Here is a 144,179-nt window from a genome sequence, read left to right on the forward strand (position 1 = left end):
ATACAAAATAATACAGCTGTAATTTAAGTTTACAAGTGTAGGGTTACTAGTGTAAAATCATTACAAGTGTTTTACGACGAATAAAATAAGTGAATGTATATGAAAGATGGCTGTATTAGATGCTATTTTCGACAGGCGGCATGTTTATGCACAGTATACAGAACCCTCATTTTATTATTACAAATGGAGCGTTACTAGTATGAAACCATGTCAAGTGCTATTGAAACTCGTATCACTGCCAAAAACCATTGTTTTTAGTACCATCACTTGCGCGCATACCCATCATCGCTGACGCACCTTCTCCCTTTGGACGCACCCCGCGCATCAGTGCGGGCACACGAGCTTCGCCTGCCCCGATTTAGTTGGCATTCGTGCTTTTAGTGGTCACCTTACACAGGTTGGTTTGTGTTTGTTACATTGTAGTTTTTATGTTACATATCCGGAAGTCGTATTTATAATCAAGTCGTAATAGAATTGTAATTTTTCAACAATTACTTCATATGGCTCCCTTTAAGTTTATCTATGCCACGTGAGATATTTTCGTGTCGCCCAGCGGAAACCTTTTAGGGGACAATAAGAAGGAAATTAATGAAGAACTATAATTTTTCTTCTAGTGGTGCGCCAAAAGTAAACCTATACGGATAATTTATTTATTTATTTATTTATGCCACATGCTGTTATTTTAAATTGAAATAATTTTAAAAATTAGTAAAAATATCATTCTTTTTCACAAGTCAGAAACGTACAGTACTTAATTGAACAGAGCAGAATTATCGGAGCATTCGCGGACGTTGCGAGCAGGAAAGGAAAAATGACCTGGTAACATTGATAACGATTTAAATTTCCGTGAACTATACAAAAATGGAACTTTCGGCTACGTTTTAATCAGGTTTATTTTTAATGAAATTAATTTTTAAAATGATTAGTTGATTTAAAATCATATTGTTGAATTGTTTCCATTTGCTGACGATTCGTATATATAAATAGAAGCATCAAGATCATCATTGTTTTACGCAAACCCATAATCGGTAAGTTTGTTGATGTTTATGTTGCTCATATGTTGTAAGTAGGGTCATGTAAGTGTGGTATGAAAGTAGTTTGTCAAGGCTGAAATTAAACTACAAAATGCTAGTTTAATGTGTTTTCTTTGTATCAAGATTTATAACTGATGTGAAAAGGTAAGGAAAAGTGGTGCAATTTAGTTATACGGATCCTTAGGTAAATGTATTGACTATATACTTCGTTTTCACTGAATCATCTTTGAAGTGTGGACTTGCACTGGTTGGTACATATTCATTTTACGAGAATAACTAAGCTAACCCCATCCTACGTATCCCTGCCCTATTCTTCTTTACCCTGTGTTATTCTACTATAGTCTTTTAACGGCCGCGGTGGCTCAGTAATACAGCGCTCACCTCTATTGCATGGGGTCCCTGGTTTGTTCCCAACCCGCATCAAGTGAATTTCGTGGTGGAAAAACCATGTGGGTGTACTCAGGGTCTCCCAGTTTCTTCATTTCATTAATATCATCCATCTCATCACCGTTGTCTCTCACGATCTCGGTGGGCATTACTTGAGCAGACGGTTCTATCAAATTTTGACACATTTCTTACATTTTCAGGTTAAGTTAGAGCTTTGTATTTCTTTAGCAGAGCATACACTAAATGAGGAGCTCCATTATTACTTCCAGATTGACTTCAAGGAAGCTCGGTATAAATACAGTGTGGACGTAAGGCATAAAAACTGGTGCATGAAACACGAACTAACTAGTGCTAGGTGAGCACTAAAAAGCACGAATGTTTTCTAACCGAATCAGGACAGGGGTGCCTGAGCGAGAGCGAAGGTTGCGTCCGTAGGGAGCAGGGGCGTCAGCGACGGGGAGTATACGCATAAACGAGGATAGTAAAAGGGCACACTTACTCATACAATACTTTCGCTATCAAAGTTCGTTTTAATGTGCTATGCACTGACAGAATTACTTGCATTCAGACTGTTTCCTTCACAAAAAAATGTTTCACAGCGTATTTTGCATATACGTATATTTTCTATTTGGTAGAACCGTCTGCTCGAGTGAGCACTCTCGATGAATAATTCTAGGATGTTAAATAAAACAAAAAAATAATCCTCTAATGCGGTCCTAGTTATCAATACACAGCTGGAGCGTGTGATGTAAAGTTTACCCAATTAATTTTATGTGGAAATTAAAAGACACCACTGAGGGATTCTGGAGTGCTGTGATGTGGATAAAACTACAATAAATACACCTAGTGAAAACTTTGTATTAATGAATATGCAAACTTGAATAATATGATGAAGATTCAATTTTAATTGTCCAAAAAGTTACTGAGATCTACTGTTATAAATGTGTATTCTTGTGACGTTATCATTGAATGCATCTTTTGAGCTCTTGGGAATTCTATATAAAGGGAAGAATATTTGAAAAACCAAATATGGAACCTCATTATATGTACTAAAATAAATTGTATGTAAAAATTTAAAATATGTCATGATGAGATACTGGGGTGTTGTGGAGGTGGGGAGATCAACAATTAACACAGAGAAGCCCATCCTATCTTATGTAATGAAGCAAGAGAAGTAGGTTAACCAGGGTGTCTATCGGTCACGAAAGTCACAAAATCAGAAAACGGTCATGAAAGTCACGAAAAAGTCCGTATAATCAATCGGCATCGAAAAAGTCAGGATTTTGTTACGAGGTGATCAGTAGCTCACAATAAGAGGTTCTGCGCGGCACTGATGATTTCAAATTTTTCCCTCAGGGGTAGGGAGTATGTTTAATTACACAGGGAGCTGGAAAGTGGAAAACAATACTTTGAATATACTGTTAACGCATATTGAATATGAACGGAAATATGGTACCGGAAGCGGCATACGTACTGAAATCATCACTGCTCTTTAGCGAAAGAACGTACAAATTCTACAGGTAGTGCAAGGAGAGATCCAAATAAGGCCTTTTTTTTCTTTTTTTTTTTAATTCTCCGGAAGTTAACTAAAACTTGAAATAGGTTATCAGTTAGTGAAACAATTAATGGCAAATACGATTCAATGATCGACGATTCATTCCTTCAATTAAAAATGATTTATGTGATTAATCACGTGAACAAATTATAGTAAAAAGAGTAGTGAAAAGGAAAACATAATTCGATAAACAATTAACTGCTAACAGGTAAATTTATAAAATATTCTTGAGAATTTAGATTTTAGACCAAAACAAGAGTCAACCAACTGAAATCTAATCATAATTTTAATTGAAACCTAATGCTCGCTTAATGAGTTTTTAAAAGTCATTGTAATATCTGTATAGTATGCCTGGATAATTATCCAAATTAATCATTACAATAAAGTAAATAAGAGGAAGTTATCTTGACCCCGTCCTTTTGAGTTTGTTTCGAGGGGAAAGATAGACCTCGATAAGCTCTATCCAGTGATACTACGTTTGATCTCCGGAACCGGCTGCTTCAGGCTCAAATGGAATTGAGAAGTGAAAAACATGTCCTGCGTAGAGTGTAGAACTGTAGAGAAATGCTTAAGTACAAAAACAAGACACACACAATCCACATAACTTGGTCAGTTCGAAATATAGGTGGTGGAAAGAACAAAGTAATAAAATATGAACACTATTTTTTTTTTTTAAGTTTTTTTCTGAACTACGATATATGTGATTATGTTTACATCCCAATGGCAGAACTTTCTTTGTCTTTCTGCGATGAGCTTTTGTAAGTCAAAAATTTTCTGCAACAATTCCAAAATAAAAAAATCAAGATGATACTATCATATTTTTATTACAGCGTAACATTGTAATTATTCTGACAGGCGTGGCAGATTTTCTGCGATCACATCGCAGATCGCGGCATGTTCTGCTATGGGGGTTTATATACTTGATATCTCTGATTTTATGGTTTTGTATTTTAGAAATATGCATAGGTACAATATTATGTATGGTACTTTCTGCTTCCTGATAATGTATATATTTTATTGACAACTCTAGTGCTTATATGAGAATTTCGTGTGTTTTTTTTTTAAGCTAATGAAACAGGCAAATAAATGAAATGAAATGAACTTTTTTTCCAGAATCATGGCAGAAGAACCGTCATCGTCTTTAGCCCCAGGATGGAAAAGGCCTGATGAAGTGATGCGCCTACATAAACTAAAAAAGAGGAAGAAGGCGTTACAGGCTCGCATGAGAGGCGATGTAGAGAATATCTCCACGAATACCACAGACAGTGAATCCGAAAAATGGACACGAACATTCTCAGAGGACAAAGTAGGCAAAAACCCATTTAGGTAAGTACAGTTTATTTCACTAACCAAACCAGTTTATAAGCAGTCTTCTAGGTCACACAATTCAAAAATTTTCGTGAAACGAAATGAAATAATTACAGCGCTTTTTACATCAGAAGCGAAATGGATTCTTCCTTCTCCTCTTGTTCTGTCTCATCTAGCAGGGAATTGACACGTTATCCATAATATCAAAAGCGTTATTCCAATAGAATTTATAATTTTTCACTGTGCATGTTAGAAACTATTATACAAAATTGAAAGTGACTATATTTGTAACTTAATAATTCTTGAACCACCCGACCGATCTCGAATTTTCAACGTAGATGGGGTTCGGGCCTGAAATGTTTTTTATAAATTCACTTTGATAGTGCAACCCGGGGGCATGGGGAGAGGGAAAGGGGGTATCTAAAAATGATGGAAAATGACCAACATTAGTGTGATATCCATAGTTTTCTGGGTCGCTGAAATGAAAAGTGACACTTCCGATGCTGTTTAAATCATAATTCAGTCCCTCAACGTGGGAGAGGATCATATATAAAATGATCGAAAATGACCGATATTAGTGTCGAATTCATAATTTTCGCGGTCGTTGAGATGACAGTGATACATCCTATGCCGTTTAAATCCAAATTCAGCCCAGTAACTCGGGGAGGAGAGGAAAGATATATATATATAGAAATGATGGAAAATGACTGATTAGTGCCGAGATTCATAGTTTTCGGGGTCGCTGAGACGAACAGTAACACTTCCGATGCCGTTTAAATCCAAATTCAATGTCCATGAAAGTATTCTCCCTGTGCGAAGAGCAAGCAGTCTGCGAGTATGTATATATATATATATACATACAGGCGCGGATCCAAGGCTAGGGCTATAGGAACTATAGTCCTCCCCCTTGACGCTCAGATATACACTTAATAAAGTGGGCTTCAACCCTGCTTTACATTGGATAAAGTGGCAAACTATGGTTTAGCCCCTCCCTTGATCATATCCTGGATCCGCCTCTGTATATATATATATATATATATATATATATATTATCTATATCAGTGATTTCCAACCTGGGGGCGGGGGGTAGTGTGAAGAACGAGTAGGTTCGATGCAGGCTACTGATAGAAATGAACCAAAATCCGTAATTACAAACATTACGAACGTTATAATGGAGTCGTTAAATGACCGCGTACACAGAAAATAACTATTGAGTAAGCACCATAGTCTGATTAAGAACAAAGGTGGTAAAAATATTACTGCACTGCAGTGATATGCAGCTGTCTTGTTGGAAATAAATATAAATTGGTGAGGTTATAATGGTTATTATTATTGAAAATTAAGAAAGGGGGCACGGTGGTTCATTCGTAGAGCACTTAGCTCTAGTGCGTGGGGTTCGTAGTAGGGATGGCCACAAAGTTCCGGATGGTCCAGAACCGAATCTTAAGAACCGGTTCCAGATCTGGAAACCCGGTTCCAGAACCGGATCTTAGGAACCGGTTCCAGACCTGGATCCGAAAGCCCCAAAGACCCGTAAAGGAGGCATAAAGTTCACCTTCAAAAATAATGCAAAGAGGACCATGCGCTTGTGCCTTCCCCGCCCAGACCCGCTTGTGCCCCCAGAAAAAAAATTTGGTCCACCAGTGAGTGTTTAGCCAAATGAGTTGGCCAGTTTGCGTGTTTAACCAATGAGTTTGCCAGTTACCCAGTTTATTTGATGAAACAAGCTGCCGCCACCTGGGCGTCTGCCTGTCGCTTCCACCATTTCATCTAGCATACTGTTCACAGCTTGCCAGCAGCTCGGGTTTAGCGTAGGGATGATCACAAAGTTTCGGTTTCAGACCTGGATCCGAAGAACCGGTTCCAGACCTGGATCCGAAGAACCGGTTCTAGACCTGGATCCGAAGAACCGGTTCCAGACCTGGATCCGAAAAACCGGTTCCGGAACCGGATCTTCTATAACCGGATCCGTTCAGTCCCGAAAACCGGTTCCACCAGGAACCGGTTCTGGCCATCCCTAGTTCGTAGTTCATCCCCTGCCAAGTAAACTTATGGTGGGCAACATCGTATCGATAGGTTTTCTCTGGGTACCCCGGTTTCTTTCCACTTTTTCATTCCACCAATTTTTCCATCATTCACTTGCTTTATCATCGTCTCCCTTAGCATAAAAGGGCATTATTGTGGGGCGTTAAATTAAAATGCTTAATTTAATATAATTTCTTCTTGTAATGTAACTATGTTAATAGAGAGCTTCTAAAACTATACGTACAATAAGTTTTTTTTTCTGAAAAAATGTAAGAAATCTCGGAGAAATAAAGAAATTATGTACAGTTTTATACTATTTAATTTTTGTTGCTGAATGAATCCCATTGCTGATCCAGGTTCCCTCTTTCAGCATTTAAGTTTTTAAATATGCCTCAGAAACGTCATCTAATGTCCCACGATTATACTCTTTAAGTAAATGAGACGAGTGAAATTGGTAAAATAAGAATGTAGGAAAAAGCAGGAAAGCACCAAGAAAACTCCGCTATTCTACCACTATGACCCGTTCAGAATTTTCTTATGCTTTAATCCTTGTCAAGATCATCTTGTGTTGCAATATGCAGAGACTATATTCTTTCGATTTGCCTTAGTCATACTTGTTTTTCCCATTTAGGTCTCTTCCTTCGTTTTTAAAGAATATTTTGTAATCCGTTAGATTCTTCAGTTGGAGATACTTCGTGGTAAAAATCACACAATCTGTTACATTTTCTGTAATTGTAATCCTTTGTTATTCGCAGTTGCGTCTTGATAATGGTTTTGTCTAAACAATAGATTCCACTTTTTGAGATTAAGAATTTCAATCCACCTGGAAACTTAATTTTTACACCCTTTCTTTGCATTATTGTTAATTATAAATTGTAAGAATGAAAGGTATTGAGGTTTGGGATTGACGTGGCGATTAATTTTCCATAGCTCATTCGTAAAGTAAGTGTTCCTGCTACGTTCAATTTATGAAGACTATTTCTTTTTCATTTTGGAAAAGTTTGTGGTGGACAACCGTGGGTTTTCTGAGGGTACTTCCGTTTCTTCCCACTTTCTCATTCCACCAATTCTTCAAACCTTATTTATTTGCTTTCATCATCTCCCTTAGCTTAAAAGGAATAATCGTGGGATTTTAAGCTGAAGGGTCTTCACTACAGCGAAATTAAACTACCGCTAATTTGAGAGTTTTTCTGTAATATCTTCGACACAAATAAAAATATACGAAAAACAGAAACGTAATGAACTAGACAATACGATTTTGCGTATGATACCGTTATCACAACTCATCTATCTGCTTTCGATTTAGAACTGTAGATAGATTTAGCATTATTTTGCGGGTTTTGTAAATAGCGGCATACCAAAAGCAGATAGATGAATTGTGGTAAAGGTATCATATGCAAAATCGTATTGTCTAGTTCACTACGTTTCTGCTTTTCGAATATTTTTATTTGTTTTAAAGATATTACAGAAAAACTCTAAAATTAGTGGTGGTTTAATTTCGCTGTAGTGAAGACTCTTAAAGATTTCATTTCATTTTTTTTTTTTCATCTTGGAAAAATTACTGTAAATAAAACCTTATGAATGTAACTGGTGTTCTGTTTCTTTTTCTGTGATTCTAGTTTCTTATTTCTATTTTGTTCTTTTAGGTGTCAGACGAACAAAAAGTTTAAAGAAGAACCGTCAAGTGTATATGATCTTGATGCTTCCTTAGATGTGACGTTGTTCCAGTTACTTAATACGCCAGCAAATGCTACCCAGACGCCAACACAAACTTCTTTCAGCAGCATTTTTAATCAAATGACGAAGGATACTACGGTAATAAAATCAAAATCTATGATTCCTTGGTATTGTGAAGTTCAGATTCTATGTATTCCGCGTATTTGCTGAATTTAATATGTATATAATTTTCATTCTCTTATAGTTAAATGGTGAGGCCCTGTGTCTTCGATGTTCATGCTCCCACATTTGACTCTAGAAAACTAATGAAACCAAATCTTTTAGTTTTACATTCCACACTTATACTCTGTAGGCTAAAGCAGGGTTCCTGCTGGTTAGAGAAGTCCGGGAAAACTCAAGTAAAATGGTGCAGGTCAGGGGAGCTCAGGAAAAAAGACTGGAAATCAGGAAAACTTTATAAAATATATGGCTCTTTCCACGTCAAATCACCCAGAAAAAATCCGAAATGTCACCCACCGATTCAGATATTTATGGAACTTCGTGTACTTGTTAACACTACTATGGTATGAAGAACTGTAAAATTTTTCTTCCGAAATCCTAATAGTTTGTGAGAAATACGAGACCAAAGTTTCAGAATTTCAGGCATCCCGGTCGTTCTCGAGGCCATCTAATATTTCGTAGAGCTTAATCAGGGTGGCCACTCACCTGGAAAACCTGGAAAACCGGGAAAAGTCAGGGATTTTTTTAATTCTGGAAAAGTCAGGGAATTTTGATGAAAAACATGGAATTTTTACTCGGGAGAAAATTTACGTTCTGCTGTATTCCTAGCCATTTAGCCGGTTTATTCATATACAAAATAGCTTTGGTCGCTGGGGGCTTCGCCCCCAGATCTCTCCTTCGTTCCAGGTTTCGTTTATCTAGCTCTGCTGGTTTGGCCTGCGCATACTTTCTTCATATTCTTTTGTCATTTAGTGCTGCCCATGAATTGAGCTGGAGCGAAATCGGGACCATTTTGTAATTAACACACTTGTTTAGTTCGATGGCTGCTTGATTTCCAGAATTCGCTCGAGGCTGCGCCCCTGCATCCCGTTTTGATGGTCACGTGATTAATATAAAGGCTGAACGATAGTTGAGTATTTCTGCCGGAAGAGTTCCGAATGTGTGTCGAATTCCACAAAATGTGTGGAATTTTGGTTAATGCGTGTATTTCTATGTGGAATCAAAAACTGTGTGGATTCCACATGCATTTGTACTCAGTGGCGGCAGTACTTTTTGCGCCACACGATTAATTGGCCATGCTTTTTTACAGATATTTGACCTTTTGACCACCAATTTGAAGTAATGGCATTCCCCTTCCCCTAGTTTTTACACCCAATTCCGCTACTACATGTACTATTGTTCTAAAAAAAAAAAAAAAATCAGCTTCAAACAAATTTTTCTGATGTCTTAAAAGCACATTTTAATAGTGCTCATTTACTTCAGTTCCGTTGTTTTGTTACACAATATTTCCCATCTATGTCGACCTGTTCCCCGGTTGCATAACCACCGCACGCCACTGCTGGCACGACAAAACTTTTGGGACCCGGGCCTACCTAAAGTTGTTAATGCCGGCTTTCTACACCCAAGTCCGCTACTTCTTAATACAGGTAGCTCCATAATTGTCCTCTCCATTCATTTGTGATGTCAAAGAACGATAGCATAACCTTGTACTGCAATATGACAGAGGTTGCTAATAAGCACACCTGGTGAATGTATTGTATATTTGTTGTTAAATCCGGAGAAATATTTGATTGCAAATTAACGAATAATAAGTAGATAATGAGTAGAACAGTTTCTTGATTTGAATTTTGCAATTTTAAACCGATTTTATGTAAATTCTGTAATGGTGTTTTTCCAAGAAAATAAACTTAAGAATTATTGACTACTTATTTTTTAAACATATATTTGTTTAAAAAAGAAATGAAAATTTCAGTCAAGGGAGTTGAGGATTGTCGCAGGGTGCGGGCTCCACCTCCATTGGCCATTTCCTAGCTATGGGCCTGGATCAAAATACCATGTTTTCGAGTAATTCTTTTTCTTAACACATGGACTTCTTTGCCGTATAACTCACATGATTTATGTTTAATAATGGTTTACGGGTTTGCAGGGCCGGCGACAGGGGAGGGGGAATAGGGGACAAATGCCCGGGGGCCTGGAACCACAAAAGAATAATTAAAAGCAATAATTTTACTGGAATTTAGGGGTTCGTGTCCCTGAGTTGCCCAAGGTTCCTATATATACCAATTTTAGATCTCTCTAGTAATTTTCTGGAAAACCGGGAAAATTTCTGGAAAAGTCAGGGAATTTTGAAATTCCAAATGAGTGGCCACCCTGTTAATACAAAAATTCATATCTCAGTATCTAAGCAATGTATCACTTGGAAATTTCTACACGAGGTTTATGTAAGTCTGTAGAGCTAATAATAATAATAATAATAATAATAATAAAACCCCATCAAGATTGCTGTACATTAAGGGTGAAAAATGCATCCTTGCACTTCAAAATAGTTAATGTTTTGTGTAAATTTCTAATTTTACATAATGCGCATTATCGTTGTGAGGCGGACCAATTACCTTGCCGCTTTTTTTTTTTTTAAATGAACCTTAAGGTATGTTCTAAGAGACTGTAAAATAAAATTAGTGTTTTTTAGAATGCTTTGGTTAGTAATTCTCGTTTAACCCTTCAAGGCCAACGCGCCAGCTTTTCGTGTCATCTGTAGTGTTATTGCCATTGATGCAAGCAAGGCATTGGCACATCATTGCTCGATTCACTCATACAGGTCTCAAGTAATTACTAAGTATACGTGTTGTTTGTGTTGAAATGTGTTGAGGTTCAGAGAATCGGGATACCAGGCTAGAAACATTCACTTTAGAAATTTTATAAATAAAAAAAAATAAATAAATAAATATTTTTGCCGAACTATTAATATAATCAAAGTGAACTTAATGTTAAAATTGAATTAATTTTCCAAATCTACAGTCCATCATCATTCAAATAACCTAGAAATGAAGGCTATATGACAGCCGAGGGGGGGGGGGGCAGTACCGGATTATTTTTCGATTGGGAAGACGTACTTTCATAAACGTAATTTACAAATAGGAACAACAGGACAAATACAAAGTACAGAACAAAACTCAGTTTCGTACTTCTTTTTATCAACATTTACGACAGTTACGTTTTAGTCTTCAAAACGAAATAAAAATGATGATTGAACTTTTCCGCTACATTAAATTGAAAATTTGTAACCAAAGAAATATGCAAAACTCCTTGTGCATGCAATCAATTTCTTACCTCAGCATATGCCAATCACAGTGATTGGATTTCACTATTTGAGACTGAAGGAACTTGCCACTTCGTTTAAGCAAAACGCAGCCTGTATTGTTCCTCCACAAACTGAATCTTCTTATTTGAGAAATAATATATTCTTCCAGTACGTTTAGTAAAGGAGGCGCACACAGAACAAATAATATTGGATATCGGAACATGGCACACGTCGTATTTTCCTGCAGAAGGCCAGAAAAAGGATGGAGCCGGTCCAAAAGGGTGCACAATCTTGCCTTTAATATCATTTTCCTCTTCATCTTTACCTAATGCTAACCCAAAAAATAATGGTTATCATAAACACATGCAAGATAAGAATTAGTGATGATGTCCGCGATGTTCATTCGAGAAGATGTCTTCTCTTCAGTAAAATGGAAAATGGAACTGAAATCTGGATCAGCACTGATTCGCTTTGTTCCAATCAAGGTTTGGCTTAGAGGAGAGAACTGATGATATATATGATCGTGTTCCAGGAATTGTTTTTGCACCAGAAAAACAATTTTGTAGTGTTTTGCGTGTATCTATGAGAGTTTCTTTTTTCAGCAAGCTGAAATTTATATGTTCAATGCGAGATCTACAAAAGATAAACACTTTTTCTGGCGTATTTAAAAAAAAATCAGAACATCTTTGAAGGCCTTCTTTAGTAAGCAGACGTTTAATTGTTCCACCAATACCATCACATGGGGATTTACCATGGCTTGTAGCAAAAAAAAATGACCATGATGCACTTAAGGAGAAATCCTTATAATGGTAACGCGAGTTCATGAAGTTTTTACAATTCTTGTACTGCGCAGCGCATCCATCACTAAAGTAATTCACATTTTTGACATATGGAAATTGCTCTTTCAGAAAATAAGTTATTTGTTTCTGAGTCTCATAAACAAATGCGACATCGTGTTCCAAATCATCTGATATCACACACAAACTAGAAACAGTCAGGTCTCTAAATCCAGGAAGACGTGTATATAGTACTGCTGGGTATAGGGTACAGGAATCAGTAGACCAGTGATACCCTTGAACTTCGACTTGAATTATGTAGGAATAATTTTCACTGAAGTCCATCAGAACGACGACTGTCTCTGGCTCAAGATTTTTCTTTCTGTCCTTTAAGAAATGTGACTGTCCTTTGGAAATAAATGAATGTGGCACAAGCTTTTCAAGCTTTCGTATCAAAATTGTCACATACTCGTCCAGTGTAGCAGTACTTTTCACCAATTCTGTTCTGTCCGTTGATACCCACTGGTAATATGTTACTTCCTCCCCGGAATCAAAATCCTCGAATTTTGCAATCAGAAGCTGCCTCAAATTTTCACTGGAGAGACATTCGGAACAGTGCTTCAGCATGCAATCCCGACTGTACACAGAACAAACCAGATGACGGATCAAATTTTGATATGTCTCTTCTATATAACATGCATGCAGTAGGAGAATAACGTTTTGATGTATTTTAGACACGCACACGGAATGTGTCCCAGCAGAACCTGCTAATACACACCACTTAGGATGTAGCGTGCAAATTTTAGAAAATCCAGTTTTAATGTTGGGATGTTGATGTTTAAATGAGGAGTATAATTCTTTTAAATTCCCAAGTAATAATCGGTTCTCCATGTGTACATTTTTTAAATACTGTTTTTCCAGGTAGAATTCTGGAATATTCATCATCAACGTAGAAATTCTTTACTATTTGAATTGTATCTTCACTCAGCTGTTTTCCCTTTCTCAATTCAGGAATAGCTAAAATTCCTTTATTCTTCAGAACTTCCCTTGCTTGCCGGACGGCATATTCACTCACATTAAATTCACTGACAATCTGTTTCCTGCTCCAAGATGAGGGCACTAAAGTTACAGTTGTACTTTTTCTCTTCTAGTGATTTTACCTTGGAGTTTGGCCTTTATTAAATCAAGAAGTTTATCCATTTCATGAGCCTTTTGTTTCACATCTTTTGAAATTTTACAAGAATCTTGTTTAGAGACAAGCTCTTTTCCACAACTTTGCTTATTTTACTTTTCAGAGCAGAACTTGCTGAGTCAAATTTCTTTTAGCATATGCAGGCTTGCTGTGACGGAATGGCATGGAATTTTAGAGGTGACTCCGCTAATGCTGTAAGTGAAACATTAAGATGCTTTACAGTTTCGTGTTTTGCGACAGATTCTTCTAAAACAGATACACCGTGTTTACTAAATCCGCCCACGTCTTTGCATTCAAAGGAAATCCCAGTTTTGTTTCTGCAATTACCGCGTATCTTTTGTCCAGGAATAGCCTTTACAGAGTCAATGTTTTTATTAATTTCATTAGCAAAATCAACACTTACTTTTCGAAAAGCCTTAGTGATTGGTTTTTTGTGGCAATTAAATGGATCAAAACAACTTGTCTGATAATGTAATAGGTATATTCTTCAAGTAATATGTTTTATGATGTTCACAAACACTAGTTAACAAATCAGAACTAATTCCACTCCTTTGGGATAACAATTCTTTCTCGGATGTACTGATAATACAATGCAATTTGATCACCCGTGTATAGCTGTTTTTGTGGCATTTACTTTTAGTTTCCTTTCCTACACTGCATTGTTCTAATTCCCTTCGCGACATCGTTGTAGGCCAAATTATCACTTGACAGGGTGAACAACACTATCTTGCAGCAACCCCAATAAGTATTCAGTCTTAAGCACTCAACACGACATAAACATCTGCACAGAAACACAGCAGAAACCGAAATGAACAAGTTACTGTACTGCCACAATGCAGAATCAGGCAAGATTAGGCATGTTCCTACTCGCATTGCTCAGACAAGATTTTTCACATCAGCTTGGTAGTTCAAGACACAAATTGCATGTTCGCGTTAACTAAACGATTTTCAATCCGTAACTAGTCCTGCATTAGATTTGATAGCTTATTATGCATCGTGTACATTCACAGCTAAAAGTTTGAGCTGAAGAAATGAAATTTACTCCCCACCTACAGTTGCAAATTCGGTCAATCTCACTTCGTCTCAGATACTGAAAGCTACACAATAACTCTAAAAATAACAGTGAGTTTAGAACTTCAGATGAAGAAAGTATTTTATTCGGGTGCTCATGAAACGAACATTTGTCCTTGTGTACAGGATGTCTCAAAAGTCCCCTGACATAGGGTAACTCGGTTATCATCAGAGTTACAACAAACTGTAAGACGGAAAATCGTCTCCAAATAATGATGTTTTCAATCTAAAGTGAAGCAATTTTTTAAATCGAACTAGCCGTTTGGGCTGTACACTCTTTATGTACTCGATGTTAAATGAAAACGCAACATTGCCATTTACCTGGACCCACAACATAAGTGAATGGAGTTACTGTCTTTTATGCTAACGTGTCGATGGCCAGCCCCCGTTTAAAACATGACCCTAATTCACCATACTTTTACAAAATTGATCCATCTCCCCCAGCCCCTCTATTAATGGCAACGTTGCATTTTCGTTTAACGTTGGGCACATAAAGAGTGCATAGCCCAAACGGCTAGTCCGATTTAAAAAATCCTTCACTTTAGATTGAAAATATCATATTTGGAAACTTGTTTTTCCTCTTACATTTTGTTGTAAGTATGATAACAGTTACCCTTTATCAGGGGACTTTTGAGACACCTTGTATATTTAACAACTACGAACTGGTCCGCCTCACAGCGATAATGCGCATTATGTAAAATTAGAAATTTACACAAAACATTAACTATTTGGAAGTGCAAGGGTGCATTTTTCACCCTTAGTGTACAGCAATCTGATTTTTTTAAAAAAGCTCTACAGACTTCCTAAACCTCGTGTAGAAATTCCAAAGTGATACATTGCTTAGATACTGAGCTTTGAAGTTTTGTATTAAGCTCTACGAAATATTAGATGGCCTCGAGAACGACCGGAATGCCTGAAATTCTGAAATTTTGGTCTCGTATTTTTCACAAACTATTACGATTTCGGAAGAAAAATTTTACAGTTCTTCATACCTTAGTGGTGTTAACAAGTACACGAAGTTCATTAAAATCTGAATTGGTGGGTGACATGGCCTGGGTGATTTGACGTGGAATGAGCCATATATTTTCAACATTAATTCTATACCAATTTCAGCGTAGCCAACCATTATAATACCTATTTATTTTTATGGCTGTTTTTTTTTCTTCTATATCCAGTTTTGATTTTATTGCTGTTTTTTTATATTCTACATGCTAGAATAAATTTTCTCATATATACATATTCAGCAGTTTTTATTCCTTATTTATATGTCAGCATCATCCGACACCTGTCATGGAAGTCGGGGAATTTCCTGCCAATGGTCAGGGAGAAGTTAGAGAAATATATTTCTCCAGATGAGTAGGAACCCTGTAAAGAGAACGAGTGATTAATGAAAGTGAATTATTATGAAAGAACTAGTGGAATGACAGTGTGGGAGAAAACGGAAGAACCTCGGGAAAACACCGGAAAGCGTTGTTGAACACCAACTCTTTATAACCTAAGAACGAACCAGAGTTCCCCTCACATCAGAGATGAGCAGTCTATCACTGAGCTACCGTCCTCCCTTAATACAGAAAGTAATGGAATTCGTATTAAATAAAACAACTGTAAAGGGTAAGCAATATGGATTGAAGGGACCTTAATATAGACGTCTTTGAAAGGAGGAAAACAATATAAAAATATTCTATAACTCTGAAAACAGAATTAGCAATTGAATTTAGGTATTTAGCTCGCATGGAACACTGTATATATATATATATATAGTTGCCAATAATAATGGATATACACACCTTTTATCAACACGTGGATTTGTGGTGGGCAGACACTTGTGTGCATGAGTTTCTCGGAGTTCTCCCGCTTTCTCCCACTTTCTTCATTCCACCATTTCATTAATTTCCAGTATCACCGTCGTCTTTAGCCTACATGGCATAACCGAGGAACGTACAACTGAAAGATCTCATATTTTTCCTTTTGTCAGTAAGGACGTAATGACCAATTGGACTTTATTTCTCAATACAATATAGAATTATTTTACGTTGTGTGCACACCAAAGAAAACTTGGTTCTTTTCTGTGAAGTTAACAAAATATGTGACTCCCTGAACAAACACACAGCATCCAGTTTCGAGCTCAATGGCATGTCTCTTTTGCAGTGAATTCGCAGTTATAGGGTGTGGTGCACGAAAAATTGATTGATTCATCCATTTCATATAATATTGAGCCCATTCATTAACTAGAGCACTTGGTTACCTAAGCACAGCAGTTGTTATTTAATACAGTCCATGTAGCCTTAAAAATATGAACATCAACCTTAAAATTAGATGTTTGGCTGTTCAGTGAGCCGCACACGGTAAGACGGAGACCCAGATTCAACTGTTCATTATTCACTCTTTGAATATAGTTGAATTCGCGTCGGTTGAGGTTATGGTGGAAGAAAATTTCGGAGAAAATTTTTCACTTTATATTATATAATACAGCAAATATAGGCTGCAGCTTCCTTGTGTACAGTTTCTGTCCATTGTCGCTTAGAATGTCACCAAACTCACTGTGGGGCTTCCGCATTTATTGGTCCTAGGGCAGTTGATGGAAGAGTCAGTTTTTTTTTTTTTTTTTTTTATCATGCAGTGTTTTGAGGGCATTATGCTGTTTGTGTGTGTGTATATGCTGGACATGAACTTCAGTCAATTTTTTCCCTATAAGCATTAAACAATATGTTATAACACTGAAGAAAAGAAAAGAATGTTCTTTATAAATTTGAAGTTTAACAAGACAAAAGAAGAGCATACTCCTATCCCATGAGATTTAACAAGACCAAAGAGAAGCATGCTTACATCTTAAAATTTAACAAGATGATAGGGGAACATGCTGACATCCTTTGAAATTTAACAAGATGAGAAAGGAGAATGCTTCTATTCCCCAAAATTTAATTAGATTTAAAGGCGTGCTGCCATCCTTTGTTATAAATGAAATATATCAGTTTTACGCCTTACGTTATGCCGTGTAGACTAAGGGAGACGATGACTATGAAAATGAACAAATTGGTGAAATGAAGAAAGTTGGGGAAATGGAGGATCCTGAGAGAACCCACGCACACAATGTTTGTCTACCACAAAGTTCACTTGGCGCAAGCTGGGATTGAACCAGAGACCCCACGCACCAGAGGTATAAATTCCCAATCGTGTCAAAAATTGTGAAAGCAACTATGGCTGTGACATGGCTCAGTTGAGGTTGAAAGGAGTCTTCAAGCTCCCGACGCATTATGACTTCTGATAGGGCTAGTATATCAGAGAGGGTCCTCGATGGTCACTTGCACATTAAGGAAGCTCTAGATGGAATGTATGATGGAAAGGCACATCTTGTAAATATATCTGAAGAGCTTTTAGATTTGGCTTATACTCCTTCCAAGAGTTACAGACATTATTGTAAAGAGTGGAAAAAATTAAAGGAAGAAAAAAAAAAAAAAAAAAACGAACAGCTTAAAAAGAACTAGAAAGAAGTTTTGACCGAGAAATAACTACTGAAGGAAATGAATCACTTTAAAATATTTAAGGAATGAAGAAAAGAAGATACCCACAGCTGATAGGTTATCAAAGAAAGCAAAGGAAGGATTGAAACAGGCTGTTAAGAACAGGAATCACGTTGTAGCCAATTTAGCGCAGGGAATTCCTGATAGTGCTGCAGAATTGAAGTAGTAAGTTTACAACAATATGTTGTATATTTTTACTACTTGTAACGATTATTAACTTATAATTTTGGGCCGTAAGGTATTTTAAATATGTACTAGGCTGATTCTACTATTAGAAAAAGAGAAAGAAAAAGAAATAAGTTAGATATAATGTCTGTAAAAAGATATCCAAATGTTTTTTAAATAATAGGATTTTGGAATGTTGTTGTAAGGACAACAACAGATATAAATAAATGGATTTATTCAACGGAGTTGGCATTTTAATGGCTCAATAATTTATAAGAACCGTTTTAAGTTGACCAAAAGAAACAACGTACTAATAAAGTACGGAAGAAAAATGTAGAGAAAAGGTATTCTTCATTAATTACAACTTTTGTTCAGAAAAAAGAAAACTATTGTATTATCGTAGTATATTTTATTATATAATCTTAATGATGTACTGTTTTATGTTTACATGAATTTATTTTCCTAAAACATTCATTGTAGTATTTTGATTCGTTCTGTTTAAACAAATAAAACAATGAGAACCGGAGTTGACAATTATTGTGTACGATAGGAGTTACTGATATATGCACTTTTTATGGATAACGCTTTAAAAGGTCTGTCATGTTATTCTGTGAGATTCTGTGTAAAATGTTCGAAATATTTCAATTTTTGTGTCAAATTTCAGGTTTTGTTTTGACAGTTTGACCAAAACAATTTTGATACTTTTTTGTCAGTAGATTTTAGTATAATACTATTGTTCTATTGTATTATGAACGCGGCACTAAACCTCCGGGTTCCATAGGCCATAGAGTTAGTTAGTTAGTTAGTTATAATACTATTGTCTAACAAGTTAAACACATGTTTACATCTGTTCAGTGGGGAGTAGGATGGCCAATTTAATATATGAAAATGTTGTCGCAGTAAATACCCAAAGACAGCCTTTTGTTAAAAATCCTTGTTTTTTGTCCGTGTCTAAGTCAGTGCTTTTATATTTAAAGCCAATAAAGTTACTAATTTTGATCAAAACTAGTTGGCACGAGTGTGGATTTTACAGGCTGTTAAATATTACACCGTACAGTCATATGTGGCACTTTTCTTTTCTTTTTTTTTTTTCAATCAATTCAATACACTGGAAGGAGGGAAATACTGAAAATATATTGGAAATATGCAAGTCAACTTCAGTAGACATCCTGTAAAAGAGGATGATTCTCCCATCCCTTGAAATTTAGCAAGATAACGAGGAGCATGCTCCCATCCCTTGTAAAAATAACAAGACGAAAGAGGAGAATTTCCATCTATATCATGGACAATAATAGTTGAACACTCCTCATAGAGTGAACAAAATACCGATACAGTATTGATATGTTATTCCATTACATCATAAACACCGTCACCATGTGAAGCGCGAATTTTAATGATCAGCCTAAAAGAGCTATGTTTTTCAGCAGCTTACTATGTTTAAATAAGAGAAGATAAAGCGAAAATCAACATTGCATTTATGGTAGGGATGGGCAAAACCGTTTTTTATAAAAAACCGAAACAGGTTTTTAAGGAAAACCGACATTTCGGTTTTCTCCAAAACCGGTTCGGGTTTTTTACCGAAACTGGTTTTGGCTTTCTCCAAAAACTGGTTCGGTTTTTTAACGAAACCGATTTCGGTTTTCTCCAAAAACTGGTTCGGTTTTTACCGAAACCGATTTCGGTTTTCTCCAAAAACTGGTTCGGTTTTTACCGAAACCGATTTCGGTTTTCTCCAAAACGGTTCGGTTTTCACCAAAACTGTTTTTTCGCGAAAACTTTTGAAAGATGCATAAAACTATTTCTATGGAAACGGAAGCGGTTTCTGGAAAACAACGAAACACTATTCTGGTCCGAAATAGAACCAATTTTGGAAGAAAACGGAACCCGTTTAGAAGAAAGACGAAACCGGTTAAAAATCGAACCGATTTTTGGAGAAAACCGAAACCGGTTTCGTTAAAAACCGAACCGGTTTTAGAGGAAACCGAAATTGGTTTCGGTGAAAAAGCGGTTGTTGAACATTTTCGAAAACCGGTTTCGGTTTTCCTAAAAACCGAAAAAACGGTTTTTGTGCCCACCACTAATTTATGCAATCTCTCTTCGAATTCTGGGCTTAAGAAGTAAATTTTTATCTGATAATTATCCCTTCTTCTCTGTTACAGATATCGGAACAGCCAAGGAAGAGACATCTTTATTCTCCAATTGACTGGACCTTGAAGTCAAAGGTTCGCTTTATTTCCCCTAAGCCGTTTGCGTGGAACCAAAAACTAAAGGTATGCTAGCTCAAATAAATTTTGAATACATCGATACTTGCGTAACTTTTGGTTTAGAAAGATAAATATTACCTCAAATAGGCGTGTTTGTAGTGTGATTTACGCTGATTGGAAAATTGATTTTAAAAAGTATTACGTTCTTCTGTTTTGAAATGTGTATAGGAGTTGTGTTGTAAATTTATTTTAATATTTTAGAACACCAAAAGTTACTAATTAAATTTGAGGGTGATTTATTTTCTTCGGGATGATGGTTTCGGTTATGTGACTCTAACCTCAGATGTTTGTTTCAATCCAAAATGTTCATCACATTTCTTGGGAGAAAGGAAAAAAGAAAAAAGTGCCATCCTGAATTGTGGATCATAGGTTAAGGATAGCAATTTTTCTGATGAAATATGGTGAATATTTGTTGATTCGAAGAAGTATATGATTCTCCGGAAGGATTACAATCAGGTAACCGAAATCATCTCCCCGAAGAAAACAAATCACGCACAGATTTGATTAGTAATTTTTAGTCTTTCGTTTATTAAAGAATGTTCTCTTGCGAATTTCAACTTAAGACACTGTTTCATGGACTATGTATTCAGAAGCGCGCGTGCACCCACACAACCACACTTAGGAAGCATATAATTATTAGATCTAATTTCCCTCGAATTGGATTTTGTAGAAATTTCCTAGATGGCAAAAATTCTCGAAATAGGAAACAAAGAACTGTAGATGTAAATAACGCAAGAATGTATTTCGATTTATGATTTTCAATGCAACCTAAACGAATTCGTTGGTCATGTAACTTAAACTAAAGTTACGGCGTCCGAGAAAACTATAACCAATTGATTTTTGTTTATTATGTTAATTTATGTTATGATGTTAATTATCGTGTTTTGTTCTAGATATTGTCGATATTTCATTTATAAATTGCATTTTGTTTGAATATATAATATATTTGATCCTTTCTCATTTAAGAAAACAATCATACAAATATCATAATAATATCCTTTTCGCAATCTTTTTAGTTTTGCCGAAGAATATGACATAGATTTTGTTAACTTCCAACTTGTAACACGTATCGATGGCCTCGAAAGGACTTTCAGTTAAACAACTTTTATAACGTTATTTGAATGTACCTTCTATTGTCAATGTTGAATTGTATAAAATGAAATTAATTATAAGAATTAAGATAAATATAAAAATAATATTGATATAAAAGTAAAATATGATATATGATTATATGAATTGTAACTATTGCATATACGAGGGTCATTCGAAAACTCAAATAACCAACATGTGATATCCAACGGTCCAGGATTTCTTTTTTTTATTTTTAAACAAAAAAAAAAAGTTCCAGTTTTCGGGCGACATCATGTAACGGTATTGTGTAATTTTTATATAATAACCTGTATTTACGGGCAAAATGTGCTTTTAAAATATGCACAAGCTGTTCAAAAAGAAGAAGAAAATATAAAGGGAAATAGATGCAATTTCTTTTCTGTTATTATGATTGATGTTCTGTTGTGATAGTGATATGACATGTTTTGTAAGTCGTCATAGCAACGGAAAACATATAATAATATATAGAGAATCTATCTTGTGATATATACATGTACAGTATTAACAGTGTGTAAATGTTTAATTTATTACGTACTACAATAAAAAAAGGTAATATCTAAACGAAGTGTTTAGATGGATTTTGATAAAACAGTAACACAGATTATATAAATGTACAGACTCAGGGCTATAACGACATATAAAATATGCAAAACAAGCATTAAGCTAATTACAAACTGGCGTTTCGCATAGTAATACACATTTAGTGATCGTTATAATCGTACCATAATTAAAAGAAAATTTGAGGACGTTGGGTTGGAGAATGTCAAGATATATTAGTGATTATTTAATGAAACTGAAATCTTTCAGTTGAACGTCTTACAACGACTCACCAAAGGTAGCCGTTAACCCTGGTCCAGTTGATATAAGTATATCTCTAGTGGCAATACTCATTTATACCTTAAAATATCTTCTGATGTTATATTCACTAAGATGATCACCTTTTAACGAAATTACCAGTTCATGATAAATATTAAATAATTTATTCTTTGATTACCTTTTAACGTATATTCACACAAACTGTCTTGCAACCAAACATGTTACGTAAATATATATAAACAACGACATAGCAACCAACAAGACAATAATATATATTTCTTATATTAAAAACATTCTTCTTCTATTATTTTAATTAACGTTATAATATGTATAGTGCTTGTGTAAAAGCACTTTCTGCCCGAAAGATAAACAATTATGAATCATACAATTATGAATCGATACAAAGTATCTCGTTATATAAAATGTCGCTCGATAAAGGGACTAAATATAAAAGTTACATGGAAGCTTGACTTTTATATTTAAGAACCACTGGTCCGTTTATAATAATAACATGATAATAGTTGTGTTCTTTACATTTTGATCGCCCTTCATATATATAACTTCGTTCAGTTACCTCATATAAATACATTTATAATAAAACTTTCATTCCACTATTATTTATCTTTTATCATTAAAAAGTCGTCGCTTACTAATACAATTAACGAAGGATGCGAAATCAAAAGCATAAGAGATAATTACATTCTAAAACATAAATTACAATGATCAATAGTTTCATGCATTATTAAAAACGGTCATGTTAAAAATGGTTAATCTTTACAGAGCGAATTATATAATAATTACGTTAGATGACATTTTAAAGTATGTATCATATCAATAAGGTGTCAGGATACAAAAGAATCTTATCCGAGTATCATATAAGGTGACGCATGGGTACAGTCGTCGGATAATTAGCTTAATAGAATGAGCCTTATACTGAATATAATCTTTGACAATAAAGTTCCAACACAAATCAATATAATATAAATAACCTTTGTTTTTAAAATCATTTGGAAATTAATATTTGTTAATGAGAATTAAAGAAAATTAAATTAAGTAAAAATCAAAAATTAAATGTAACCTATGCTCGGGCGAGCGAAAAGAAGGAATTAAAGTTATTTTCACACAAACAGTCTTGCAAATACATCATGTAAAAGGTTGTTTTCATTATTGACATTAACACATAAATTTGAAGATAAATATTCATAAGAATCAATAGCTGATATGGGTTTAACCCCTACCACATCAGCTGCAGTTAGTTTAAATTCGTACTCGTGTATGGTTCCAATAAAGTACATTGTATTGCACAATCCTGATTATGTTCCGCATTATTATTTTGTACAGGAATTGCGTGATTGTTTTGATTATGATACGAAGTGCCATCTCTTAAACTACAGTTACGTCTATCAATAGGGTTTACAGTATTTCCAGAATTTCGCCATACATTTCGTCTGTTTTGGAACCTACTTCGGTTAAATGGTCTGACATAATTATTATCACAATTAGTTAGGTTAGGTGGATTTACATCATATCTTTGCCTATTCTGATTATTTAAATTTACTCTATTCAGGTTATGTTCCGTATTGTTTACATTACGAATATTTACATTCCGGACAGGTACTGACCTAAGGTTATCTGAATTATTTCTAATTTTACCTACTCCAGTTTGATAATTCTGTGCCTGGTATTGACTTTCGTAATATTGAACAAGCATTAGCAGATGATTGAAACTTATGCACTGTGTAGAAAGCAGAATTTGTTGCAATTTAAAAGGTAGTAGATTTCGGACAGATGCAATCACTCTGGATTCAGATTGTAGTGGATTTACAACTTTTAATTCATTGTAAGTGTTCACAACAAAATCAACAATAGATTTGTGTAGGCGAGGATGAAAAGGTTGGTTTCTAATCATAGCGTCTCTGTTAGCAAGTAAAAAGTCGTTCTCATAATTTGCGATCAACGCTGCTTTGAATTCCTCATATGTTTTGACGTGTTCCCGTACTGCTTTAAACCATAAAGAACACGGTGGGAGTAATAAATGAGGGATTAGTTTCATATATTGAGATTTATCTATACACATTATACTGCATTCATCCTGAAATTTTTCCAGGAAAGAAGTAGCATTTTCATTGCAGTTGCTACCACTAAACTTACTCATAGCTCGTATTTCGCTCATTTTTACACTTAACTTTATATTTCTTTCACCATTTCGTGTTAAATGGAAATTTCTACCTACTGTGTTATGCGTGATTTCACCATCTCTTTTCCGCGTGTTATGCGTGGTTCCACCATCTCTTTTCCGCCCATCTATATTCCTTTGTTGAATTCTTTCCAAAATAATATCCTCATCGGATGGGTTACTTGAAGAAGAAGTAACGCAAGGTCCACGTCGATCTGCTTCGGGTGAATGCGAGGGCATCTCTTGTGAATGAGGGAATTCCAAACGATCAGTAACAACGTTGTTGTTAGATGTATTGTCTTTAATCTGTAACGCCCTAATTTCCTTCTGTATGGTAGATATCAATTGTGTATTTGCACGTATTTGGTTAGAATTATCTGTCACCTGAATCTTTTGCTGACGAACAGAAGATTCTATTACTTCAAAATCTTTTTTTACAATATTGACTTCTTGGATTACATGATTGTAGTTATCCTTGCAATCTTCAGATAATCTTTTTAACTTCTCATCAAATTGTAGCGTGATGTCTCTCACAGCTTGGGTTACAGATTGATCTATTTGATCTAATCGTCTACTCAATTCTTCATACTGTCTACTAGATTCTTCAGATTTTTGCTGTACCGTTTGTTTTAATTCTTCAGACATTTGAGCTAAATTTTGTTCCTGTCGCTGTAATGCTATTAGAATTCTGTCCTCTAGTGTCGACATTCCAGGTGTAATGGGAGCTATATTCTGCTCATTGTTAACACCGTCAACAGTTTCATTCTCTACTGTCTCACCAATCATGACTTTTCTTATGATTACTCTGCCACTTCTAAGAATGGTTGAGTTAGTATTCATGAACCTTCTTATTAAGGTAAATTCACCCTTACTTTAAACTTCGGGATATGAATTTACAAGGGTCCCGGGTGAGGTAAACCAAAAATTTTACAACGACTCACCAAAGGTAGCCGTTAACCCTGGTCCAGTTGATATAAGTATATCTCTAGTGGCAATACTCATTTATACCTTAAAATATCTTCTGATGTTATATTCACTAAGATGATCACCTTTTAACGAAATTACAAGTCCATGATAAATATTAAATAATTTATTCTTTGATTCCCCTTTAACGTATATTCACACAAACTGTCTTGCAATCAAACATGTTAAGTTAAGTATATATACAAGACAAGACAACAATATATATTTCTTATATTAAAAACATTCTTCTTCTATTATTTTAATTAACGTTATAATATGTATAGTGCTTGTGTAAAAGCACTTTCTGCCCGAAAGATAAACAATTATGAATCATACAATTATGAATCGATACAAAGTATCTCGTTATAGTCTCACGATTATACCCTTTAGACTAAGGGAGACGGATGATTAAGGCAAGTGAAGAATGATGGAAGAATTGGTGGAATGAGAAAGTGGGAGGAAACTGAGTACTTCGAGAAAATCCACGTATACGATGTTGTCCACCACAAACTTACTTGGCCCGGGATCGAACCTGGGACCCCACACATCAGAGGTGAGCGCTCTACCACTGAGCCACCATGTTCCCTTGATTATTTAACAATGAGGAAGATGTGATATATTTGATAACTGTGCGGGTTTACTATAGGCAGTTCAGCTTACCTTTTGTACATAGCATAGAAATGGTTGAGAAATTGGATAATATTTAGATTTTTTACTAGTGAGGCCATAAATGATAACAATCAATATCATTTTGTAGAAAGTTTGTTTTTTTAATTGTTAACACACACACACACACATATACGGAGAAACTTGTTAAGAACTAGGGGGCGCAGTGGCTCACTGGTAGAGCGTGCTTGTGGTCCCTGGTTCGATCCCAGCCCGCGCCGTGTGGACTTTGTGGTGGACAAACACTGTGCTCGTAGGTTTTCTCGGGGTTCTCCCGTTTTCTCCCACTTTCTTCATTCCACCATTTCATTCATTTCTCATAATCATCGTCTCCTTTAGCCTAACCGGCACTCCTTTAACCTAACCTAATTGTGGGACGTAAAACTTAAAGATTTCATTTTGTTAAGAACTAAAGATTTTTTGCTGCAGTTCTTTGCAATAAACATACTCTAACTAGCACGAAATTGCATAATTCTTTCTAAACAAGTTTTTGCGTAGGTTTTTTTTCGTAGCAAAAGTACTTTCATAATAGAAGAATCCTAGTGCAAGAAATTTACATTATCACATTATCAATTATTTGACTTCATAATTGTGTGCCGCGTTGGCTCAATGATAGAGCGTTCACCTCTGTTGCGTGTGGTCCTTGGTTCGATACCAGCTCGCGCCAAGTGAGCTTTGTGGTGGAGAAACACCATGTACGTGGGTTTCCTCGGGGGTCTTCCGTTTCTTCCCACTTTCTTCATTCCACTATTTCATTGATTTCTCATCATCACCGTCTCCTTTAGCCTAGCAGACATATCCGTGGGACGTAAAACTTAAAGATTTCATTTCATTTTTGTCTTCATAATTGTTTACCACGTGCACGGAACAGTGCAAGGTAAAGTTGTAAGAAGTGAGATGAACAGCATGTGAGTTGCCCATCGCTGAGGAAGGTGCCAGGGAACATTGAAACAATACAATTAGTAGTACATTAAATATCATGTGCAGTAAATAAGAGTACATTTACAAATCATTATCAACATGCGTCAATTCATATTCTTAAATAATGTTTCCGAGATAATGCTGCTTTTTAAATATCTCCAAAGAATATCTCTAAGAATATTGTAATAACAGTAGATGTTCCTATGTTACAGGAAACATGTGAATATTTAAATTGCGGTGTGAAAAAACTTGCATTAATAATAACAACTGTTTCTTAGGCATGCCAATGACGGTGATGACAGGAGAATGTAAACAAAGGAAGCAAGATGATTATATCACAAAGACGATAACTCTTAGACACATGAGCGAGACATGTCGAAGTCAGTGGCTCTTGATTATTTATAGATGTAAAAGCCATGGAATTAACATATCTGGTGATTAGTGACCAAAAGTTGACTAGGGCAATGGTGTTACACAAGTAGAGTGAAATTTGGGGCTATTTGAGTTCGATCCGACCAGATTTATTGTAACTGCACTTAAGTGATTAAACCTGAGTGCATTATGTCTTTGGGACAAACAGCAATCCAGACTGAATTATTAACTATTTTGAAAATAGTCAATTTAAGTAAACTAAAATAGTATGTAATATTTGAGTTATCATTTTAGTTAGTGGCAACAATATTATATATGAGTATATACTATGATAAATCTCCTTTTTAAATAAGTAAATATTTGAACTGTTTGGGGGCATCGTTGTATAATTAAGCTTGTATAAATTTTATATAATTTATAATGCGAATTGGTTGAAGAGCAACCTCATTATTAAATCCGGCGGGAGTTCATGTGGTTCGGATCCACGTTAATCAGTAGGTCCCGTCTCATATAGTATCGCTGCTGAAAGGGACGTTAAACTCAAAATTCATCTCAATTCATTCAACTCATTAATAAATTCAAAAAGAACTCACTTTGCTCCTTCAAATTGTTATAGATGTTTACAAAAATCATAATAAATGTCGATATTTTGTGGGGATAGGATGCATGGGACCTTATCATTTTAAAATAAGAATTCTCTTCCAAGTTATATATTTTTGTTCTTACCTTCTTACAATAGCGTAGTGTCGTTTTGACAGCGTTGACAGCTGTCAGTGAAAATTCGACGTTTAATATGATTTTTAAAACATCTATAATAATTTGGAGGAGCGAAGTGATTTTTTTAATATCATTATATACCTAAATCAGGATCACAAGTTTTAAATGAATGTGACATGTTATATCAGGTAGTCTAGAAAGTTTTTAGGCTTTTGCGCCCGAGATAGCGTTATTGTGCCCAATCTCAGAGTACATGAGTCGCAGCGGTTCAAGCCTAACACCATGTGACAGCTGACAGTCAGTTCAAGATAGTATATGTGCAAAAAAGTGTTGGAATTCTTGTAAGCAGACGTAAGGTATTGCGCTGTAAAGATGAGTGAAGTTCTCGGAAAAATGCGCTATGTTTTACAATTTTATTTCGATAAATAGGCAAATGCTGCGCAGGCCCATGATGAAATTTGTGCTGTTTATGGGCAAGATACATTAGCACAAAATTCTTACTGGTCAAGGAAGTCAGGGAAAATAGTGCAGATCAGGGAAGAAGACTAGAAGTCAGGGAAAGCCAAGAAAATTTTATAAAATATATGTTTTCTAACATTTATTGTATACCATTATAAGGACGTTATTCAGATGTTTATGGAAAGTAAGTGGAATGTACATATGAGCAATTGATTACAATTTATCTCTATAGCATAAATGTTGTCATATATAAATATACACCGTTATTTATTTATATTTATATGTCAACATCATCCGACATCTGTCATGAAAGTCAAGGAATTTCTTACCAAAAGTCAAGGAAATAGATTTCTGTAGATCACTAGGAACCCTGTAGCAAAAACAGTAGCCAAAAAAATGGTTCAGTTGTTTTCGTTCTGTAAATTTAGATGTCCAACATGCTTGTCGCAGTGGGCGATCAATCATAGGAAAAGTATGATATTCTGGCAAAAGTCGAGGCAAGACTAGTATGTGAGCAGTAGGGTGAGCCGAATTTCAACTTCTTTCGAAAATCGATTCGGCGAGGCGTTTAAAGGGTGTCTTTTAATGGGCAAAGTGTACCAGGTATTTTTCAGAATTTTTAGTCAACGCCTTCATATGCCGCATCGAGGTTTTATGAAAAATGTATGCAACCCGCACCACACGATACAATATTTCAGGTTTTTGGCTGTGTAAAACTCATATTCTCGGTTTTTTTTTTTTTTTTTTTTTTTTTAAATAAAGATTCAGCCTTAGGGGCAGCTTGAACTATACCTAATTCACCTTCCCAAACCTCACTTAGTTCTTCGCAGTGCAGTTTTTCGCTTAAATTGGCCAAATTGGAACGCTTAAGGCAAGAAGATTGTGGTTTTTATTTGTATGTACAAAAAATTGATTTGTTTTTGTTTAGGCTAAGAATAGAGTTTATTTACTTTTTTTATTTATGTATTTATTTATCTTTTGCTGTAATGCAATTCATTATCAACATTCACGATCATTTATTCTTTGTTCAAAATAACCCAGAACTCACCACGAGGAGGTGACAGCACTTCGAGTTCCACCCACTTTTAGTTCCGCCCTGTCTAATTTTCTGCCATGGCCATTCTTGCTTGCGTCCTCACTTACTTGCTTTACTTTTCTAGATGGCATAGTCTTTTTCTCGATCCAAGTGTTTGCATTTTCTTGCTAGAAACCAAGGTACAGCGTATGAATCCATCACAACCTGCCGACCCACACCCAGATTGAGAAGCTTGCATCACGAAACCATCATTCACTTTACTGCTTGGGTATGGCACAGTAACGTAGTTATTTCTTCTCCGAGCATTGCAACTGAGTAAATATTTTCTTCAATCTCGTCGTCGGAGAGCATCTTGTTGAGCGGAGGTTCTGCGGGGGACAAGGTCACTCACTCTACCATGTCGTAGTATTCGTCCGCGTCAAAATTTATTTTTAAGAACTGCGAATTATTGGAAAATACGAAGAATACTATCTGCTTAGATTCCGTGGGTAAAAATTGGGCTAGATGTCCCAAATTCCATAAATGCCACGGTCCTTCACAGCATGTTGGCTTTTGCTGAATGGCAAACCAGACCCGGGGATACACCATGACATATATTGTACAAGACACATGAATGCCTCGCAAGGTCTCGCTGTGCTGATGTACAAACGAAGAATGCGACATGCCTTGTTGAGCCAACGTGACTGGACCACTGGACCGGGTTTCTTGTTCACCAAGTTTGAAGAACAGTATCCTGAGTGAATTGCTCTGCAGATTGCTAGTAAATGTTGTTGGTCCGCACTGAGTTCTTCAACTTTTGTAAATTCATCCAACCAGTCAAGATTTATTGCTTGGTATTTTACCAAGGGCGTTTCCTCGCACTTGTCGAGCTTTCTTCGGATGGGTCCCGAAAGATTTTTTTGGACCCGATGCTCCCCCGTCGAGATGTCCTATTAAGTAACGAAGCGGTAGTTCATTTCCGTGAAGAAGACAAACGGTCCATTGAAGTTCTCGATTTATTTTTTTTTTTTAAAAAACAATGTAGAACCCCTTTAAATCTTCCCGTGTTGATTGTTGTACCGTCATAGCCAGCTGCTACCACCGTTGACAGATCAGTTCGTTTTCCTCCAGAAATTCGTACGCAGACGCGGCGATGTCCTCTCCACTACCAGACTTCGCCACGACGTTGCCTAAATATGTTGAACCTGGTTCTTCCACTATTGTTAAGTGTTCTTCGATCTGCCATCGATACCAATGTTTTCCTTTTTTCGCTTGCGTTAGAGTCTGGTTTTTTCTTCCACCGAAGAAGACTTCTAACAGATTTTCCGGCTATCTCATTACTTTCTTGAACAGCTGCGCTGAATTTACTCTTTTCCCTCCTAATTATATTTTTATCAATAACAAGGTTTTGTGCTCCGTTTAAATGTCTCCTGCATCTTGAATTGCTGCACTAGCGATTAGTGAAACTGCCCAGAGAAGAAATAACTGCGTTTCCATGCCATACTCAAGTAGTAGAGCGAATGGTGCATTTGGTGACGCAAGCTTCTGAATCTGTGTGTGGGCCGGCAAGTCGCGACGGATTCACACACTGTGTTGTGATTTTTAGCAAGGAAATGCCAACACTCGGATCGAGAAAAAGGCTATGCCATCTAGAAAAGTAAAGCAAGTAAGTGAGGACGCAAGCAAGAAAGGCCATGGCAGAAAATTAGACAAGGCGGAACTAAAAGTGGGTAGAACTCGAAGTGCAGTCACCTCCTCGTGGTGAGTTCTGGGTTATTTTGAACAAAGAATAAATTATCGACAATGTTGATAATGAATTGCATTAGAGGAAAAGATAAATAAATACATAAATAAATAAGTAATAAACTCTATTCTTAGCATAAACAAAAACAAATCAATTTTTTGTACATACAAATAAAAAACGCAATCTTCTTGCCTTAAGCGTTGCAACTTGGCCAATTTAAGCGAAGAATTGCACATAAGTGGGCTTTGAAAATATGCATTAGGTATAGTTCAAGCTGCCTATAAGGCTGAATCTTAAAAAGACGGGAATATATGTGTTTTACACAGCCAAAAACATGAAATATTGCACCGTGTAGTGCGGTTTGCATAGATTTTCCATAAAACCTCGATGCGGCACATGAAGGCGTTGACTAAAAATTCTCAAAAAAATCTGGCACACTTTGCCCACTAAAAGACACCCTGTAACCGCTTCGCCGAACTGATTTTCGAAAAAAAGTTCAAATTCGGCCCACCCTAGTGAGCAGTCATCACCTCATCAGTGTCTTAAACATTAATTAGGAGTGTTGAACCAATTGGTGAAAGCTGGCTACAAAAATAGCTTGACATTTGGGTGTCACATGATCTGATTCAAAAACATTTACTCGATCAAATTTCTATCTGCGAATTTCTACTGAGACATAACGAACTCGAGTCATTTCTGAAGTGGTTGAACACGAATGACGAAAAATGGATAGCCTACAACAACAATGTACGAAAAAAGCTCCGAAGGGGAAACTCCTCAGGTCTGTTGGTAAGGCTCATATACTATCGCACAGGAAGGTTATGCTGTACGTTTGGTGGGATTGGAAAGGCATCGTGCATCACGAGCTGTTGCTGCCGGGTACAACGGTAGACTTCGGACCTGTACTGTCGACAGTTAACGTGGGTGCATCTAGCAAGTGGAAGGAAATGACGGGAATTGGTCAAAAAGAAAGGGTGTCGTAAGCCATACTGACAACATTAGACCGCATACATCTTTAACGATCCCTCAGAAAGTGAGAAAACTTGGCTGGGAGATTTTAATACATCCAATATATAGCCCGGACCTGGCACCTCAGACTATAATTTGTTTCAGCCACTACAGGACTCCGTGAATGGTTTTGAATTAGTTTCTAAGAAGATCTGTGAAATACACGTGTCACAATTCTTTACCCAGAAAACATACAAGTTTTATAACGACGAGATTGTGATGATGGATGAAATATGGTAGAAAGTCCATCGAACAAAATGATGGATATTTCCTTTCATAATGTTAGTTTCAGATTACAATAAATGTGTTCTCATTTTTCTCCTCAAACAGCTCAGTGCTTTTCAGGCAACCAGATACAGTAAACTGTGTATGAAAAGAAAAAATAAATTTTCTTCTTTATGTTTATTGATAGTAAATTATTTCTTTTACGTTATTGTATTTTATTTATTTATTTATTTTTAGACCTCTGAGGAGGCATCCGGAGTTACTGGTTTTGTTCGGTGTTTGGAAATGGGAGGGAACAGTACGCAGTCTTTGGATACCAGTCCCAATGCACGATTCCATCAATGTTGCCAAGTGTGGCAGCATCCAGTGCTTCCGTGGCTTAACCTTTTTCCTAGAACTACTGCCAAGGTGAGCAGCACTGTTGCCACAATATCTGGAGAACCCAAAGTTCAGGAATGTTTACACCGTGAATGGTAAGTTCTTGTTGACTGAGTAGTGAAGACATTCATAGTAAATGTTACTGTTGTTGCAATATACTAAAATTTCTGCTATTATTTCAAATTCTTTATTTTATGTAAAATTCTTTATTAATTATCCAATTCCGGTTACAGCATGCACAGTACTATTCTTGCTTTTTCATAGATATTAACTTTTTTTTTTTTTTTGGTAAAGGAAATTCTGGACTCTCAGTTACGTAGCTACTGTTTCAGCACTATTCATACGAACAACACGGATCGTACGCCATTTTCTTCAGGATAAACTACGCGTATATATATATATATATATGTGTGTGTGTGTACGTAGAAAGGAAGCTTGAGGATAAATCGGGAAATTTCTCTAAAAAAAAATCCTTTTGTGAAATTTTGCGCCCTCTGGAATGGTCCCAGTTAAAAGTATACGAACATAATGTACTTTAAAAAAAAAAAAAATGGGTATAGGTAATATGTGCTCTTTATTGCAATGACTTCAATAGGTATGGGCAGAAAAAATATTTCTCTCCCAAGTGCTTTCGAAGGTGCTATAAGGGAGCCGAACCCCAAAACATCACACTTATTCTTCAAGTATTATCACGCAAGGCATTCAAAATAGGCCACACAATTAGAGTAACACATCCGCTTCTCAAAAACACATACTCTGTCACTGAAAACAACTTTCGTTTGAAGCAGAACCGAGTGCAGAACAAAAACTTTGTGCTTGAACTGTGCAGCTCAAGTATAACTATGATGGAAAACTCTTCTCCCCGCACTTAAGCCCATTCGTGGCTAAGCGGTTATCGTATGCGCCTATGGCGTGGGAGACCTGGGTTCCATTCCCGGTGGGAGCTCGTGCTTCGGATTCCACATTAATCAGTAGGTTCACGTCTCATATAGCCTCGCACTTTCAAGCAAGTATATATTTTCTAGAGCATTGTAGTATATGGCATATGTGTGTGTGTCAACGGTGCGATACATTATCGTTAAAAGGGTTAAAGAAGCATGCTATCGAACAACATTTTTTTCCGGCTATTTTTTCGCATCAGAACACCTCATACACTGAGTACTTTGTTTCTTCACAGGCTGTCCACGATTACTGTCAACTTCAATCGTTCAAGCCACTCTTATCACATACTTCACTATAACAAACCTGATGCTTTCAGTATATTGTAGAGATTTTTTTCTTGTTATCACTTACCGTGTATTATACAGAGTGTTTTTGAAGAATACCGACGTGTGTGAGGTGATTTCTCACACAAAGACTAAAACTACAGACCAACCTGGGTGTAGAAGTGATTCCTTTCAGCGCTATGACCAGCCGAAATTTTGTCGAAAAAAAAAAAAAAAAAAAAAAAAAAAACACTCGAAAACATAATATCGATTAAAAGGGAATGTTAATTATTTTTAGTTTAGTTAATACACAAATTCAAAAATAGTAGTGTTTATATGGAGTGATCCTACGGTACAATGCTTTGTTTTTTTCCTTTCCTTTTAACCCTTTTAAATTTTGGGGGGTTTTTGAGGCAGTTTGTATACTTTCACTAAATCAGCTATTGCGTCAAGACTATTTATCAGAGGATCATGGTTCGTACCTAATTTTTTTTCGGAATAAAGCAAGGTTTTCAACTATACCAGTCAAATTTCCCTATTACGTACCTAAGGTGGGGAAATTCCTTTCAAAACTGGGAAAAAGGGGTTTCTTTAAGAAGTCCCTGTTTCCCGCGAATTTCTACGCTAAGGTACACAACAAGGACATGTGAATTCTACCAAAAAATACTTTGCTTCATTCCGAGAAAAACTATGTATGAACCATGATCCTGGGGTAAATAGCTTTGGTGCTAAAATTCGTTTACTATCTTTCACCGACCTATTTTTTTTCCCCTTATAACTACTAATCTGTTGTTATTCAGTAAGCTCTAGCGTCAAGAGTATTCATTGTAGGATCGTGGTTCGCACCTTGTTGTGTTCGTAATGAAGCAATGTTTTCAACCATACACTCAAATTCCCCTATTATATACCAGAAGTGGAAAACTTCTGCTCAAAATAGAGAAAAGATTTTTTCAGGAAAAAATCCTTTTTTCGGGAATTTGTTCCCCCTGGTACATCCTAGCGCCACGTGAGTAACACACTTTGGAACGTTGCTTTATTACGAACAAAATGAGGTACGGACCATGATCCTACAATGAATACTCTTGACGCTAGAGCTTATTGAATAACAATACATTAGTAATTATTACCCAAAAATGGGGAGGAAAATTTAGTAAATCAGCTCTAGCACCAAGACTGTTTACTCTAGGATCATGGTTTGTACCTAATTTTGTTCGTAATGAAGCAACGTTTCCAACCGTACCACTTGCATGTCCCTATCATGTACCTCAGGGAAAAAATTCCCACCTAAAATGTATAAACAACTAGCGGGAAATTCAGATTTTCAAAAATTCTCTTTTTCGGGAATTTATTCCCTGAGGTACATGACAGCGCAACAGGAGTGTTATCGTTGGAAATGTTGCTTCATTACGAACAAAATGAGATACGAACCATGATCCTAGGATAAATAAGGATGACGCTGTAGCTACTTTGCTAAACATATAGACTAAAAATGTGTAATAGGGGAAAATTCAGATTTTTTTTTTTTTTTTTTTTGAAAAATCTCTATTTACCTTAGGATTACAGTTCGTACCTCGTGTTGTTCGAAATTATACTAAATTTTAAACGGTACCACTTATATGTCGCTTTCATGTACCTGAGGGAAAAAATTCCCGAAAACGGAAAAACGTTTCCTGAAGAAGCCTTTTTTCCACTTTGGACGGGATTTTCCCGCCTCTGATATATAATAGGGAAATGTGAGTTGTAGTACAGTTGGAAACATTGCTTCATTATGAACACAACGAAGTACGGACCATGATCCTATGATAAATAGGGATGCATCAGGAACTTTTTAAAAAGGCTCTAAAATTTACTCTTTTCTTTTTCTTTCGTCCATGTTTGTGACGTCACTGCCTCGAGGCATCGCACGCGTAACTGCAAAATGCCCATGAAACATGTTCTTTGGTGCTTCCTCGCTTGAATGAATGCAAAAAACACGGTATGAAAAGCTTTACTACAGATTTATAAAGCAAATTCCAAAAGTTGACGCCATGGTCGGTATAAGAGCCATAAAGTCTAAAATTGTTAATTTTACTTTTCCTTTTATTGATATCACCTGCCAAATATACCCTTGTACTTCGAACTATTGTGAAGACATTTTGGGTAAGTTCGTAATTTTGTCAATTTATTCTGAGCCAATTGAAAAGATACTTTGATTCGGAATTACCTGGTTATTATGATAACGAAAAATGTTGGTGTTTGGTCGGCCATGAGGAATTTTAAAGTGGCAATAGCTGTGTTAAAATTTTTGCTGAATGTGATATTTTAAGTATTCAATGATCTCTGGAAAGTAGTTAGTTTAATAACTGAATTTATTCGTGAAAATTCAAACAATTTTTGTGACATCAGGAAACGGTTTGTTTCTCAAGTTGTACGACATCAAATTAAAAAAAAAAAATTGCTTAACTTGCGTAAGAGAGTTTTTTTCTTTTTTAAATTTTATTTAGATTTTGACTTTTGCATAGTAAAACGCGAAACAAATTTAAATTCACATCCCAGTTTGTAAGTTTTGTATCGCGCACTCGGCACCCAAGAAAAACGTTATTATTATTGTTGTTATTATTATTACTTCATACAGTGAAATAATAAACAATTTCTGTGCATCAAAAACAAGTATGATAATGAAATGCAAATTAAGGAAAAAGTAACAGCAATTATATTTTTAAAATTGACATTCTACAGATTATTTAAGTTGGTAGCTATTTTCGCATGTGTCCATATAAAGTGTTTTTTTCTTTTTTCTTTTTCCAATAAGGTTTTGATTCCGTAATGACTTGAAGAAACGGGTAGTTGGAATTACGCACCATGAAGTGAAGTTCATTTTTTACGATAAAACAAAATAACTTATTTCACACAAAGTCCGGTTTCTAATTGTAGCCAACTTCTACTTCGAACCAATTCGTTTTCCATATTTTAAACATTTTAAACCGAGCACTATGTTTGCTCTGTAACTTCAATGTAAAATAAGCGATCACACCAAAACAGATATGTATTTCTAGGGCAATACTATGGAACAAATATGAAAAAAATAGGGGGACAGAAGAGAGTACTACTAAAGTCCCCTATTCTAGCTAGTAATCTAGTTTTTGAAAAATAAGCTCGAGTCTTGCATTTGGAGAGTCGATTTCTTTACAAATACAATAACGTGTGAAGAGGATAGTCTCTGTTATCAGTTCTACGGTCTGTTTCCAATAATTTGGTGTATAGTCAGTAATAGATTATATTCTTCAGACCCAACAGACACTTAAAGGTAAACGTTAGGTTTCCAATAAGACTAATCACTGAGCTTTAACTGTATGTAGGATCGAAAAAGAAGCACTCTGTCATAAATGAAAAATAATGGTAAACTGTCTTCTGTTACAAAAATAGCCCACTTCGGTAATAAATTGTGATCATAGATGCATCGCATTTTGCGATACAATTTTTCGCTTGCATACCATTCCTAGAATTTTGTGCACCAAACTGCGATGCGATACCGCTTAAATAAAATGCTGTTGTGTAATTGTTGCATTATTGGTTCGAAAGGGACTTGGCTTATGTATGACTTGAAATAAGTAGCATTTACCAATGTACTTGTGGATATCGCGTCTAATTTATAAGTAATGCTTTTTTTTGTGTGTTTACTCCAGTTTTTTCTTTTTTTCTTTGTTTTAGGTGTGAAAGTTTTCGCTCCCTTTTCCAGTTGGTTCGAGCACTGCAGTGTCCGTATTTCTACTTGTGCGCTGATAAATTTACATGTCTTTTCCGAGCAGCTGGAATTGGTGGAATTTCTGAAATTCACGCTCTTCTCACTCCAACAACAAAAGGGTTCCGAGACACTTTGAAGGAAGAAGGTTAGAAAATATTTAATAAGATTTCTACATATGAAACAGTACCTGGTAATCAAAAGAATTAAACAAAAATTAATTAATTTATTATTTACTGTATTGGGAATTGGTGTACAGAGGAAATTTTGATTTATCAACTCCGCAAACGAAGAAAATAAAACACCATTTTGTTACTAAGCATTGTGAACTCAATTAAACACTTATCAACTTCATTTCTACACCCAGCGTCTTGGAAGTAGATGCGGTACTTAATGTATTATTTTTTTTTTTTTCAATTTAAGTGGTGTCGGACTGTATGTGCTTTAGTAATAGGTACCAGCCCTTTAAATAAATATTGCGATCAGCGGTAAGGATTTTATACTGTGCTGAATCTTTACACAGAACACTGTCTCAACTAGAAATGAACTTTGCCACACATTAATGAGACTACACAAGTGGTTGAAGTGAGAAACATGGTAGCGCCACGTGTACACTCTGCAATGAGAAAACTTTATTAGGTATGGATTTCATGGGTTGTTTCCATATTTTCTTGTATCCCGTGTACATACATACGATTTGTGTTCAAAAAGTTCGAACCTTAATTTTCCCCGCATAAACCAATGAAGCATGGGAGATTTTCTTCAGTGTAGATGTAGAGGGAGTCTTGAGTTTTTTCCTGCCCGCAGAAAGCGTTAGGCGTTGGCAGTCGGCCTACAAGTGAAGACGTATAGTGAGCGATCGTCCGATTTCATTTTTTTTTTTTTTTTTTTTTTTTTTTTTTGTAAAGTGACAGAAAAACTTGAGCAGCAATATTGCATCAAATTTTGCCAAAGATTTGGCGGAAACCATTTAATCGGATCGGTACACCCATGTCCAAAATGATTGTCGCATATCTATAACTATCTTCTGGTAAGAATATAATTTGATAATGATTTTGCAGGGTACTTTTAATACTGGCACTATGTGTATAATCGGGAAATGTATATTTGTGGTAAATTTCATAGGAAGAGAATTATAAATACGAAAATTAGAATGAGTAAAACAAAATGTTGCTAAATGCACAAGAAAGTTTTATTTTGGTTTTATTGTTCTTATTTACTGCTCTTTTGATATGAAATTTGCCACATACATGTCTTTGCCGATTATACATATACTAACATTATAAGAAATACCGGGCGATTCGTTATCAAATTATATTTCTACAACAGCATATTTATAGTAGTGGTGAGCACAAAAACCTGTTTTTCGGTTTCTCACCTGATCCGGTTTCGGTTTTCTTCAATACCGATCCCGGTTTTTTCCCCAAAATTTGTTCTCTTTCTGACCAGAATGGTGTTTCGTTGTTCTCCGGAAACCGAATCCATTTCCACAGAAATAGTTTTGTGTGTTTTCGGAAAGTTTTCACCGAAACCAGTTTCGGTGAAAACCGAACCGGTTTTGGAGAAAACCGAAATATCGGTTTTTCGGGTTTCGGTTTTTATAAAAACCGGTTTTGTCCATCCCTAATTTATAGACATGCGACAATAATTTTGGACATGAGTGTACATTCAATTTTGAACGAGAATTTGGACATGAGGAGAGTTTCCGCAGAGTTTTGATTTAGGCTTTCATCGCCAAACACAACATTCCTGTGCGTCGTCAGGCTCCCTACTCACCTGACATGGCTCCGTCTGACTCTTGGTTATTTCTCAAGCTGAAAATGCCACTAAAAGGGATCCGATTTGAGTCAAGGAAAGAGGTCATGTGGAATGCGACGACACTGTTGCTCACCATTCCAACAACTGCGTTCCAGAAGTGTTTCCTACAATGGCGGGAATGCTGGGAGAAGTGTGTGCATTAACAAGGAGACTACTTTGAAGGGAATTAGTGTTCCGGATTTCCAAATCAAGAAATTATTTTCGTCAACCAGTTTCTTTACTTTTTGAACACACCTCGTACATTAATTAATTAATTAATTTAAAAAATGCAAAATTTTGCGTAATACCGTTCTCTCCTAATATGTTTTATTTGTTTTCAACAGATATAATTTTTACAATGCCATTAAAAAAGTCATTGAGGAAGCGCCTATCAGGTGAGTTAAGCGATGCTGGCTACGATACGTTAGATTCTGTGAGTGAAGATGTGGCGTCAAGGCAAGAGGCCAGTCAAGGGACTGTGGACACAGCGCTCGACGACGATGATGAGGAAGAAGAAGCCTCTGATTGGTTGGAGAGCATGGGAGTGAATGCCGCTGATATTCGAAGGATAAAGAAGTCACAAGCTAGAATGTATCCTTTTTATTAATTGGAATACTGTTTGAGTGTTTTGATTGTATTTTTTTGTTTTGAAATAACAACAGCCACACACATACTCACACAAATAAATAAGTAAAATAAAAATAAAATAAAAGTTCTGTATAACGGACCCCAGGATATGGATTCGATATATTTTGTTACACAGAATCCAACTTACGAAACTCCAGGATAATTAGCCGTGTCAGTTGTTTATGGGCAAAAAAAAAATTCAGTGATTTTGGATAGGGAGGACACAATATTTGCCCATAAAACAACATTGAGACGGCCAAATTTGAATTCTGTGTAACAAAATACAACAAATTCATACCCTGGGGTCCGATGCACAGAACATTTTTTTTTTTTTTTTTTTTTTCTGTGTAATCGTTACTCGTACTAGTACTTTGATTTTCTACCGATGGGTGTTGAGGTTTTTCAGAGTTTGCCACTTTCGTGTATCTTCCGTTAATTTCTTCTTATCTCGTTTTAAGAGAATTTCTTCTTGCATACTTTCATTCCGTGTTCTATTGGTCTTTCTTCCTCACATTCTGTCTCGTTCAGTCGTCTTATAAAGGATGTTTCAAAACAACTGAGGAAGCATTGAAAAACAATCGATACATACTTTAATTTTCAAGGAATTGACTTCTTTCTCGGAGTACTGTCCATTCAATCAAATACAAGCGTGTTCCAGTATTTCTACCAGTTTTAAACGTTTTCTGGATTTTTTCTTGTGGAATTCTAAAATCCCCTCACAAACTGGTCTATGACTAGTTGACCACTTTCAATCAAGCCCCTCGCGGCTTAGTGGTTAGCTTACACACCTTTAATGTGGAAGACCCGGCTTCAATTCCTGGCGGAAGCTCACGTGGTTTGGATCTCACGTGAAGCTGTAGGTCCACGTCTCATATAGTCTCGCTGCTGAAAGGGACGCTAAACCCAATACACTACCTGTTCCTGTACTGCCTTTCTAGTAGACTGGAAAATAGCCAAACGTTACATGGGGATAAATCTTGAACTACACGAGTGTTGTAACATTACTTGACATTCAGTTCTTGTAATAAATAACTGGACTGTACTGGACGTGTATGTGGTCTGGTGTTATTATGATGCAACACTCAATTGGTTTTCATGAGCAGCAGACGCATCGTTTTCGTGCCACATGTTTTCTTAATGTCTGGAGTACTGTTGTGTAATAATCAGCATTTACTGTAGTGTTTGGGGATGTATTAATAAGTCAGAGCTTGTTACTCAAAGAATCGAACCTATTTTGCCTTAGATGATGAAGGCGATTTTTAGGAGCTGCTTTTTGCTTTGATGTGTACATCTTCCTGCAGAAGGCAGAAAGTTTATCCTTCAGGTTTCTTCAGTCGACAACAAAATTTAATGGCACATTTCTACCCTCCCTTCACATCCATTTTGTCCTAAAACCACAAACCCAAATACTTGTAGGGATAAAGAAAATGCTCACTCCACTTTGCATAACAATTAGCACAGAACTATAAACACCTGCTTTCTGTTGCTAGCGCTACTAGAATAACTGGTCTGTACATTACCAAATTTGTCAAAGCTATACGCAAACGTTGTCAAAGGTCGATTCGGATTGTCTCAGTTATTTTGGAACAACTTTTGTACAATTGATGAAACAAGAATCGAGTTCTCGCTAGTTGTTTCTCCGTAGCGTCTATCAAGCGTACTCTCTTTTTCTTTCTTTTAATCAACATTTTTTTCATTTGTGTGTTGATCGGACACCATTGCTCTAGCATGATAGAAGGTCTGTCACTTTTCTGCTCCATGCGGCTGAGTTTCTCTTCCCTGTACTAACTATAAGGCAGCAGTACTGAGTTACTCTATCCTGGATTATATTTAACACGTTGCCCTATCCACCGCCTGAAGAGGCTCCTGGCGAGAGTTTACCTTCCTCTCAGGCTATCATCATCAATAAATAGTTTAGTCGAGATGTTCTTTGTAACAGATCTTTGGGTGGGCCGAAATAATGGGAGTATAATATAAGTACGTATATTAGAGATGCTACAATTGTCTTACCCAGGATGTGTTCCTATATACTGTATGTTTGAAAATTCGTTTACCAAACTATGGAATGCGATTCCTTATATCAAATTAGAGAAAAATAGTTTTCATAAATATGTGTCAGAAAGCCTAATTTCAATTATAAACCGCCGAAAATACAAATCATCACCTTTTAAAATGCCCTGTTTTGAACACTTTGGGACCGATCTCAAGCGGTTTGACGAATTACCCAGGAATTATTATGCGCTTGATATAAAAATTAATCTTCAGAATCCTTCAATACCTTCAAAACAAATGTTTATTTAGTACTTAAAAAATGTATTTCCATACTGACATGGACCATTGTAAAACAAGGATATTTAGATAGCTCATACTAATTCATGTGCAGTTCCTTGAGCCGCTTGGGATGGATCCCATAATTTGGCGTTTTAAAAAGTAATAATCCACATTTCCAACGAATTTTAATTTCGACTCGTGTTTATTAATGTCGAATCCATAGTTTTCGGGGTCGCTGAGACGAACAGTGACACTTCCGATGTCGTTAAATCCAAATTCAGCCTTTTATGACCAAAATGAAACTTATTCTCACCGTGCGAAAAACTGGTATTCTGCTAGTACAATATAAGTTCAAGACTGAAACTTAGCATTTCTTAAGCTGTATAATGTGAAATCTGTGTTATTTAAAAAATATGAGAGTATACATAAAAATACTAGACTAGTAGCTCAAGAATCTAGTGACATATAGTTTATAGTTGCAGGGGGATTTGTTATATTTCTATGTTGAATGTGGATCAATCGACCAAGTAGAGATTGTAAACATTGCTCAGCAAGAAGGAAAAACAGTTTTCTAAAATGTTGCGATTTTTTTCTGAAATCTTTCTCTGTCGAACAACTTGATGGGTTAAACCGTGTATTTCTTGTTCGGGTCCGCCTTTAAAATTAATTAAATAAATAAATACATGAAAAAAAAATGTATACTCCTACAAATTAAATTATCAGTAACACTAGAGTCATGTTTCTTTTAATGTATGATTTCTCGATTTTCTATTCTTGATCGAGGTGCTTCGAAACGTGGTGAAAGAAACAGAAAACAAAGAGTGGCAATACATGAGGAAATGCTAGGGAGCAAATAGGGTAATATAGTGGTTATAGAATAGAATAGAATAGAATATGTATATACATGTATGATTAATATGTATATGATTACAAAACAATCACTTAACAATCTTTATCAGGGTGTCTATCGGTCACGAAAGTCATGAAAAAGTCACGAAATCAAAAAACGATCATGAAAGTCAAGAAATTTAGCTTTTGGGCCTTTTTTTATTTTACTTTTATTTATTTTATTTTATTTATTTATTTATTTATTTATTTTTGGTCTGTACAAAGATAAGTACAGACTGGAAAATTTTGTTCTATAAAATGTTAAAATTCACCACCAAAAATGTCTATGGTCGGCTTTAGACGCTACGCTACCAAATCGCAAGCAAAGCACGCTTCTATCGCATAAATGAAAATTCGGCTTAATTCGCAACTAAATACGCTGTTGAGGATGTTACGAAATTTTATGGCTTGGGAAAGAAAAGCACGAAATTTCATTTTGGAATTTTAGTATACACCCTGTTTATAAATGATTGAGGGAGAGGCCGAGCTTCTGCTGTCTAATTTTTCCTTTCCTTTCCTTTCCTTTCATTTTTTTTTTTTTTTTTTTTTTTTTTTTTTTACATATGAGATGGGGGGAATATGTTTAATATGTGTAGCTAGCACAAAATTACATGAGATTATATATACTTAATAAGTTTATAATAATAGTAGTAATAATACACTAACATGGTGGTATCTCAATTTTTAAATACTCTTTCAGCTGTTTGTTTTTAAATTTTCTAAAAGTTTGTAATTCTCTGACGCTTAGTGGTGGGGCGTTCCAGGCCTTAATACATTGGTACCTGACACTTTTGATATCTTAATTTAATCGTGGTCTTGGTTTTTCAAGTTGTTTGTTTGTCTTTGCACGTGTACTAACTGAGTGCTTTATTCAACAAATTATGTTGAAAATATAATTGGATCTTTCTTGAGAATTCTGTACATTAGGCAATTTATTCTATAAAAATAAAGTTTATCTAATTTTAATATGTTCAGTTCATGGAATAGCGCACCGAAATGGTAAAATTTGGACATTCAGGCTCGATTTTATAATCACAATAACAAGTAATTATACTCATAAATATACTACGTCATCCATGAGATGAATTACACCTAAATAAATAATCCCTGGCCTAACTTAGTTTTAAGCAGATTTTCAGCCAGAAGTGAAAGGGGTAACATGTAAAAATAATCAGAAGCGATCAATAGTAGTAGGCGACCTCCATAGTTTTCGGGATCGCAGAGACGAATTGTGACACTCCCGCTGCCGTTTTAAGTGCCAATTCATTCCCCATACGTATCTTAGAGGAAAAAAGAGGTGCAAATACTTTCTATAAACCTGTTCTTCCCATGCGAAGAACGGGAATTTTAATTAGTTTACATAATAACTTTGTGAACTAACAGCAAAGTCGTTCAGAGCGAAATTCTGTTGCATGATGTCATTTCTTGTGGCTACTATCGGGTTCGATTCCCGACGGGAGCTCATGTGGTTCGGATTCCACGTTAATCAGTAGGTCCACGTCTCATATAGCCTCGCTGCTGAACGGGATGTTAAACTCAAAATCAACTCAACTCTTGTGGCTACTATCAAAGTCTAAATTGGAAACCAGTTTTCGGGCTCAGTCAGGTCGAGCTTTATAAGTAGACTAGCTATTGGCTACCTGGGGACTCAGACTCGCGCGTTTGCTCGGCTTACGGCCTCGACTCTTTTATCAGCCTTACATCAAGAGTGAATTTCGTACATTTCCTCTTAACATTTCCTGGATTTGGCCCAGCTGGGGGCTTCTCCCTTTGACACCCATGTTTACTTGGGCTATGGCCTCGCACCTCTTAAACCCAGAATTCTACCAAATTTCAAGTTCTTTGTCGTATTTTAACTATCTAAAAAATAAGATTTTGTATTCCAAGAAAACGCCTGTTTAAATAACATGGAAATTTCTTCATTCTTCTCTTCAGTCCCCTTAAAAACTAAAAATATTCACTTTTGTCAATTTTTCTGTGGTTAGTCCCGGAAGGCTACAATCATGCCAAATTTCATGATTCTAATCCTGCCGGAAGTGCCTAAACATTCTGGTGTAGAAGATGTCTCATATAAATAACAGCACGCGAAAGATTTTTTCAGTTCCTCATAAAACCACTCTAAAGTTGAAAACCTTTATTTTTGTTGATTTACTTAGGTAACGCTAACGAAGATGTATAAGTATATCGAATTTCAAGTTTTTATTCCAAGTGCCTAAAACATGAGATTATAGGTCCAAAAAAAGGTTCATTTAAATAACATGGAGAATTTTTCATACCCCCTTTAGACCCACTAAACCTTAAAAATATTTACTTTTAGTAGTTTTCCTATGGGTTAGTACTGGAAAGCTATAATTATGCCAAATTTCAACTTTCCACGTCAACAAGAAGTACCCGTTATTTTGTTAGTTCATGTAGTTTTATATATATAATTAGGATTAGGATAACGAGTCAGAGTTAGCTCGAACCTCAGTGAGGTTAATGAGGGCGAACGCAAGCGAGTACAAATCCCAGTGAGAATAGCGAGAAGCCCTAGCTCGAGCGAGTGGAACCCAGACTCCTGAGTGAGTCCGATTTCAAAGTGGCCTTCTCTGCTGTCGATTGTTAACAAGCGAAAGATTATTTGTTAGATTTCGTAGTAGTGATTAGCGTTGCCAATTCTACTGATTTTTCAGTAGATCTCCCAAATGTTCAACTTACATATTGTTCTACTGATGGATCGTTTTTTAATTAAAAATCTCCTAATATATAGGGCTGATTTAAGAAGACAGGCTTTAGACTGTAGGAATGATCCTTCAGAGATTAAAAAACCTTCATAACAAACTGGACATACATTTTATTCAGTTTGTATTGCCTGTATTCACTAATTTGAACAGACATATCCAAGGTGAATTTCCCCAAATTTTTATAGTACCCATAAATGTTGCTGCTTCTTTGAAAACCATTCTTGGTTGCTACGTAAAAGCCTGAGTACTTAACAGAGTACAGGAATCGAAAGGGTAAACTATCGAAATCCTGGTGTCCTCTTATCTCTAGAACAAGTATATTGTGGTACGAGGATAGAAACTTCTCTACAGTCAATAAACCTCCCGACAAAAGACATGAATATATGCAAAACAAGGTATTCGGTCATATTCACTGACAAGAAAGGTGTATGGTTTTTAGTTAGGTTAAAATACAGGGCTAGCATAAATAATTCATTCATTTTGAAAAGGTTGTATTTTCAAAAGTATTACACTTGCACATATGAAAGAACCACAAACTTACCAAGTTTATACACCCTCTATAAATCTTCAGTATGTGCTCCTTGGGTGTAGTGTTGTAAATAGAAAAAAAACGGTCCGTATTTTTTCAGAAATGTACGTTTTTTTTAGAAAAAAAACATTGCCTCTCGTTTTTTTTCTAAATTTCGTTTTTTTTCAAATAGTCATTTGTAATGCATCTTACGTCTATTTAAGCATGAAATATTTTTATGTACGTGTAATCACCGTAAAATGCAACATAAATTAAACGCTAGATACTGATACGCTATAAAGATTTTACAATTTACATGAATACCATACCTATTAACAATTCGGGTTTCAGCAATTTTCATCAGTATCAACTAAGAAATCAAAGTAGAAATGAAATTTTGTTTTTTCGTGAAATCAGGCCTTTAATAAGTACGAAAATAATGTCATGAACAGTATAAAATTCCAATAACTTGTCTAAAGGTAAAAACTAATACTAATTTGCCTAATAATATTTTTCTAAATGTCATATATAAACAATTTGTCGATTAGATATATATGATATGCAGAGTCGGCTTTACCATATATGCAGTGGCGTATTTACGATTTTGTTTCGGGAGGGGCTTTGCTAACTTTCGGGGGGGGGGGGTTGCTTGAAAATGTGAAAATTCTGCAAGATATTTCATATACTTTACTATAGTAAGAAAGATTACGGGGGGGGGCTTAAGCGCGGAAGCCCCCCTAAATACGCCACTGCATATATGCAACACGTGCATTTGCGTGGAACGGCAAGCTTGGATGGTCCGGCAAAATCTGTCATAAGTATATTATTTAAATTAAAACAGACTTCATGATGATGGTAGTTACATTTATTAAGCTGACCTATTTGAATACTACATTCATAAATTATGTTTAGGTTGGGATTAGTTTAAGGCCACATGGACAATGCTAAAGCAAATGGTCGAATAAATCCGAGCACAAATTGCTTGATTGTTATCAAATGCAAGAATGCAATTCTCGAATAGTAGTGAATATCTGTTCCATTTAGTAAGTTATTACAGTTTTGATATGAAATTAGTCTTGTTTTTGTCAGAAACAAGTTCCTTATCATTGAAGATAGAAACAACTTTAAAAAAAAAAATGTTAGACGATGTAGAAGGAAAATCAAGAAATAAAGATAAAAGAGCTAGTTGCACTGGAATTGCAAACTGATACATTGAGATTCAAGCTCAATAGCGAATTCTATAAAAACGATTACCATCTTTCCTCTGCAGGTGTGTTTGCTTTATCTTTCACTAACATAATAGATTAATATTTAAAGAAAAAAAAACACACAACGGAATTGCATTTTTAGTAAGTATTTAAGCCTTTCTGAGTGCGACTGCACTTACCCTCACCTTTCTTGTTCATGCTGGAGTGGCATACTTAAAATCATGACTTTTAAGATTTGTTCTTTCTGGAGAAAGTGGGAGGCGGCAAATTATGCCACTGCAGGAGGCGACAAATTGACTAGGACCGGCCCTGATGATATGTATATAAAAGACATGAATATAGGATAACTCAATTTGAAGTAATGCAGGGTGTTTCAAAATTAATATTAGAGTTTTGAAACTTTGTAGTATCTATTACAATTAACTTACAATTATAAATATTATATCAAATGAAAGAGCAACTCAAACAGTTTTGAACGCACGCATGTACATGCATTGTTTCTTCTGTCTGCCGTTAGAAAGAGCAAGTATCAAAGATGGAGACTAGAGAGCAGAAAGCTTTTTGTGTTTTAATAAAGACTGAATCTGTACTGTACAACCGTCTGTGTGAAGAATATTAAGGAGATGCTTGCAACTACGTCTTTATCGTTTGCAGTTGCTACAGGTCTAAAGCCTACAGACTACGGTTTACGTGCCAATTTCGCAAGTGAAATATTGCTGCATAACAATGAAGATTTTCTGGATCGTGTCGTCTTCAGTGATAAATCGACATTTCACCTAAGAGGTAATGTGAACACTCATAATGTTTGCATCTGGCCGTCAGCAAATCCTCAGGAGATGGTACAGTTCAAAAGGAACTCTCCTAAATTGAATGTGTTTTGTGCCATATGGCGGAAAGTTTATGGGCCTTTCTCGCCTATCGACTAGATGTGTCTCGTGTGACGAATGAAGCTCACATCGAACACTTGTAGCAAAGACTGTTTGAGGTGCTCTTTTACTTGATGCATTGCTTATAATTGTACGTAAAATGTAATAAGTATTACGAAGACTTAAAACCCCAAAATTTATTTTGAAACACCCTACATTTCTCACCAACAGTGTTGGAACTAAGATGTAAAAAGGAAAGAAAATTTTCCTTATAAAGTTATTGTTTACAACGATATTACTATTAGTCGAGACTATAACTACAACAACAACACGAGTTAGTTGTCAAAAAAATGTAATCAAATGTATACTCGGTGGCCCAGGTGCCCAAAGTGGCACACACAGGTGTGTCGCTTGTTTAATCCGCTCCTGTGTGGACACAAATTAAAATATCGGGATATTATTCTTAAAAAATATGGTTGGACTATAGTTTATCATATTAATTTATTTTCCTTCTGGTGTCGAATTTCCTTCTCAAATTTCACCCCAGTCAAAAATTCGAGAATTTTCTAATTTCGAATTTCCTTTACTTCTTTTTTCCCTGTAACTTCCTTCATTGTACAAAGACCTCATTAAGATTTGCCAGATAGATACCTCGGATGGATACCTAACTGTTGACATCAGTTGGACGGGCCTGCGCGTAGTGTTGCCAATTAGGGAAATTAAAACTTCCCTAAATTTGGGCAAAAAAATCGAGATTTTTGTTCATAAATCCGTGCCTATACGTCCGAGTGCAAGTCAACTTACGCCAATCGAACATTTGTCCTTACTTAACAAACGCAAGTACAGATCATTACAATGGGGTAATTAGGGGGCGCACGTAAAATTCGTATTTAGGTTCTAATCCTTGATTTTTCTAGTTTTCCCTTACTTTTCTGTTTACCGTAATATATTTTTGTTAATTAGAAGCTTTGTTCCTTAAATATCGCCATAATACTTGTAGGATATATTAGTGGTGTACCGATGTTTAATTTAAGATAGTTTGCGTCTGTCTGGTAGCAGTGTTGCCAGCTACAGAAAATTTTAATTCCAGATTTTAGGGGGAAATTTTGGAAAAATTATATGTTTTGTCTCTATTATTTCCCTCTTGTTGGCTATATCGGAACAAACGTACCGGTATCTGGAAGTCTCGTCTTTGCTCTACACAACGCACTATAGAAAGTTTCAATAGGATAATTAGGGGAAGTACAGTTGAGATTTACAGTGGACCTTGTTCTCTAATTGGAAAGATAACCGTGATTTTTTTAAAGGTAGAATGATATATTTTTTATTGACATGCTTACTTTATTAGATATCGTCACAATACTTGTAGGATATATTAGAGGGATACCAAAGCTTATTTTAAGATAGTTTGTGTGTGTCTGATAGTAGTGTTGCCAGCTACAGAAAATTTTAATTCCAGATTTTATGGGCAAATTTTGGGGAAAAATTCCCTTTTTTATCTCTATTATTTCCTTCTTGTTGGCTACATTCGAACAGATGTACCAGTGTCTAACAGCCTCATCCTTAGCCTACACAGCGCACCATAAAAAGTTTCACTAGAATAATTAGATGAAGTACAGTTGAGGTTTATAATAAACCATGTTCTGGAAATGGTAAGAAAATGGTGAATTTCTGAGGTAGAATGAGATTTTTTTTAAAAATTCATGCTTACTTTGATATATATCGCCATGATACTTACAGGATATATTCTTGGAGTACTACGGTTTATTTTCAGATAGTTTTCTTCTGTCTGATGGCAGCGTTTCTAGCCAAAACAATTAATTCCCGCTATTAGGTGAAAAATTCGGAAAATTTCCCTTTTCCCCTCTGTTATTACCCTCTTACTGGCTACATTGAAACAAACGTACCAGTACCTAAAAGCTTCCTCTTTGCCCTACAGAACGCACCATAAAAAGTTTCAATAAGATAATTAGAGAATCTGTACCCCGGCATATTTGATTTTTTGCTTCTAAGGCGTAAAAAGTGTCAAAATTTCATGTGTATGACAGAATTTTTTCTTTCCCTCTTTGAATGGAAGCCAGCGATTTCAGGATTTCACTGTACCTTGTGAACACATCAAAGATTTGTTTAGGTGAAATGAACCCATATAGCAGCAGTGGTGCTAGATACAAAAAAATTTGAAATTCGGTTAGGGAATTTTTTGAAAATTTTCATCCCTACATTTCCCTCAATAATTTCCCACCCGTTGGCAACACTGCAATGCAACTTACACCAAAAAATAGCCACATCCATTTTCTAAAAATACAAGACCGTAACCATATCAATCGAATGAATAGTTTTTGAGCAATAAGTCACTAACTGGAAATCTAGGAAAACGCCAAAAATGACCTGGGGCCGAAAGGAATAATCACACAATTTTGCTCGTATAGGTACAAAGAAACAAATGATTTGTAAGTTACGAGGGCTTCGACTCAAGTTCTGTTGATTATTTCAATAATCTGCAACATAAATCAATAAATAATAGTTGCTAGAAAAAAAACAGACATTTGAAAAAAAACATGAAAAAGAACGATGTTTTTTATTGAAAAAAAACTTCACAGAAAAAAAAACGTTTTTTTACAACACTACTTGGGTGGCACGATACTCGAGCTCATTCCATACATTTTGGAGCATAGTCCTGTCAGTTGTCTGCACTGCAGCACTGATGCGTTCTTTTAGTTCGACTAAGGATTGCGATAGTGGAAGTACGTAAACAAGGTCCTCAACGTACCTCTACAAGAAGAAATCGCAGGACGTTAAATCAGGAGATCTGGGAGGTCACGTGCTTTTCCTTTTACACAAGCAACCAATGTCCTTGAATTGCCGATACCATCGCAAAATGCTTTGTTTACATGGCGGTTCTTTTCCATACTCTTCCGAAAGCGCGTTGCACAGCTATAACAGACGAATATCTGGCATATTCAAGCACACAAAACCTTTTTCTTGCTTTCCCTCCATTTTCGAGAGGTACTACCTCGTACTGCCACACCCGATCGGGAAGGTAGTGGACACATGCTGCCACACAGTACAAACTAGGTGAGTTTGTGGTTCTTTTCCCATATCTTTCATGTGTGAATGTGTAATACTTTTGAAAATATAGCCTTTCAAAACGAATGAATCATTTATGCTAACCCTGTATAAGTAGGTGCAATGGGTTTAAACAATAAATAGTGTAAATTGACAGCTCTACGCAACACTGTGGTATTCATTTTACGTGTGGTATTCAAACTCGAGGAAAATAAGGGAGGCACGACGGCTCAGCGGTAGAGCACTTCTGGTGAGGGGTTCTTAGTTCGATCCCAGAGATAGCATAGTATTCATAGTCTCACCAGTTCTTATTTGATCATTCACTTTTATTAGTAAATTTGTCTCCTTTAGCTTAAAGGACATAATTGTGGGACATTAAAGATCTCATTTCATTCATTTTCGAAGGGAGTAAATATAGATAGTTTTGCTGGTTGAAGATAGTTTTGTTGAGTGAGAAGTATAGTATAGTGTTAGTCTAGTAATGAGTGGTGCTCTCTTTCAGTTTTTCATGGTTAAAATCTAAACAGAACTTATCCTGCTAAAACACAGTGACATTATAGTGGAGTTAAGAGGTCTGATTGTATTTATATATTGGATCATAAGATCAGTAGTACTCAGCGTAAGCAAAATGAATCTTGTATGTTCTGAGTTTAGTCCCTTATTTAATACAATTTGGAAAAATAATGTTGAACAGACTTAGCATGCGTTTGGAAAGAAACATGTCTCAGATTTTAAAGCGTGTTACTGCATCTTGTGAGAGGGATTTGACAAGTTATGTGCAGTGGTTAACTAATCACTTTCCTACTATGGCCTATTAATTCTATTTATTAAGTGTGTTGTAATTTCTTAATTTGAACACAATGCATGACTAAATTTGACTTCTAAAAGATCCTTTTTTTTTTTAATTAAAATAGCATTATAATTATAGTTGATTAGTACTCGTGATCACTATTGTATTCGGTGCTTAAGGAAAAATAAATACTTTATCCGTTTTTCTCTTTGGAACGATAGGATAGGTCTAACACCTTACTACACTCAATATCTGGTAAGAAGAGATCGAGACCAGGCTCCGTTGTGGTAGAATCTTCTACAGCGAAGTGAATGTGTGGTTCCTGGTTTTATTACTCAGGGATTTAGTTACTTTTATCGTAAATTTGGAGATTCGCATGTTCTTAGTCTTTGTAGCATATGTTACCAGGAAACAACTTCTTACCACTTGGAAGTAGTAAAATCGTTTTGATATGAAAACAGGACGTTAGAAGTTGGATTTTTAATTAGTAAAGCATTTCTTGTTGCAGTCTGTGATTATAATTGTGCATATCTATAATCATTCGAGAATCCAAATTGTCTGCTGAAGTAATTTGTGTGGTACTATTCTGAAATTCTGTTGAGTATTCAAGTGAATTTTCTTCCAACTGACACCATGTGTGAGCAGTTCTTTACTAGACACTTAAAAGATTGTAATACAGCGTGTTCATAAAAACACCCCATGATTTTAATTGGGTATAAAATGAAAACCTTTTGGAATTTTGAGTTGATTTTTTGTTTGTGGTATATGTTCATTACAGACATTGGATTTGGGCCCCACGTGTTACGTGGACAAACGTCTATTCGATAATCAAGCTCACTCTACACACTCTTGAGTGTATCACGTTTCATCTCCAGCGTGGCATGGGGATTCTCCGATCCCCATATTCACACATTGTGTCTGTTGACCTCTCCATACAGGTGGAAGCTTGCTTCATCACTGAAAATGATCTTAAACATCAGGCTATCATCATTTTCGAATAATTACTGGAGATCCCGAACAGAACTGCAGTCGCTTTGGATGGTCTTTAGGTTTCAAATTCTGCACTCCCCGCCAAGTGAATTTTGTGGTGGACAAACACCGCGTGCGTGGGTTTTCTCGGGGTTCTCCCGTTTCCTCCCACTTTCTTCATTCCACCATTTCATTCATTACTCATCATCACCGTCTCCTTTAGCCCAACCGGCATAACCGTGGGACGTAAAACTCAAAGATTTCATTTTCATTTCCAAATTCTGCACTAATTGCAGTTTACGCGGAAGAAAGTGCAAGCGTTTGTATATCACCTTCTAACCTTGGATTTGTAGTTCTTGGCTAGCTGTGCTCACAGATTTCTTGGAGCTCCGCACAAAGGTTTCTCTCACGCGATCAACAACTTGTTGCGGAACTGGTGGTTGGCCGGAATGCTCTTTTCGCTTTCACAGATGCACCTTTCTTCTACAAAATCCGTTCTACCACTTCAAAAGTGACTTGTTCGAAGGTGGTTTTACATCAAATTTGCGTCTGAACGCTCTTTGTCGAGTGAAATTCCAAAACACGCCAGCTGCGTTGCTATTTGGCGAGTGCCATCTTGAATTTAGTGCCCTATAGCGGAACCAGAAATGAATGTTTGAACCTGAGGAACAAAAATATTTTAAGCGAATGCATTTTCTGACACCTTATTTACAAACATTGCAAAAAAATTTAATTTTATCATCAATTGAAATCACGGAGTGTTTTTGAGACACCCTGTATATTAATATTTTTTTATTCCGTTATGTTATTGAAATGCTGTATTTTTGTTGGATATTTTATTTCCTTAACTCTTGAAAGTGATAAGGGTCGTGAACAAGAAGTGGACAAGCGACCAGAGTCTCTGGTGTATGTGGAAGGCGTTGAAGCTCAGGCTCTGTTTAATTTTCTGATGAATTGCAAAAGTGCCATTTCTACTGTTGGTCCTTTGGCTGGAGTGCCGCCCACGTTATTAGCACCTGTTGCCTTCAAAGGAGCCACACTGCAAGCTTTAAAGGTAAACTGTACTTAATGTAATTATTCTAAGAATATCAATAGACGCATATTTATAATAATTCGTATACGTATTCTTTTATTTACTTCGTGTAATCTACACCGTGAGCATAAAGTCCTGCCCTGATTATAAAAATTTATTACGGAATAACCGTTGGACAGAATAATGTAAATTCTGGTCCGTTACATAGGTTAGTATTACAAGTTTTTTAAAGACCAATAGATGGCACTAGTGCTACCCAAGAGTGACGCAGTACGTTACTTGACGCGCGCGGTTTAGTTGGAGAGATGGCATCGAAGCAGGAGAAAGCGCAATGCGTACTGTGGTATCACAAAAGCAAATCGCCCATCAGTAACATAAGTAACGTAAGTGGTCTTTAAAAAAAAACTTGTAATACTATGTAACTGACTAGTATTTACATATTATGTCAAACGGTTCTTCTGTAATAAATTTTTGTAATCAGGGCAAGACGTTATGCTCATCCTGTATATAAATTAAAATGAAAGTGATTATGTTTGTGACGTCATAACTCTTGAACCACCCGACCAATCTCGATCAAGTTTTGAACATAGATGAGGATCGAACCCGGGATGGTTTTTATCATTTCACTTTGACGGTGCCACATAGGGGAGGGGGACGAAGAAATATTTTAAAATGATAGAAAATGAACAATATTAGTGTTGAATCCATAGTTTTCGGAGTCACTGAGACGAACAGTGACACTTCCGATGCAGTTTAAATTAAATTCAGCTCTTTATGCCCAAAATGAAACGTATTCTCCCCGTGCGAAGAATGGGTATTGTGCTAATATTTAGTATACAATTAACAGTACTGTTTCTTCGTTCCTTGACACCTTCCTTCATAGGTCAGGAAATTCACTGGCAGTCCATTACACTTCACAGAATTTACTTTTGCACTATTTTCTTTGCCTGATCATAGCATCTTCACAAGCTTTTATAAACTAGCACAGGATTACAGAAGTGTTCAGGAAAGTCCTATGCGTAAGTTTTTCACAGCAATAAATGATTTTAGAAGAAGAGTATTTTAGTGCAAAGAGATTTACGTTTTCATATGTAAAAAGTAATACAAGAATAAATTCTGAGAAGTGAGATAGATTGCCAATGCTTTTTCCGATGTGCTGAGGAAGGTGTCAGGAATACCGAAACAATATAGTTAATGGTATCTTAAATAGATTCAGTAAATAAAAGAGTACGTATACAGGTTATTATATTTAATGTTTTCTGTGATATGACACACAAAGTTATAATGATATATTATATGGTTGTATTAGGTAATAAGATCGGAATTTTCGTTGATTAGAGTTGGTACTAAGTATCCATTCAATGTTTATAGGGTACCTTCAGTTGCCTTTTCTCAATGCATATCCAGTAACATAGTATAATCTACGCCAGTGTTTTAGGAAAAAACAAAGGATTTTCGTGATATGTAAAATAATTATTTCTGAAAAAATGCTAAACTAGCTTGTGTTCCATTGCATAACTTATTTTTTTTCGTTTGTCTCTGGCGCATGAGTTCCTGGTTCGATCCCCCAATCAAGTAAGTTTATGGTGGACCACATCGTGTCCGTGGGTTTTCTCGGGATACTCCCGTTTCCTTCCACTTTCTTCATTCCACCATTTCTCATCATCACCGTCTCCTTTAACTTAGCCGGCATAACCGTGGGACGAAAAACTTAAAGCTTTCATTTTATTTCATAAACCCTGAAATGACAAAAATCGGTGTTAATGGTGATCGCTATGGAGAAAAAAAAAATATATATATATAGTGAGAAATGGTTTCCCACAACCAATTGAACGTTTAAATAGTTTATTTCATTTTCTCTAATTTCGCTACTGAAAACCAGAAATGTTAGAAATCTGCTACAATTATTGGTTTGAATATAAATTGAAAAAATATCACACCACACAAACGAATCTCCTTTATGTGGTGTACCGTGACACTGACACTTGATTTATGTATACGATAAGGACAGAAGGAAACAACATTAATAATTTGTCAATAAGCAGGAACAGTCTCCAACTCGTCATTTTCCATCATTAGCAGTAGATTTGTTGCCATGAATCAACTATGAACCTCGGTAGTACAAATACAGAGACTTCAGATACATTTTTTTTTATTTACAGGGTGTCTATCGGTCACGAAAGTCACGAAAAGGTCACGAAATTTAGCTTTTGGGTCACGATTTTTTTTTGAACTGTACAAATGTAAGTACAGATTGGGAAATTTCGTTCTATAAAACGTCACAATTCACCACCAAAAATGTATATGGTCGGCTTTAGACGCTACCAAATCGCAAGCAAAGTACGTTTCTATCGCATGGATGAAAATTCGGCCTAATTCGCACCCAAATTTGCTCTTGAAAATGTTAGGAAATTTTATGATTTGGTGAAGAGAAGGTCACGAAAAAGTCACGAAATTTCATTGTGGAATTTTAGTAGACACCCTGATTTAGGAAGAGTTGGATTGATCCATCTATGATCCAATATGAATACTTGAGATACAACATTTTATAAGCTAAAAATGTTATACACTTCTAACCTACAGTTAAGATTCGGACTATTTTCTTGTTGTTCCTCTAGCGCTATGAGGGAAAAGCGTCAAGATGTTCCAAGACGAATAATGCCTAATCTATTTTTCATCTTCCTTTAGGATTGAAAATTACCTCGTTAATTAGAATTTATCTTCTTCTTTTTCCGAAGATTTTAATGACAGCTGCTCCGGGAGTCCATTTTCAATACCAGTTTTTAATTTTCGTCTCTGAAGATTGTTGATAGTCTGTCAGTTGTCTTGAAAATTGCTATTTTTTCCTATCTTTTCCCTGATAAAGGATTAGTTGAGAGTATCGCTTTATAGATATCACTGGGCGCCGCGGTGGCTCAGTGGTAAAGCGTTCACCTTTAGTGCGTGAGATCCCTGGTTCGATCCTTTTGTGGTGGCAAACACCGTGTGCGTAGGTTTTCTCAAGGTTCTCCCGTTCCCTCCCGCTTTATTTATTCTGCTATTCCATACTTTCCCCATCATCGCTGTCTTCTTTAGCCTTTATAACCATGGAACGTAAAACAAAGATTTCATTACATTTATATAGATATCACACTAATAGTTTTTCGGCCCGAAGTTCCCTGCTAGAGTCTGTAGTGAATTTGAATTTACTGTACAAAACCACATATCCTATTTATTTATTTATTTATTTTTCGTTGTTCCATTGCAGTAGACAAAGCAGTGTCGGACTCTAAGAAAGATATAATGAAGGCTAAAATAGTGTAGAGGGAGCTTTGCCAGCTTTCATTTTTACTTTTATTTTTTGTTACAGTTAATGCTACCTCTACTTCAATGAAACAGATATCCATAGTTGATTATGCCGCTTTGTTCTGTAGAATTTCTTTTTAATAATTTCTCTGAATGCTTCTTCCATTCCTTCTTCATGTAATCTTTGCTGTTTGTGTCCTCAATTCGTTTTGTGTCGTCTTCGTTGTGTGATATGCTTCTTATGCAGGGCTCACATTAACCGCGAAAGTCAGGGAAATTAATATGAGTAAGGAAAAATCAGGGAAATGCTTCAAGATATGCCGAAAGTTGTGATGAAAATCTATTAGATTTCATAGAAGAGCCTTGGAATTTTTTTTTAGTTCCTCACAGAAGATATGAAGAATGGCCTTAAGGGGGCAGACTATTAAATATTTTTTAAAAGGTAACAATTTTTCTTCTGCGAGATTTTCGTAAATGAAAAGATATAATGAAATGTAACTTACTTCAATAATAGATAATGTTATTCCAGACGCGAAAATACGAATGGGAAGGATTTTCAGTGTTGCCATTTATAGAAATTACAGTGTGACCAGAATTTGAATTACCCAAAAATCTAGGTTATGACAGCGACTAGAAAAATGAACTCAACGGCGACTGATGACTTACCATGCTGTCTGTGTTCCTTGTTGATTACTTTTTAAATAATATTTGTATTTATTTTGTAATAAAGAGTACAAAATAAATAATTTTTAATAAACAGTAGAATTAAAATACAAATAACTAACTAACTAACTGACTGACTCTATGGCTTATGGAACCCGGAGGTTCAATGCCGCGTTCACAAAAGCTCTCCACTGACTTCTATCCTTAGCTAATTGGATCCAGTTTCTACTTTGTATTCCTATCTCTGCGAGATTCATCTTAATATTGTCCTCCCATCTGCGCCTAGGTCTTCCTAATGGTCGTTTTCCGATGGGTCTTCCTATCAAGACTTTGAAAGCGTTTCTACTTTCTTCCATTCCAGCTACATGACCTGCCCACCTAAGCCTCCTAGACTTGACGACCTTAACAATGTTGGATAAACCGTATAAATTATGTAGTTCCTCGTTATGAAGTTTCCGCCATTCCTCATTCCCGTTCCTCCTGGATCCGAATATTCTTCTCAGGATCTTGTTCTCAAATACTTTCAGTCTATGTTCTTCCCTCAGAGTAAGCGACCATGTTTCGCAACCATACAGAACAACAGGCATGATTATCGTTTTATATATATATTTAAGCTTCAAATTCCTCGACAGAATTCGCGACGACAAGAGATTTTGAACCGAATAGTAACACGAATTCCATGCTTTCAGCCGACATTTAATTTCTTCGTGAATATGATTTTCGTCTGTTAATATCGATCCTAAATATTTGAAAGTATCCACTTTATCAAAAATATTATTTAATATTTTAACGCATCCACAATTTGCCACATTAAAATACAAAAATTATTTAAAAAGTAATTAACAAGAAACACAGACAGTATGATAAGTCATCAATTGCCGTTGAGTTTATTGCCGTCCAGTCGCTACCATAACCTAGATTTTTGGGTAATTCAAATTCTGGTCACTGTAAATTTCTATGGATGGCAACACTGAAAATTCTTCCGATTCGTATTTTCGAGTGTAGAATAACACTATCTATTACTAACGTAAGTCACATTTCATTATCTCCTTTCACTTACGAAAAACTGGCAAAAGAAAAATTGTTAGCTTTTGAAAAATATTTAGTAGTCTACCGTCTTAAGAATGAAAACAGATTCAAAAAGAATATAAGAAAAGGACCCAAAAGAAGAAGAAGAAAAAAAAAACATCTTTAGAAATGAAGAAGCATGAAAAGTACCGAAAGGTGTTAAAGACTTCAAACTTTAAAAGAACAAGAAAAATTAAATAAAAAGTTCAAATGCTACAGAAGAAAATAAGTTAAGTTTGTTGGTTGCAGATAATCAAAGAGATAAACCACATGATGCTATATATTTACCTATTTATGTTTATGAATATTTTCAGAATGCCGAGGTATTAAGAAAATTTAAGTGTATAGTTATCATTTGGTATTAATATTTTATTGTATTCCAAGCACAGGAAGTTGGAATCACAATAAGCATTTACAATAAGAAATTAAGTTTTAAGGTGTATTTCAAAAATAAAAAGGGAAGTGTTGGACGAAAATGGGGTTAATGGAGAGCTGTGTAAAGAAAAATAATTCTAAACCTGCCCATAAATGATAATGTACGCAGGGCTGGATTAACTATGTTCGCGGCATTACGTAGGGCTGGATTAATCCACCTGGAGGCCCTGGGCTAGAAAAAATATATGGCCCCTGCTGACTTCGCCTAACACATTTCTGTGCAAGTACAGTAGGAAAGTTAAGGGAATATGTTTTTTATATTTTTGGTCATATTTTATTTAGGATGATGATTGTAGATAGCCAGTTGAGATTTTGATCAGAGTGAAGGTCCCAGTCCACCTGTATGCCCGGAGCTATAGCACCCCTACCCCCCTTCCTAATCTGGCCCTGCTATCATGAGTGAGGCAAAAATTTGCATACTTAGTCATGGAAATTCAGAACAAGTCAGGGAAATCACTGCCAGAATTTCAATGTGAACCTCTTATCAATCCATATAGGATTTTCTTGTTTCTTGCGGTATTCTTTTACTGATTTGTACTGAATTCTGCCTACACACTTGTCACTTTGGGGGCTGCAGTGGCTCAATGGTAGAGTGTTCATCTCTGGTGCGTGGGGATCCCAGCTCGCGTCAAGTGGACTTTGTGGTGGACAAACACTGTGTGCGTTGGTTTTCTCAGGGTTCTCCCGTTTTCTTCTACTTTTTTCATTCCACCATTTCATTCATTTCTCATCATCACCGTCTCCTTTAGTCTAGCCAGCATAACTGTCGGACGTAAAACTGAAAAATATATTGTTCTGAACTTGTCTCGTGTAGCACTCAAACTAGAAGCTCAAACCGTTGGCCACTTGTCCAACCATATCATCATTGTTGTAAAATTTCAAGATAAGTAGGTATTGTGTCTAAATTTTAACTCAGTTGTAAGACTCTCATTTAACTATATCCTTTTAACTTCGCTACTGACTTGCATTTCATTTCATTTCATTTTCATTACATCTGTCTTTGTATTCTTTTACTATTTTCTTTTCATTTTCGTGTTGCTCCCCCTTCTGGTCTAGTGAATAGCGCGCGGTCTCGTGGTGCACGGAGCCCGGATTCGATTTCCGGTAAGAGGGCCTTGAAATCTGAACGCTTAGCCATGATCCGAATTCCATCTTGAACTGTAGTCCATGTTTCATATAGCCGCGGTGCTGAAAGGTACGCCTACTCCAGTCCAAAATCCTTTACCTGTTCTTGTATTTTTCTTCAGTATTTGGAAATTTGGAAAACCGCGCTTCGGTATGGATTCAGTTTTAAGTAGCACATCGCTGACACGTTGTTCGTGACGCATCGACCTGCTGGAATGATTAGAAATCCTTTCCCGAATATACCATTATTTATAATATATCAGATATTATTATCTGCGTGGGCATAAAACCATTATTATTGATATAGTGGCACGTCATACTGGTACTGTTTTAGTAAAAATTATTGATCTGAAATGCATAGGTTGCCAGCTTTTAGAATAATAATTCTCATGTATTGCAGAAAATAATTCTTATGTATTGCCTACACGATTAGGATTATGATCATCCATATGTTATTTTATATGTACACATATCTTACAATTTCTCCACGTTTTGTTGTATTATAACGCTTTAACAGTTTCAATAATACTTCGTTTTTCTGTGTGTTGCAGAATAATGGTGCATTTGTGATGCATTTATCGTTACTAACTCGAACTTAGAAAGAATCCAAAACGTACAGTAATTAATTTATTATTTCCTATCGAGAGAACTCTGAAACCGGTCGTATCATCGTCATTTCTTAATTCACCGATCTGATATTTACGTTCCTTTCAGCGACTATGTGAAAAACTAATTTATTTATACTTTTAATAATACAAGTGTTCCCTATGTAAATAATTCATTAATAATCTTGCTTTTGTGTACTAATTAAAATGTACTTCTTTTCAGGTTCGACAGAATCTTGTTCGAATGGAAGACAAAGATTTTCATTCGATTGAAATACTGGGTCCTGTTCTTCCACATACTATACAGAACCTCTGTTGTTTACTTCAACAGTCTTTGGACACGTTTACAGCTACTTTCGCCAATGTGGACACTACTCGTGCCTTTTCTCACTTCTCACCTGAGGAGCCATCTGTTGGAGGCTCTACAGCTTTTCTCAAAGAGAATCTTAGTGACTGTGGCTTACGCCGGGATCTACTTGAAAAATTGTGTTGTGTTAATAAGAACAGAGTTGAAGTGGATGTTTTAGAAGATCTTAAATACAAGGACAAATATTATTCATGGACGATACAAAATTAGTAATTATGTTTGGAGACAGTCATACGGGTAGTAATCATGTTCCATAATGACTATCCATCTAGTACATTATATTTTATAAGGTTCCTTCAGATGAGATATCGTTTTTGAGTCTGCAGTAGAGGTTTATTGCATATCATGTACCGATTCTGTTCACACGCACTCAAACTACCACCTTTTTCATAGTTTACGGTAAAGTTTTCCATTGTCCTGAAGGAAAATACTTTGGGCAACTATTACACCATGATGGAATTAGTTTTTCTTTTCATGGTTGCCATTTCTGCCAATGGTCATTCGTCTAAGAAACATTACATTCAGAAATATCATCATCCGTGGTGTCAAAGTGGTGTATTTTGAATGGACGCTTAAAGTTCTTATAGAGGAAGAAATCACTCACTTTTAGGTCTGGAAAATATGGAATTGGGGTAAGAATCGAAGTTGACTTTATAGATGCACCGCCAGAATGGACTGAGTGTTGTGTCAGTGACAGGACTGTTTGTGATTTCATTCTTCGCCATTTTACTTCTGTTCCTAACGCAATCGAGCTAGGGGAAGATGATATAGTCACTAGTGGCAATTGGCACTGGTATTTCCTCCCAGTCTATCATTGAAACGGACAGCACTATCGTTAGTAACTAATTTTTCCGCTCTTGTCCTTTCGAGGGGCATCTCTTTTATTTGTGAATGTTTAAAGTGCACCTTTCTTACCATTTTTGTTATCAATCAGACGAAAATTTCCCTTCATCCAGTTGACAGTGTTCTAAGACCTCCAATCAGTACTGATTCCTTTTGAATCCTCTTCTCGAAAGGAATGAGTTGCCTGTAGAAATATACAAAAAAAAAAAAGAAGCGAAAAGATGCCTGCTTTATTGCTCTAATATCATATACATGTAGAGCGCAAACTCCCATGTGTTTTTGTTAGTTCAGTCATACTCCTATGTGTTTTCGTTAGTTCAGTCATACTCCTATGTGTTTTCGTTACTTCAGTCTTACTCCTATGTGTTTTCATTACTTCAGTCATACTCCTACATTTTCGTTACTTCAGTCATACTCTGAGTTTTAGTTACTTCAGTCATACTCCTATGCGTTTTCGCTACTTCAGTCGTACTCCTATTTATTTTCGTTACTTCGGTCTATGTCTAAGTTTCCTATGTGTTTTCGTTACTGCAGTCATACTCTGTGAGGTTTATTACTTCAGTCATACTCCTCCAAGTGAACTTTGTGGTGGACAAACATCGTGTGCGTGGATTTCCTCGGGGTTCTCTCGTTTCCACCCACTTTCTTCATTCCAGCATTTCACTTATTACTCATCATCACCGTCTCCTTTAGCCTAACCGGCATAATCGTGGGACATAAAACTCACAGATTTCATTTCATTATTCAGTAATACTCCTATGTGTTTTTGTTACTTCAGTCGTACTCCTATCTGTTTTCGAATATCCTTGGATTAGTGGGACACTACTTCTCTTTTTATATCCCATTTGATTCAATAGGTTCGTCTGTAAATTATATGTAACAACATACTAGTTTTGTAGGTTTTTTTTTTAAATAACTAGACGTAAGTTTCCTAGAATGCCTTATATTTGTCCATCCATTTTTCGGAGCTTGCTCTGTTTGTTTCAGTTGAGTGATTTACTTTTAAGAAAATCTCTCCCAGTACCCGAAATTGTTTTCAGATTAGACGAAAACAAATCATTGCTTAAAATAAATAAAAATAACTCTGAATACCTTAAATTGTACTCACGTTAGACAACATATCTGTAAGATGTAAGTTCTCTTTCTTGCATCTATGTTTATTTACCCTTTCTCAATGTTGGACAAAATTAAAATGAAAACAGACTTGTTAAATATTTGTTTTATAAAGCATGATAATGTTTCAATATGGTCTATGTAGGTTGTCTAATTGAAATTGACAGATGAGTTTCAAGTTAGACTAAAATGATTCAAAGACGTTCTAACTAGGAATGCTTCTCCCAGTGTAGAAGTGGGAAATCTTACTAAAGCTGGAAAATATGTCACAAATACTACACTTCAACTAACAGTAACTCCATGGCCTATGAAACCTGGAGGTTAAATGTCACATTGATATCTATTATTAGCCAACTGGATCCAGTTTCTACTTTGTATTCCTATATCTGTGAAATCCATCTTAATATTTTTCTTCCATCTGCGCTTATCTTCCTAATGATTTTTTTTCTCGATCGGGTGTTCGGTTATAATTTTAAAAGCATTCCTATTTTCTTCCATTCTGGCTACATGAGTTCCGCACTTGAGTCTCTTAAATTTAATGACCGTAATAATGTTAGATAAACGGTACAAATTATGAAGTGTCTTGTTATTATCACACTTTATAATGCAGATGTTCAACAATAACAATTTTCACAGTTATTTGCCACAATTTTGATTCTGACAACATTAAAATGGGAGAACAAACATGCATGTAAGAATGTAAGAAGATAACTTCTTGAAGTGATTTGCTTTGTTCTAATGTGGAAACATGATTGAAGGCCTTGGATAACCTTATTCGTTTATACTATTTATAACCGCACCCTGTACCCTCACCCTTCAAAATAATCAAAGTATTAAAATCAGATCGATCAGTGTTTCATTTGAAGGAACTTTATATAAATATCTCATGTCTCTCTCTGTGAATATGTGTTATATACTGTATGAAGACAGTGATGTATGACGCATATTTAATACTTGAATAGTGAATTATATTGTAAGCATAATGTGTTTGGTGCGTGTGTGTATGTGTGTGTGTGTGGTGTTCTTTGATGCTATTTGATTAATGCATAATGTGACTTCCAATTTTAAAAATATAATCGTGTAATTTTACATTTTTATAATATATTATTTCCAAAACTGGATTTTCATTGTTTTGTTTTATTTTCAATGAATTAAAAAGTTCCACACTAAATGTTTGTATATATATATATATATATATATATATATATATATATAGATATAGATATAGATATATATAGATAGATAGATAGATATAGCTATATATATATATATATGTGTGTGTGTGTGTGTGTGTCTGTCTGTCTCTTATTTGCGATTTTTAAAATTTTGAGCCTTCCATTCGATAGAGAATCAAAAACTATCTCAAAGAAGTGATGGAATTTTTCGCGTCACTCTGACCGTTCCCGAGATATTGGCCAAAAAAGTTCCGATTTTGGGAGATTTAATGAGCCATATCTCGGGAACCGTAAGTCATAGAGAGATGATATTTTATGAATTTTTCAATTTTCAGCCCTCCATTTGAGCATGTCTTGGTAAAACAACATATTGTAGAACGTTTTAAGAGTACTCTTAAACAAAACATGTGGAAAAAATTGAATATTCAAGGAAATTTTAAATGGATAGATATATTACAAGAATTGTTTAATGAGTATAATAATAAAATACATAGAAGATAATAAAAAATTTTTTTAAAGTTCGTTCTGGCAATGCTCTTGGAACATTCTTATCTGGTTTTATTTTATTTTGAGGAACTTTAAGACTGTCTTGTATAGCGTTGTAAAATATCCGGAAATTCTGAACCTGTTCGTAAAAAACCGTTTTTCCGGTTATTTTCCGGAAAAATTGGGAAAATAACAAAAATCTTTGTTATAGGTTAATTTTATTAGTAATGGGACCGTTTTTTTCGAACGCGTGGAAAATGTAAGTTGAGAAATTTCAATATTGCGAATATTTAAAAAAGAAGCATTCGAAAATAAAAGCGTTACATAATTATTCTTGAAAATTAATAGTCTGCACTCATTTTCTTTATGTGCTTTTAAGTCGTTTATTCGTGGTTGTACATCAATTACAAAACTTGTACAGTAACATACATGTCTACCATCATGAAGCGTTTCTGTTGCAATAACTAGGGCTCTTGAATGAAACTAATGTGCTCTTTGATCTGTTAGAATTTTATTAATTTTAACCAAATTGCTTCTTAAAAGAGGGAGAAGTAGGCAAATTTCACTAATAGTCATGCACTAAAACATATAATTACTATTATTTAATATTCTAATATAGAGTTTTATATAAACTTTATGTACAAAATTTTGTATGTAAACAAATACGTTTTCTAGTGCGACAAATTATCTATAAGATAAAAGTGACTATATTTGTAACTTAACAACTCTTGAACCACCAGACCGATTTAGATAAAATTTTCAACATAGATGAGGTTCAAGCCTGGGATTGTTTTTATCATTTCACTTTGAAGGTGCCACTTGGAGGAAGGAAGGGGGTATATATTGAAAATGACCGATATTAGTGTCGAATGCATGGATTTCGCGATTGGTGAGATGAACAGTGACGCTTCCGATGCAGCTTAAATCCAATTGAACACTGTAAATTGAAGGAAGGGGGAGGGGAGATATATAAAATGATCAAAAGTGACCGATGTTCATATTAGTGTCGAATCCATAGTTTTCAGGGTCACTCAGATGAACAGTGACACTTGCGATGCCGTTTAGATCGAAATTCAGTCCCCATTAGTACTCCTAGAGAGGAAGGATGACATGTAAAGCTAATTGAAAATGATCGATACTATCGTAGAATTCATAGGTTTTTGGGATCCCTAAGTTCATTGGTGACAGTTCGGTGCCGTTTATGTCCAAAATGAAACGTATTCTCCTCTATTAAGAACGGGTATTCTGCTAGTCTTGAATAATAACGGACGGAAGTTTCGCATGTTAAATTCTTTCTCGCTGCTAAAATTTACGCACTTGTGCGGTGTATGTGTAAATAAGATCATCTCTCTTTTTCAGTTGTTCGAAAAATATAAAAATAATAATGAGAGTACGAGAACCTTCACAAGGTACAACGTCATTGGCAGAAATGGTTTGGAACTCCGCCACCAACACGTTGAACAATTGCTGCAAGACTGCTACATGTGATTAATAAGAACGACAGGTCGAAGAATGCAGTCCTGTCAATGGTTTCAGCACATCTTTGGCGAGGATGCGGAATTTGCAGGGAAGTTTGTGTGGACTGACAATCTGCAATTCAAACTTAACGGTACTGTGAACTGCCACAATTATGTCTACTGGGCTCCTGAAAATCCTCACGCTCATGTAGACAGGGCAGTGAATCTACCGGAGTTGCTGTATGATGTGGTTTATCAGTGCGTAGTATGATTGATCTCTTCTTCTTCGAGGGTTGACATGCTTCAGACAAGGATTTTGCCTGGCATCCAAAACCTGTATAGTGATGAACTTTTTAGATGGAACAAGACAGAGCTCCACCTCACTACCATCGAGATGTCAGGTCATACCTCGATAAAACTCTATCCGACGGTGTGTTGGTCGAAAAGATCTGTTCAGTAGGCCTACCTACCTCGGTCTCCTGATTTGTCACCTCTGAGGGATCGTCAACAATGACGTGTAATAACAAACAAACAAACAAAAAAAAAAAACAGCAACAATTGACGAGCTACATGAACAAATCGTAGTCATATGTTACCATTATGCCATATAAACTAACAGCCGTAGTTCGGTATGCAGTTTAGCGCCATGAACGTTGTATACCTAAGTAGAAGGTACATGGTGATCATTTTGAACACCACATAATCCTCTCTCAGTGCCAAAAATTGTCACACCAAGTCAAATTTGTTACGATATATGGACTAGCAAATAATGACTACATTTTTGGGTCCTCGCTGTATATTATACCTTATTTAATTTTTGGATGTGGGTAATTTCATTCTACATTACAAGCTCTAGGTAGAATACGGTTTAATGTTATTGTAAAATGTTAAAAATAAGTTATTAATTTGCTGAAAATGTGTGAAAATAAGAGAGATGGGTATTAACACAGTTCTGCTTTGGATAGCTGTGACACTAGGGTATAATTATTTCTGTATATGATATAGTCGCCGTACTTGGTGACGTATTTCTGCCTATGGTAGTTCATCTTGAGTAGACCATTTTAATAAAACGATACACTTTGGGTCTTAAATCACTGTTTACAACGACTCACCAAAGGTAGTCGTCAACCTGGTTCGGCTAATGATATAAGTAAATCTTGAGTGGTAATAATTGTTTACACATAAAAATATCTTCAATAATTATATACACTATTATTCTCACCTTTTCTATCAAAATTACAAGTCGATGATCGGCATTAAATGGTTTATTAGTTGATACTCTTTTAACGTATTTTCACTCAAACTGTCTTGCAAACATACATGTTGATTAGGTATCTATAAACAACTACATAGCAACGAATTATACAATAATGTATATTTCTTTACATATATTAAAAACATTCTTCTTTTGTTATTTTTAAATTAACATTATATCAAGTATAGTGCTTGAGTATGAGCACTTTCTGCCCAAGGTACAGGTAATTATTAAACGATACAAAGTATCTCGTTGTATAAAAATGTCGCCCGACGATGGGACTGAATATAAAAGTTACAAGCGAGCTTAGCTTTTATATTTAAGAACCACTGGTCCGTTTACAATAATGATGTTACATTACTTATGTTCTTTACATTTTGATCGCCCCTCGTATATATATCTTCATTAAGCTTCATATATATAAATACATTTATAATAAATCTTTTATTCCATTATCATTTATCTTTTATTACAAAAACGTCGTCGCTTAATAATATAATTACTGAAGGGTGCGCAGTCAAAATCGTAAGAGGCAAATTACCTTTTAAAAACATAAATCACAATGATTAGCATTTTCAATCATTGGTGCCTTCCATTTCAACTCAGGCAAAAAAATATAAAATTGTACCATCACCATCTCAGATATTGTTGAAACTTTTTTTATAGCAACTAGACATGTTTTTAAGAGACCCATATTTTTTTGTTTTGTCGAAAAAAATTTTCCCGCCAAGTAATGGGCCATCAAAGACGGGGAGTACAATTTATGAATTGTAAAAGACATGGAAAATGGTCAACTTCGGAGCCCCACCATTCAGCTATGGAGACAGGTAGAGTTATAATTCTTGTTGTGGTATGTACATAGGGATATAAATAAACTATATTTTATTATAGTTTGGTTTGCGCATGCGTATCTATTTGTACATAAATTAACAAATGAACGTCAATTTATCTGAAAAGTCGAAGTTTGCGAATTTTTTTCGAGCACTTCCGGTTCGAATTTTAAAATTCTGTTTTCACGGTTGGTAAGACCTAGTTACCCGCTTTCCGACAAAAATTTTGTATCGCTTCTGTGGTCAACCGTTTTGTCGAAAAAAATTCGAGAAATTGTAAAATTTTCAAAAATCGCCATTTTTGGGCGCCGTTTTCTCGAAAACACCATTTTTTAAAATTCTGAAATTTTGTCAGATGGTTCAACTTTACCTGAATAATAAAAACACCAAATATCATTCTCGACCAATGCTTCATGGATTAACTGCAGCCTTTTAAAGTTAGCGAAGTTTCGCTAATTTTGATGTCACAGTTAGCAACACTGGGAACAATGAAAGTGCAATGATTTGATGATGTTTGTGGTTCACATTCATTAAATAAAGAATAAATGGTTTTCTTGGCTGTTTTTTTTATTATTTTGATTAAAAAGGCTCTCTGAAATAGTAAAATGAGCCTCCCTCTACTCCTCCATTTTCTTAAACTGAAGTAATCTGAGGTGGAAATTACGATTACGAAATACACAAATTTCAAGTTCACTTACTTAAAATGGTCTTCGGAAACAAAATTTCACTTTTTTTTTTTTTTTTTTTTTTATATGGACCAATCATTTGCTTGGTTGTTGCCTTCTTTGCTAATAGCATGTAACCGTGCAGATGCTCCAATACATGTTGGTTCACTCATAACTCATCCAGGAGTGGATCTAGGGGGACGATTGCCGCCCCCCCCAGAAGAAGAAACTTTCTTATATATATATAAATAAAACCCATCCCAGAGTTTGGAGCTCTTAAAAGTAGCTCTAAGTAGCAGTATTACAATCCCCCCCCTAGAAGTCCGTCCTGGATCCGCCCCTGCGTAGCACATTGTCGATAGTCACAAAACACTTATTTTCACTTCTCTTATGCTCTTCTGGAAATCTGTACCCTGCTGAAGGTTCATGTGGAAGCATAAACAGCACTTAAACTTCACGTAATTCATGATTTATTCATAATATTTCTGCTACGCACCACTGGTTATCATACATATATGTATATAACAAAAGTTCCTTTTTGCAGATTTCTTAAATCTACACTTTGAATTGCAAAAGTTCGATTTTGGGGGAAGTATGAAGTTAGTTCATGGTGACCGGTTACTGCCATAAAAACTTCGCAATTTTCCGAAAGCCAAAGATAACTTCGTTGAATACCAGTTACCGGTCGCATACTTTCCCTTTTTTCTTCCGGAAGTCGTCGAATTCAGTTCCAGGTAACAAAACGAGAGTAATACCGGGAGTTTGTACTTGCACTATACTCACGAATTCTCCTGCGGTTTTAGTGGGGACGCGGTGGCTCAGTGGTAGAGCGTTCACTTCCGGTGCTTGGGGTCCCTGGTTCAATCCCAGCTCGTGCCGTTCTGCATTCCACCATTTCATTCATTTCTCATAATCACCGTCTCCTTTAGCCTAACCGGCATAACCGTGGAACGTAAAACTTAAAGATTTCATTTTTTCTTCTGCGGTTTTAATACTGTGTATCTGTTTTAGCCTAAGGCTATGGCGCGTTGCCACATTCTTGCCCCCCCCCACTACCGTCGCAGAGACCCTTGCATGGCCGGTTTCACTGCAAAAACACTGCTTTATCGGACCTGTCTGCATCTCGAACATCTGAAAGCGATTTTTAAAGTGGGATGCAGCACCATCAGAAATCACTGACACGGTTTGGGAAATTGTAGACACCTATTTTCACGTATTCAAACCTTTTTCTATATAATATATTTTCGCTTTTCTTCGAGTATGTTTAGAATCTTGTCTATGACTGTGAGTACATGAGCCGAATCGTGTGTTTTATCGTCGTTTATTACAACAAAACTGTCAATTGTTCCATATTTCGGTGATAACTCTGAATTTCACTTTGTAGAATAACAGTCCAGTTTTCAACGAAGTCCACATGAAGTAAAATAGAATTTGTATCTTGAAATTTTATACGGTGGTTTTCGGTAGCAATTGAATCTTTGGATTTTCTTGATGTAGTTATGAATTACAATTCTTACAGTTAAACCGGCAATGTACGATACGAAAACAGAAAGTGGCAGTTTTTTTTTTTTAACGAGATCATTATTCTCCCATATGGCATACGTAACCACTTTCATTTTCATCAGGATCAATAATTAAAGACACCACACTTATTTCTTCCACTCCAGGACATTCACCACATTCTTGAAGAAGAAGCTGTCATTTTCTACGGATCATACTACTAAAGGAAATAGGTCACTCATGACAGCTTCAATACAGGTTGCACCTTTGATTTGTAGCAACGCAGTAGCAGCTAACTTAAAATTTGCACAATACACACACACACACACTTCCCTCTCAGGTTGCGAACTGACACACTTTAGTCGAATACTATAAAATTCCGAGTGACCCATTTTTATGCTGGGATTGTTCTGTTTAAAAATTCAGTAAATTTCTTTGGAATGCGTAAGAAAACGTTTCAATTTATTTTTTTTTTAACTTTTTGTCATTTTTCGATCACTGTAATGACATCGCACTTAATTGAGACTTTGTCTGGAGCATTCCAAATCATACTGAGGTAATAGTTTAGGCCTTTTATAGATCATCAGAATTCATTGGATGGCCATTTCAAGTAAACTTAAAATTTGTGTGTTTCGTAATCGCAATTTCCACCTCAGATTACTTCAGTTTAAGAAAACGGAGGAGTAGGGGGGGCTCATTTTACTATTTCAGAAAGCCTCTTTGTTCAAAATAATAAAAAACCAGCCAAGAAAACCTTTTATTCTTCATTTAATGAATATGAACCACAAACATCATCAAATCATTGCACTTTTATTGTTCCCAGTGTTGCTAACTGTGACATCAAAATTAGCGAAACTTCGCTAACTTTAAAAGGCTGCAGTTAATCCATGAAGCATTGGTCGAGAATGGTATTTGGTGTGTTTATTATTCAGGTAAAGTTGAACCATCTGACAAAATTTCAGAATTTTAAAAAATGGTGTTTTCGAGAAAACGGCGCCCAAAAATGGCGATTTTTGAAAATTTTACAATTTCTCGAATTTTTTTCGACAAAACGGTTGACCACAGAAGCGATACAAAATTTTTGTCGGAAAGCGGGTAACTAGGTCTTACCAACCGTGAAAACAGAATTTTAAAATTCGAACCGGAAGTGCTCGAAAAAAATTCGCAAACTTCGACTTTTCAGATAAATTGACGTTCATTTGTTAATTTATGTACAAAAAGATACGCATGCGCAAACCAAACTATAATAAAATATAGTTTATTTATATCCCTATGTACATACCACAACAAGAATTATAACTCTACCTGTCTCCATAGCTGAATGGTGGGGCTCCGAAGTTGACCATTTTCCATGTCTTTTACAATTCATAAATTGTACTCCCCGTCTTTGATGGCCCATTACTTGGCGGGAAAATTTTTTTCGACAAAACAAAAAAATATGGGTCTCTTAAAAACATGTCTAGTTGCTATAAAAAAAGTTTCAACAATATCTGTGATGGTGATGGTACATGCTCTGCCTGAGTTGAAATGGAAGGCACCCATTATTAAAACGGTGATGTTAAGAAAAATAATATTTGATCTTTCCAGGGCGCATTATATGATAACTACGTTAGATGATGTTTTAAAATATACATTGTATCCATAAGGCATCAGAATATAGAAGAATCTTATTCGGGTAATATATAAAGTAGCACATAAAGACAGTCGTCGGATAAATGGCTTAATAGAATGAACCTTATTCTTAACATAATCTTTGACAACAAATTCTCAACACAAATCCATATAATATAAATAACCTTTGCCTTTAATCAAATATAAAATCGAATTATAATTCTTCACATTAACAAGAGAAAATTAAAATCATTTGAAAATTATCATTGGTTAATGAGAATTAAAGAAAATTAAATTAAGTAAAAATCAAAAATTAAACGTAACCTACGTTTAGACGAACAAAAGGAAGAAAATAAATCTATTTTTACACAAACATATTCATAAGAATCAGTAGCTGATATGGGTTTAACTCTTACTTCATCAACTGCAGTCAGTTTACATTCGTACTTGCATATGATTCTAATAAAGTACATTGTACTGCACAATCGTGATTAGGTTCCGCATTATTTTGTACATGAATTGCGTCATGATTTTGATTTTGATACAAAGTGACATCTCTTGAACTATGATTATGTCTATACATAGGATTTATAACATTTCTAGAATTTCGCCATGTATTTCGTTTATTTTTGAATCTATTTTGGTTATATGGTCTAACATAAGGATTGCCACGATTAATTAGGTTAGGTGGATTTCCAACATATCTTTGCCTATTTTGCTCGTTCGGATTGCTTAAATTCACTCGATTTAGGTTGTGTTCCGTATCGTTCGCATTACGGATATTTAGATTACGAACAGGTACAAAGTGATCTGAATTATTTTTAATTTTACCTACTCCCGCTTGATGATTCTGAGCGTGGTATTGAGTTTCATAACATTGTACAAGCATTAATAAATGATTAAAACTCATACACTGGGTAGAAAACAGGATCTGTTGTAGTTTAAACGGTAGCAAATTTCGAATTGATGCAATTACTCTAGATTCCGATTGCAACGGATTTACGACTTTTAATTCGTTATATGTATTTACAACAAAATCAACAACAGATTTGTGCAAACGAGGATTGAAAGGTTGATTTCTAATCGTGGCATCTCTGTTTGCAAGCAAAAAGTCATTTTCGTAATTTGCAATCAGCGCAGCTTTAAATTCATCATATGTATTGACGTGATCTCGTACTGCTTTAAACCATAAAGAACATGGTGGGAGTAATAAATGAGGGATTAGTTTCATATATTGCGATTTATCTATACACATTATATTGCACTCATCCTGAAATTTTTCTAGGAAAGAGGTAGCATTTTCGTTACATTTACCACTGAACTTACTCATAGCACGTATTTCACTCATCTTTACACTTAACTTTACCTTTCTTTCACCTTTCCGTGTTCGTGTTGAGTGACAATTCCTACCTACTGCATGATGTGTAGTTCCACCATCTCTTTTACGCCCATCTGTATTCCTTGGATGATTTTCTTCCAAAATAATGTCCTCATCGGATGGGTTACTTGAAGATGAGATAATGTGAGGTCCACGTGGATCTGCTACGGGTGAACGCGAGGTCATCTCCTGTGAACAAGGGAACTCCAAATGATCATTAACCATGTTGTTGTGGTATGCGTTGTCCTTAATCTGTAGCATCCTGATTTCCTCTTGTAATGCAGATATCAACTGAGTATTCGCACGTATTTTGGTAGAATTATCCGTGACCTGAATCTTTTGTTGCCGTATAGAAGATTCTATTACTTCCAAATCCTTTTTTACACAGTTGACTTCTTGAATTGTATGGTTGTAATTATCCTGGAAATCTTCAGATACTCTTCTTAGCTTTTCATCGAACTGTGATGTAATGTCACTCACCGCCTGGATAATAGATTGTTTCGTTTCTTCGGATGTCTGCTCCAATCGTTTACTTAATTCCTCGTACTGTTTACTGGAATCTTCGGATTTCCGCTCCATCATCTGTTTTAATTCCTCATACTGTTTACTGGAAGTCTGCTTTAAATTTTCCGACATCTGGGCTAAACTTTGTTCCAATCGTTGTTCTTGTCTCTGTAAAGCCATTAAGATTTTGTCTTCTAACGATAACATTTCGGGTACAACAGGAGCTGTATTTTGTTCTTCGTTACCACTGTCACCAGTTTCTTTCTCCATTGCCTCACCGATCATCATTTTTCTTGTGATTATTTTACCACTTCGAAGTATAGTAAAGTTCGTAGTCATGAACCTTATTACAGAAGTAAATTCATCCTTACTTTATACTTCAGGATAAGAATTTACAAAGTTCCCGGGTGAGGTAAACCAAAAATTTTACAACGACTCACCAAAGGTAGTCGTCAACCTGGTTCGGCTAATGATATAAGTAAATCTTGAGTGGTAATAATTGTTTACACATAAAAATATCTTCAATAATTATATACACTATTATTCTCACCTTTTCTATCAAAATTACAAGTCGATGATCGGCATTAAATGGTTTATTAGTTGATACTCTTTTAACGTATTTTCACTCAAACTGTCTTGCAAACATACATGTTGATTAGGTATCTATAAACAACTACATAGCAACGAATTATACAATAATGTATATTTCTTTACATATATTAAAAACATTCTTCTTTTGTTATTTTTAAATTAACATTATATCAAGTATAGTGCTTGAGTATGAGCACTTTCTGCCCAAGGTACAGGTAATTATTAAACGATACAAAGTATCTCGTTGTATGTTGCACCTTAGAAATGATGTCATTGTAACACTTCATTTTCGGAAAAAGGTCTGGATAATATGAAGGATGGGGAACAGGTTTGCATCCTAATTGAACTGCTTTCGAAATTGATTCGTTGGTAGAATTGATCTGTTTGTTGTAAGCAACAGAAGCATTCGTTTTTGCTAAAATTTCCCGGTGTTTCACCCTAAGTTCCTCACGTACCCGAACTAGCAAATCGCTATATTACACTGGTTATTATTTAACAATGTGGCTGTTATTCCCATTACGATGACTACGGTACTTCTGAGTACCAGGAAACGGGCATATTATCTTAGCGGCTGACCTTTGGACTCTTGTTTTTATGAGCAACCCTTTAGTAGCACCTTTATTTTGAAAGAACGTACCGATGCCGTAGGTGCATCTAAAATTGTCATGCGACCCATTTGGAAATGTTTCTAGTTATATATTATGTATTAGAGGCTTCCCTTCCTGTACATCTTTTAAATCTCATTATAAATTGGTTTTACCGATTTCTGTCTGGAGATGCAGGAAACTGACTGTCAAATTGTTATTCGTAAAAATAATAAAATAAAGAAAGACAGTAAGAAGACAACATTGTGTATGGTTAACCTAGAAAGGACGACTATATAAAGCAGCGTTTCCCAACCTTTTCCAACTTGCGGCATACTATGGATGTAACTTGAATTCTCGCGGCACACTCATAAATATTATTATTGTTAGTAGTAGTAGTAAATAGAAAATACCGTCGTAATTTGTTTCTGTGATTACTGACCTCCTCCTCACAGAGAAGAAAGCTCGATCACTGGCTTTCCCCCATCGTAAATCATTATACTTATTTTTCATTACAATTCAAAAATAGAAAACAATTCCAATGAAATATAAGACTCAGGCTTTTAAAAAATACACTTTCTTTTTGAAGACTTATCCAACCTTTCACTAAGGAAGATCACTAAATAACAAACGAACAAACAAGTCTCTTGTATTTTAAAAACAGATGGAGATAATTTGTATGAGTGTTTGTTTTGTCGAAAAGGTAGAATGAGATTTTAAAATTTCAAGTTATGAAATAACCTGTAACAATAAAGAAGCAGTAATGATCATAACAATGATAATCAATACTTTTTTCAACATTAAAATGAACAGATAAGTAACACAGTGTGAAACTTATAATTTATTACAATGGTTAATATACGTCACAATTTTTAAATAAAATTCTGTTTTCGAAATACAATCTGTGTAGTAGTAATGTATGTATATACAATAATATATTACAATTACAGTTTTTTTTCATTGTAGAGGTTCATAATAATGTGAAATACAAATACACATTTTTCCTGTCTTTTAATTTGGTTGCAATATAATTAATAATTTTGTTTTCATTTCCTCGCGGCACACCAACGCGGCGCACCGGTTGGGAAACGCTAATATAAAGCATACATCCGAGCACTTTGTAATTCATTTCCTTTTAACATGAATGCCTTAAAACGTTCTGACACTTTCTGTTTGCTTATACTTGTTTCTATGTATTGAAACAACTTTAAGTATGGGATACAATGCAGAAATACAGAGTCTCTATAAAAAGTAATGAGTCCGATTTTTTTGTTGCGACTGTACATTGCATTGCACTCGATTCAGGCAGGTTCGATGGAGGTGGAAGTCAGCTTCAAAACGCACAGGCTTTTGCACAGATCTTCGGAAAGTCCAGACTTCTGCAACAGGTTGGTTTTCCACTCAGATGGACAGAGCTTATAAGAAGATTGTTGATTTCATACACACCCAGCCTATACAAAAAAATAATCAAAGATCCGACATCAACCGTTTGGCTGATTAACTAATGGTTAATTGACTAATTTTGGTTAATATCATTATTCACCTTATATAATAAGAAAGAGAGAAAATTTAGAGGAAAGCAAATCAAAAATTTCAGCAAGGATTGCATCCCGAATTATCAAAATACGAAACTCTCAAGCATTCACTTCTTTAATCATAAAAGAAAAGAACAGATTTATTTATTTATTTATTTGTCAACAAAACAGGCTATAGCACAATTATAGTGTTGTAAATTACGCAATTACATGTTCATAACTCTTGATAACATAACTTGAGTTCATAGCTTTTGATAACTAATGATAATGGCATTTCTAAATTTTTTAGGATACATATCACATATCAAATTCATTGTTATTTGAACACATTCTATTATACAAAGCTCTTATCCTTTAGATTGGTGATTTCATCATTATATTAGTTCTTGATTTTCTGCAGTAATAAAGACCAGTGTTTCCACGTACTTTTAATGTGGCGACATGAAAATTCAATAAAGAAACTAAATCAGGACAATCCAAAATATTTTGCGTTACTTTCTGAATGAATAATAAATCTATCATATGTCGTCTTTCTTCTAGTGTTGGAAGATGAAAGTTAGCAAGTATGGTTTTATAGCTGTCATAAGTAGGATAAATGTGAGTTTCTTTATATGTTAGAAATTAAAAAAAAAAGTCTGTATTCTTTTTAATTGCTTACGATGTTTTATGTGAGTCGGATTCCAAATAGCAGGAGCACACTTTAACTCTTCTGCAACCCTCTCTGTCTTCACGTACGATTTTTCTGTTTTAATATCGTCCATTATTTGTAGTCTCCTTCGTCCCCTCCCTTTCTTTCCTGCCACCATACCCTCCACCACGTCCTTTATGATACAGTACTTTCTTAGTGAATGTCCTAACCAGGTTTCTTTCTCTTCTTAATAATATCTAAAATTGTTCTTTTGTCCCTCACCATTTCTAACACCCTCTTATTCATTTTTTGTTCGAAGTGCATTCATTTAGTAGTGTTATTTCTAATATTTGCATTATAAATACATTATTCAAGTCACAAACAACGATCCGTATTACTTGCAAGTAGCCAACTACACCATTCACTCTATCACACTACACTTTACTACTTTATATCATTCGTCAATTAGATATATTTTCTCATGTTAACCAGTGGCGGATCTAGAAGTTGGAAACAGGGGGGGGGGCAGTCGGACTCCAGAGTATGATACATATATCATGAGTTTACTACAAACTTTCAAGAATATATAAATAATAGCTCCAATTATTTTTTCACCCAAAAGACTGGGGGAGGGGGGCTAGGCCCCCTGACCCCGGGCTAGATCCGCCACTGGTGTTAACATACTTTATAACCATTTAAAGAAGCTGCTTCTTTGATAAATCCAACATCAATATGACAAATTCAATATGGGGCATGGAAAACAAACAAACAATATTTTCTCAAATACAGCCAGAGGCAGAGAGTATCGAATACAAAAGACACGTACACCTAGTTATATATAGTTTAGCTGGAAGACAAGTACATAAAGCTACAACCAATACTTCATCTATCTTGCACTGTCTTCTAAAGCCTGGGCGTGCGTGCAATGTTGCCAAACGTATTTTGAGATGGAAAATATCTATTTCTTCGAGTATACATACTCATTCCACAAGCACAATGAAATATATTTACTATTTCCTAAAAATATATATACAGTATAGATATTTCTCACATTCAGGAGTAGGGAAAATTACCCTCTGTTCTCTCCAAATGACGCTTGTCGTGAAGGGAGATAGTGTGGTGGGGAACGATCTATATTATGAGAACCGTTCTTGCGTGATATTCTGTGCACTGGGTTTAAGACCCCGTCCAGTGGCGGATCTAGAAGCTAAAAATTAGGAGGTTAGCTAGAACCCAGACTATGATAGGTATGTCATGAGATTACTATAAACTTTCAAAAATATATAAATAACTTAATAGCTTTCCGCCACTGACCAGACCCGTATCCACAGGGGGCTAGAGGGCTGGCTTCCTAAAATTTTCACAGTAGGCTTGCAAATGAATTATTTTATAGTGATGAACTATAATATGGTTGGACCGGGACCCCCTACATTTTTGGGCTAGTTACGGACATGCCACTGACCCCGTCGTGGTTCGAATTCCACAATAGGTAGCATAACTTCGATGTTGAATAAGGAAACAAAACAGAAAAACTTCTGCTCATTCATTCACTTAGTCAACACCCGCCTTATGCAGAGTCGTTTTGACGTATGATTAACGTCATACTAGAGGTCTGACTTTTGCAGGAAACATATGTTAGTCGAACTCTTTAGTATAGAACTAATCACGTGTCAGAACGACTCTGCATAAGGACTCACGAGACTAACACTCCATCACTAAATGGTTCGAGCCTTGGATCTAGTGAGGGAGACGTGATTTTTATTTCCTACGAAAACTAGTGTTCGCATCTAACATTAAACTCGGTGTAAATCCACGTTACATAAGCCCTTATTCGCGTTACATAAGCAAAGGAACGTTAAACCCCGAAAACAACCAACAAACATTTAACTCGAAGCTTTTTAATTGACTTCGAAGGTTGGTCATAAAAACAAGATGATTCTAAAAGTCGGTGATTGAGAAAAGTTTTGATTTCAAGAGTAGACTGGTATAACAAGCAACATGTGACAGCACAGGAAGTGGTCCACACTTTTTGCTTATATCCATCTGACGCTACCAAAATGAAACATCGTTCCGTTTCACAAACAAACAAAAACACATATTCATACATATTTATACTCACTTAAGGTCATTTACATCAATTAATAAGACAGCAAAAACGAAAAAAAGTGTTTCGTTCGCTGTTACAACAGCAGCTTTGTAGCTTATAAGAAAGGAATTTAAACAACTTTTTGTGTTACATTATCTGACAACAATCTCTCTGTTGGGAAATGGTTCTTCGTTTAGTAGCACCTTTCTTTATTTGGGGTAGTTTCGGTTTATTGGAATGAACGCTTAGGTATTGAATGAAGTGCCAATATTTTTAAAGAAATTTTATTCGGTTTACACATAGGAGCGGCGGCAGACTTCTGTTTCCTGGTTAGACCACAGGTGGCTACAGGCCCGTATCCAGGTGGGTCTAGGGGGGCCGGTCCCCCCTAAATTTTTGCTGCCCTCCTCTAAAATTTTCACGGTAGGCTTGGAAATGAACTATAATATGGTGATGAACTATAATATGGTTGGATCGGGCCCCCCTACATTTTTGGGCTGGCTACCGGCCTGGGTGGCTAGTGGAATAATGGGTGTTCCAAAATTCACTCAAGAAATAATTTTGATAGAAAACAGGTTTATAATTAAAAATTGTAATGTTTTTATTAATTCATAAAGTATACAGTATAGTGTTATGTATGGAATAGAAAACTCAGGTTTATAATTAAAGATTGTATTTTTTTTTAATTGATTGAAAATGTATGCAGTATGGGATTATGTAGGCTACCGGTATGGAATACGTATCGGGTAAATGGCCTCCAAGGCTTTGCTGTTCAGGCAATTGTTCCAGAATCCATTCAACGAACTTTCTTCACTGTGCAGGGACCGCGGTGGCTCAGTGGTAGAGAGTTCACCTCTGTTGCTTGGGGTTCCGGGTTCGATCCCAGCCCCCGCCAAGTGGACTTTGTGGTGGACAAACACTGTGTGCGTGGGTTTTCTCGGGGTTCTCCAGTTTCCTCCCACTTTCTTCATTCCACCATTTTTCATTCATCACTCGTTCTCACCGTCTCCTTTAGCCTAACCGGCATAACCGTGGGATGTAAAACTCAAAGATTTCATTTCATTTCGTTTTTCTTCACTGTGCGTGATCAGTAGGCTTCAGTACTTGACTCAATTGAATTTTGAAAGCATGAAGATGCAAATCTTTCTTGAGAATAAGCTGTAGAGAGCTTCTCGAAATGTCCAATTCTTAACCACGGTGCCTAATTGATGTTCCTGCACTCTCAGAAACACTTGCACTAACTACTTCGATGTTTTGTGTTGAATAGGGTGACCAGACATACTCTTTTTAAGAGTATTATACTCTTTTGGAGGTTCATATACTCTATACTCTTTTTTCTTCCCAAAAATATCGAATTATACTCTTTTATGGCATTTTCAATTTCATTTAACGTTTAATGCATTTTCCCATTGAAAATCGCATTTTTTTCCCTGTAAAAACTTGTACGTTGACAGCACTGTTTAGTACTTCGTAGTAGCAGACCCGCTGCACTGTGCTGCGTTTCTCGTCCTCGTTGCATTGTAGGGTTGCCAGATTTTCTTTTTGCAAAAGAAAAAAATAATAATATAACTAAACTGTTTTTATTAGTTAGTACTAAAACTATAGTAAAGACGGCAAAATTAAAGTGATAGATTTATCCAAACTTTCAACGTTTTAATTATTAAATTGTTAATTAAATTGATTGAGTACCTGGAGTGATTTATATTTTCGGAATTTATATCTGGCATTCGTACAGTTCATGGCACAGGGTTTTGTTTCCCCTTCAAAGTGAGTCAGTTTTTGGTAGTGGGAATCGTGCAGTGATTATTATTCTAATTAACGGGCGCACGTACACTCAATCAATTATATTATTCGAGGATTGGAAGGATTTATTTTATTAACAATGTCGCGAGGAAAATGTCAGTATAATCAAGCGTTTGAAATAAGCTATCCTTGCATTAAAAGGGTCCGCAGTAACGATGTTTACAAAGCATAGTGCACGGTATGTAAGAAGGAGTTCTCTTTAAAAAAAAATAAAAATAAAGGTAAATATGATATAAACAACATATAAAATCTAAGTCGCACACTGAATGATAATCAACTTCCGAAGCAGGTAAGTTGGATGGTTTTTTCACCACAGAATCTTCAGAAGAGCTAGATTTAATGCGACTAGAACTTGTGTGGTCATACCATAATGTTAAACATAACCACTCTTTTAGAAGCATGGACTGCACTAGCAAACTTTTGAAATCAACAGTGAATAAAAAATTTGCATGTGCGAGAACGAAAACGGAGGCTTTGTTAACAAATGTGGTGGGAGTGTGGTCAGAAAATATTTTAAGTAATAGTGTTTAAAAGGCTCCTTTCGTTGTTGTTGCTTGTGATGTTTCCAATCGTAAAGCAACCAAACTCATGCCTGTTTTAATGTGGTACTGTGAAGTAGATACTGATATTAATGTAAAAACATGTCTTCTAGAAATTCATAGCATGTCAAATGAAACCTCGGAAACTGTGTCGAATGTATTAATGGGTACATTACATCAGTTTTGTTTGGAAAATAAGTTCATCGGTTTTGTAGCTGATAAGGCACCAGTAAATTTTGGAAGCATAGAAAATAAAACAGCAGGAAATGCGCATAGCGAACTAGAGTGCAGGTTGAAGAAAAATGTTTTGCCTATTGGGTGTGGGGCTCATGTCCTTCACAATGGAAATTCTGTGGCGTGTTCGAGAGTAATACCGATCGATGTTTGGCTGTAAGGACGGAAAATTTGAAAAACTTTTGTGAGTTCATTGGCTGTCATTATGAGTGTCTTTTGTATCATTCAAAGACGAGATTCTTGTCTCTGCTTCCGTGTGTATAAAAAATTATACGTCAGTATGAACCACTTAAGCGGTACTTTTTGAGTGATGAAAATGCTCCAATAACTATAGTCAATTTCTTTCGAAACGAAACAAGTGAGTTGTGGCTGTATTTCCTGCATGCTCAACTAATCTTGTTCAGTGAAACAATTACAAAAATTGAAAGGGAGGATATAACAGCGACTGAAGTTTCCGTTGAATATTTTGAACTTCTGAGGAAATACAAAGATAGAATTGAACAAAACTTTTTTCCGTTTTCTGCTAGAAATTTACTTACGAAACTTGTAAAAGAAGGGAATATAAAAGAGGAATATGCCTACTCAGTGTCAAGAAGGTTTTACTTTGAAGTGATAACATACTTAGAGATGTGGTCACAACGTTTTTTCGGAGAAGTAAACAAGATGAAATATTTACTACCTGACACATCAGTTATCTATGAAGAATTTCAGGAGTCGTTTGCATATTTCTATGAGCAGGTAAAACATGTAGACAGTTCGTTGGAATTCAGTGATAATGATATTTTTGACACTTACTGTGCAATATCCAGATGTGTTCAAGAACACCTTGAACAATGGGGAGAGAAAAGAGAGACAATGATGGGCAAATGGAAAATAGTGTACTAAGATTTAGTGCGGGCTGGGTCAAATTTAAAAGTGATTGTGCCACTCGTGGAATTCTTGTTTACTTCACCGGGCACTAATGTTGATTGTGAGAGGCTCTTTAATGCTATTAACACTTGCTGGAGCGAGGAAAAAAGTCAACTCTCAGTGTCGACACTGGAACAAGTGATGAAAGTGAAGTTCAATGTAAGCATGACCTGTGAAGAGTTCAGACTGGCAATAAAGGATGACATTAACTTACTCAAGAAAGCAAGATCGTCGCAGAAGTATGAATGATGGTGAAGTATTTAACTCATTTGCATGCGCATTGGATAAAATACTGTAATTCATCTTGTCTTTATACTTACTGTCAATTTGTTTTTTTGGATATACTCTTTTGGATTTAAAAAAATCTGGTCACCCTAGTGTTGAACGACTTGTTGAAGGACGACCAGAGTGTTTAAGATCACAAAATTAATCCAGTCTCCCTGAATTGTTTAGTGAATCTCTTCACAGTTGATGAAGTTAAATCACTATTCCAACCATATTTTGTACGAAAATTGCGAACTGTAGCTGCCAAACTTGTATTATTTTTAAAATATTGCTCAACTATGAAAACGCGTTGTTCTTTCGTGTAGAACTCCATTTGCAATAATCCTGAACTGTCAGCTGTCACGTTTTTTTTTCATTGGCAACAGCTTAGCGTATAAATGGCGCAAAATTCGAATTTTGGGTGAATTTTGGGGCAACCATTATTTGTAGGGAGTATGGTGGTTCACTTTTGATGCGTGGGGACCTGGTTCAATCTCACACTGTATGAGCTCGTGCTGGACATCATGACTGTGGGTTTTCCCATTTCCTCCCTCATTTTAATTCCACTAATTCTGTCAATTATTCACTTTCATTAACAATCTGTCTGCTTTAACCTGCAGGGCATATGCGTGAGACGTTAAAGTTCTTTTGGATGCTTAATAGAATTATATTAATATATAACATGTGTATTTGTCTGCCAGTGTATGTTTGTGTGCGTGTGTGTGCCATCAATACGAAATGAAGTGAAATCTTGAAGTTTTACGTCCCACGATTATGCTAAAGGAGACAGTTATGATGAGAAATGAATGAAATAATGAAATGAAGAAAGTGGGAGGAAAGAGGAGAACCTCAAGGAAGTCCATTCACAGGGTTTTTGTCACCACAAAGCTCACTTGGCGTGAGCAGGGATCGAACCAGTGCCATCAGTAGGGTTGCCAGATTTTTCAGACAGAAAAAAAAGGAGGAGGAAAGAATGGAAGAGATGTGGTATTCAGAATTTACATGTAATAAGCATGTATTGTTTCACATTGTAATACCTAATGTAGAATAATTTTAATTGCAAACTGGGTCACTTTTATCAAGAACAATTGCAACACGTAAAACACAAAAAGTATATTACAATTCCCGGTGGGAGCTCATGTGGTTCGGATTTCACGTTAAGCTGTACATCCTCGTCTCATATAGGTTCAAATACAACCAACCAAATATATTACAAAAAATCTTCATTGCCTTTTAATGTATTTTAAAGAAGACTTTGCATCTCTTAACATTCCCATATCCTTTCAACCAAGTATATTACACAAATCTTTTTAGCCTTTTAATTGTATTTTAAGGAAGACTTCGCATCTCTTAACATTCCCATATCCTTTCAACCAAGTATATTACACAAATCTCTTTAGCCTTTTAATTGTATTTTAAGGAAGACTTTTGTGGAACTCGTGTGCCACTCATATTTTAACATTTGTCTAGGATAAGGGAATTAAGAGGTTATTTAAAATTTTATAACTGTTGACACGTTATGTTTTGACTGAGGAAATCTCAGTCAAAGAATAGAAAGCCAAAAATTATCTAGTGATCTCGTGCCACTTTGGTGAAGATAATGAACCCTTGGGTTATTCACGGACATGCTACATACCTAATTGTCTATCTTTCTGACCAAATAAATCTGCGGAGTAAGTTTTAATTATAAGACAAAAAAAGCTATTATTAACAAAATTCAATTAGTCCAAAAATATGTAGTTTTCTCCGTCATTTTTTTCTATTTTTGAAAGATGTAATACTAATTACAGTCCACCATTTTCTTGTGTTCGTTCGCCATTTTAATACTCAACGCACAATTTTCCTACCTTATCGTGGTTTCGTATTCCGAAATGAAGAACGAATTTGTCTTTGAAAAATAAAGGTAAAGAGAAACTTCCTTTTTCCATTAAAATACTGTAGGCCTAAATCTAATATTACAAAGGACTAGAGAGAAACGCAATTCTTTGTGAAAAGAAAGTCACCTGAAGAAGAAAAAGAAAAAGTTGGAGAAACGAGATGGTGGGGGGTCCTGTTGTCGATAGTATTAACGACCTGCACTGTAAAATGAAAAAAAAAATCTTTTAGTGGATTTTTCTCTCTTCTTTAAATTTTGTTTGTTTAAAGTTTGAATATTTTTGATGACTTTCTTTTCCTTTGTTTCTGTATTCTCTCTGATTCTTGTTTTCTTTTGTTATTGTACTTGAAGAACAAGAGTAGATAGGTGGCGGTGAAGAAGATTCAAGATGGCCGACTTGGAGCAAACACTTCGCTCTAGTTAAGCGGTAGAGTTGCCATCTCTGCGTATTAAAAAGTCAAGAAAGTCAGAGGGCGCTAATGCCCATTCGTAAACAAGGCTTATTACCTTGTGGAATTCGGTTTACATTGTAACATTCTTCCTATGTAGGGGTAGGTTGACCTTTGGTAGAGTTAATTATAGTCCAAAAGCGACTTCTACTACTGCTTTTATTATAAAAAATTTCTATAAATAGTATTCTATATGAATAGTACAATAATGTAATTTCTCTAATATAGGGTAGAGAAAGGTGACCCAAGAACCAAGCAGCCTAGAGCAGAATCTCCATAGAGCTCCGTAGCAAGTTAGGTGGAGAGGATTAGGAATTTTCAATGCTCCGAAGCAAGCAGAGAGGGGTTTTAAAAAGCCACAGAACTCCGAAGTAAGTTAAGTTACTGAGATTAGAAATCCCGACAGAGCTCCTAAGTAAACTATAGGCTTTGGGTTGGGTTTCTCCTAGAGCTCCAGAGCAAGCTAGAGGAGGGATTGACCAGCCGAGACTGACAGCTGTCCATGGAATCTTCTTGGTTACATAGGCGTTCCAGGTGACTCCAACATTTTATTTTGACAATAATTTGAGAAGGAATTCAGCCCTCTTGCTTCTGAAGAAATTAATTATCTAAGTATTTACACAATGTATTGTATTGGAAAAGGCAAGCAGTAAGACAACTTTGCAATATAGGTATAAATTATTGAAGAAGTTAACCAAACTATTTCACTTATTGATAAAATGAGTAATTATTGTAATTAATTGTAATTTTTCTCTGTATTGAAAGATTATTTACTTGAGTGAGCAAATGTTTACTACAATTATTAATTTCTAAGTGGTTCCACACACACACACACACACACACAGAGAAATGTATGTTGCGTATGAAGAAATGTAGGTTACATGCGTAAATCCTGTAGTTTTCGGACTTAATACATAACCATATGTGACTTTCTGTAGCAAACGTATAACTGAACACTATGTTTTATAATACTAACCTTATATGTGTTAAATCTATACGTATTTACGGCATGATGTAACATCTAAGTGGGAACAAGGTAGAACGTACGTAGCCTATGGATAACGTATGCTCCGTACAGATTTTCGTAGTAAACATGTGGATACCGTTTATTTGTACAATATACCGTTGATCAGATAACGGATTTTTCTCAGTGCAGGACCGGGAAGGAATTCTCTTTCACACACTTGAGATGCACTGACATCTACCCACAAAACTACATATTTATAGCTTCCAATTTTTAGTAATAAACTAATGGTATACTTATGGCATACCTGGAGGTCATTATACAAAAGCAATATTACTAAGCGGTTGTTTGTAGATCTAAATGTCAAATAGCTAATTGCATTACTTTGTCTAAAGTCATTTGCTGCTACATGCGTATTAATGAAAATTATCCTACAAAGCTAACTGCAACATTACGAACATACAGAAGCAATATTTGGCTATATTAATTTACATGTGTACCTTATAATCGCGAGATATTCTGGAGAATTAGCTGCAGTTTTATTTATTTATTTATTTATTTATTTAAATCCGCTGACTCCAACAGGAGAATCCCAATTACAGGAGTCTTACATAAAATATTACATCTATGTTATCAATTTAAAACAAACACTAGAATAAAAAAAAATAGAAAGAAAAACAAAAATAAAAATACAAACACGCACAAGAATGCCAACATACATAAGTATTCATGTTTCGAGACCTATTACCATTACCTCCTACTATTATGTGCTACAATTTACAGACAGGGGTTTACATATACTTCAAATTTACATAAGTTTCCACCAAATTATAATAATTTTCCGTTTACAACTAAAATTCAAATCACATATTTTTATTAATTTGTTGTATGCTTCACGCATTGAAAATAATGGCGAATTTTTATATCCCACTGTTTGGGATATTTTATTTACCTAAAGATTCCTATTTCTTAATTTACATGGGGTAGCGTTAAACCATATTCTTTCCAAAAACGTATGTTAAAAATAATTTTATTAATTGATACAATAACTAAATGAAGACTGAATGCTATTAGGAGTGTACATTAAGGGATTTCTTGGTAATAATACGGCTTTAAAAAAAATGGTTACAAATTAATAATTCAAAATATTCTCCATCGCTAGCCACCACTTTTCACCTTCTTTCTGGTAATACATGGTTTTACACGTGATAGAATGACACATCTTTAATAACTATCCATGAACCGACCCATTTTTTGGGTATTCTGAACAGAATTGAAGCACTGCTCAGATAAGTCATGATACATCGATTGAAGTAGGTGGTAATCGGAAGGAGCAATATCTGTCGAATACTGCTGGCGTGGTAGGACATCTCAGTTAAGCGCTTCTCATGTTTTCTTGACCCACCTCTCGTGATGTGGAAGAATTATTGTAACTTTTTAGATGGATGAAACGAAATTTTTACTAAATATACGAGACGCACGAGGAGATGTTATTTCTCGTCTCATGGATAGCACTAGTGTTTTATATTAATTAGTGTGTGTCCTATAATAGACTATCGTGAAAATCGGAGTAGGTGGCAACTCCATCTAACTAAAAAAGAAGAGGGACAATTTTCAGAAACTAAAATCGAGAAAAGAGACAGGCCAGAGATGGAGAGGAAAAAAATATATTCTGCTTTCATTTTGTCAACCGAATACTAAAAAGTCAATCTTTGGCTCCGCGAGAGGTCTCTGCTGCAGATTTCCGGTAACCAAACAGAAAGAAGGGAGTGGTCTTATAAAAGAATCAAAGAAAGAAAGAAAGAAAGGGGGAAAATTAGGAAAGACAAGAAAAGAAATTGCGGATTTTGTGGGAGGCGGACAGATCGAGAGACAGAGAAAGAATCTAAGAGAGTATTCAAATCTGTTCATTAAAGACAACACTAATGAAGGCTCCTTCCGAGATCTTCAAACGAAAACCTCATTAAGGAGGTTTCATTGCATTTTGTACCTCCTTCTCTCCCTCATCGTTTATTCTTTTTATTTCTGTGACCTTTCTTTCTGCTTCCTTTTCTGAGTTTGTTAAGCTGGTTGTTGGGACAAGAAGATGAAGAAGAATTTTTTTTTTTATCAAAGTTTAAAAGAAAAGGAAACTGAAGGAGAAGATAGGTGGTGAACGGACGGAAAAGCAGTTAGTTACGAAAAGATAGGTATTTGTTTTACCTGAATGTAAGGGAAACGGAGGAAAGGGGGTTCTTAACGTAATTTTTCTGTCTGAGGAACACTCTCAAATTAAAACCAAGAATAACAAAGAAATCTTTAAACTAAGAATAACAAAGGTAACCAAGCCGAGTTAGTTTCTTAAGTGACAAATAAAAATTTGCACTACCGGTATATTACTTTTTTTAAAAAAAAATAAAATAGTGTTTCGTTACGCATTATAAAACTATGGTAGATTTCCAAATAACAAGAGTTCAATATTAAAACCGGAAATGTTTTAAATCTAATGAACTTCCTGTTTCAACATGATGATAGAGTGGACATGGAAAACCTATTCTTGAGACATCGTTTGTGCTTTTTCATCATCATCATCATCATCATCATCATAAGCATTCAGTCAATATTGGCAGCTCACTTACCACAACTGGAATCTTCCATACTCCACGATGTTCCGCTAACCTCTTTGTATTCACGTACGATTTTTCTGTTTTGATAACGTCCATTAATTGTACTATCCTTTGCCCATTTCTTCTCTTTCCTGAGGGGGCGCGGTGGCTCAGTGGTAGAGCGTTCACCTCTGGTGCTTGGAGTCCCTGGTTCAATCCCAGCTTGCACCGTGTGGACTTTGTGGTGGTCAAACACCGTGATCATGGGTTTTCTGGGGGTTCTTCCGTTTCCTCCCACTTTCTTCATTCCACCATTTCATTCATTTTTCATCATCACCGTCTCCTTTAGCCTAACCGGCATAATCGTGGTACGTAAGACTCAAAGATTTCATTTCATTTTTTCTCTTTCCTGCCACCATACCCTCCAGCACGTCCCTCATGATACAGTTTCCTCTTAGCCAATGTCCCAACCAGTTTCTCTTCCTCTTCTTAATAATATCTAAAACTGTCTCCTCCGCTGTTTCTAAAACTCTCTGATTCGTTTCCCGTTCGACCCAGCTAATTCTCTCCATTTTTTTGTATATCCATACTTCGAAAGCTTCGAATCGTTTTTCATCACTTTTGCGTAGCGTCCGTGTTTCTGCCTAATACAGCACAACACTCCACATGAAGCATTTTATCAGTCTTTTTATCTACACTTTACTCAAGGTCCCACAAAACAGACTTTTCTTATTCCTAAAGGCTTCCTTCGCCATTCCTCTCCTGGTTTTTATTTCACGTTCACACTTCATATCATCATTAATAATACTACCCAGGCATTGAAAACTAGCCATCTGTTCTATTTTCTCCCATTCTACTTTTATATTTGACACCGACCGCTTCGTTTCGATCACCATTGCTTTTGTCTTCCTAATATTTATTTTCATCCCATATTCTTCACAGTCCTTCTTCAAGTTTTCTTTCATCTTATTAATTTCTCTTCAAATTCCGCAACAAGCGCCATATCATCTGCAAACCGTATAAATCTAATAATTCTACCTCCATTCTACCTCCTCATTCTACCACGATCTTAATTTTTTAGGCTCTTTTTCACTACCTCTTATAGATAGCGCCTATATATTAAATATTGTAGGCGAGAGACAGCATGCCTGTCGATCTCTTCTCCGAAGTCTTCGATTTTTGGGGTTGAAGTATTGAAAGCTACCACTCTCGTTTCATAGACGTAAACATGGTTCGTCTTCTTTGGATGCAGAAGTCAAATTAACAATATCTATTGCTACTTTCATAGTTCTTATCCAATATTGTAAGTTGAAGTGATTAAATATACAAATAATATGTGACTTTATCATTTATTCTACTCGACGCATAGTAGTTCCAAGTGATGAGTGAGTAGGTTTATCATTGATTCTACTTGACAAATGGAAGCTCGAAGTGAATGAGTTTATTATTTATTCTATTTTACACTTGGCAGTTCCTAGTATTCAAAGAGGAAATATATCATTTATCCTGTTTAACACTTCGTGATTCCAATTCATTCTACTTGACATTTCCAACTGTTGTGTGAATGAGTTTACCATTTAATATGCTTAACATTAGATGATTGCAAGTGTTGAGTGATTGGGTTTAACATTTATTCTACTTAATATTTGATGATTGCAAGTGTTGAGTGAATAAGCTTAACATTTATTCTACTTAACATTCGATGCTTGCAACTGTTGAGTGAATGAGTTTACCATATATTCTACTTAACATTCGATGGTTGCAAGTGTTCAGTGAATGAGTTTACAATTTATTCTACTTGATATATAATAGTTGCAAGTGTTAAATAAAGGAATTTATCATTTAATCTATTCGACATTTAGTTTGTTTAAGTGTTGATGAAGGAGATTATAATTTATTCTATCTGAGAGAGGTAGTGCTCCTAACAAGGGAAGTTCGGAAGAAAGCACTCGCCTGCAGAGAAACTAAGCATGCCATTTGAAAGATCAGTTCATGCTGATTATAATAAGCTAATAATATTCCTATACGGTTGAGAACTGTTCGAGAGATTCAACTTGGAAGTTGATATGAAAAAATCAGTATATGCGCATTTAAACGCGTTAAGTACAACATTATTAGCAACAAATATTCACATACAAATTGAAATCTATCGGGGGTAACAGAAAAAATATTTTGCAATAACTAACGGGCTTGTTCGTTAAAATTAGTCATTATACTGTTTACAATAATGATAAGTTAGAGATGACAATTAATCACTGTAGTTGTTCTGTTCTATGAAGAAATGACGCAGGCAAAAGACTTCCTTGCACCAGGAACATTTTATATGTGCAATTGCGTTGTATTCGTCAAAGGAACAGTTCACATAACGTAAGCGAACAACAAATTCGGCAGGTGATTCGAAAGATTTATAATTTGTTCGGTAACCTGCCTTGTGGAACGCAAAACTGAAACAATCCAATGTTTCGCGGTGATCGGAACTGATTCATTAGCATGAACACGAACTTTGATTGTTTTGTTGGTACATCATAACTTCCGGATAAAGAAGTTTCATAGTATGTACAAATCTCCTGCCATAATCTTTGATAAGTCGGAGTTCAAATAAATAGTGTGCAAATCGTGCATTTAACACTGAATCTCTCGAAAAGTTCTCAACCGTATAGGAACGTTATTAGCTTGTAATCAGCATGAATTGATCTTTCAAATGGCATGCTTAGTTTCCCTGCAGGCGAGTGCTTTCTCCTGAACTTCCCTTGTAAGTGTTGAGTGATCAAATTTACCAATATCCTACTTGGAAACCCTCCGCACACCTTACTGATTTAATTTTGCTGTTTTTTGTTGAAATTTTTGTATATATAAAGTAACACTTTTGCTCTCGAGTGTACATTGCTCTTACATTGCACCAATTTCGCAAAACGTTCAGCTGACCACATACACCCTGTCTGCCTCTAATACATTTAGAAGTCACCCAAAACTGGTTAACGTTTATTGCTGTTTCCTAAGTATGTGTGTGTGTGTGGTTTCTTTTCCAAATAGGGAAAACAGCCGTCTTTCTGTTTCATATGGATGAGCCCTGAAGAACGAAGAGCATATACCGTCCACCAGGAAAGAAAATAAGAGTAGTGCGGTGGATGGGGGGGGGGGGAGGGCGGGACAAGAAGCTATGCTTTCAAAGTTTTATGGCCAGTGTCGAGGCTTGCTACTTGATTACGGGAGCTGATCTGAGACTAGCAGACGTCTATAACAACCCACAGGAACCTTATTTGGAAAATAGCTCTCAAACTGCAGATCATTTGGCCAAAAAGTAACCGCGAAAGCTCGTTCCCAATTTATCCCAACTAGGTCTTTTCTCATTGATTTTGAGTAGACGCCCTTTCCCAACCAACTATCTTAGAAAAGAAAAACACACTCTATTGTTTTCTCGATCCACTTCAGCACTCCCATGACATTACCAAGATCTTTAGGGGACGTTCATTTGTGTTTGGGTTCCCTGTTCTAATGCAATGAAGTAATAAGAAGAAACAGTTTTCTTTGCGACCACTTTAAATCAAATAAAATATATAGTCTTTCGAGAGGGGTAAAAAACAATTTTCTTTATTACACCTGTGTCCCTTGTTCATTAGCTGATGTTTTGTGGTTAGACTTAACGGGATGGAAGTTGGGGTTACGAAAAGCTATTGGCGTAGTTGTAAAGCAACCATTAAAACGACCTATACACATATACTAGCTGTGATTTTAAAAGGTACTGTCCTCCAACGTGCTTTTTCGATCAAGTGCAAATCAAAGTAAACTTCTAAATAATGCTAACTGTCATGATTTTTGCACGCATATACACAAATGCCGTTTTGGATTATTTCCTGGGATATACGTAGATGTATTCGGTAAGCTCGGTAACGTATCTATCAGAGAGGCTAGGGTTCGGTCCCTGATGGAGGCGATATATTGTTCTCGTTCTACCTTCGTTCCAAGACGGATCTGAGGTTTACTCAGTCCCATTTATAACATGCTCTGTTTAAGCTCCATCATGGGCCGCTGGCCATTATAGACCAGGACAAGATTTTATTCGAGACGATTTTTTTTTTAGTAGTAGAAAAGTAGGAAGAAAATACTAAACTTAAGTTGAATGCCACAAAATGCCTACCTTAAATTGTATGCCTTCAAAATAGCAATAAAGAAATACTGAAAGCATAAATAATCTAATTAATAGGTGAATCTGTTTTCTGGGAGTCGTAAATGAAAGCTAATGTATATTTTCGAAAAAAATTATAAATACTAATTTGAAATAGCAAAGAATTCAACAAGGATATACAAAAAACAAAAACATTTCTTTTCATTCATTAAGTACTCCCGATAAATTAACAAGAAATATAATTGCAAAATCGTGAAGTTAAATTTCAACAGTTTTGATAATTGTAGTCAAATGATACAATCAGAAAAGAACTGTAGTTTATAAAATTCAACTTTTTCATTCATATTTAATACCCTTCTGCTCACGATTTTCCTTAGAATAAGCTAAATATCCAAATCATTTACTTATGGAAATAAAATTTAACACTCACCTCTGGGAGACCCGGGTTCGATTCCTGACAGGAGCTCATGTGGTTAGGATTCCACGTTAATCAGTAGGTCTACGTCTCATATAGCCTCGCTACTGAAAGGGACGTTAAACTCAAAATCAACTCAATTAACACTCACCTTTCAAAAATTAAGCAAACTCGTACATTCGTAACAATTTTCTTTCAGAAATATTTGAACCAGAACTTAAATCACAATAAATCTGACAACATTTTACATTTCCAGCTACTTTACAGTGAATATTCTATTCATGAATGAACGTATTTTTCGATTTTTCTACTTGTTAATAAGCCCATTTTGACTTATAAGCAATTTCACAAGAAGCAATATGACAGGTATTGCCCATTTCTATCTACCCGCTTTGAATGACGGTTCCGTCACCCTAACTGATATTCAAAGGCAAAATGTTTCGGAAAAATCCCTCAACTGGTGCTCAACTTAAACATACTCTTCCGGGTTGCATACCTAACAAGTTACCAAACTTTTTTTTTTAATGTGTGAAAAAACTTTCCGCACGTAACACCTTAACATGGGTACCTGGAACAACTTGGAGAAGAAAAAGAAGCCGAAACGTGGCGTGACTACGTTTCCTTCATGAGTGCTAAAGTCAAGGAAGTATGGCCCCTTCTTCCTCTACATATAGCTCTTAAGAGGTCCTATCACTGCGAAATTAAAATACCGCTAATTTTACAGTAATTGTGTGATATCTTCCAATAGATTAAAGATAATTGAAAAGTGGAACAAGACCTCCCTAGACAATATTATTTTACGTGAGATACCGTTATCACGACTCATTTATCTGTTTTCGATTTCCAGCCATTTAGAAAATCGGCATTTATTTTCGCATTTCTAAACGGCTGCAAACGGAGAGCTACTAGGTGACTCGTGATAACGGTAACTCATGCAAAATAATATTGTCTAGGGAGGTCTTGTTCCACTTTTCAATTATCTTTTATCTATTTGAAGATATCACGTAATTACTGTAAAATTAGTGGTATTTTAATTTCGCAGTGATAGAGCCTCTTAGGCCTTTATGGCCTGTTTCAAAAAGAGGCAACGTTTACTTTTCATTTCTTCTACTAAATAGGTCTTTTGCTATTGATGGCATACACTTACAGAAATTGTAAGAGCTAGAAAGGACAATGTTCGATTTTTGATAATTATTAAACACTGTTTCTTGAGATTAAGAGATAGATCATTTTTGCGCCTCGAAAAACCGCTATGTTCGGAACTGGCAACTTTCTGGGGGAAGCAAAACAACGTGATTTCTCATAATTTGTTTTATTAACAAGAGTCATTGTTGTTTCATTGCTGCGAGAAACCTATTAAGAATTCACGTATAGGAATATAAGGGTAGTTCGAGCCATGACCAAAATGGCGTCCGGGTCGGACAGGATTTCTCGAGCTCCAGTTTCGTGCATTTTATTTTGTTTAATACAGGTGTTATTATTTGGTTTCCATTTTTATATCCCTGGCGTACTGTTTTTTCTACAAGGGTTTTTATTTTATAACAATTTCGATTAAGAAGGGCGCATTCGGATTTCCGCCTGCACCATTTTGATTATGATATGTCATGACTACGTTTTTATTAGTGTAAACAATTTTAATATTTAATACAATGTACTTATCTTCTAACAATGTTTCAGTGATAGAGGACATAAATACTAAGGCTGCCTCGTACTATTTATAAACCCATATACTGGTTCAAAAATAAGTACAAGGAATATAAAGGAAGATGAAACGACTTTCTGCTTATGTTGTAATATATTCCAAAGATATTATGAAATAGAGGATCTGCCCTTACAACAAAATCTTGAAGTCATACGTCACAGTTTTGCCACCCCTACTCTGCCCACTCAGCCCAATAGGATCGCAATGTTTTGAGCCAACAATCATGGCGGAAACGAAGTAGCCAATCAGATGATGGCAGAAACGAGAGTAGCCAATCAGACGTGCCGATGCTCGGTTGTTTTTTGGCTTCATCGATTTAATAGGATGAAGATACATATGGGCAGATCCTCTATTTATAACATCCTTGGTATATTCACAGTAATTCATTTTCGATGGACATTCACATAGCTGTTTTTTGACATAAGAAATTACTCTGACTAATTCCGTATCTACCTCTATCTTAAATTAAAAGAAAAGAACTAGTTTTATTTTTCTAGGGGAGGGCGGAGATTGATAGGATAGTATTGGTCTCTACACATTCGGACAAATAAATTTAGCTATCCAAACATTGTTTTCTGCCACATAGAAATTGTCCTTGTCATATTCCTCTCAAAGCTAGATCTTTCTGCCATATTCTTCTCAACGCTAGATGCTTTTGCCATATTCTTCTCAACGCTAGATCTTTCTGCCATATTCTTCTCAACGCTAGATCTTTCTGCCATATTCTTCTCAACGCTAGATGCTTTTGCCATATTCTTCTCAACGCTAGATCTTTCTGCCATATTCTTCTCAACGCTAGATCTTTCTGCCATATTCTTCTCAACGCTAGATCTTTCTGCCATATTCTTCTCAACGCTAGATCTTTCTGCCATATTCTTCTCAACGCTAGATCTTTCTGCCATATTCTTCTCAACCCTAGATCTTTCTGCCATATTCTTCTCAACGCTAGATGCTTTTGCCATATTCTTCTCAACGCTAGATCTTTCTGCCATATTCTTCTCAACGCTAGATCTTTCTGCCATATTCTTCTCAACGCTAGATCTTTCTGCCATATTCTTCTCAACGCTAGATCTTTCTGCCATATTCTTCTCAACGCTAGATCTTTCTGCCATATTCTTCTCAACGCTAGATCTTTCTGCCATATTCTTCTCAACGCTAGATCTTTCTGCCATATTCTTCTCAACCCTAGATCTTTCTGCCATATTCTTCTCAACGCTAGATGCTTTTGCCATATTTCCATCAACACTAAAATTAACAGACACTTTCTAACATGTTATATACAGCTGTCTCATCTTCAGATAGTTAATATTCGTCTTTCCTTTCATGATGAGAACTTAGTCTATAGCTGTATATGGATGAAAAATATATATAATAATCTGTTCTTCATAAAAGAGGAAACATATACCGTATGTCTATTAGATATCCTGACTCATCACATGTTATTTCTTTGGCTAGTAATGCCACATAACCGTAATATATATAAACTTGTAAACCGAAGCACATTAAAACATTTTTTCGACTTACTCAAGAACTCTTTTTTTAAAAAAAAAAAAAGAAGAAAAAGATAACAGGAAGCATAAAAGGAAATTGGGTACTAAAAACAAGAACGAATCAAATTATTCAGAGCGCGTGAATCTGATACAATTAGCCAATGATACACTTACCTACTGCGGTTAGTTACAACTGTAGCCGGTAGTGTCGCAGAGTCACTTTTGTTGCATTATGGGAACGATTTGAATTTCTAATAAACATATAGGGAGTGGTTCATCAGGGTGACAAGACCAATAAAGAAATTAAGTTTGCTACAAACAATTGTTATTCAGCTATATCTACAACTTAAGGCTAAGACTGTTTGACAAAATTTGTTACAGTTTTTAAAATAACACGAAATACAAATATATGATCAAATTTATTCAACTTTTATATAGTTTCAATTTGCAAAATAGTGAATGTAAGTACAAAGTTTCTAAAAAAAACAAAGAATATTTCTGACGAGGCGCATTAAGAATACATGAGGATTTTAGTTATGTGCTTAATATTTAATAAGCAAATAATTAACATTCTGAAAGTTTGGGGTAATTTTGATCCAATCTTTGGGTTCTGAGGTATTTCAAATCAAAATACTGATCTGCACTGGGTACAGTTGTGTCAATACGGTCTTGTAAAGAGATGTTTGTGGCCATATTGTAGCTAAATAATAACCGTTCTTGCCATTGATAGCCTGGGTTCGATTCTTGGTGGGGATTATGTGCTTCGAGCTTAAAGTTAAAATATAGATCTCTGTTTCATATAGACAAGTTTTGGAAAAGAACATTAAACTCTCGACAATCCCACATGGTTGAAATAGCCTATTTTCTTTAATTTATATTTTGAAGTAAAGTAAAATCATTTATGTTAATTATAATTCAATGTTTTACACAAAACAATATCAGTAAAATTATTTGTCTACCTATTAGTTGCTGAAGTTTCAGAATCAATATACTAAAGAAGAAGCAACATATTTAAGGCAAGTATTATCTCAAATTTTAGTTGCAGTGGACATGTCATGTTGTTTGCTGACCAAATGGCATCAATTTAGTTATGCTTCCCTTTTCTTTATAGTTATGTCCAATTTTATGTGAATCTTATCTCAATTTTATGTAAATCTTTTCTCAATTTTATGCAAGTCTTATCTCAATTTTATGTGAATTATAGAAACATGCCATGTTGTTTGGTGACCAAATGACATCATTTTAGTTATGATTCCCTTTTCTTCACGTAGCCATACTTAATTTTATGTGAATCTTATCTCAATTTAATGTGAACCTTTCTCAATTTTATGCAAGCTTTTCCCAATTTTATGTGAAACTTATCTCAACTTTATGTAAGTCTTATCTCAATTTTATGTGAATTATAGAAACATGTCATGTTGTTTGGTGAACAAGTGACGTCATTGTAATTATGCTTCCCTTTGTTTTGACATTATTACTTCGTTATACAAGGTGTTCTGGGAAGAAGTTACAATATTTTGGGAACGCTAGTATGGGTGATTCTAAGCAAAAAATTTCATATAAACATGTGTAAGGGATTGAAAGATTGTATGAAAAAATATTTAGACTTCAGAGGCATTTACCTTTCGTCGCCCATAGCTGTTAATATCGCCACCTTCTTATCCTTGAAGTGACAAGAGTCGTGAGTACAATTAAGGGTGCCATTGGCCATCTGTCCAGCCAAAGCCATCCAGATAGAGTTATTCAGGCTGTCGTCTCCAGCAAATCTCGATGCTGGAAGTACTGTGCTTGAATGACCCATTCCTTACGCTAATCCCTTTTTAGTTTCTATCCCTTTCCAACCTCCTTACCATCACGTCTATTTCATATTTTTAAAAATAAGTGTTCGAGTTTCATTTGAGCAACCTAAACCTTTGATCCCATTTATTACCAAATCATAGGACGGGAGTGTTGACTATCATCCCCAAAATCATTCCTCTCATTGAGTAATTTTAGTTTATTTGGTTAACACCTTCATATTTACACACATGGGTTCTATTCTGAACGATTTGAGAGCTACAGGTTGTGAAACACGCTGTTTATTGCTCGCTCTGACACATAGCGCATTCGAAAGATGATAGAGTGTCCTTTCTAACGGTATGAAATGTATGGCAGTGTTGCCTTTGGAAGGAAAGTTATTGAGGAAAATTTAGGAAAGTTATGATTATTTATGAAAACTGGATGGCGATACTGATTTCCAAATTCCCATCAATGACTTTCCTTCCAAAGACACTACTGCCACGTGTTGCATATCGTTAGAAAGGCCATTCCATCACCTTTCAAATGTGATATGATTCAGCATTGTAGAGTAACTGAAAGATAAGCAATAAGTAACATAAAGTAAGAAATTATTCTCAACTTGCACCTCTCAAATTGTTGAGAATAGAGCATAAGTTCATATGAACTCTTTTGCTTAGAATCACTCATACTACCGTTTCTCAGGGTATTGCCACTTCTTTCCGGGACACCATGTATGGATTAATAAATTCCAAGGTTCATTGCAGCAGAAATGGCTTCTATTTCATACCTATTCAATTACGATTGTCCCCAAGATCATTTTTATAATACCTGCTAATCTTCTTGATACACTCAAAATCAGCGAAATGATTCCCATCCAACATAATATGGAGATCTCGCGAATACTTTTACATGGTTTGATTTGATATTGAGTTTAGCGTCCCTTTCAACAGCGAGGCTATATAAGACGTGGACTTTAAGCTTAACGTGGACTCCGAACCTACCACGAATCGAATCCGGGTCTTCTACACCAAAGGCACGCACGCTAACCGCTTAGGTGCGGGGAGCTTTATTTTGTACACGAGATAGAAGCATTCCACCCATCTTTGAACTTTAGATATAAATAATCGCTTTGTATTTAAGTGACTAGTACAAATGTTGAATTGAACGTTGTCCAATTTTCTTCTTACACTCGTATTTCTTTTTGGTAGTTCACGAGTTTGCATGGAGGCAGTATGATGAGATGGATGATAATGAAATCACGAAAGTAGGAGGAAACATGAAACTCCGAAAAATCCGCGCATACAATCTTTGTCCACCACAAAGTCCAGTTGACGAGAGTTGGGATCGAACAAGAAACCCATGCGTCAGAAGTGAGCGTTCTATCACTCACCGCGTCCTGTAAATTCGAAATTCTCAACATAAATGCGGGAATATATGTCGCCTTTCAAATTTCTTCTAAAATTCCTGACCAGATAGTCCACCATCTTCACACGGCAAAATAACGTGGTTGCATATGCAAAAGGCGTTATTTAGAATACCAGAACTACCAGAAAGAGACAGGACAAAAAAAGTCAAATCAAGTTTCTATTGCATCTCTTTTAAATTAATTGCTAATTTGACTCCTTTTAATTTTCATATGATTAATTTTATGAAATCCACTTGTCTTTATGGGTGAGAAAGGTTGCCAACGAAACAAGGGTTGAAGCTGTATGGTCTCGAGAAGATGTCATGAAAACGATGTCTCGTCTTGAAAAGTATACCTGTTCCTTTTGGGAAACTTTGTCATGTGTCGTTATGAAATTTTCCCGTCTTATCTCATCTCGTGGGCAAACCTATGGCTGAGTAAAAATATTACGTTGAAATAGCAATAGTTTTAGTATAATATTATTGAAATAGAAAGATTTTCACATGTTAGAGTAATTTTTCGTCAAAATATGAAATAAAGGAATAACTTTTAAGGTTAGTGTAAAGGGACAAGTTTTGCCGATAGATGTCACTGCAGTCTTCGTATCTCTCCCATGTATTTTTTACCTTTCACGAAAATTTACAATTTATTTTACAAATTTCAACGTAGAGACTTCAAATTTTTAGAGAAGGAACTTCATAACCTATTAAAGGGAACAATCCGTGCCGATTTTTTAATTTAGAATTTTCTTCATTGTTGAAACAGTTCCATTGTTAAAGGTTTGGATATCCATTTCAACAATCAAGCCATTTCAACAATGAAGGAAATTCTAAATAAAAAATGGCATGGATTATTGCCTTCGATTTATTATGAAGTTACTTTTCTAAAAAATCGAAGTCTGTAGGTTGAAATTTGTAACAGAAATCGTGAATTTTTGTGAAAGGTAAAAAATTCATAGAAGAGATACGAAGATTGTACTGCCATCTATGGACAAAACTTGTCCTTTTAAACCAACTTTTAACAAACATATACAAGATGTTTCTAAACAACACTGACAACGTTTGGGAGGTGATTCCTGACACCAAGATAAGACAACAAGTATAAACCAATCTGAGTGTAGAAATCTATCATTTCGAAGTTATATGTTGTCGAAAACATGCAAGAAAGAAGTTGAAAGGTCCATAGCTGCAAAACTATGTTACCTACCGTACTTGGGTCAAGACTCCGCTTAGGAACTAGTATGTACCCTATCCAAATATCCATGTCTCAGAATCCTGCGGTACTTCCACAACAACTCTTTATACAAGTGGTTGGTAAGTACTTAAAATTATATACCCGTAACCAAACTCCCTCTATAAAAATTGTTGCGTGAGTACCTTGGGATTCTGAAACATGTATTTTTGGATACCGCACGTATTAGTTTCTAAGTGATTTCTGCACGTAGGTTGATCTATACTTGTTATCTTATCTTGGTGTCAGGAGTCAGCTCCCAAACGTGCCAGTGTTGTTTTGATATACCCTGTATATAATTTCAGCTTGTTGTAAAAAGGAAATATCTATACAATTAATTTTACTGTGCATAGAGAAACTTTCAGAGGTATGTAAGTAATTTTATTTTGAATTAAAAAAAAACTCAGAGAAACAAGTCATTAATTTTACGCTGAAGCCAGGTTTGAAAGTAGGTAGATCATTTCATTGGAAAAAAGAAAGGAAAAAGAAAAACTGAGACTAATCTTACAATGCAATTAGAGAAAATAAAAAAAAGTAATGTATATCCATTTTTCTGTTGAAATAAAAAAAAATCTCTGAGAGATGGACGACTTTCTTTACGTTAAAATAGGAAATATCTTGATAAAGTTCAAGTAATATGGATAATTTTAGGTTAAAAATGATAAAAAAAACTTTAAAAGTTAAATAATTAATTCTGATTTGGAACGGAAGGAAGTGAGAGAGAAGAAACGAATTTGATGCTGGAATATAGACAAAGTTTTGAGAGGCTTCTAAATCATTTTACTTAAAACAGAGTTATATATATATATATATATATATAAGATAATTTAATACTGGAATAGCAAAAAATATGAAAAATACCTCGAGAGATAACAGAAGTTGAGCGAAGTAATGAAGAAAAAAATATTAAATTCGTTTTTTTCTTTTGATCATTATATTTCAATCAAAAAGTTTCTTGTAGGCCTTATATCTGCAGAACTACATATAGTGTAGCCAAACCCAAACTATCACTTAACACAGTAAAATGTGCTTATTCCGTAGAAAATACCAAAACCCAATTTAGACGCCTTTCAAAAATTTTGTGGCCCCTGATCCAATATGTACTAATTGTTGGCCAAGCTAGTAATCTTATGATGCATTTTTTGACGATTTCTAAAATTCTTGGCCAAGATCGCAATCTTTCGATACATTTTTTTTTGATCATTCCTTAAATTCTTGTTACTGCTTAGATCTGAAAAACACGTACTTACCGCGTTTGCTGTAAAATTTTACAAAAAAAAATTGCAACTCTAGAATTGAGTCTTACTATCTTTAACCTCTTCTTAAACTGTTAAGCTTTTTCCCATAGAATATCTATTTGTATCTGACCTTTGTATTTTGATCTTTTGAATTCTTCAATTTGCTAAATTTTATGTTGAAATATGAAAACGTTTTGAGAGGTATAAAGTTTTATGTTGTAATTGTAGAATTTATTTATATACGTGTAATAGTTTACATTATAGGGAAATTTATGGGAAAAATGACTTTGAGAAGTGTATTACTAATGCATGTATTTTACGTTGAAACAGAAAATATTTGAAGTATACGACTAATATTTTACGTTAAAACAGGAAAACATGTTTGGTGAAATATATCAACTGATCACAGTATATCAACATATTTTGTGTTGAAAAGGAAAAAAAAGGGGTGAAGAATATGTAGTGGCATCTCATGAGGTTTAAAAGCTGTAGGCACACCAAATATCTAGATACAAAGGGCGTCGTCAAATAGAGGGTCAGGAGACAATATCTCCCAAGTTATATATATTGTAATATCTCCTCCACGTGCCAAGAAGCAACAACAAGCACACGATGCTACAATACCAACATAACCATCGCGAAGTATACGACTATTAATTTCTTGTAAAATAAAGACAATATTTCATGAAGTATGTGACCAATATTTTACGTTGAAAAGAAAATTCTTTGGCGAAGTAAGTGACTATTATTTTACGTTAAAATAGAAAATAATATTTGATGAACTATATGGCTAGTCTTTTTAACTTAAAACAGAAAAGTCTTTGGTGAAATATATGATGATTATTTTAGGTTGAAATAGAAAAATATGATGAAGTGTATGACTAATATTTTACGTTGGAAAAGAAAAATATTTGGTGAAAGTAGGACAATTATTTTGCGTTGTAGCAGGAAATAATATTTGATAAAGTATGTGACTAATATTTTACTTGAAATAAAAAAAATGTTTCAGAAAACATAACTGATATTCTATGCTGAAATAGGAAAATATTTGGCGAAGTATAAATATATGATTGTTGTTTTCAAGTTAAAAGAGGAAATAATATTTAGTGAAGAAGATGACTAATATTCAACGAATTTAAAAAGTTCGTTAATGAATTCTCTATGTCTGTGTGTGTGCGTGTCTGGTATTTGCGAATTTTTCAATGTTAAGCCCTTCATTCGATGTAACATCAAAAACTACCTCAAAGAAGTGATGGAATTTTTCGCGTCACTTTTGTCGTTTCCGAGATATTGTCCAAAAGAGTTCCTATTTCGGGAGATTTAAGAAGCCATATCTCGGGAACCGTAAGTCATAGAGAAATGATAATGGTGTTGATCAATACCAATACCAGTTATAAATTCAATAATTATTGCGTCATTAGTTAGTAATTCAAAATTCCACTAATTATTGCGTCATTAGCTAATAACTCAATAATTATAGCATGATTAGATACTGACTCAATAATTATTGCGTCATTAGACATTGACTCAATAATTATTGCGTCATTAGTTAATAATTCAAAATTCCACTAATTATTGCGTCATTAGCTATTGACTCAATAATTATAGCATGATTAGATACTGACTCAATAATTATTGCGTCATTAGACATTGACTCAATAATTATTGCGTCATTAGTTAATAATTCAAAATTCCATTAATTATTGCGTCATTAACTAATGGCTCAATAATTATAGCATGATTAGATACTGACTCAATAATTATTGCGTCATTAGACATTGACTCGATAATTATTGCGTCATTAGACATTGATTCAATAATTATTGCGTCATTAGACATTGATTCAATAATTATTGCGTAATTAATTATTGATTAAAAATTGCACTAATTATTGCGTCATTAGTTATTGATTCAATATTGCGTCATTAGTTATTTATTTAATAATTTTATTATCTACTGAATTTAATCAAATAAATTTAATATACAATTTCTTATAAACTTCCAAAAACTTAATTGTTTTTGAGTTCGTTCTGGGGATGCTTTTCGAGCATTCTCAACTGGTTTACTGTGAAATAGAAAAGTTCTTTAGTGAAATATATTACTATCATTATGTTAAAAGAGAAAAAAAATACATGATGAAGTTTTTTATAGTACTTTGTGTTTAAATAGGAAAGCTATTTTAAGTATATAACTAATATTTTACATTGAAATAGAAAAAAAACATTGAGTGAAGTGTGTGAAGTATAAGATTGTTATTTCATTTTGGGGTCAGAAAATATTTGGGGTTGACTAATATTTTATGTTGGAATTAGAAAAAAAAGATTTGGTGTGATGTATGACTAAAAATTATAATCATTGAATGGTCTACGACTAATATTTTACGTTGTAAATGATTTTATGAGAAATTATTGTGAGTAATATTTTTTTATGTTGAAATAGAAAAAATATTGAGTTGTATATGACTAATTTTATGATATGTAAAATTTGGAAAACATATGAGAAATACATGAGAAATTTTATATTATTGAAGTATGAAATGAAGTTTGTAAGTGATTGGGGAGTACTAAAAGTTTTTAATAGGCGCAAAGAGACTTGAACAAGTACGATAACAATATTGAAATTGACCAACTGAAGATTGAAAAAAACGGAATAAGTCATTTCCCTGGGGATTTCTTTATAAGAGAACAGACAAGTTCTCTCTGAAAGTAGTTTCAAGGCAGAGAGAGAGAGAGAGAGAGAGAGAGAGAGAGAGAGAGAGCGCTACCTTAATATCAACCGACTGACCATCGGCCGTTTCATTTCCATTTTATTTGTTACTTCAGGAGTCCTCAAGCATTTACAAGTGACCTCATACGATATAAAGTGGCGGCGGTTCTCTTACCTCAAAAGAAAAACCAACTGGGCGCAAAGATATTTCATCAAATAGGTACGTGTTTCATCCAACAGCTCTTTTTTTCTTTCTAAAAAAATAAAATAAAAGAGTAGAATAACATGAATAAGGGAAGAAAATATGAAAGATTGGACTTCGATGAAGAAAAAAAGCTGTAAAAAAAATTTCGGTGTTTTTATTGGCATCGAAATGTGCAATCTTCGTACATTTTTTTCTTTTTTTTTTTTTGGCAGAGACGTATCGAAATAAGTCCACTCTAAAAGGCTTTTCGAAAAGACTGCTGAGGGATGGAGAAAATAGAGATAGAGAGAAAAAGGTTAGAGCAGAACGGCTTCTGTATTGAAAAGTTAGTTGAGCAGGGGTGGAGCAAAACCTTCCTGCTACTTCCGAAAGAACCTCGGTGGTCCTGTCACCATATTAGACTTTTTGAAGGATATGAAATTCATGAAGAGACCTAGTTTATATATATATATATATATATATATATATATATATATATATATATATATATATATATATATATATATATATATATATATATATATATATATATATATAACTTCTAGTTTTTCGTTTTCGGTATCTTTTTTTCTTTCTTCCCCTCGTCTATTCTTTTTATATTGCTTCCTCTATTTTTATTTATTTTCCTCATCACTTGCTTCTTTTTCCGTATATGCTCCATTTCTCATTACACATTGAATTCTTCCGGTCACTATATGGATTCATATGTGTGTGTGTGTGTGTGTGTGCGAAAGAAAGAGATAATATAAACAACCGAAGATCTGGCTACGTAGTGTTTCCAATCTTCTTATTTTGATAGTAACAGTCGTTTGCAAAATAGTATGGTATTCTCAGATTGCTAATAAACTGTGAAAGATCTCTTTAGGACAAGGTTTTGGATTTTACTGTATATTTTAGAATTTTAAAAAATTAAGAATAATAGTAAAATATATGGTTTTACATAGGTATATAGACCAAAGCTTTATCTACGACGGATTGGGTACAAAACCTCGCGGCCAGAACCTCGCTGCTAAAAACTTGTGGACTAAAACCCCGCCTGGCCACAACCTCGCTACTTAAAACCACGTGGACCAAAACCTCCCCTGGCCAAAACCTCGCAGCCCAAAATCTTGCCTAACTAAAACACCGCCACCGAAAACCTCGCCTCCCAAAATCCCGCCTGGCTGAAATCTCGCGACATAGGCCTAAAATCTGGCCTGGGTTAAACTACACGGGACGTAATCTCGCCTAGGAAAAAATGTCGTCACGTCATCTCGCCTAGGAACAAAATGTCGTTAGCATAAAACTTCGTCACAACGATTTCTAATAACACATTTGCATTAAAATAACGAAGAGAAAAAAATTCTAAACAGTGCTTTAGAAGTTTATATATAATAAATGAATAACTCCAGTGACTCACTTATAAACTGGTCTATGCAGGTATCCCCCGTCTTCCGGGCCTATGCTTGCACATGGTAATTTCTTTTTGAAAGTGAGACGACGCCACAGGTATTTTTTCGAAGTTGGAGGACGACATCCCGTCGCGTTCCTCCTCAATTTTACCCCTGTATCTATGAAAATATTAGTAGTTGACTCTTGAAATTTTGTATAAAGAGTGTAGGTACGACGCTGTTTTGTGTTACTTTAAGGCGTCCGCCAGATCTCCAAAACTATTAGGCGTAGAACTTTGAAACTTTGTATAAATGTTCCCCTTGCATCGTAGAATTAGATTATGTTTGTCGAAATGTGTGTCCTACGGGGAGATTGGAAGAGCTTGATTTTCTTTTTACTTTTTTTTCATCGTTCGCCAAATCTCCAAAAATGTTATGCGTGAAGCCCTGAAACTTTGTCTAAGTGTTCTCCTTGCACAATACATTCCAATACGATTGCGTTTCACGAAATACGGTCATAATAGGGGGAGGGCATGATACTTCAATATTTTTTTTGTCATTCCTCAGATCTCTGAAACTATTAGCCGAGAATTTTGTATAGGTACTTGAAAATTTAGTATATGTTTTCCTTACAATAGGAAAATTTGTACGAAATATGTCTAAACTAGGGATGGCCACAAAGTTCCGGTTCCGGTTTTCGGAGGTCCGGTTTTCAGAACCGTTTCATAAACCGATTCCGGACCTGCATCAGAAAATCCGGTTCCAGAACCGGATCTTAGGAACCTGTTCCAGACCTGGATTTGAAAACCCGGTTTCAGACCTGGATCCGAAAAAACGGTTTCAAACTTGGATCCGAAAAAACGGTTTCGGAACCGGATCTTCTAGAACCGGATCCGTTCAGACCTGAAAACCGGTTCCACCAGGAACCGGTTCTGGCCATCCATAGTCTAAACGGGTGTTGACAAGAGGAGATTAAATGAATTTTTCTCATTAGCTATATCTCCGAAAACGTTAGACGCAAAATCTTAAAATTTGAAACAAATGCTTTGTACCATAATCTGCAGATAAAAGGGTATTTTGCAAAATGCATCTCCTAAAAAGGTTTTCCGAGAGGGGCAGCTTGAGTTTTTCCCCTTCGCCAGATCTGCGAAAATATTATACGTAGAACCTTGTAGTTTTGTACAAATGTTCTCCAAGCTTACTACTACTACTACTACTACTACTACTACTACTACTACTACTACTACTACTACTACTAATAATAATAATAATAATAATAATAATTATTATTATTATTATTATTATCAGTAGTGTATTTACGATTTTGTTTCAGGAGGCTTCGCTAACTTTAATCTTGGAAATGTGAAAAGTCTCTAAGATATTTCATTTACTTTAATATAGAATATAAAATTTCGGGGGGCTTAAGCCCGAATGTCCCCCTTAAATAAGCCACTTATTATTATTATAGGCTATTATTTGTAATATGGAATTGTATATTAAGAAACTCATTGAGTAAATTTTATGAAGAGATTTCATCCCGCATGGTTTTGGCCGCGCGGGATTCTGTCTAGGTGAGATTTCGGGCCACGCGGTTTTGGGCATCGAGGTTTTGGTCATGCGGTTTTGGGCATCAAGATTTTGGTCACGCGAGGTTCTGACCCGCTAGATTTTGAGCAGCGATGTTTCGGCTGCGAGATTTTACCGTATCCCTTTCGCAAGAGTATTTTCAAACCTTAATTTTAATTTTACATTTTAAGGTATACAAACTGATATAGAATCACTGTACTGTTGTAGGCATACAATACATTAGATAAGAAAAACGTAAAATCTCCGTTATACCCGTGCCAGACCATCAGGCATTCCGGACTCTTGCATGCTATATTAACAAAAGTCTACTGTAACACTTCTGACACTTCTGAACATTTCTTTCGAAATCTACAACAAACGTTAATCAATAGAATGACAACACAAGCTCTTTCATTGACTATATACACATAACTTGTTTGTGTCATTTCCTTTAAACACTTTTTTTTAGCTACCACCATGAAGAGCTTACATAAAAGTATTATTGTTTATGTCTGCTGTAATAGTAACACTTTGGACATCCGAGTGGTAAATGGGGCGCGGTGGCTCAGTGGTAGAGCGTTTATCTCCCGTGCTTGCGGTCCCTGGTTCGATCCCAACTCGCGCCGTGTGGACTTTGTGGTGGACAAACACCGTGCTCGTGGGTTTTCTCCCGTTTCCTCCCACTTTCTTCATTCCACCATTTCTTTCATTTCTCCTAATCACCGTCTCCTTTAGCCTAACCGGCATAAGCGTGGGACGTAAATACTATATTGTGTTCTTTTATGTTCAACGAACTTAGTTTCAATAAATCGGAAACTAAAGTTACTCAACAATGTTTAGCACGATGGTTCAGTGGTACAGCGTTTACCTCTGGTGCTCGAGGGTCCCTTGGTTCGATCCCTGTCAAGTAAGTTTGTGGTGGACATCATGATGTCCGTGGATTTTCTCGAGCTACTCCCGTTTCCTTCCACTTTCTTATTCCACCAGTTCTTCCATCATTATTTATTTGCTTTAATCATAATCTCCCTTAGCCTGAAGAGCATAATCGTGGGACGTTAAACTTCAAGATTTCATTTCATTTATTTTGAACAATGTTTAGATGTGAAGAAATACCAACAATGCAGTGGCGTAACTAAAGGATTAGGGGCCCTCCCGCAGACAGCATGGAGTGGGGTCACTACCCTACTTCCCATTTCACGATTTGGGGGCTCCTGATGGCTTGAGGTCCCCCTCAATGCGGGGTCCTTATTTACGCCCCTGCAACAATGCTCTTTTTTCTGTACATTTTGTACGATCGAACCTTGATCGTAAAGAACCTATCTATTAAAATGCTACAATAGCAATTAAAAGCGCCCGAGCTCCAACATATAATGATGACTTTCAAATCTTTCATTTACGGTTATGTGTGATTTCACGTTTAACAGAGACAAACATTTTAAGTACGAGTACTTTAAATAAATCAGTTAACTAGATCTTTTTCATAAAGTTTATGATATAAAATTGTTGTTCAAAGCCTTTGTATTTTAATAAGAATTCTCTAAAATCAATGCACATGAATTGTTCTTCCATCTTTCGAGTTCTCTTAAACTATATGTTGGTGGAAGTTTATATGTTTATGGTCAATCCTTTCGACAATGAGATCTCGGAAATTACAGGCTCTAGAAAGATGACGTTTCCACTGATCGATCGGAAATTTTGCGTAAATTGTCCAGTTCTAATTGAATATGTAAAAAAAAAAAAAAAAAAAAAAAACAACATGGACGTTATTTCTTTATTACATTTTTTAGGGAACACATGGAAGCGTGGAAACAAACAAAAAAAAAGCATCATATCCTACGCGTTATACATTCCAACACCACGCTGTTGTATATAGGGATTGTATATGTCTCAGGTGTTTATTTCAAGGCCAAATAATAATGAAAAAGGAACGATAACCATTTCTCCTGTTTAAGCAGTAAGATGAATCTTTATTTTTGGAGTGATTTGCCCAATGAACACCATATATAACTGCGATTATAATTAATTGCGTGTGTAATATATTTGCTTATTACATACTGCATGCAAGAAGAAAGAAAACACTGGTCATGCATGAATTAGAAACTCCAACCGGAAGTAGGCTCAAATCTTGCAAACGGTGCGAGATATTGAGGTCCCCTTTATGATACGCCTTGCCGATTTTTTTTAAAATTAAGACTCTTTTCACTTGTGTCTGTAAAGGGATATGTACAGATGTTGTGAGGAATGAGAAGGATATTTATGCTCATGTGCGAATGATGCGCTGTGTAGAGAGCGCAGGTTCAGCTAGTCCATATATTAAAATGCTACGTTCATTATGTTTGTGGTAAGAAAAGTTTATGTGTTTGTAGCCAACTCTTTCGACAGTGAGTTCTCGGGAACCATAGGCTCTAGAAAGATGCCATTTTCACTAATCGATTGCAAATTTTATGTAGATTCTATGTCCAGTTCTAATTTAATATTTAAAAGAAATGTGGCCGTTATTTCTTTATTACATTTTTCCAGAGATATAGTGGAGGTGGTGAAATTTTTAAAAAGTAAATTATCATATCCTACGAGTTATATATTACAGCACCACACATTTGTATACTGGGTTAGTATATCTTTGCGGTGTTTGTTTCATGGCTAAATGATAGTGAAAGACGAAAGAATAACCATTTCTTCATTCTAACATGAATATTTATTGTTTGGAATGTTTTGCCCAATGAACATCATATATTACTGACATTATAATTAATTGCGTGTGTTATGTATTTGCTTATTACGTACTGGATGCAAGAAGAAAGGAAACACTGATTATACGTGAATTAGAAACTCCTACCGCAAGTATGCTCAAATCTTGCAAACGGTTCAAAATAATAATTAAAAAAATAATAGAAAAAATTCCCTTTTATGGTAAACCTTACCGATTTTCATCAAGATGTCTTTCACTTGTGTCTTAAAGGGACAGGTACAGATGTTGTGAGGAATGACGAGGAGATCCATGCTCATATGTGAATGATACACTGATACACTGTGCAGAGAACGCAGGTTCAGCTAGTAAAAAATGAAATAGAATGCTTTTTCAAGTCAAGAGCTGGCTACATTGGAGATACGGCAGAAGCCAAGTCAGTATGTGATGACAGGGAAGAAGGAAGTACTTGGAAACAGTATTCTTTGAATCTCCTTTCGTCTCGTTTGAAATAAAATCAACAACAAAGAAGAAGAAGAAGAAGAAGCGGAAACTGAGATGCTTATTGCTTTCTCGGGGGACACTTTGTTAACTTCAGATACAGAGAGTCGTTCTCTCTGCGTTCCCAATATCGGCGGCGGTCATCCATTATACATAAGAGTTAGGAATCGGGCGTAATTCTTCGCGTCCAATACTGCAAAGTGGCCATCCAACGAAGGAGAACCAATGAAAAGTGAGGAAACAAAAGGTCATCCGGTCTTCTTTTTTTTATTATTTTCTTTTGCCTCTTCAACGAGTTGGCATAGTAACTGGTCCTTCTGTCCGAGGCTTATATTTTCAACTTCTTTCCACTTCAAAGAGCTCGGGACGTATATCTTCTAACTTTCCCCGTGACTAATACACTGGAAAAGAAACATACTCAAATGTTTATTGATGTTATTTATTCTCTTACAGCAAGTTCAATATTTTTTTGATCTTCCCCTCTTAAAATTCCTGTACCTTTTCTCTTTCTTTGCTCATAAATACCAAAAGATATCTTAACATTTTGTATGTACACAGTATATGTAATAAATTGTCAACAGAAACTTCCAAATGTGTATCTAAGTAGGTATTCATATAAAATATGTATTTACTTATTGTAAACATTTCGTGGTTTGCTTTTTTTCTATTTTTTAAAGAAAATAAAAGATGTTTTCGTTTCGTACGAAGCCATCCTTTCCTTTGAAATATGTTTAATACAATGTCAAAAAGTTGTTTGATTAAAGTTTACCGGGAATAAATATTAAACTTTCCAGTTAGTAAAAATTAAATACTTGCTTATGAACTTCGGGAAACGGTAGCTCTGTGGTAGAGCGTTTACCTCTGGTGTATGGGGTTCCTGGTTCGATCCCAGCTCGCGCCAAGCGAACTTTGTGGTGGATAAACACCATGTGCGTTTGTTTCCTCGAGGTTCTCCCGTTTCCTCCTACTTTCTTCAGTCCTCATCATCACTATCTCCTTTAGCCTGGCCTAACGAGAAGGTTTAAAAATCGGCAGTATTCCGGGATAACCACACCACGAACACGATGTTGTCCACCACAAATTTTATTTGGATTGAACCAGTGACCTCATGCACCTTAGGTAAGCGCTCTACCACTGAGCTACCTTACTCCCTACTTCCGGTTTGAAAGCATCAAATTGAGTGCATACTTTAAAGCAGTGGCGGCCGGTGGATTGTGGTTTGGTTTCGGGTGTTGCAGTACGAACGATAAGAGACAGAATATATAAAATTGACTCATTAACTAATCAGCATAACTTTAGATGCAAATGCTATGTGACATGTTAAATAAAATTCTGTTTTTAAAAAATAAGAAATACAGAACATTTTAACCAATTAATCACCTTAATTAATTAGTAAGTTCATTATCCTCTCTTTGATTGGAGCAAATCTGTCTAATACATGCTGGTTGAACTCTGGTATTCTTATATTCAAGTCTTTTTCGATGGAAAGCATAACCAATGGTGATAACCTTTCTTGGGACATTCAATTCCTTGAAAGTGTCAATTCTTTCTCATGTGGAAAAAAAAAACTTTTCGTCTTTTGCTGACACTATAGGTACAATTAATATTAATTTCAGAAGCTTTGCAGATTCACTAAATATTTTTTTCTAGATTATTGCGAATGATTCATTCTAGCAATCTCAGTCCCTGACAGTGATCCGAATTCCTCTTCAGCGTTGACTGAAGGGAGTTCATAGGAGAGATTAGTGTTATTAAAAAAAATGTACATTGAACACACTTTATTCACAGTTTATCCAGGAAAATTTAAATAAATTGAGGAAATGTATCTGGTGCAAACAACACTACTGCCATAAGATCCTGTAAATTTAAACTAGATCTTTTTTTCGAACACTCTCCTGAATTGCCCTTTGCTTGTTTTGTCTAAGCCTTAATTGCAAATTTTTCCTAAGTTGAAAGCTGGTCAATGTTTTTGTAAGTTATTTACAGAAGTCATGGTATACAATTCATTCAGAATTTGTAGGTTATTTACAGAATTAAAACACACACAATAAAATTAAACCTAATAATTAAAAACCAAACCAGCTGACACAAAAGAGGTACTGGTATATGAATTCCGAATGTCACATATTCATACATCAACACACACACATGTGCATAAAATAAAAACTACACGCCAAATCATCCATCTTGGTTGTTACGCAATGCACGATGAACACAATATACTTCCACATGAGGCGAAACAACTCTTACCAATGTGATATGTTCTGGAAAGGAAACCTCGAAACCCGCCAGATGAAGGATCAGCATGTAACAGAAGGCAAAAATCAAAGAATATCAAAACAAACAGCACTGCCAGTTCTACACCCAGAAATGTTAACTGGGAGGGGTCCAAAGTATTTGAGGGAGGTCCAATACGTCTACATAATATGGAATCTGTCTTATACTGCACCCGAAAATACGATAAGTAATTCTTACTTACTGTCACCTATAATTTTAGAAAAAATGATAGAACGATTATTTTTATAAGAAAAGAAGAGTTCATGATGAGGTATAATAAAATATTTAGCCTACATTAATCGTTTCTCTGTTAAACAAGTATAGTTCGTTAAGAAAGTCTACAAATGTTAGTCAAATTTCGAAAGTTTTGGGAGGTCCGGACCCGGTGGACCCCCCCTCGTGGCTACGGCCCTGAGCATTGCTAACTAGTCCCAAATTCAATGTGGCGTTCCCCATCATACAGTTTTATGTGGAAATTATCAAGAGTATAAAATGTGCTTATTTTATAAAAGAAATATGTTTATACTAAAATACTATCCACAGAGGGGGGAAGCGATTCTATATACTGACTTATTAATATTTGATTCACAAATTACTGTAGAAGAAGCCTTCATTATTAATATAAGCTAAGAATTAACTTGTAAATGCGGGTCTACTTTCATTTGTTTTCTACTCTACTAGATATTTTCTTTCTTATTTTGTAAATCTGCAATCACTTTTTTTAAATTGTCATTATATTGATTTGCTTCAGTATGGTCCCGTAATTTAAAAATATGAATGCATAAAAGCAAATTCTACTTGATAATTGCTAGTGAAAGAAAATTCAGAAATCTTATTTAGCGCGAAAAACCTTTTCGTTCACTGGAAACCGTGCTGTGTTGCAGAAGCACTGCAACGACCAGTCCCTTTAACTTCTGAGATAGAGGAAAGGAGACTTAACATTTGCTCCAATTGCCGCGCTGAAGGAATCTGGTCGTTGCATGCTCGCTGCAACACAATATAAATTAGAGACTCTGTGACGGATTATTTTTCGCTTTTTAAAACGGATTAACGAAACGGACAGTTACAGAAGTAAAAAATATGTTATTTAAAGTGTATATATGCGATTATTAAAAAGTATTTTTTCTGTTCTTTACTACTATTGATAATAATATTTTTTTTTTCTTGAGGTACTTTGGTCGTTGCGCAACGCTGCAACACTAACATTAGCCGCCACTGCTTTAAAGAGAAATTTTCTTGGAATACAGTAGCGTAGAATTAAATAAAACAGGTATACATTAATCGCAAATTTGGAGCAAAGCAATCGATCTTTTTTTTTTTTTTTTGATTATTCATAGAATTTTTTAGTGCATCAATTGTTTTTAAGAACGAAAACGATATTGGAGCAAAAGTATAATTGCTTTGAAAATTTGTGTTCACAGAACAAACTGGAAAGGACTTCGCCCTATTTTCTAATGCTGAAAATTCTATTTTTCCATTGTTATAGCAATTCGCGCGCCAAATGCTTTTTCTTTAGTTATGTCTATGAGCATCTCGTTTTTCGGTGATTATTCCTCAATGGTATCTCCGATTGGGACATGCATTCCCTTACGACACTCAGCGCTCTCCAATCACCGTGTTAAATTTGGTTAAAAACGGTTTAGATATCTCGGAAGAGTTTCCGGATAAACGAGCTCCTAAGTCGAGTAAACAATAAATAAATAAACAAGAATGTAAAAAATTTCAATAAATAAACAAGAATGTAAAAAAGAAATACAATTTATAATATTCTTAGGCAATTAGATCAACAATCTCCATTCTATTGTATGCGCAATTTTGAACTAAACTTCCCGGGAACACAGTGATACACACAGTGGCGTATTTACGATTTTGTTTCAGGGGGGAGCTTTGCTAACTTTCGGGGGGGGGGCTTTTCCTGAAAATGTGAAAATTCTGCAAGATATTTCATATACTTTACTATAGTAAGTAAGATTTCGGAGGGGGCTTACGCCTGGAAGCCTCCCCTAAATACGCCACTGGGTGCACATAATGTTTTGAAAGCTGTGAGAAACTACGGTAAGGTTTATGTACACTATGCATAGCTACTTATATGTTCGATCTGATCATTGCTTACTTCAAGCTGACGTTAAAGTGTACAATTTTGAAGGCAATTTTCTCGGAAAATTGCAATTGAGGTTACTACGAACTTATTCTATTCCGCATCAGCCTTCTCAAGAATTACTTAAGGTAACACAATGCAATGCAAAACGTCCAAAAATCAATTATAACTGCTATACCTATTATCGCAACCGTAACGGAATGAGGCCCCGTAACCATATTGGATTTTTGATTTAACATTAATGTAATTTCAACCTAGTTAGTGGACAAACTAAAAACAAAGAAGAGAGATTTAATTATTAGAACTATTATTAATTAGGCACAATTTTAACCTAGAGTACAACAAGACCGAAGCTAGGGATTAGAATTAATTTTAAGTCTTTTATAGTCATTTTCGTTATGAACGTTTAGTCTGCACGTTAAACTAAACTAAGAAATGTTAGATCTGTACTCGAATACATTTTTTAAGGCACTGATAATACATATATTCGTATTACATAGCGCCTACAGTGGGGGGCCATTTGGATTTTCAATGGAGTTCGGTTTGTCGAATGATCAAAATATATTAGTTTTGTTAACTCATACACTACACTAATATAATTACTGTAGTTAATGAGATTATGCAAGTTGCGTAAGAAATTATTCTTTTGCCCTCCTTTAAAAAAATCTGCAGGTGTTTCTGCTTGTGTATATATAATCAAGAAGGATCTAACAGTCATTATTAAAGTTTGGATCGATATGCACTAAAAATGTCAAAAATAAGTTTTCCAAGTATGCACTAAAAGCTGCAAACATAAGTTTTAAAATATATAGTAAATTGACAAATGTGTACTAAAATATGCAGTAAGTAGACAAATGTGAAATAAAATATGCAGTAAATAGACAAATATGCACTAAAATATGCAGTAAGTAGACAAATATGCACTAAAATATGCAGTAAATAGACAAATATGCACTAAAATATGCAATAAGTAGACAAATATGCACTAAAATATGCAGTAAATAGACAAATATGAAATAAAATATGCAGTAAGTAGACAAATATGCACTAAAATATGCAATAAGTAGACAAATATGCACTAAAATATGCAGTAAATAGACAAATATGAAATAAAATATGCAGTAAGTAGACAAATATGCACTAAAATATGCAGTAAATAGAGGAATATGAAATAAAATATGCAATAAGTAGACAAATATGCACTAAAATATGCAGTAAGTAGACAAATATGAAATAAAATATGCAGTAAGTAGACAAATATGAAATGAAATATGCAGTAAGTAGACAAATATGCACTAAAATATGCAGTAAATAGACAAATATGCACTAAAATATGCAATAAGTAGACAAATATCCACTAAACTATGGAGTAAATAGACAAATATGCACTAAATAGTTAAATATGCACTAAAATATGCAGTAAATATACAAATATCCACTAAAATATTGCAATGCATCATGCGCTTCTGTATACAAACAACGCCATATACTCTTGTTTGTAAACATCGCCACATGGATTTACTACATACCACGTGGGATTACTAGGAGTAGTAGACGACGGACCTCCAGCACCTCCTTCAAATCACCTACCATGGATGATAGAACAGCAGGAGCATCACCGACGCTTTAGACGCCTATAGCTTGGACAGCAACAGCCGACCGGTACCAGTTTTCTGGTTTTACTGCTTACCTTGGAGCATTAGGAGTAACTTACCTCTAAAACCTCTAGTCTGCTTCGGGACTCTTGGTTATTCCTTTCCTCTCGGCTTAGCCTGCTTCGGGGCTCTGTGGAGATCCTGTTAGCAACCGCGCAGTCAAGGACTATCTAATTCCTACCTTCCAAATTAGAGAAAGTGTTATATAGTATTTTCTGTAAATACTGTTATTATAGAAGATTTTATAAATAAACAGGTAGTGTGAGTCAATTCCGGACCTTGATTTCATTTAACCTAGCTCTACCTTCAAAGAAGTTTTACAATACTCAGTAAATACACAAATATGCATTAAAACATACAGTAAATAGACAAATATCCACTAAAATATTCAGTAAAGAGAAAAAATATTCACCAAAATATGCAGTACATAGACAAATGAGAAGTGTATTTCCAAAACATGTTAAATCCAAAAATGTACGATTTTGAATTGAATACGGAAGAGTATAGAATGAAACCTCTTACGTAAAATTTTGTAATTACTTTTAGTCAAAACACATTATTTTCGGTGGTAAATTCTGTTTGAAATATCACTTGCCATGTCGTTTCAATGTAAAAGGATATGGTTGTTTGCTCTTTCTGAAGAATTCTACCAAACGAATTTAGCATGTTTTGGAAATACTCTCCTCAAATATGCACTAAAATGTGCAGTAAATAGACAAATATCCACTACAATAAGCAATAAATAGACAAATATCTACTAAAATATGCAGCACATAGACAAATATGCACTACAATATGGAGTAAATAGACAAATATGCACTGAATACATAAATATGTATTAAAATACGCGGTAAATAGACAAATATCCATTAAATAGGCAATAAATAGACAAATATCCACTAAAATATGCAGTACATAGACAAATATGCACTAAAATATGGAGTAAATAGACAAATATGCACTAAAATATGGTATAAATAGACAAATATGCAAAAAATAGATAAATATGCATTAAAATATGCAGTAAATAGACAAATATCTACTAAAATATGCAATAAATAGACAAATATCCACTAAACTATGGAGTAAATAGACAAATATGCACTAAATAGTTAAATATGCATTAAAATATGCAGTAAATAGACAAATATCCACTAAAATATGCAATAAATAGACAAATATCCACTAAACTATGGAGTAAATAGACTCAGTGGTAGACAGTTCACCTCCGGTACTTGGGGTCCCTGGTTCGATCCCAGCTCGCGCCGTGTAGACTTTGTGCTGGACAAACATCGTGCTCGTGGGTTTTCTCGGGGTTCTTCCGTTTCCTCCCACTTTCTTAATTTCACCATTTCATTCATTTCTCATCATCACCTTCTTTAGCCTAACCGGCATAACTGTGGGACGTAAAACTAAAGATTTCATTTTTTTCATTGATTGACTAAAAATATTATTAAGATTAGTCATGCCCACCAACAAACAGGCAATAAATCTTGTTTGAACTTAACACGTAATTAATGAACCTGTTTCTCTCTTTGCATAACACCAGAACTTCAACGTGGTTATTTCAACTAATGAACTAATTTAAACTTGTCAACCTCATCTATGAAATTTTGCCAGTATCGTCTCTCACGCTATACGGAGAACATGTCCCGAGTGAACGGTACAGTGTTGTCGGATTGCGCTAAGTTTTATAGTTCTTTAAGTGCTTTCCTTTTTGATGGCCTATTCGCCATGTCTTCTAAATTTGGCAACATTGTTTTACGTTTTCTGAAGTGTGCGTTCGGAAGGCAGCTCTACAAATTATTCCGAATTCTTCCGATGTATCACACGTGAGGCAAAGGAATTCTATGATTGGTGTAGAGCCCAAATTTCGCGAGCTCTCTCGGTCACTGTAGGTTTTCAGTGAAATTTTGTTACATTGTTACATTTTCCAACACATTTTCCTTTTCCCCTCTCTTTTAAGCTAAATTAGGACCTAAAAGCCCTTCAAAGGGAAAGTTTTCTGTCATCTGACAACATTATCATGTATTTGATATTGATTGGCTCTAACTGTCACGTGTTTGTTCACTGATAGGACAAAGCGAGGATCACTAACTACGCTTCGAGTGTAAACACCTCAGACTTTAGAAGTGCACTTTCAACTTTACTAAGATTCAATTTAAATCGGAGATGTACAGTGCGTGGCACTATTCAATATAAATTTTCGTAGATCTAGATTTAATGAAGTATTTTATGGATAAAACAAAAATATAGAAATGCGAAATTCTCTGTTTATGTTGAAGTGAAAAAAGAAACTCGAAATACAGGGAAAAGCATGAAAAATCCTGTGGTGAATTATTATTATTATTATTATTATTATTATTATTATTATTATTATTATTATTATTATTATTATTTGTTCAAGTTTTCCTTCCTTTACTCATTTCAATGGGGTTTTCGAGGAAAAACCGATTTCCTCTTGCGCAGCTACAAGAACGACTTTTTCATATTTTTTTATTGGTGTCTTTTTTTTATCTATCGCAATAGCATGGAATGAAGAAAAGATTATACTCTGTATCTCTCGCTATCTCTGTCTCTCTCTGCTTCTAAAGAGAGAGAGAGAGAGACAGAGAGAGAGAAGAGAGAGAGAGAGAGACCGAAGTGTCGCTGGCAAATCTTAATTAATTCAGCAGATGGCGTTATTCCTTGTTGAAGGTCCTTTTGATCTGGTTCAGGGAAAACAAACAAAGCTGGGAAAAGCACGGGAGGTTTGGTTGACGCTCAAGGAAAAAGCATTCCTCCCCACCACACGCATGGAAGGAGGGGACAAGGCTATGGATTTAGTACAGAGAGTATGGTGGATGCTCTTCTCTCTCTCTCTCTTAGAAAGCTCAGAACCTGAGGAGGCTATGCCCAACGGAGTAAACATTGAAACGGAAAGCATAACACAACGATGAAAAATAAACAGCGGTATTCTCGGCAAGAAGGAGAATACGAAAATAAAGTATAAAAAAAAAAAGAGAGAGAAGCGTCTACAGCAGGAAATTCACGGACATAAAGTTAGGGTGCTGGTTACTTAGGCATGAAACTAAGTAAAACACTGCTCATGGCTGTCCTGTTTCCTTACGTCACGCTTCACACAGCGATGAGAACCTGAACTAAAACTTTTTTATCTGCCCCATCATTTATTTTAGCACCACTCTACCATATCCTTATACTTCATAATAAAGGAGAAAGGCATACAATGCTCTTGATATCATTAATAAATTACAAGAAATATGTGTAATTATTAGGAGTATTTTGTCGTTGTTAGAATAAAAATGAAATCTTTTAAGTTTTACGCCCCACAGTTATGCCGGCTAGGCTAAAGGAGGCGGTAAGAAATGAATGAAATGGTGGAATGAAGAAAGTAGGAGGTAACGGAAGAGTCCCAAGAAAACCCACGTACATGGTATTCGTCCACCATAAAGTTTACTTGGCACGAATGTCATTGTTAGAAGTATGTGTCACGGTTAGGGAAATAGTGTGGGGAAGTAGTGAAAAATCTGTTTGGAGTTTCAACCAATTTTTTGGAAAATAGCCGCTGCTGATGCCGTAAAACGACGTTTTCGTTATTTCGCAATAAAACACCAGAAAATCGTCAGAGAGAGATAAAAGTCAGTACGGGTGTGAGGAAAAGAGGTCCAATGAACACAGAAAAAGTCCTCGAAAATCTGAGTTTAGCGTCGGCCACCATTTTAGAAAATGGCCGCCGCCAGTACCGTGAAACTACTTTTTTTCATAACGAGTATGGTAGATTTTATTCTAGTTCAGGTAATAAAGACCTAGTCAATTAGGCTTAACAGACGTACAGTATACGTTGTATGCTCACTTATTACAACATGTACATCTTTACACTACAAAGTTGTGAACCAGCAGCAATATATGGAAAGAACAATTTCATAACATATTTATTTATTTTGACAATGTTAGTACAAAAATATAAAAAAACGTTGTGATTTCTCTTGTCTGAAAAGATAAATGCATTTTTCTCACTGATATATTCAAATTACAACTTTCGTCTTTTAGCTATTTATGTATCGATACATTAAGGGTCTTCACTACAGCGAAATTAAACTTCCGCTAATTTTAGAGTTTTTCTGTAATATCTTCAAAACAAATAAAAATATTCGAAAAGCAGAAACGTAGTGAACTAGACAATACGATTTTGCACGTGATACCGTTATCACAACTCATCTATCTGCTTTCGATTTGGAACTGAAGATAGATTTAGCATTTTTTTTGGGTTCTATAAATAGCGGCATAGCAAAAGCAGATAGGTGAATTGTATCACATGCAAAATCGTATTATCTAGTTCACTACGTTTCTGCTTTTCGAATATTTTTATTTGTTTTGAAGATATTACAGAAAAACTCTAAAATTAGCGGAAGTTTAATTTCGCTGTAGTGAAGGGCCTTAATCTTCAAAATCATGAGGGTCGTTCACGTGTCTGACTTTTTCAACATCCAGCAGAAGGTCATCATTTACATTATTTTTACCTTTTGTATGAACTGTTAATGCAACCAGTGCCTCAGTACTATCTGCATACGACAAAACACGAGACGCCCACTTTTCTACAGCTACAGTCTTTCTCGCAACCAAATTTGTAATTGCAGAAAATGAGCTTCAGCAGGCGATCAGGAGCTGGTGGCTTTTCGGTCATTACCGGCACTAGATTGTCTCCAAGTAGTTGCCATCTCCATTCTTTTGCAGACAGGTAATCGTCCAGCTGTTGTTGCACTTGGTGATACACTCCAAAGAATGTTGGAAAACAACCGCACTTGTTGGTTGTAAATATTCCAGCTTTATTCTTCCAGGGATAGAAGTCTTTGCGATAGTTTTCATGAAGTTATGATGTCACAGAGCATCCAGAGTGGAAACAGAATTCGGCGTCCCCCATACAAAGCAAGCAGATACTTTTCTCCAACTGCAGCAATCGAAGATTTAGATTCATTATGGGCTGCAAATACGCATAATCACTTCTGCAAATCTTTTCTGTTCTACAGGTATAAAGTTTTGAAAGGTTTATTCTTTCCTTGCCGATAGGGTGATACCATTTTATCACCCTATGACGAGAAAATTGGGCAATGAAGCGACTCTTGTTGCAATTGTTAGCAAGGAATTTTTCTTGAGGTGTTACCACTGGCGTTGAAGCTGCGAATATGACACCTGCTGATTGAATGGACCACAATCGTCGTTTTGTTCAATTTCTTTGGTGCTTTGCTGGCTATAAATGTCAAATACATTAGTTGTTCGCCGCCCATGATATCGATTGAGGTAAGCGCTGTAACAATCGAAAATATCAGCAAACGTTCCTTGCTGACGACATGTAACTCGATAAAAAGATATCCACCATCTATCACCAAAGTGACACTTTGTTCGGGACGTTTGTCACTTCCTGGATTAGCCTCATCGATGAAATCAAAAACTTAGAACAATACCAGACATCGTTTTTCTTAAAGAAATATCATCAAACAGAGACAATGGTCTTGGTGCCACTTCGTAGGATAATCACTCTTCCAAATCTTCATCACATTTAACGACTCCAACTATTCGATGAAACAGTAGTGTAGTGTTCATAGGCACAGTCACATCATGTATCCTCACATTACTTGTCCCTGCTGCTTGTCACCTTATCGTGTCGCTTTAGTTTTTACATCTTTGAAATTGCTTCCAATATTACTTTGTACTGCTATCGTCCCAATCTCGAAAGCCGCATCACAGTTGATTGTATCATCACCTGTGATGCCGGTAGCGATCGACATAAGTTCGTTGTATTCACGAAAAGGATTATAGCATCGAAGCCAATCGACCAACTTCTTAACATCGGCATCGTCACGAGCTTTCCTTGAATGTTTAATTTGTACGTGATGCTCACCCAATTTTTATTTGACATAAGAAAAATTTTCGAGGCTGTCGCTAATTCCAGTTGTGGTTGGGATACTCAAAATCCCTTTAGTCACAACACTGTCTGACACTACGCGACCTGAAACAGAGTTCCAATACTCTTAACTTATCGCAGGAGGCATTATTCTGTAGTCAAGTCGGTAAACGAACCACTCCACAGTGGGCCAGAATCAGAATCTGACTGGAAAATAGTAGTTTTGGCAACTACGTCTAATCTACATTCGAACAGCACAGTTGTGTTAAGTAATAAATAAGGTTTCTTGCTGCGTATCAGTAAACACGGATAACAGCATATAGTGGCAGCAGCAGCACTTCAAAATTGATAGTTCATTATCTGTTTTATAGCGCGCTGAATTGGGGTAATATGAATGTAAGGTTTGCGGTTTAATTACGCATGTGAAAAGGCAACGAACGATCGCAAAATAAGCTATGAGTAAAGGTATGTATATGTACTTGCTATTTGACTAAAGTTTTGATTGATTTGTTTACGTTGCTGTTCTGTAGAAGCATTTCTAGAGAGTCGAAGTATTCACGTACTGAAGAACTGCTATTGGAAATTGAAATTGAGATTTAAAAATGTACGTTCATATCTGTATTGAGATCTTTCGTCATGGTGTAGTTTGATATATGTATTTCGAAATACAGTTGTGATCTACTGCCCGTTCTTGCCCGATTTTTGTATTTATCGTCTTTTTAAAGTTAGGTGTAGCGAGCCGGATACGCTCTTCGTGACGTGAAGAACCTGTACGAGGTATTGCGTACTAAACCATCAAACGAAGCACTTTATAATTATGATACGAACAGTTATGGAATGTAAATTCTTTCTGTGGATGTTCTTCGCAGTGTGAGAGTGACTTTAACTGCCTTCAAGGAGTACGTTTGAGGAGGAAGTTTCTGTAACAGAGTTTCACATCTTCCCATTCACCATTGTGAACACAAGTTTAGGGATATCATTTACTTCCTTCTCCTGAATTGGTACATTAGTAGGCTTTAAATTACGCATTTGCGTTTCCATTGAACATACCCCTTTTCTCGACAGTTCAGTTCTCTTTTCTGGTACAATAATTTAATGGGTCGACAAAATCTAGGCGACGATGGTTTGAGATTTTGCTACAAAATTGCTTTGTCAATCTCCCCATCTGATGTTGAATACAACTGTAAGGGAACGAAGGAGATAGCAAAAATATCTGAGCCACTAGTTCAATTTATCTTCTGTTTGGACTTTCTGCTTATATACATTATGACAACTGCTTCCATCGCAACCCCACTCACACACTAATTTCATTATGTCTCCATCTTTGATGCACTGTTTAATATAATCTTCATGTAAAATCACGATGCGCTCAATTGTCTGATTTACTATTGCTTGTAAATTATCTTCGGCTGACGTGTCAGTTACTATAATATTCTTTTCTCTGGGATAACGCTTTAATTTTGCTTCCCACACCACTTTATACGACGGATATATGTCACAATGTTTTGCCTTTGCACCTAGTCTCGAATGTGCATACTGTCTTTTTGTTAAGTTGTTATCTATAATAAGTGCCTCGACTTCATCCGGAGAATAAGTGTTTGAGAGAATTTTGGCGAATGATAAGACTTTTTTATTTTCGTTGCTCCCTTAGGTGTCGTTTGAGTGATTTCTCCTAATACAACCGCGGCATCTCTTTTTCCAGCAGCTCTCAATGAACATTGGGTAGCCAACACCAGTTCTTACTCAGAATGCTTTGTAACGAGTGGTTGTACAAGTTTTTTCTTCGACTTTGTTTCCGGATCTTCGAAGAGTTTACTAGGTCTGCCTGATTTGCTTGTCAAAGGCCTATGGTCTTGGCTTCAAGAGATCGTTTTGAAACCAGTAAATACTTTATCAAAGAACTTAGTATGTCCTTCCAACCAATCATTATATTTGGATAAAAATTTATCAGTCATTCTATTACACAGCTTCCAACGCTTCTCGAAATCACTTTAAAGGCACTTAAAGTCACTCTCACACTGCGAAGAACATCCACAGAAAGAATTTACATTCCATAACTGTTCGTATCATAATTATAAAGTGCTTCATTTGATGGTTTAGTACGCAATACCTCGTACAGGTTCTTCACGTCACGAAGAGCGTATCCGGCTCGCTACACCTAACTTTAAAAAGACGATAAATACAAAAATCGGGCAAGAACGGGCAGTAGATCACAACTGTATTTCGAAATACATATATCAAACTACACCATGACGAAAGATCTCAATACAGACATGAACGTACATTTTTAAATCTCAATTTCAATTTCCAATAGCAGTTCTTCAATACGTGAATACTTCGACTCTCTAGAAATGCTTCTACAGAACAGCAACGTAAACCAATTAATCAAAACTTTAGTCAAATAGCAAGTACATATACATACCTTTACTCATAGCTTATTTTGCGATCGTTCGTTGCTTTTTCACATGCGCAATTAAACCGCAAACCTTACATTCATATTACCCCAATTCAGCGCGCTATAAAACAGATAATGAACTATCAATTTTGAAGTGCTGCTGCTGCCACTATATGCTGTTATCCGTGTTTACTGATACGCAGCAAGAAACCTTATTTTTTACTTAACACAACTGTGCTGTTCGAATATAGATTAGACGTAGTTGCCAAAACTACTATTTTCCAGTCAGATTCTGATTCTGGCCCACTGTGCACTCCAGAGCTTATGAGTTTTTCTGATCACAAAATACCCACTATCACAGTATTTCCAATACTTATCTCTGGACATTTTGCTTTGGAGAGCACACATTTCCTAAAGATGCAAGTGACATGACTTTGCATAACTTAAACGTCCTGCAGCTTGGGAGTAGGGAAGCATACCTGCAGACGTAATGCCCAATTTCCAGTGCTTTCAACATTTGTGAATGCTCGCAAGGGTTGAACTTGACATAAATACTGAATCCATAAGTAAGCCGTTCGCTTAGCCTTCTGTACTGACTCTAGAAACTGAACGAATCTCTCGTACAGTATCAGGTGAGGTTCATTCCCAATATCTTTGTCTTTTATGCCGGCTCTGAGTAGTTCGTCTTGACGTTTGGTGATCGCTGAGTCCGAGTCCGGGTCCAACGGCGTGAATTCTTGAATGGATAATGCTGGTTGTGTCAGGAAGTGAGAACGAACTGCACGTGAATACATGAATAGTAAAAAGAACAAAGTTGTAGTTCGAATGTATCAGTGAGACAGATGCATTAATCTATTAAGACACACGAAATCACTATCCATTTTCAAATTTTTGTACTAACATTTTTCAAAATCAATAAATAATTATATGCTATAAAATTGTTGCTCCTTTCCATGCATTGCTGATGGTTCACAAGGGGTTGTAGTGTAAAGGTGCCCATGTTGTTATAACTGAGGGTGCAACGCATACTATACGTCTGTTAAGTCTAATTGACTAGGTCTTTATTACCTGAGCTGGAATAAAATCTACCATACTCGTTTCGAAAAAAGTCGTTTCACGGTACTGACGACTGCCATTTTCCAAGATGGTGGCCAAAGATCCATTCAGATTTCCCAGGAATTTTAGTATGTTAACTGGACCACTTTTCCACCCACCTGTACCGACTTTTATCTCTCTCTGACGATTTTCTGGTGTTATATTGCAGAATTACGATAACGTCGTTTTACGGCATCGCAGCGGCCATTTTCCAAGATTGTGTTTGAAGCTCGACTCAGATTTTTCAGGACTTGCTGGCGGCCATTTTCCAATATGGCGGCTAAAGCTCCACTCGAATTTCCAGGAACTTTTAGTATGGTTGGACCACTATTCCACACATCTCATTCTATTTTTATCTCTTTATGAATGTTTCAACCATTTTGTCTTTTCCTTACACTTGAATACAAATAATATAATAAATCTGTAATTTAACAATTTATTAAGATACGCGGCGCCTCCACCATAACTTGTGCCACGAATTTCAAACTGAAATAGCTTAGTATTTTAGAAATTTTTATGCTTGGGGACAGAGCGTATCTTGTTAGAAATATCTAACATCGTGTATTAAGACAATTTATTTAAGGTATTTTTGTTTAGAATCTAATTTTTTTAAAAAATAAAGAGTTTGTTTGTGTGTCTGTCTGTCTGTGTGCGGACTGGGAACCAGACTAGTGGATTAAGAGTTATCAAATTTTGGTCATAGATATCTTGGTCCAGGCTCCAGACCAAGAAGAAGCGTCATTTTTAAAATTCAAACCAGGGGTGTGTGCACAGAGAAAAGAACGGAACGTATATGGGTACGGAGCAACGTAGGTTACATGCATAAATCCTGTAGTTCTTGAACTTAACGTACGACTATATGTAACATCCTACATATGCATCAAACGTATAACAGAAAACGTATGGCTTATACGTACTTTCCGTATAAGTGTTCCAACTATACGTACTTTCCGTATAAGTGTTTCATCTATACGTACTTTCCGTATGAAAGAAAGAACTTTATATAAACGGTAAAGATCTCACATACAGATGGACGTATATAACATATAGCTGACGTATGTAATCTGGAAGACTGTTACGTGTCAGACATACTGCGGCGGCGTGATGTAACTTTTAAGAGGGAAAAAAGCATTACATCTGCAGAATATGGATACTGTGTGCATCTTACAGATTGCCGTAGTAAACATATGGATTCCGTATATTTGTACAATATACCTCTGTCCGGATAATGGATTTTTCTCAGTGTGGTCAATTTTCTCGCCCATTGAAACACGTCTATGTAGGAAAACTGTTCTCAATTATGTGAATTTACATGATTTTAGTGTTATCGCATTCTTAATATTCGATTTCTTTAATTGGAATAAATATTTTCAAAACCGATGATTGTTAAAAATTGACATATCAAATTCATACTCTTATGTACACTGAGAAGAATCCGTTCTGCGGATAGCGGTACATTGTACAGTACAAATATACGGAATTCTCTTGCTTAATACAGAAATCAATACCTAGGTACTGAGGATGCATTATCCGTATGCTACATACGCACTGCCCTTAGATGTTACATCATGCCGTTGCGTAATGTCTGATATATTAGTCTTCCTTATATTACATACATATATGTGTGTTACTTTCGTCTGCTATGCGTTACATACAGTCCATTTGTATGTGAGATCTTGACCGCCTATATTGTTTCATACGGAAAGTACGTACAGGAAGTATTATAAAACACGCGTTTTCAGTTATAAGTTTGCTGTACGTTAAGTCCAAAAACTACAGGATTTACAAATGTAACATGATTTTACGTACGCCACATAAATTTTTTCTCAGTGCATATGTATATATTTCCATATGTTTTGTTGAAAACATTGTCATGAAGATAAACGTGTGAACCCCTAATTTGAGGAACGTCTCGGGTTGAAATTAGTGAGTTGATGATGGTTGCAAATGGAAGACAGTCGTGTTCAAAGTCCGTTCCGGAATATATTTAGTACTTTTGATAATTTTATCCGAAGTATGGTATGTTTGACTACTGAAGTGCAATTAATAAAACTGAAAATGAACTATTGAAATAAATTTACTGAAGAAAATCTATTAAATAAATCAAGTTGGAACAATATGTTAAGTGGAGAAAACTACATATACCTCCTATTTCATAATCTGTTTGCTGATTAATATATCTTGAGCATCACTGTAAGCTGAATTCTTAATTTGGCTTAAAAGTTTCTTCAAAATTAGGATAAACCTAAATATAGCATTTTGAAAGCTTTAAATATAGCAGTTCAAATTACTTTTACTCCTAGAAATTGGAATTTTGAAAGTATGCAAAAGGCAACAGACATGATTTGTGGCTAGTTTTATTTTAATTTCTCCTTTCATAGAGTAAAATAACTGCATTTCCGAGCACTTCTCATTATTCTATACATATTTAAATACAAGGGTCGTTCAAGTTTGACCGGGACTTTTATTTCTTCTGAGGAAACAGATAGCACAAGAAGCTATCAAAGCTATGCCAGCTTTTCAAAGTATTCTCCGTGCACGTCGAAGCACCGTTGCCATCGTTGTAGCAGGTCCCTGATTCCTTCGGCATAGAAAGAAGTTGGTAGTTGTCGTAGCCACTGGAGGATATCGTTCCGCAGTGCTTCATCAGAATTTCTTCCCTCCCAGATGGTCTTTAAGGGGTGTAAACAAATGATAATCACTGGGAGCTAAATCTGGACTGTAGGGGGATGGGGCAGAACTTTCCAGCGCATTTCGGCCAGAGTTGTTGTCACATTGGCCGTGTGAGGGTGGGCATTTTCATGGAGAAGAATGACATTTCCAGACAACATCCCAGGTGTTTTCTTGCGAATGGACTTTCGTACAGCACCACTCAACAATGTGGAGTGATACTGGGCATTAATTGTGCTCCCTTTGTCCAGAAAATCCACATGGATAACATTTTTATGTCCCAGAAGACACTTGCCATGATCTTTCCAGCGGATGGTTGCGTTTTGCTTTTCTTGGGTGGCGGGGAACCTTTATACCGTCACTCCATGCTGCCTCTTTTCGTCTCTGGGGTTTAATTGTGCAACCATGTTTCATCACACGTGATGATTGATCGCAATAATTCATCACCTTCGGCTCGAAACCGATTCAGAAGCTGTTCACAGACCGTCATGCGTGTCCATTTCTGATCAAATGTCAGCTGGCGGGGAACCCACCTTGCACAGATTTTGCGGAAGCGTAAGTGGTCGTGAATGATTGTCCCAACACTCCCGACACTGATATTCACCTCGGTAGCAATATCCCGCACTGTTACTCGCCGGTTCTCAAGAATCATTTGCTCAACACTTGAGATATTCACTGGTGTGACTGCAGTCAGGCTAATGTGTCTATGCGCTTCATTTGTCACCAGCTTCCGTCCTTCGCGAAACTGTTCACACCATTCGTACACTCTTGCCCGTGATATCGTTTGTTCACCATACTGTGCTCAAGGGCGCCCATCAGGGGGGGCAAGGTGGGGCGATCGCCCCCTAGAAACGTCGCTTATACTTGCCCCCCTTTGGAAACCACAACATGGGCGCCCTTGACTGTGCTTGCAATCTTCTGAAAGTCTCAGCTGGTTTAACTTTCTCCTTCACAAGAAATTTGATTACACACCGCTGCTCCACAACCACAGACACACTGCTTGCCGTCATGTTCGCTACAACTGTGGCGCATGCGTCAAATACGTCATGCCGGGCGCTAGTTACTTGAGAACAGCGTTGCCAGATCTAGCATAATTTGTATGTCTTTAGCATCTAGCATCTTGCTTTTAGCATCCTGCCCAAATCTAGCATAATTTCAGCAAGTTTATCAAAAGCCGTAAAACCTGGAGATGAGAAAGAAGTTGGTCGTGGGAAGAAAAAGAACGACAGAAATGTATCATCTTCCATTGATTCATACAGTCGGTAAACCATACAGCCAGTCTTATTTTCCGAAGTAAGTTAGAAACAGCTTTGGGCTTTTTTGTGGCTCCACCCAAGGTTTTCTAATCCTTTAACTGCGAAGGATGTGCGGAGCTATGGTGGCCATTCTCCCCCCAACTTTTTGACAACTTCACCATCTTTATTCCTAAAATAAAATGTCCGAGGCCGACCAAACATCTGCCCCCCGCCCCAGGAGAATTCCCAACTCCGCTTATGCTGCGAGGTAATTTTCTCTCAAAATATGTAAACAAACACTTTGCATTCACTCATACGATATATACGCCATTGAGTCTGGCAACGACTGCACTAAACGCTTTTTCACGAAGCTTTGCAGCCCTTGTAAACAATGCAGACGACAGTGTGTAAATGTTGCCAACTAACAGACTAAAAAGTTTATAGAAAACCTCGAGCTAACAAGTTAAGAAACAAACCGAAGAGTGGGAGATTGAAAATGAAATGGCATGGACTTCTGATATATTACCAAGATGCATTTTCTTTCTCCTGAATCTTTGAAGTAGCATATAAAAAAAGACACAGAACACTAGGAAGCATGGCTACCCGCAGTGGGGAAGGGGGAAAGGGGATGTTGCCTCCCTTTGTTTTAAAAGGTTTTTGGAAGTGCATGTCAAGACATACTAATTTGCTTACTTAAATGTTGTAACACTTAATATATTCATATTAAATACTATAGTATCTGGTATTATAGGCTTTTTACTGTAAGTAAAAAGCATACGCGCGTAAATAACTGTTGTTTTACTTGATGTATTATGTGCCCCCGTGTATCAAAATATTGTGTATTCGCGACTGAGTTTGTGTGTCGGTCTTTTGTCCTCCCCTGGAATCGGTATTTTACCCCCTTGAAAAAGTCCTGCGAATGTCCATGCCTGTAAGCCGGGCTGAACAATCTCTTAAATTTTCCCTGTAACTGCAAATCATGGCTAATCGTGGTTGACGATAAATCCTCGTCCTTTGATATCAGGGAGTTCGCATTAATGGTTCAAAATATTCAATTTATCACTACTAAATTTTATTTAGCCTGCCCATAGCGTCAAGGGATAACATGGATCATTAGAATCAGAGCTATTGGATCTTACTATGTTCTCTAGTCTCTGTTGTCTTACTATGTTTATTAGCTTGACTAGCAGATCTACTAAAACATATGCTCTTTACTCCTGTCCATTTCAAGACTGTTTCGGATCACTACGTAACTCTCAAGTAGAGGCAAGAGAACATGTGGATCAAATGATTGTTCACTTTAAAAAAAGCGAAAGAGTTTATTTATTGAATATATTGCAATTTTAGTATCCCTTGAAAGTAGTAGAAAATGGATCGATCTGGGCCAACATAAGACAGAAGAGAACAACTCAGGAGCCCCTGGAAATTGACCACCGTACACCGTGAGCCCACGGTCTTTTACGACCTCCATTTTAGGGGTGAATTTATTCCCTTTTATGAGCACTTTTTAGGGGGTGTACTCGTTCTCTTTTATGACCACTTTTTAGGGGTGAACTCGTTCCCTTTTATGAGCACTTTTCCAACCCCTATTTTAATTACGAACACATAGCAAAGCAGATAACACACAAGACTACGTAACACACAACAGAGCAGATAACACATAAGAGTACGTAACATAACAAAGGTGTACTCGTTCTCTTTTGTGAGCATATTTTTCAACCCCTATTTTAACATAGGAGATAACACATAAGATTACGAACACATAGAAGAACAGATAACACATAAGAGTACCTAACATAACAAGGGTGTATTCATTCCCTTTTATGAGCATATTTTTCAACCCTTATTTTAACATAGCAGAAATGACATAAGACTACGAACACATAGAAGAGCTAATACAAGAGTATGGCTTATTTTCCAACCCTTATTTTAACATAGCAGAAATTACACTGAGACTATGAATACATAGCAGAGCATAAGACTACGTAACACACAACAACCTCCATTTTAGGGGTGGACTCGTTCTCTTTTATGAGCATATTTTCCAACCCCTACGAACACATAGCAGAAGTGTATTCGTTTTCAACCCCTTAGCATAAGACTATGTAACATATCACTTACGAACACATGGCAGAGCAGATAATAAACACAACAACCTCCATTTTAGGGGTGTATTCATTCCCTTTTATGAGCATATTTTCCAACCCCCTATTATAACATAGCACAGATTACATAGCAGATCTAATACGGCTTATTTTCCAACCCTTATTTTACCATAACAGAGACTACGAAACATAGCGGACATAGCACAGGCGGTGTATTCATTTTCTCCACCCCTAATTGAACATAGCAGAAATTACACTGAGACTACGAACACACAGCAGACCAGAGAATACATTTTAAGGGGTGTACTCGTTCTCTTTTATGATTACTTTTTCAACCCCTATTTTACCATAGCAGAAATTACATAAAATTTTTTTTCAACCCCTATTTTAAGACAATGAATACCTATTTAACATAGCGATTCGATACGCTCTTTGAACCGATTTGGATGAAACTCGGCATATGGGGGTTTTCGACCATGCTGATTACGAATATCATACTTATTTTTACCTGGGTCTTATAGTTTATGTGGGATACGCCCTTTGTATGACACTTAAAACCTAATAACTCGAAAACGAAGCAACGTATTGAGGTGGTGTTTCCATATTTAGCAATAGGTCGTCAACTACTACAAGTTCCAAAATAGTGACCATCGAGGTCAAAGGTCAAAGTACTTAAAACCTAATAACTCGAAAACGGAGCAACGTATTGAGGTGCTGTTTCCAAATCTAGTAATAGATCATCAACTACTACAAGTTCCAAAATAATGACCATCGAGGTCAAAGGTCAAAATACTTAAAACCTAATAACTCGAAAACGGATTCACATATTGAGGTGCCGTTTCCACATTTAGTAATTGGTCATCAACCACTGCAAGTTTCAAAAGTAATGACCATCGAGGTCAAAGGTCAAAGTACTTAAAACCTAATAACTCAAAAATGGATCCACATATTGAGGTGCCGTTTCCACATTTAGTAATTGGTCATCAACCACTGCAAGTTTCAAAAATAATGACCATCGAGGTCAAAGGTCAAAATACTTAAAACCTAATACCTCGAAAACCGAGCCAAATATCGAAGTGGTGTTTCCACATTTAGTAATTGGTCATCAACTACTACAAGTTCCAAAATAATGATCATCGAGGTCAAAGGTCAAAATACTTAAAACCCAATCACTCGTAAACGGCGCCAAATATCGAAGTGGTGTTTCCATATTTAGTAATTGGTCATCAACTACTACAAGTTCCAAAAATAATGACCATCGAGGTCAAAGGTCAAAATACTTAAAACTTAATAATTCGACAACTGAGACACATATTGAGGTGCTGTTTCCAAATCTAGTAACTGGTCATCAACTACTACAAGTTCCAAAAATAATGACCATCGAGGTCAAAGGTCAAAGTACTTAAAACCTAATAAATCGAAAACTGAGCCAAATATTGAAGTGCTGTTTCCAAATCTAGTAACTGGTCATCAACTACTACAAGTTTCAAAAATAATGACCATCGAGGTCAAAGGTCAAAACTCGAAAATGGACCCACATATTCAGGTGCTGTTTCCAAATCTAGTAATAGATCATCAACTAGTACATGTTGTTTAAAAAAGTACTGACTATCGAGGTCAAAGGTCAAATATTTAAGCCTTAATAACTTGTAAACAGCGTGTTGGATAAAAAACTTGTGTGACCTATTCAGTTTTATACCAAGCAGAAAAAGTGAAGGATGAATAAATATGACTGGCTTACTTCGAGAAAGAAAGCAAAGATATGCCATTTTAACTATTTAAATAAACGAAAGGATAAATTTGAATGACCTATTCAATTTTGTACCAACGAGAAATGTCATTTTATCCAACTCAGAATTTATGTAACTTTTGAACTACTGAAATGTTCTATTTTTGTATCAATCAGAAAAACCCGAAGAAGGATCATTTTAACAAGTTCATAATTTCGATGTTCTACTTTTATACCAACGAGAAAAAAATGAACTAGCTAAAAATACGAAATAATAAATTTAAGTGACCTATTCAATTTTGTACCAATGAGAAATGGCATTTTAACTGGCTCTTAATTTGATTGGTCTAAAAAAAGCAAAAAAGAACTATTTTATATAATTTTACTACTCAAATAAACAATGGAATATTTAGTTTTGCACCACCGAGAAAAAACAAAGAATATTGTACCATTTTGGAGTTTTCAAATAAACAAAGGACTTATAATTTGTGTCAACTCTAAAAAGGATCATTTTAACTAGCTGAGTATTTTATACCATTTTGTATTATTTCAACAAACAAAAGGAAAAAGCAAAAAAGGATCATTTTAACTAGTCTAATAAACGAAGGCATAAATATGAGTGTACTACTCAAATAAACAAAAGAACAAAATTGTACTAACCAGAAAAAAGCGAAGAAGGCCCATTTTAACTAACTGAGAATTTCTGTAACGCAAAAATTAATTTGAATGGACTAACAAGAAAGAAAGCAAAGATATGCCATATTAACTATTTAAATAAACAAAGAGATAAATTTAAGTGATCTATTCCATTTTGTACCCAAGGAGAAATGCCCTTTTAACTAGCTCAGAATTTATAAAAAAAGCGAAGAAGGTCCATTTTAACTATTTAAATAAACGAAGGAATATATTTGAGTGGTACCAACGAGAAATGCCATTTTTATCTATTTCAGAATTTCTAATGCATGTTGTATTATTTAAACAAACGAAGGGATAAATTGGAGAAAGCGAACATGGACTCAGAATCATTTTGTAATACTCAAATTTGGATGGATTATTTAGTTTTGGTACCAAGCAGGAAAAAAATAAACGAAGGTATAAATTTGTACTGACCAGAAAAGCGAAGACATTTAAAAATAGTAATAAATTTATTGGAGGTGTCCTATTTCCTTTTGTACCAACGAGAACCATTTTTAACTGGCTCATAATTTTATATCTTTTTGTAATATTTGTACTAAACAAAAAAGCAAGGAAATACCATTTTAAATAGCTCAGAATTTATTGACCATGTTGTACTATTTAAATAAGCGAAGGGATAAATTCAAACTTTCACCAACGAGAAATGACAGTTTAACTAACTCAGCATTTTATACCATTTTGAAATTTTTAATAAACAAAGGAATATAGTTTTACTAACCAGAAAAAAAGCAAAAAACGAACTTTTGTACCACTCTAATTAACGAAATAATAAATTTAGCGTTCTACGTTTTATACCCACGAGAAAAAAAATTAACATCCATTTTATTTAAATAAACAAAAGAATAAATTTGTACTAACTAGAAAAAGCGAAAAAGGACCATTTTAACTGACTCAGAAGTTCTATACCATTTTGTACTATTTACGAAGGGATAACTTTTGAATGAGCATTTTTTATAACATTTCATAATATTCGAATAAACGAAGAAATAAATTCGGATGGAGTATTTAGTTTTGTACCAAGCGAAGGCGAAGAAGGTCTATTTTAACTAACTCAGCATTTTATACCTTTTTGTGCTATTCAAATAATCAAGGGAATAAATTTGAGTAGTCTATTTTATTTTTGTACCAAACCGAAAAAAGCAAGGAAATACCATTTTAAATAGCTCAGCATGTTACAGCTTTTTGTGTTTTTGGTCTACCCAATTTCTTGACCATGTTGTACTTTTTAAACAAACGAAGGAATAAATTTGTGTGACCTATTCACTTTTGTAGCAAGTAGAAAAATGAAAGAACTAACATATACCCTTTTGTGCTATTAAATTTGAGTGACCTATTGAAGAATGAATAAATTTTGTTTGCAATTAAAAAAGCGGAGAAGGTCTACTTTCTGTACCAACCATAGAAAAACAAATTTGTTTGACCTATTCACTTTTATAGGAAGCAGAAAAAGCACGAAAAAAGGGAAGAAGGTCCATTATAACAAGCTCGGTATTTTTATCTTTGTGGTGCTATATTTTATATTTTTGTGTCATCCAGTTCAGTTTATTCATTTCTTTTAAAGAAAACGATACATTACTCTCACTGACAATTGAGTTGCCAGAGTCCAATGTTTGTAATATTACAATACTACAAATTGATCCATTTATAAAATAATATAGTTAACTTTAGCTCTAATATGTTCTTCTATTCATACACAATCAAATGCATATGCTACAATGTCTCAGTATTCATTTACAGAATTAAATAATTGTTTATCTTTCTCTAAAACATTTCTAGTATTTCTTTGATATAATAATCACACTCTGTAATGTATTCATATACCAGATTAAATTTTTTCTCCACAGTATAAGTGTTCTTAATATTGCAACCTTTAAAATGCTTCTTTAAATAAAGTTTATAGATTTTCTCTCTCATTTCACGTTTAATTAAGATCGTCCACACCTTTTGCAATAATTCGTAATCATACTGCAGCAAACAGTTGTGATCTTTTTTATTTTCATTATGTTTAGAACATGCTTCACATAATACTCATTAAATAATTGTATAACACATGTATCACTAATACTTTCACTAGTACACCCGCAATCATTAGCTTCCAGTTCAAAACAGGTAATATTTGAAACACTGTCATCATCACTTTCCGGGAGTATTTCATCATTATATCTATTATAGCGTCTAAAATAATACACTTCTTCTATTTTTTGTGTTGGATATATGATTATCACTTTATCACATAATTCAGCTGGCAAATCGGGGTCAGACGGGTGAATTAACAGTATAGGTTTTTCGTTTTCACGCTGAATTTCTTTTTCTCTAGGTGAAACATAAACCATCTCCGTGCTAGTCATTTTTCTGCTCTTCTGCAAAAACAAATCAAATAAATAACTTTATATATCTACAATACAAGCATTCTATGCATTCTCCGTGTTTAATAATATGTTTTCAAGGCAATACAAAACAATTCGTTAATATAACATCATGATGTATGTTCTATTATTTTCCAAATATACTCCATAATCTTATATTCCATTATAATAAAATACATAAATGCAAAAATATATATATGTCTTTTTGAACTTAGACGAGGAAGAAAAGTCTAAAAAAATAATTGAATCGTTGAGCAATAGGCAGTATACTAGCAATACAAATGTTGGGTAAAGCATTCGTAACGTTGCTTAAATATCTTCAGCAACATGGATCTTTAAAAAACTTTTCTTCTCCTTTATGAGCTGATTCTTCTGCTGTGACCAAGCATGCTGTTTCTTCTTTTTTCTTTAGTACGTCTTAGTCTCTTAATAACCTCAATTGCTATGAAGTATGTTCTACTGAATTAAGTTATAATTGAATTATGATGCAACTCTGGTTTGTTAAATCTCACGTTCAAATATTTTATGAACCTTACTTAGTGACGGTAGAGTCAATTTAAATTGTTCTCTGGGTGACACAAAAATATAAAATGTAGCACCACAAAGATAAAAATACCGAGCTTGTTATAATGGACCTTCTTCCCTTTTTTCGTGCTTTTTCTGCTTCCTATAAAAGTGAATAGGTCAAACAAATTTGTTTTTCTATGGTTGGTACAGAAAGTAGACCTCCGCTTTTTTAATTGCAAACAAAATTTATTCATTCTTCAATAGGTCACTCAAATTTAATAGCACAAAAGGGTATATGTTAGTTCTTTCATTTTTCTACTTGCTACAAAAGTGAATAGGTCACACAAATTTATTCCTTCGTTTGTTTAAAAAGTACAACATGGTCAAGAAATTGGGTAGACCAAAAACACAAAAAGCTGTAACATGCTGAGCTATTTAAAATGGTATTTCCTTGCTTTTTTCGGTTTGGTACAAAAATAAAATAGACTACTCAAATTTATTCCCTTGATTATTTGAATAGCACAAAAAGGTATAAAATGCTGAGTTAGTTAAAATAGACCTTCTTCGCCTTCGCTTGGTACAAAACTAAATACTCCATCCGAATTTATTTCTTCGTTTATTCGAATATTATGAAATGTTATAAAAAATGCTCATTCAAAAGTTATCCCTTCGTAAATAGTACAAAATGGTATAGAACTTCTGAGTCAGTTAAAATGGTCCTTTTTCGCTTTTTCTAGTTAGTACAAATTTATTCTTTTGTTTATTTAAATAAAATGGATGTTAATTTTTTTTCTCGTGGGTATAAAACGTAGAACGCCTAAATTTATTATTTCGTTAATTAAAGTGGTACAAAAGTTCGTTTTTTGCTTTTTTTCTGGTTAGTAAAACTATATTCCTTTGTTTATTAAAAATTTCAAAATGGTATAAAATGCTGAGTTAGTTAAACTGTCATTTCTCGTTGGTGAAAGTTTGAATTTATCCCTTCGCTTATTTAAATAGTACAACATGGTCAATAAATTCTGAGCTATTTAAAATGGTATTTCCTTGCTTTTTTGTTTAGTACAAATATTACAAAAAGATATAAAATTATGAGCCATTTAAAAATGGTTCTCGTTGGTACAAAAGGAAATAGGACACCTCCAATAAATTTATTATTATTTTTAAATGTCTTCGCTTTTCTGGTCAGTACAAATTTATACCTTCGTTTATTTTTTTCCTGCTTGGTACCAAAACTAAATAATCCATCCAAATTTGAGTATTACAAAATGATTCTGAGTCCATGTTCGCTTTCTCCAATTTATCCCTTCGTTTGTTTAAATAATACAACATGCATTAGAAATTCTGAAATAGATAAAAATGGCATTTCTCGTTGGTACCACTCAAATATATTCCTTCGTTTATTTAAATAGTTAAAATGGACCTTCTTCGCTTTTTTTATAAATTCTGAGCTAGTTAAAAGGGCATTTCTCCTTGGGTACAAAATGGAATAGATCACTTAAATTTATCTCTTTGTTTATTTAAATAGTTAATATGGCATATCTTTGCTTTCTTTCTTGTTAGTCCATTCAAATTAATTTTTGCGTTACAGAAATTCTCAGTTAGTTAAAATGGGCCTTCTTCGCTTTTTCCGGTTAGTACAATTTTATTCTTTCGTTTATTTGAGTAGTACAAAATGGTATAAAATACTCAGCAAGTTAAAATGGTTCTTCTTTGTTTGGTATAAAAAAGTAGAACACCCAAATTTGTTCTTTCGTTCATTGGGCTAGTACAAAGGTACCTTCTTCGATTTTTCTGGTTAGTACAAAAAACAGGCCACTCAAATTTATTCCATCGTTTGTTTAAATAGTACAAAAAGGTACAGAAATTCTCAGTTAGTTAAAATGGGTCTTCTTCGCTTTTTTCTGGTTAGTACAATTTTGTTCTTTTGTTTATTTGAGTAGTACACTCATATTTATGCCTTCGTTTATTAGACTAGTTAAAATGATCCTTTTTTGCTTTTTCCTTTTGTTTGTTGAAATAATACAAAATGGTATAAAATACTCAGCTAGTTAAAATGATCCTTTTTAGAGTTGACACAAATTATAAGTCCTTTGTTTATTTGAAAACTCCAAAATGGTACAATATTCTTTGTTTTTTCTCGGTGGTGCAAAACTAAATATTTCATTGTTTATTTGAGTAGTAAAATTATATAAAATAGTTCTTTTTTGCTTTTTTTAGACCAATCAAATTAAGAGCCAGTTAAAATGCCATTTCTCATTGGTACAAAATTGAATAGGTCACTTAAATTTATTATTTCGTATTTTTAGCTAGTTCATTTTTTTCTCGTTGGTATAAAAGTAGAACATCGAAATTATGAACTTGTTAAAATGATCCTTCTTCGGGTTTTTCTGATTGATACAAAAATAGAACATTTCAGTAGTTCAAAAGTTACATAAATTCTGAGTTGGATAAAATGACATTTCTCGTTGGTACAAAATTGAATAGGTCATTCAAATTTATCCTTTCGTTTATTTAAATAGTTAAAATGGCATATCTTTGCTTTCTTTCTCGAAGTAAGCCAGTCATATTTATTCATCCTTCACTTTTTCTGCTTGGTATAAAACTGAATAGGTCACACAAGTTTTTTATCCAACACGCTGTTTACAAGTTATTAAGGCTTAAATATTTGACCTTTGACCTCGATAGTCAGTACTTTTTTAAACAACATGTACTAGTTGATGATCTATTACTAGATTTGGAAACAGCACCTGAATATGTGGGTCCATTTTCGAGTTTTGACCTTTGACCTCGATGGTCATTATTTTTGAAACTTGTAGTAGTTGATGACCAGTTACTAGATTTGGAAACAGCACTTCAATATTTGGCTCAGTTTTCGATTTATTAGGTTTTAAGTACTTTGACCTTTGACCTCGATGGTCATTATTTTTGGAACTTGTAGTAGTTGATGACCAGTTACTAGATTTGGAAACAGCACCTCAATATGTGTCTCAGTTGTCGAATTATTAAGTTTTAAGTATTTTGACCTTTGACCTCGATGGTCATTATTTTTGGAACTTGTAGTAGTTGATGACCAATTACTAAATATGGAAACACCACTTCGATATTTGGCGCCGTTTACGAGTGATTGGGTTTTAAGTATTTTGACCTTTGACCTCGATGATCATTATTTTGGAACTTGTAGTAGTTGATGACCAATTACTAAATGTGGAAACACCACTTCGATATTTGGCTCGGTTTTCGAGGTATTAGGTTTTAAGTATTTTGACCTTTGACCTCGATGGTCATTATTTTTGAAACTTGCAGTGGTTGATGACCAATTACTAAATGTGGAAACGGCACCTCAATATGTGGATCCATTTTTGAGTTATTAGGTTTTAAGTACTTTGACCTTTGACCTCGATGGTCATTACTTTTGAAACTTGCAGTGGTTGATGACCAATTACTAAATGTGGAAACGGCACCTCAATATGTGGATCCGTTTTCGAGTTATTAGGTTTTAAGTATTTTGACCTTTGACCTCGATGGTCATTATTTTGGAACTTGTAGTAGTTGATGATCTATTACTAGATTTGGAAACAGCACCTCAATACGTTGCTCCGTTTTCGAGTTATTAGGTTTTAAGTACTTTGACCTTTGACCTCGATGGTCACTATTTTGGAACTTGTAGTAGTTGATGACCTATTGCTAAATGTGGAAACACCACCTCAATACGTTGCTTCGTTTTCGAGTTATTAGGTTTTAAGTGTCATACAAAGGACGTATCCCACATAAACTATAAGACCCAGGTAAAAATAAGTATGATATTCGTAATCAGCATGGTCGAAAACCCCCATATGCCGAGTATCATCCAAATCGGTTCAAAGAGCGTATCGAATCGCTATGTTAAATAGGTATTCATTGTCTTAAAATAGGGGTTGAAAAAAAATTTTATGTAATTTCTGCTATGGTAAAATAGGGGTTGAAAAAGTAATCATAAAAGAGAACGAGTACACCCCTTAAAATGTATTCTCTGGTCTGCTGTGTGTTCGTAGTCTCAGTGTAATTTCTGCTATGTTCAATTAGGGGTGGAGAAAATGAATACACCCCCTGTGCTATGTCCGCTATGTTTCGTAGTCTCTGTTATGGTAAAATAAGGGTTGGAAAATAAGCCGTATTAGATCTGCTATGTAATCTGTGCTATGTTATAATAGGGGGTTGGAAAATATGCTCATAAAAGGGAATGAATACACCCCTAAAATGGAGGTTGTTGTGTTTATTATCTGCTCTGCTATGTGTTCGTAACTGATATGTTACATAGTCTTATGCTAAGGGGTTGAAAACGAATACACTTCTGCTATGTGTTCGTAGGGGTTGGAAAATATGCTCATAAAAGAGAACGAGTCCACCCCGAAAATGGAGGTTGTTGTGTGTTACGTAGTCTTATGCTCTGCTATGTATTCATAGTCTCAGTGTAATTTCTGCTATGTTAAAATAAGGGTTGGAAAATAAGCCATACTCTTGTATTAGCTCTTCTATGTGTTCGTAGTCTTATGTCATTTCTGCTATGTTAAAATAAGGGTTGAAAAATATGCTCATAAAAGGGAATGAATACACCCTTGTTATGTTAGGTACTCTTATGTGTTATCTGTTCTTCTATGTGTTCGTAATCTTATGTGTTATCTCCTATGTTAAAATAGGGGTTGAAAAATATGCTCATAAAAGAGAATGAATACATCCTTGTTATGTTACGTACTCTTATGTGTTATCTGTTCTGCTGTGTGTTACGTAGTGTTATGTGTTATCTGCTTTGCTATGTGTTCGTAATTAAAATAGGGGTTGGAAAAGTGCTCATAAAAGGGAACGAGTTCACCCCTAAAAAGTGGTCATAAAAGAGAACGAGTGCACCCCCTAAAAAGTGCTCATAAAAGGGAATAAATTCACCCCTAAAATGGAGGTCGTAAAAGACCGTGGGCTCACGGTGTACGGTAGTCAATTTCCCAGGGGCTCCTGAGTTGTTCTCTTCTGTCTTATGTTGGCCCAGATCGATCCATTTTCTACTGCTCTTGAAGATTTTTTCAGATATTTTGTTACTCCTGAGAACGAACAATCATTCTTGCGACT

General features: G+C 35.4%; 1 protein-coding gene across 2 annotated transcripts; it reads left to right on the forward strand.

Annotated features, from left to right (window-relative positions):
• The first annotated feature begins 821 nt into the window (after positions 1-821).
• Positions 822-65,143, forward strand: hd (humpty dumpty). 2 transcript variants are annotated; one of them, XM_081760541.1, is made up of 9 exons: positions 822-1,028; positions 4,090-4,302; positions 7,956-8,124; positions 20,172-20,282; positions 32,706-32,941; positions 37,742-37,920; positions 39,914-40,160; positions 54,344-54,539; positions 61,923-65,143. In XM_081760541.1, exons 2-9 carry the CDS (start codon positions 4,094-4,096, stop codon positions 62,274-62,276), a joined length of 1,701 nt encoding a protein of 566 aa, XP_081616667.1. In that variant the 5' UTR covers positions 822-1,028; positions 4,090-4,093; the 3' UTR covers positions 62,277-65,143. The 2 variants fall into 2 exon arrangements, with proteins under 2 accessions (XP_081616667.1, XP_081616668.1); XM_081760542.1 differs by lacking the exon at positions 822-1,028 and adding an exon at positions 1,045-1,178.
• Positions 65,144-144,179: the final 79,036 nt, after the last annotated feature.

This window comes from Thermobia domestica, chromosome 5 (genome assembly GCF_964235325.1).
Source record: "Thermobia domestica chromosome 5, izTheDome1.hap1.1, whole genome shotgun sequence".
NCBI lineage: Eukaryota > Metazoa > Arthropoda > Insecta > Zygentoma > Lepismatidae > Thermobia > Thermobia domestica.

Coding starts and splice junctions, on each gene's coding strand:
- hd (XM_081760541.1), top strand. CDS start 4,094: ATGGCAGAAGAACCGTCATCGTCTTTAGCCCCAGGATGGAAAAGGCCT. Junction 37,921..39,913: donor AGACACTTTGAAGGAAGAAG/GTTAGAAAATAT, acceptor TGTTTTCAACAG/ATATAATTTTTACAATGCCA. Junction 54,540..61,922: donor CCACACTGCAAGCTTTAAAG/GTAAACTGTACT, acceptor ACTTCTTTTCAG/GTTCGACAGAATCTTGTTCG.